Source organism: Ochlerotatus camptorhynchus, unplaced genomic scaffold (genome assembly GCF_037179485.1).
Source record: "Ochlerotatus camptorhynchus isolate MF236.1 unplaced genomic scaffold, CSIRO-AGI_Acam_v1.1 ptg000530l, whole genome shotgun sequence".
Taxonomy (NCBI): Eukaryota; Metazoa; Arthropoda; class Insecta; order Diptera; family Culicidae; genus Ochlerotatus; species Ochlerotatus camptorhynchus.
The window spans coordinates 4,180,932-4,325,110 of record NW_027041014.1 but is presented as its reverse complement, the minus strand read 5'-3'; positions in this window follow the sequence as shown (position 1 = coordinate 4,325,110).

Genomic DNA, 144,179 nt, shown 5'->3' with positions numbered 1-144,179 from the left:
ATCTTCTCGGAGGAATTTCTGCTACCTTCTCGGAGGAATTTCTCCTACCTTCTCAGAGGAATTACTTCTACCTTCTCAGAAGAATTTCTTCTACCTTATCAGAAGAATATCTTCTACCTTCTCGGAGGAATTGCTTCTACCTTCTCAAAGGAATTTCTTCTACCTTCTCGGAGGAATTGCTTCTACCTTCTCAAAGGAATTTCTTCTACCTTCTCAGAGGAATTTCTTCTACCTCCTCAGAGGAATTTCTTCTACCTTCTCAAAGGAATTTCTTCTACCTCCTCAGAGAAATTTGTTCTACCTTTTCGGGGGAATTTCATCTACCCTCTCGGGGGAATTTCATCTACCTTCTCAGATGAATTTCTTCTACCTTCTCGGAAGAATTACTTTTACCATCTCAGATGATATTCTTCTACCTTCTCAGATGAATTTCTTCTACCTTCTCGGAGGAATTTCTTCTACCTCCTCAGAGGAATTTCTTCTACCTTCTCGGAGGAATTTCTTCTACCTCCTCAGAGGAATTTCTTCTACCTTCTCGGGGGAATTTCATGTACCCTCTCGGGGGAATTTATTCTACCTTCTCAGATGAATTTCTTCTACCTTCTCGGAAGAATTTCTTTTACCTTCTCAGAGGATATTCTTCTACCTTCTCAGAGGAATTTCTTCTACTTGCTCAGAGGAATTTCTTCTACTTGCTCGGAGGAATTGCTTCTACCTTCTTGGAGGAATTTCTCCTACCTTCTCAGAGGAATTACTTCTACCTTTTTAGAGGAATTTCTTCTACCTCCTCAGAGGAATTTCTTCTACCTTCTCAAAGGAATTTCTTCTACCTCCTCAGATGAATTTCTTCTACCTTCTCAAAGGAATTTCTTCTACCTCCTCAGAGGAATTTGTTCTACCTTTTCGGGGGAATTTCATCTACCCTCTCGGGGGAATTTCATCTACCTTCTCAGATGAATTTCTTCTACCTTCTCGGAAGAATTACTTTTACCATCTCAGATGATATTCTTCTACCTCCTCAGACGAATTTCTTCTACCTTCTCGGAGGAATTTCTTCTACCTCCTCAGAGGAATTTCTTCTACCTTCTCGGGGGAATTTCATCTACCCTCTCGGGGGAATTTATTCTACCTTCTCAGATGAATTTCTTCTACCTTCTCGGAAGAATTTCTTTTACCTTCTCAGAGGATATTCTCCTACCTTCTCAGAGGAATTTCTTCTACTTGCTCGGAGGAATTTCTTCTACCTCCTCAGAGGATACCTTCTCGGGGGAATTTCATCTACCCTTTCGAGGGAATTTCATCTACCCTTTTAGGGGAATTTCAACTGCCCTCTCAGGAAGCGCCAGTAGCATCATCGCAAGAAAGAGGATGGTTCTCACTTACCGAGTTGCGCCATTGTCGTGACTGGACCGAGGTTTCCAGCCTCAGTTACGGTTCCACGAATCTACTGCTTCCTCTGTTGATCCGCTAGTGCCGCTATCCCTTCTGCTGGTGTTCCTTTGCTGGTCGTTCGCTCCCTCCACAGTCCGTCTTAAGAATCCGTCAACGAGCTTAGGCACCTCATATTTATACCGCTAGCTGTATCAAAATTCTCGAACAAATCAGATTCCGTTTACATACGATCTATCACGGTTCACGCTCACTCGATTCTACTCTTGTCTATTTCACACTAACTCTATCTAGGTACTACAGTGATTTCATTTGTATAGCTTGTTTACCAGACCTTAAACAATCTTCACGTCGGTTATAGCTTGTTATAATAGCCTGAACAATGCGTAAAGAGCAAATCGAAACATTGAACGCCGCGTGAAAGTGGATCGGTTTAGAATGACTCACTTCTTCGATTTTTGTTTTTACAAAATAACGCAACGCTCAATCGAAAAAACTCTTTCGTGCAAAATTAAAGAACTAAAATTTCTATTGCTTACAATTTTTACATGATTGATGTATTGTTAAAATTTTCAGAAAACTACTTTCTATGTTAAATTTTAGTACCACAATCATAGTGGTCGTTAACTGTGCTCATCAATTACACAAGTATTTAGTATGAAAGGTCATATTTGACTTTCGTCGATCGTTTCAAAATATTGATTGGAACATTTCCTCGAAAGAAAATTTACCTGTAAAATGCATTATTTCAATACAAATATTTTTTTTGTAACGCAACCCCAAGCATTACCTTTCGTTTTCCTAAGCAATCAATTGACTTTTGCATGTATCTGTACGTAAGCAGTCTCCAGGTGGGAAAAAACAATGTGATTTGGAATGCTCGCAAAAAACAGAGAAGCGCAAAAAGCCACACAATGGAGCGATCCATCAGCACTGAGAGCATGATCAAGCTCGTGCGTGACGTTTTTCGGTCGCAATAATTGATGAATTTCATATGATATCTTTTCGTTTTTCAATTCTAAATATTCTGTGAAAATTATCGATAGTTGAAAACGGATGTAATAATTGTTCGGCAAGATCATCTATGCGTTTTAATGAAAGAGCTTGAAAATAAATAGCAAAAATAATGCTAAATTGAGAGTATTCCTAAATAATGTTGGATACGCGTGAATTTGTGAAATGATTATAACAATTCAAGTGTATCTATACGTAAGCTAATTGCTTAAAAATAAACGACGATTTAGAAGTCAAGCTACAGTTCAAAAATTATTCGATTATCGATTTACAAGTTGCTTCACAAGTATTTGAGGATATTCAGTGAAAATTTCAGCCTATTTAATGGAGGTATTCTGATAAAGGCTAACTAAAAATACACCCCTTGCACGCCACTAGCAAGCCTGTACTGTTGGGAATCGAAAATCTTTGATAGTGGTTTGTTTACACTTCTATAGAGAACAATTGGTGCAAGTTTGATCAAAGTAGTCGATCGCGTTCAAAAATAACGTCAAATGGAACTCGAAAGAAGAAAAAAAATATTGTCGACAAATATCTGGAAAATCCGCAGTGGTCTGGTTCCAAGCTGGCTGAAGATGCCAAAAACAACAGTTTGTCGAGTGCTCAAAACCTACAAGGAAACCCTGAGTGTGGAAAGGAATCAGCGGACCTACGAAAAAACTGGAACCAGGGATCGTCAGGGCTGCACTTTGATCGATGACGAAACATACGTCAATCTCGATTTTAAGCAGCTTCCCGGTCAAAAGTTTTACATCGCGACTGGACGTGAGGATGTGCCGTTAAGATTCAAGTTCGTGTTTGCCGACAAGTTCGCGAAGAAGGCCATGATTTGGAAAGCGATTTGCAGTTGTGGCCTGAAAACGGTACCATTCGTTAGATCCTCGACGATGACATCCCAAGTTTACATCGAAGAATGCCTGAAAAAGCGTGTATTGCCGTTCATTCACAACCATAGGGTCAAAGTCATCTAGTCATGCCACTACTCCAAGGTGGTTCTGGAGTGGTATGCTGTCAACATGATCGATTTTGTCCCCAAGCTAATGAATCCTCCGAATTGCCCGGAATTTCGATCAATCGAAAAAAAAGCGAAGCGGCGCCAGTCAAGGACATCCAGCAAATGCGGGCAAAATGGAAGAAATGTGCTGATTCCGTATCCGTTTCCAAGTTCGAGATTTCGTTCAAACTGAAGAAATGTAACCATGCTCTAACTTTGAAGTTTTAATAAATGTACTGTAAAGCAACCATTAATGGATTGTTTATACTTATTGAATCACGAATTACAGGTCTTTTTGTGCGTACCAATTTACTTTTAGTCAGCCTTTATATCTTTGGACTTTTCAAGATAATTAGATAAATTCAACAATTTCAGAAATCACCCAGCTTTCAAATTGTTAAATGAAATATTTCTAAAATCAAAAGATTCCTCAATTTTTACAAGTTGTTTCACAAGTATTTTCTGTGAGTGAGGATTTTCTGTGAAAATTTCAGCTTTCTGGTGGAGGTATTTTGATATATCCGGAGAATTATAAAAACTATACAACAGTATGGTAAAAAGAAAGATCGAACATTTCATCAAAGATGAAAATAATCCGCCATCTTGGATCCACCAATGTGAAAATAAATAGTGTAATGTTCAAAAATATACAACAATATTACACTTAGGATGATCGACTTTTTCATGAAAGACCCAACATCTTGAAACCACTACAGGTATACCTCGATATAACGTAACTCTGGAGAGCTTTGAGATTTGGGCGTTATTGCTTTTGTGTACAAACACGTCAATTACCTTTTTCTCACGAAAAAAAGCTAAATCTCGCGAACAAACTATACCAAATGAAATAAGAATTGTTCCTTGATTGTTTTTAAGATTGAGCTTTAATTCGCGAGAAATCGGCGATTGGCGTGTTTGTTTGCAAAAGCAATTACGCCCTAATATTGAAGTTCTGTCACTTTTGACTTCCATCGTCAATATCTCGCTTATAACAATTGAATCATACAAATTAATATTACGAATAAATAGGGAATTATCTCATCTGTTCGATGATGACATTACTTTGCTTGTTTGAATGATAATTTGCCGGAAATTGACGATGGAAGTCAAAAGTGAGTGTTACGTTTTATCTAGGTATACCTATATTTTGAAATTCATCCGCCTTCTTAGATCCACCATTATTTTAATTAGCCGTCATATTGAATCCAGCATTTTAGAAATTCATCCTCTGTCTTGAAATTGTAATTGTTATATCAATATTGGAATGATTATAACAATACAATAATATTGGAAGATTGACTATTTTCTCGAACACCCACTATCGTTAAGTTCGTTGTTAAGTCTTAAGTTAATAATGTATCATTTGGAATGTACTGTTCTGTTGATGCGAAAAGATGAGGATTTTTTATTGCCATTTGAGAAAAAAAGCTTCTATAAGCTCCACTCAAATGGGCTTTTCCCTGCTCCCAATAAAGAATAAAGAAAGAATAAACCAAAATTTTGAAAATCATCCAACAGTTTGGAATTGAAATTTCCAGTTTCAAAATTGGGGTAATTATAACCAAGGTTACTGATATTCGCTTCATTTCTCTTATATTCGTTCATTGTGTGCGACGGTACTCAAAGCATCGGTATCTCAGCAAAACTCTTGAATGATCTGGATGCCCACATAAAAGCAAATCGCAAAGAATGCTCCGTGAGTGAGGAGTGTGAGTTGCCGATACACCACTCAAACCTTCAGGCTGCGTGCTCTTCTTCTCTTCGTCGTTCGCATCGCGAGCGGTGGAGAGCATTCTTCGTATGCTTTAAGGTGTATTCAGATCTGAGCGATGTTTGAGAGGGAGAAAGGTACTAGTTGTCTCTCTCATTCCAACGCAAATTTTGCTCCGCTCCGCTAATGTTCGCTCAGATCTGAATACACCTTTAGTCTTCATGACGATGCAAATGGTTTTTCACATCAATGCGATACTCATGCTTTGATCCTGATAGGCGCTGACAACGTCTCTCCGTCGGGAAGCTATTTTTTCTCTAACGATGTTTCTTATTAATTTTTATATAAATGAAACAAAAAATATCCCCTATTGCACTAGTTCCATAAACCCACTATCAAAATCAAGACGCTCATCATCACAAGCAACCACACAAAGCCTCGTTCATAGCAATGATGAAGAGGATCAATCCGGGTGTAGTCTTCTACGAGCAGAGCTGCCAGGTGGTTTTATAAAAAATCTGTATCCACTCTATTAAAAAATCTGTATTTTCTGTATTGACGATTTTTTTCTTAATTAATCATGTTTTGTTGTTTTACAAATACAGTGCATACAAAATAACCATAAAAAGTGCTTAATCACCTATTCGGGCTATCGTACTAACCATACGGGATATAATTGCGCCATTTGTGATACCTTTTTTTTTTTTTTAATTCTTTATTTAAGAGATTTTTAGCCTTAGGCTAGTTCATCTCTAGATTTGTGATATCGTCCGTACTTATTTATAAGAGTGATATGAAGCCGTTTGAAAATATATATAATATATTCATTATCTTCCTGATAAGCAGTTTTAAATGCAAAAAAGTGCACGATTTCATTACTATTTGATATTTTTAATATAGATGAATACAATTAATTACATCATTTGTGTGGTAGTTACACCGAAAAGTCGAGAGATGTCGCCCCGCCAGTGCTGGTAAAATCATTTATGCAGTATGGAGAATATCAGAAAATCCGCAATTTCGTACGAAATACATTTTTAATGCAAGTAAAATGTTCACGAGAACTTGTATTTGTACCATTTTAATGTGCTCGGCCATACTTAAATACTTAAATATATTGGAAATATTCAATTAATACTGTAAATCCCCATACAATCTCAAATCGTTTACTACCAGCTCCATATGCATCCGAAAGCGGTTGGTTCTCTGGTTGTGAATGCTGTCAAAAACACCATAACATGATTAATTGTCGATGGAAATTTGATAGGTTCCCGAGCAGAGGGTGAGAACAAAATGAAAACAAGAATTATGTTGTTTTCATTATTCCTGATAACTCAAATTGATTTCATTTTGATGTAGTTGATGGCTAACAGAGCAAAAATGAGAGCTAAAAGATATGCGAAGAATATCAAAATTATAACATATATTGATGTAAGTGAGAACTGATTGATAACTTATTTTGATATAGATTTTTTTTTCTCAAGCATTTTATAAAAATCTGTATAAATCTGTATTGTAATTTAAAAATCTGTGATAAATCTGTATTCTGTATCGGGTCTGTATTAAGATTAAAAAATCTGTATAATACAGATAAATCTGTATAAATGGCAGCGCTGTCTACGAGTGGCATCGCTCGCGAAGAACGATTGTTGGGATCGTGCTGCTCGAAATTTGAGAGTGAGTGACCCATGCTCAATGGGTACATGTGGTTACTCAGCGAATGAAGGGAAGGGCAGGAGAAACAAAATAACACAAATTGCTTCGTCAATATCTAGATAGAGCTGGAATAAGGACGTAACAGCTTTTGTCAACAATGACTTCTATCGATGATTTCTCGGAAGCCATGGCTCTTCCTGGCAAATCGACATCACCATCGAGTAGAGGAAGACTTCTCCTACCCAATGGATATGTTGGTTTGTGTAGGCATGCCTTGAATTCCGAGAAATCATCGAGAGAAGTCATTGCTTACAAAGGCTGTTACGCCCTCATTCCAGCTCTAACTAGATATAAGCGATCGCACACAAACAATGAACTGCACACACATTGCTGCTGTTCTTCTACCACGATGGGAAAATAATCCGATCATCACTTCAGTGCGATAATCAGCAAGCTTGATGAAATCATACTACAGTATTATATTTAGAAAAAATCGAACATTTTATCAAAGACTTACCATTTTAAATCCACCATTTTGAAAATCATTCGCCATCTTGGATCCACGATTGCGCACTGGGCCAGAAATGCAATCTAGCGGAGCAAAATTAAAAACTCCGAAACGAAGCATTTCCGCGACTTGGTGTCTTCGGTAAAGTTTTTCATCATAATAAGAACCATCTATTGTTATAAACAAATAGTTCAAAACTCTTCCGCAAAGATGGCGCCACAATCTAAATTCTTTTTCTGACGTTTTGGAGACTTGATGTCTTCAGCAAAGTTGTTTACTTTGACAAAATAAACAACTCTTATAGAGACTTAAAATTTCCCACAGCCTACAGGTTCCGAGTTATATGGAGTTAAATAAAAAAAATGTCGAAAATATGGTTTTTTGCTGACAACCATATAATGTTATATTTTTTTTCTTATGCAAATGCATTAAATAAATATATTTTTTTTTAAGAAACATACTGGTTTATGCTTCAAGTTGTAAAGATAACAAGACAATTTTTGAACTGTAATATATCCCAAAGCGCAAAAAATCGCATCCTGACATTAAAAAAAAAAAAAAAATAAGCAATACTCGATAAACAAAGTATCAAAATTTAAGAGAGAGGTATATTTTGGTGTTTTTGAAATTTCACAATAACTTTTTTTAATGCATTGAAATGGCGTTTTGAAGACTTGACGACTTTGGCAAAGTTGTTTATCTTGATAAAATAAACAATTTATCTGAAGAATTCAAAACTCCGCAGCCCACTGTTTTCGAGTTATATTGTGAAAATAAACCAAAAACCAAGAATTGAAAATGGATAGACTTCCCTGAAGCAAGACTTCCCCAACCTCTGAACTTCAGCGGGAGTTCTCTGAACTTCATCAGGACTTCCCTTATTTCCAAGAATTGAAATGGCAGGAATTCCCTGAAGCTCGACAACACTTCCCCTAACTTCGGCAGAACTTCCTTGAACTTCGGCAGAATTTCTCTGAACTTCGGCAGGACTTCCTGAACTTCAGTAGGACTTCCCTGTCCTTCGGCTGACCTTCCCTGAACTTGGAATCTTGGAATTGTAGTTGTCCTTTGAGTAGTAGAAATATTATTACTATACAAAAATATTGTATTTACAAATTTGGTCTAAATTGCAATACACTGAAACCTCCGTTTACGAAGTCTTTTTTTAAGCAGTATTCAATTTACGTCCCTCTTTTTACGAAGTAAATCCCAAATAACGAGTTTTTTTTTACGAAGTAAATTCCAAATACCTATGTTGTTTTTTTTTGTGATTTTGCGAAACTGGGATATACTGTGAAATACCCCACAATATGGGTATTTTTGGAATTGGAGTGACGTGTAGGGACCGGAAATCGATATCCGACGCCATTTTGAAATCCAAGATGGTGGCTTCCGGTTACAGAAAAACTTGGAAATTCTGCCAAATACCCCACAATATGGGTATTTTTGGAATCGGAGTGACGTGTAGGGACCGGAAATCAATGACTGACGCCATTTTGAAATCCAAGATGGCGGCTTCCGGTTACAAGAACACTTCGAAATTCTGTCAAATACCCCATAATATGGGTATTTTTGGAATCGGAGTGACGTGTAGGGACCGGAAATCGATGACTGACGCCATTTTGAAATCCAAGATAGCGACTTCCGGTTACATAAAAACTTGGAAATTTTGTCATATACCCCACAATATGGGTATTTTTGGAATCGGAGTGACGTGTAGGGACCGGAAATCAATGACTGACGCCATTTTGAAATCCAAGATGGCGACTTCCGGTTACATAAAAGCTTGGAAATTTAGTCATATACCCCACAATATGGGTATTTGTGGAATCGGAGTGACGTGTAGGGACCGGAAATCAATGTCTGACGCCATTTTTAAATTTAAGATGGTGACTTCCGGTTACAGAAAAACTTGGAAATTCTGCCAAATACCCCACAATATGTGTATTTTTGGAATCGGAGTGACGTGTAGGGACCGGAAATCGATGTCTGACGCCATTTTGAAATCCAATATGGCGGCTTGCGATAACAGAAAAATTCAAAAATACCACCACGTCACCCCGATTCTTAAGATACCCATATTGTAGGTTATTTAACATTATTTTTATGTTTTAATGTAACCGGAAGCCACCATATTGAATTTCAAAATGGCGTCAGACATGGGTTTTCAGTCCTAATAAGACACTACAATTTAAAAAAAAACCCATATTGTGGGATATTTGACAGTATTTTCCAGTGTTTCTGTAACCGGATGTCACCATCTTGGATTTCAAAATGGCGTTAGACATGGATTCCCGGATCTCACAGGTCATCCCGATTCCAAAAATATCCATATTGTTGTGTATTCAACGGTATTTTTCTGTTTTCTTGTAACCGGAAGCCGCCATCTTGGATTTAAAAATGGAGTCACACATCGATTTCTAGTCCCTACACGTCACACCGATTCTTAAGATACCCATATTGTGGGTTATTTAGCATTATTTTTCTGTTTTTATTAACCGGAAGCCGCCATATTGGATTTCAAAATGGCATCACACATCGATTTTCAGCCCCTACACGACAATCAGATTCTAAAAATACCCATATTGTGGGGTATTTGACAGAATTTCGAAGTGTTCTTGTAACCGGAAGCCGCCATCTTGGATTTCAAAGTGGCGTCAGACATCGATATTCGGTCCCTACACGTCACTCCGATTCCAAAAATACCCATATTGTGGGGTACTTGGCAGAATTTCCAAGTTTTTCTGTAACCGGAAGCCACCATCTTGGATTTCAAAATGGCGTCAGATATCGATTTCCGGTCCCTACACGTCACTCCGATTCCAAAAATACCCATATTGTGGGGTATTTGGCAGAATTTCCAAGTTTTTTCTGTAACCGGAAGCCACCATCTTGGATTTCAAAATGGCGTCAGACATCGATTCCCGGTCCCTACACGTCACCCTGATTTCAAAAATACCCATATTGTGAGATATTTGCCAATATTTCCAAAAACCTCTTTTTACGAAGTAAATCCTTAATAACGAGTTTTCTTTTTACAAAGTAAATCCCAAAAAAACGAGTTATTTTTTACGCACTAATTCGATTTACGAACCCCCGTTTTGGTTCGTAAATGGAGGTTCCAGTGTACCACTCATTTTACTTATTTGCAATGCTTATTGGTATTGATGAATTTTGAATTTGGGTGTGGTTCGAACGGGTGTGGAGTCATTATCATCGGATAAGCATTAGCTTTCGCCTTAATAAAGGCCAAAGTGCTTTTTCGTAGCTTTTGGTATTCGGAGCTGAAAGGTCGTCAGTTGCAAATGGCTTGCTTACTGAGCAGAAAAACGCGCTCCCAGGTCCATACATATTAAAGAGATTGATGGTCAAATTACTTGTCAATCGTGTATTTTGTGAAACTTGTCGTCGTCGTTGGTGTCGGGTTTAAATGGTTACAACAACTCGAATAACGATATGATGTGATAAGAGGGGCCCGGTGGCCTTAGAATGACCGTTTTTGCTTACTGAGCAGAACATCATTGAGCCTTATTTCAGGCTCATCCACATTCAAAATTCATCAATCGTTTTATTTGTTAATATGACTACATGGTTATAACAGTAATTCAATGAATAAAAAGGATCTCGTTTGCCTAGTGGAAAACGTTGTTGCTTACTGAGCAAACGACCGTGGGTTCAATCCAAAGCTCCTTCGCGATCATATACGTTAGGACATCAATTCAGCTTATCGTTTACCAAAACGAACCCTGCTACAAACCCAACCCTCTTACCTAACTGCCCAGTGATTCCTCGTGGAAGTGCAGAGGATTTGCCGGCTTGAGGATGGATTTTAGTCCCAAACATCGTCTATTGGTTCTCTCAATCATGCTCATACTTATGCTCAATTATACTAATGCAAAAATGGTACAAGCTTAGATAGCTCTCAATTGTGGAAGTGCTCAAAGAATACTAAGCCGAGAGCTGGCGTAGAGTCCCAGTTGGGACATATTAGAGCCAAATAAGAAGAAGAAGCATAATCTTTTTCGCGCTTTGCAGTGGTTAAGTCGAGCAAAGTTGAATTGGAGGAGAAACAACGAAAAGTGCGAAAAGCGTTCACTGTCTTCTGTATGCATTACTAAATCAATCAATGTAATATATTCCAAAACTTAACCAGACCCAATGAGTTCGTCAAAAGATACTGCATCAAAAGTATGATTAGATTATTGCAGTCAAATGTCAGTGCCAATAACCAGGTCATTGTACCTACAAATTGAATCCAAAATCCGATAATCGATCCTATTTGTACACAAACAATTCCTATTATAATTGGATGATTGACTGCTACACCTGATAAATGATGAGATAAATTGTCACTAACCTAATCGTGACAGCATGGATTTACTATTAGCATCATCTCTAAACGGTTCATTTCGAGTTTAATTAGCTCCAATCAAGAGGCTGCAGTGTCGAACTTTCTCCTCCACTAAATTTTGAACACAAATTTCATCGATCGAATGCACTGAGTTTGAAACCTGAATAACTTTACGACGGAAGAGCGCCCCGTATCGAACAATAAACTTTGCAGGAGTATAAATAAAACATTTTCAATTTATAGCCACTGCAACTTTTATGACCGAAGTGGAAAACAAGTAGATCAGGAAGCAACATACAACCCGCCAATCCCCCACCTCCTTCTCAGCTTACGATAAATGCACATGATACTGTAATCGCTGAAAAGGTTTGTGAAGTATGCTATCGATGGATACATTACACTGGCGAGTGTCTACATAAAAAAAAGCATCACGGTGAGGCAAAGCACTTGAGGTGGTGACTGACAGGCGCAGGGGAAGACGGGAACGTGCTTCAATGGAATATCGTTCATCAAATAAATTACTTTTGATCGGCTATCGATTTGCGAAAATTGCTTCAATGTTCATTCCGTGTGGGTGCCAGTGAACACACGTTTCAATCAGAGTATAACCATCGCAGGGAAAAAATGGCTCTTGATTAGAATTTCATTCCGGAATGTTTTTTTCCCTTTATGAGAGTAAATAACCGGTTATTCAATGGATTCAGTCGAATGCGTTCGACGTTCGCGAAAAATGTGTGCGATGCCATCGATAGAACACGTTTCCGTGAATGAATTCGATTCGTTAGTGGTGGGGAAGCTGTGAATTAGCTCTCCAGTCGATCTTCATGTTTCGACTAAATGTAAGTGAAATATCAAGCATTGGCTGTAAAATTGTTCACACATCTGGCGATGGTACTTAAACATGGCTCACAAAATTCAGGATAAATAACTATTTTCCAGACGATAATTCATCCTGGCAGATGGAGATTCCACTCAACGGAGTGGTTTTCTATTTTGATAAAGGTTTGCTCCCCCAAACATGCATTTCATTTTAGAGCACTCAAGCGAACTTCTACTGTTGCCTTCGTCACATTTCTTGAATATAATATTCACCCCTCCTCCTACCAATGTTCGATCCAAACAACTCCCCCGATTCCTTGACTTCCCAGTCAACCATCCAGAGCCACCAGCATCAGATGTCATATCCATTTCATATGCTGATGAAAAATCAACATTTTTCCTCCTCACACGCCAATGAGCGCTGACAATGAACCAGAAACGAGCGCGTTCCTTCGAATTTCCCCGGCAGCATTGCGATAAAAAAAAACACCATCTCGACAAATATATATCTTCGCCTTCCACCGCACACTTCCCACGCCAGTAATTCTCATAGTTCATATATACTTACATTCCCCCAACTCAAACGCTATTCGCATTCAGAATCACATCTTCTTTCAACATGTCAACATGCTCTCTCGTATGGATAGTGAAGAATTAAGTGAAATGTGGAGTGGATTTTCCGCAACCTATCTCGCCGACAGCCGACCGAGCTATAGCACCATGAATCTATCGGAAGGGATCTGGGGGGAAAAAAATGACAACGATATCGGGAAAATCATGGTGGGCTTCGGCACATCGCTTTTCGATTGATTCATGTGACCTCAGTTCTGCGGAGTGAAGCAAGATAGAGAGAGATAGTTAATTCTTTCCTTGTGCTTCCTTAGATACCTAGAGCTAAATTCTGCATCAAAGTCGCTGAAAGCCAGCGGAAGAACACGGAACAGGAACCAACCACTGAACAGGATGAAAACTACAGCCGGTCTCAATCAACCGAGTTAATGCCTTGAAGAGCGGGGGATTCTTTTTTGGGTTTGTCGTTCTGTGCTTTCTATACATTCGGACAAGGTGTGTCTTGTAGTCATCAAGTTTAAATATAAAGTTATTTTTGACGTAGGGATACGTCTGTAATTTCTATATGGGAGTATACTTTGTGAAAACCGAAAATGGAACACGTAACAAAATTATGAAAGATTTTGAACGTTAACAACTCAGCTGCCCCTGGACCAATTTCAATAATTTTATCACCAATCGATCAGAAATATTCCTACGCATTCGTTATTAGAACTTTATCATTTTTCAAAATGTCAATATTGAAAATTGCACGAATGCGCAACTGTTGCTATGACTATTAAAATTATCACCGATTGCTTGCGAAAAGTGATTTCCCTAACACAGATTTCAATGTTCAATTCCATTCGGTGTAATCGAACGGTGTTTATTCAATCACCGCGTGGTGAGTGGTGCTGTTCTCCATTACACAAAGAAAAGGCTCCCCGCACGCAAGCAGCTAGCTATCAAGGCTGGTCTCAACCGCTGATCGGATTCAGTTCAGGTGGTGTCCGGTCGTCGGCAGCAGCAGCAGCAGTGCTTTCAGCGCGTGGCGTTGAACATTGTTCTACAGTACACAACGAAAAGCTGCCTGCAAGCAGCAAACTGCAGCCCACGTGAGCATCCATAGAAGGAGGAAGAAGCCGCACCGCTATTGATCGGAATCAGTAGCTCTTCGTGAGTCGCTGTGGGCCATGTATGTCAAGCGTGTCATACTACAGAGTAGTATTCCTACACAAAACACAAGCTTCTGCTGCAGTTAACAAATAAGATTTATTATATAAGACCACGTAGTCCTACGTCACCATTGTGTACAGCCTCGTAGGGCTGTCCCTTGTAGTTTTTTGCATTATATTCTATTAGTCACTTTCACACATATTAGGTCGCCACATTTTAGTTTTAGCTTTAAATGTGATTTTTTTTTCTTAAAAAATTCGTATAAAAAGTACTTTTAAACACATGATGTTAAAATGTTACATCAGTGGCAAATTTTGTTCTGGTTTTGAAAGGTTGCTTCACAGTCATCCGTTCTCGCCACTCCTCGAAGAAGCAGATATAGATCCAGTTGAAAAACGGGAAAAAGTTCCCCCACTGTTCACCTCGACGAAGGAACTCGTGTTGCTCAGGAATGAGTTGGCTAAAATCAAATCCATCCGCTATTCAAGCTGTGAAGCACGGGGATCAAAATCTTGTGCTCGACGCTGGTGGACAACGTTGTTGGCACTTTTCTTCAGCTGAACTGGTTTGAGTTCTATACTCACGACGTCCCTGGAAGCAAACCAGAGATTAAAGCGGAATTACCAGCATTCTGGCTTGCCTGTCTTGAAGACCCACTGTAATCGCATAACAAAAACCATTCAAGCGCTCTCTCCCAGATTGTGCAAAACCCTTTTGGAAACTAACCAAAATCCTTAAAAATAAGCCAAGACCCACCACTGACCCCACTGGATAGTATCGGCAGCCCAGTGGTTCATCTGATAACTCTAGAAGAGAAGGCTGCCACGATAGGTCAACACTTTGTCAGCTCCGATAACCTCGGACAAAACATCGTCAGCCCTCACGAAGCTGAGGTTGCTGAAAACGCAACCAACCTCCATCAGATTCCAAATATTGTTCCCAAGGAATCCGAGATTACGGCTGACGAACTGTTGACCTATATCAAATCATCTAAAAACATGAAGGCCCCAGGTTTCAACAACATCCTGAATCTAAAACTCAAACACTTGAGTTCCACATTCTACAACCATCTGGCCCTGATTTTTAATCAGTGCCTCCGACTTGGCTACTTCCCCTCGTGTTGGAAGTCAGCTAAAGTCATACCCACCCGGAGACCTGGGAAGGATCCGTTCTCTCCTTCAAGTTATCCAGCAATTAGCCTTCTCTTAGGGTTATCAAAACTGTTCGAAAGGGCAGTCTATAACCGGCTCCTAACGTGTGCTTAAGAAAACAACTTGTTACTCGAGGAACAGTTTGGTTCAAATTGCAGCAGTACGGTCTTCCAATCTTCCTAGTGAATATAATAAACAACTATCTATCGGACAGGACGTTCCGAGTCTCTCTGAATGGCATCACATCGGATGCTTTCAATATTGATGCTGGGGTTCCACAAGCAAGCATCCTTGGCCCCATTTTATTCAACCTGTTCACCTCCGATATGCCAGCTCTCCCTGATGGTGGATCGTTGTCTCTGTTCGCAGATGACACATCCATCGTCTACAAGGGTAGGTTCATCGGAGCTCTGACTGCCAAACTTCAGAAAGGCCTGGACGTCCTGTCTGAATACTTCAACAGCTGGAAGATCCGTATCAACGCGGCAAAGACCCATGTCATTATCTTTCCACACTCTAAATCTCCCAGACTTGTTCCGTCGGAGAATAACAAGATCTGCCTGAATGGCACAGTGGTGTAATGGTCCAAAGAGGTCGTGTACCTCGGGCTAACACTAGACAGCAAGCTTCTTTTCAGGGAGCACGTTGACAAAACGAAAACCATGTTTAATATCCTGATAAGATCCTTGTATCCACTCATCAACAGGAGGTCTACCCTGTCCCGGAAAAATAAGCTTGCAGTCTACAAACAAATCATCCTTCCCTTAATCGAGTACGGTATGCCAATCTGGGAGATTTGCGCCAACTGCCATCACCTCAATCTCCAAAGGAAACAGAACAAGATCCTTAGGATGATCCTAAACAGTCCTCCGCGTACTAGAAATTCTGAGATCCACCTCCTGGGTGGAATTTAGACAGTAGAAGAACGGAGAGTTTTTATCCTGGAAAGGTTCAGAGACACCTGTCCGAGATAAACTCATCAGATCATACGTGCTCTAGCACGTTAGGTTAAGTTATACTCGTAGCTAGGTAGATTTTCACTTTTCTTCAATTCAAACAAAACACACCCAAAGGGATATTCTGTAAACTAGTTGAAAAACGCAAATATTAAATTAGAATAACAAATTAAACAAAGATGAAGAGCCTGACAGGTTAATCAATTAAAATGTTAAAACAATGTAAAATCATAATTAACAGAAATAATCGTAATTTTACAACTACTCCGGAAAGGTTTCACTCTAATGTTTTTTTTTACGTAGAACTACGTCTTTGTCGACTATACTGGGGTGCAAATCAAAAAATATGGGTGGTGAAACAGTGTTAGGTGTTGAGCGCTTGTAGCTTTGTCATTTATAGATGAAAATAAAATCCAAATACGTCAATCGATAGAATATAACATTACAAATCTGCTGAAATAAATATTTTTTTCAATTTTCCACAAAAAACATTTGAAAAATTTACAAACGATGATTTTATCTCTATTTTCATGAAATAAACGATTTTGCCTAACCCAGTCATCATAATCGAGTACCATTTGGTTGTACATCATTCTTCTTCAACCAGAACAGATATAAAACAGAGCTGCTGTTATGGCTCTGCTCATTACCGCTTCGGACGGTTTGGCACTTGGTCCTGCAGCAAGGGGGAGCCAGTCAGCGGTTTAAGGTGGATCATGGCATGACCACCTATCACAATGAGAAGCTTAGAAAAGTTAAACATGCAAACACCCCCTCCTCTCCCCCGCCTTAAACGACAACCCGAAAAAGATATGGACTTATCACTTTATTCCGGGAAATAAATTATAAGCAAACTACAATTATAAGTAAAAGCAAAGGTTAAATTCCGTTAGTTTTCAACCCGCTTACCATAGAGCCAAAACTTTCAAATTTGAGAAAAATTTTGTTTAAAAAAGGCTTACATTCTATTCTGTTGGTGAATTACCAACAAGTGACTGTAAAACATATCTGGTACCTCTTTATATTCAATTAGATTAACATCCGAAGTCCAGCCTTCTTTACATATTCAGTACAAAAGATACTTTCTGCCTCGCCCCATTCATAAATAAAACGGCGAGAAATCCTATCAGGTGCGGTTGCACATCGTTCTGATTGAACTTGAAAAGATATAAAACAGCGCTACTGTCGTGCTTTTGCTCATTACCGCTTCGGACGGCGTGGCACTTGGTCCTGTAACAAGCAGGACCAAGTCAGCGGCTAAAGGTGGACGGCGTGATCACCTTTCACTATTAGAATTGAGCCTTGGGTCCCGTTTCACTAAACCGAAACGCGGAAAAGTTATATGTGCCAAACCGGTTCATAAGTTGATGGGTCGATAGATAGGGTCCAGGTGAGGGAGCTGCCTTCCTGGCGTCGGTAGCATTGTTGCTCAGCACGGAAAACAAATCAAGGAAAAAAAGTGAACCATAACCGAAACATTGAAATACCTACTTGAAAAATTTGAGATAAAGTCTAATAGTCAAAAATGCATGACCTAGAAGAAAATGGCTCTAATGTTGGCCTATGGATCTAAGATTGAGTCCATCGCTAAAAATCTGGTATTTATCAATTGTATCTAGATGAACGCGTCATTGGGACGGTACTAATGGATATTTTTGGTTGCTATTGGAAATTTAGTCGATTGCTGAATTTATGTATGGGCCCAAATTAGGGACACTTAGGCCGACATTACATACATTTCCCCTACATCATATTTGCGTGGTTCTACGTCATACTGCGGTCGAGTATAGGACACAACCCTTTATTTTTTATAATTAAAGCCTACTAGAACACAGCCAAAACTTCAGTAAAAGCTTAATGTTTATTTGGAGAGGTGAATGATTTAAATTATGGAGAGCGTGAAAAGCTGGATCTGAATAATTAATTATTATTTATTGTTTCTTCTGCAATCTCCAAGGCTTTCATAACACTAATGTTACATAGTGATGCAGACAAGAATGGATAAAACGCATTTTCCAGGTGCGCCGTCCACCTGGTTCAGCTTACTGTTTGCTTTTATCAAATGTTACATATTTTAAGTTTCCCATCGACAATGATTGTGAATGGTGGTAGTAGATACGTACATACTCATGCCATCGTTTCCCATTTCCCTTTGACACCACCTCGGCAACTGAAGTAGTGGATTTGGAAAACACGCGGGTACCGGACACAGTGGGCTGGAGATGCAATTTGGACGACAAACGCAATTAACCTTAAACGAAGGATTTCCGAGGCTTAGTACCTTGGATGAAGGTTCTCGTAATTTACCGAAAACTATCTATTGGTGTTATCAGCATATCTGCATAGACTAACTTTTTACTCTGACATTGTGCAAGCTTGATGTCTTCAGAAAAGTTGTTTTTCTTGCAAAAATGAGCAACTCTTCTGAAAATGCTAAAGCAAAACAAAATTGAAAACAATAACAAAATGGGTGAACAAATTATAAAATGCTGGCCATGCAAACTTTTATTTTTTCATGCTAACAATGCCAAAAAATCAGAACTTTACGAAAAAATCAGAACTCAAATCGGAATAAAATGGTTAAAGCACAAATTTGGGAGAAAAAAATTGGGAGAAAAAACTCCAAAATATGTGCTTGATTAAAATTATTCAGCTTGCTTTGTTTTTTTCTTGATTTGTGTTCCGTCGATCTTGTTTTTCGTACTGAGTACCAATGCTACTGACGCCAGAGAGGTAGCTTCTACACGGACCCTACCTACTCGGAAAAAAATCGGGAACGGACCGTGAACTAAAAATCACGGCCAGCTATCCAGAACAAAATTTTCTCAAATATACACCGTGAACTATGGTTCACGGCTGTGGTTCACGAATATGGGAACTCTTTTTTTTTTCCCGTGTATCGACCCATGGACTATTCCAGAAGTAAAGCGTGGAGATTTTAAGCCTCAGAAAATCCGACGACGGTGTCAACTGGGATTGAACCAAGACCCGTTGGAGTGAAAGGCAGTCACGCTTTCCACTACACCACTGGCGTCGCTTTTCTGTTTACTTCATCCGAAGACACTATTGGCACGATTAGTACCAATATGAAGGTTGAAGTCCAGGCTACCACCATATTCATGTCAAATACAAAACCGTTACTTTTAAGCGGAACATGTTGAATAAAAGTAATAGAACAATAATGAAACCGATAGCAGTAACTTACAATTATTCAAAACACAAACAAGTTAATCCATAGAATAATCACCATTTACAAAGCTTGTAAAGCTTGAGTCATTTAATGTCTGGACGCACTGTTTATTTACTGCAGTGCTCCTAGCGGTAGGATCTAGAATGTTTTGACAGCAGTTTGTTTTGAAATGTTTCCTGCTGAAAAGTTCGTCACGGTTCATTTTGTTTAAAAGAAGTTATACTTGATGGAAGCCACGAACCGAAAATTAATTTTGGACACCTAGTTGGAAAATCCGACGAGGCCAGGTCCAAAAATCGCGAAGCCGTTGAAATTGGCTAAATCGACCGTGTGCAGTGTTTTCAAACGTATCCGTGAGGGGCTAACTACCGATTGGCTCGATCATAGCAATCGTCGTAGTGGAACTGAGGATTGGAAGTTGCATTTGTTGAGAACGGGTAGGGCAAACCAAGGGCTGTCGGATTATAATATAGCCAAGAAATTCACTTCCAGCCAAAGCACCGTCAGAAGGATAAGTCAGCGAGAAGGATTTCGATCTTTTCGGGCCAGTTAGCAACCAAACAGGACACTGAAGAAGAATCTAGTGGCCAAAATACGTGCCCGGAAGTTGTGCAATGAGGTTCTTACAAAGTACGAAGTATGCAGCCTCATGGACGACGAAACGTACGTGAAGATGTATTGTGGGCAGCTTCCCGGACAAAAGTTCTATAAAACCAGTCGTCGAGGTGATGTCCCTAGCAAGTTCAAATTCGTTTTTGCCGATAAATTTGCAAGAAACCTTATGATCTGGCAAGGTATTTGCAGCTGCGGACAAAAACCCAGGTTTTCGTGACAAACAAGACTATGGATTCCGAAATGTACAAGCAGGAGTGCCTGAAAAAACGTATTCTTCCGTACATTAAGGCTCACTATGGACCTGTTAAGTTTTGGCCTGAATTGGCAAGCTGCCACTACAGCGGAGAAGTTCTACAGTGGTATCGAGACAACGGGGAAAATTTCATCGAAAAGGGCATCAATGCAGCCAACTGCCCTCCATTCAGCCCAATTGAGAAATATTGGGCAATTGTCAAACAGAAGTTGAAGAAGAGTGGAAAGCACCCAGTCTAGATTAGTGCGAATCTACCCTAATTATATGTCATGGGATATCAGCCTTCCGTGGTATAACCCCCCTCGTGTACGCTTTACTAACTAAAGTTCTTCTATTGACTATGATCTCTCCATGAAACAGGCTAATCAAGGAGTTCCAGATCAACTTCGACCTAATTCAATTCCCCGTATTTTTGCTGAAAAGTACCAACAAGTCAATTGCAATAGAAGATTTTCCACTGATGGATCACGTATTGATGGATCCACTGGCTTCGGCGTCTTCAATGAATACTCAACCGCCTTTCGGAAACTTTAGGAATTACTTCGTCTTCTCGGATAGTCTCAGTTCGATTGAGGCTATTCGGTCGATGAAACCAGGTAGGCACTCATCTTATTTCCTTTCAAAGGTAAGGGAGCAGATGAGTTTGCTGGTCGAAAGATCATATATGATAACCTTTGTATGGGTCCCCTCACATTGCTCAATCCCAGGCAATGAGAAGGCTGACTCTCTCGCAAAGGTGGGCGCACAACAAGGCGAGATTTATGATAGAAGAATTTCACATGATGAATTTTTCCCATTAGTAGGTCAGACTTCTCATTTAAGTTGGAAAAACGATTGGAAAAGTAATTCTCTTGGGCGGTGGTTACATTCCAAATGTTTCTTCGAGAGCGTGGTACAAAGGTCTGGACGTAAGTCGGGGATTCATTAGCGAGATGTCAAGACTTATGTCCAACTCGCTAGACGCACATCTCTACAGAATAAACCTCGTTGACAGCAATGTATGTAGGTGCAGAACCGGTTATGATGACATCGATCACGCAGTTTTGTATTGCCCGGGTAATGACGCCTCCAAGCTTCTTCTTCTTCCTCGCATTTCAAGCTTATTGCGTATGGTATATTAGCTTATTGCGTGCTCTAAGTGTTCTAGATGCACTTCCACAGTTATTAATTGAGAGCTTTCGATGCCTGTACCATTTTTGCATTGGTATAATTGTGTGGCAAGTCCAATCATACTTCTATGCCCAGGGAAGTCGAGTAATTTTCCAACCCGAAAAATTCCTAGACCGGACAGGGAATTGAACCCAGCCACCTCCAGCATGGTCTTGCTTTGTAGCTGCGCCTTTACCGACTGAGCTAAGGGAGGCCCAAGCACGACTGTTGAATACCCTTGTGGCCTGAGGTAGACAACCCTTCCGTGAATTAAGAGATGTATTGGGAACCCGTGATCTTCACTACGTGCAGGCGATCTACGAAGTCCTTTGTTTGTCTGATGCTAGAGTTTGATGTGACCATCCCCTCCTTTCCAAACAATTTCCAGCCATTGTGTTCCAGTCTTATTATCCTCCTGTTTCTGTGCTACTTGCTCCTGCCCAGCCAGGATTTGGTCAACCATCCGAGAGTAGTATCTGAGGGAGGCTTCATAATCCAGTTTCCTACCTAGTTCCTTCCAATCGAAATTGTTACCCATTAACCTCGAGCCCGCCACGAGTAATTGGTACCCAATACAAACCTCGAACTACTGCTGTTTAAAATGTAAATTCAAGCATTACTGATTTTTGGCTCCGCAAAGTGTCACACATGACTGAGCCTAGTAAATAAACGAACTAGTTAAAACAAAGAGTGGAAAAGTGACTCAGGATGTGACAGAGATCAAGAGATGGTGGAATAAAACGGCCGCTCAGGCTAGCACAGGGTATCAAAAATATGATGAATGGTATTCGAAAAAAAGATTGAGATTTCATCAAAACCAAATCGGAATAATTTGTTTCGATACTGTCCCCTTAAAGAGCAATAAATCATCTTTATTTTGAGCACTCAACATTTTTATTTCATTAAGATGGTTTCAAGATACACCCGTTTTTTGCGTCCAGATATTAAATGACTCAAGCTTTAAGCAAAACCTTTTGATTGGAACACTTCTACCCAACAAACTATTTTAAATAGCTGCATACTAGCTTAAATACAAGCAAATTTAGCAGTTTAAGCCAATTTTTGGTTGAATTACCTATTCTGCAGCCATAATTGTTATTCAGGCAGACATTCAAAAATGGAAACTAACGATATTTTTGCAAAAATCGTACATTACACACTTGGAAATTATTACCGACTTCGGTAATTTTAACCAAACTTTCAAACGCTGAACTGTTCGGTAAAAATCAGGCATTTTAATTCATTAGGTTTCCAGTGTTCACTCGGCTGCCGACAAAAGCAGGCCACTCTCGATGTGTGTCACGCGATCGTCTGTTTACTCGGTAGCAACCATTGTGTGGTCCTCCCGAGGGGGGCGACACATCTAAATCTTAAGTTTAGATGCTCAACAAATCTCACACCAGTGAATCAATCTTCGTAAAATATTCTTTCATTTGTCGCATCTACTTGCAGCGCGCATCATCTTTTTGCAGGAAATCTTCAGAATCGTCATCAATCTTCTTTCTATCTACTCAGCGTGCGCGTAGCTAGCCACAGCAAAACACAATCTTTTCTGCATCGTAGATAAAGTCGTTCCCCTAGGGTCCTCCTCATTGTTCTTCATCAGCAGTGATTCCGGTCGATGCGTCACTTTGGTAAGCAACTGTTTCATGATAGGTGTGTGAAAGCTGACCACGTTTTGCGTCCATTGCTGCAATGGAAGCACCCTGCCTTCCGTTGGCGATACTGCCATACAGTGAAACCACTGGAAGTGGCTTCCGTTTTGATGGAGGAGGCTGATTGGATAGCGGAAGATAAAGTGCTTACTGTGTTTTACCTTTTGACTTTAGTTTTAAGATGTATTGTATAGTAAACAAGAATCAGCGGCTCTGTAAAGCTAATTTGGCTTAGCCTTATCAAATAAATTAATAAACATCAATTCATTAGTTTTAATTGAAGCCACCTTTACAACAATGGCAAGACTCGATTATTTAAACAAGACTCAGTTAGTGTTTTGGAATTATTATTAAGTGAATCAGCTTTTGAAATGAGGGTCAAAGTTTTACCGAACGTGGTTGAAAGTTTGGTTAAACATTACCGAAGTCGGCAATAATTTCTAAGTGTGCATGTCTCGTAGTGGGTGTTTGACAACTGTGGTAATTGAATATATGGACAGTTTTCGGCTCAAGCAGTCTTAAAGAACAGCAAAAACGTTTATTGCTTCAATATCCGACGGTTTCGGTTATATATTTAACCTTTTTCAAGGATTCAAAAAAGTTTTACAATAATCCGTTACAATATTTTCTTCCCTTATTATTAACTTACTTGCAGAGGTAACGTTTCATTGTTTTAATATGTAGTGCCCTACATTTTGTTGACCAACATAGTATGGCGCCCACTTTGGCTGTGAGCGATAAAATGTTTAGTAGAAAAATATTGGTCAACGACTAGTATTTTACTCACTGCAATAGTTTCGATTTTTGTGTGCCGCACTGTACATTTGATCAGAAACTTTTTCCGTTAGATAAGAGCTTTTTTGTATCGTTTTACAATAGTTGATCTATAGATTTTGAGTGCGGGCGTTTTATCGACACCTATTCTGACTATTACTAATCTAGATGCTATTGTGTGAGTGTGATTGATATCTAGTGTCTTCATAGCGTGTGTGTTGGTATTGGTGTGTTTGTTGTGTCATTAGTTTCATCATTTTCCCTGTTCTCGTTTTGTATTTTGTTTATGTTCTTGATTTTGTGCAAGATACCGGCATAGATTGAGTGTAGGCCATTGGTATCTGTACGACGGTTAACACAATGTCTGCTGTTTGTTATATGACACATCTCTAGGAATTGTAGTGTTTGTGTTTTGTTGTTTCTGTCTAAAACTTTGGTTTTATTCAGATCAAACCGGTGGTTTTCGGTGATGCTGTGGTGCATTAGGGCAGTTTTATAACCTAGTGCAACGATTCTGTGATCGGTGATGTTGGTTCCTTCCTTCATCATTCTGTCCATTGCGTTGTAGTGTGTTTGGTGTCCGTTCATCCGTGTTTTGAGACGGTTAGTTGTCATACCAACATAGCAGGCTTCGCAGTTTCTGCACGGAATGTTGTAAACAACGTTTGTTTGGTGTTCTGGTGGTACAGGATCTTTCACTTTAGTGAAGAGACTGCCTACTTTTTTGACATTATGTTTAGTTATTTTTATGTTGTTGTAGTCCCGGCGGAGTTCCTTGTCAACCAAGTTTGAATGGTATCGAACGGTAAGTATATTCCAGGTTTCCTTGTTCTGGTCTTGTTTTGTTTTGGTTTGGTCGTTCATTCATACGATTAATGAGTCTGTTCCTGAGCGGTTTAAGGTAATCGTTCAGACTAAGTTGTTCGTCGGTGATTTTAGCCTTCGTTCGATCATCAATGTTAGAAGAGAGCTGGTTAACTCTATTAACAAAATGTTTGGCCATGTTCAACTTTCGACTCATCGGATGGAACGATTGGTAGTTCAGAAATCTTCCGCTAGCAATGGGTTTCTGATACCATTGTGTTTTTTATCTTCTGATCGCTCTGTCGTATTAGAAGCCTATCCAAGAAGGGTAATTTGTTATCCACTTCTAACTCATGGGTGAATTGGATGTGGACGTCATAGCTGTTGAAGGTGTCAAGAACATGTTGCAGTTGATCGAGTGGAATAGCCGTGATCAGATCATCGACGTATTTACGTATGAACGGTAGTGGAATGTTCAACATACGGATGACTGTGTCTAGCAGGGTTTCCATCACCCAATCTGCAATAGCCGGTGAGATGGGGTTACCCATGGCCGTTCCGAAAATGTGTTCGTAGTGTTGGCCGTCGAATTTAAAATAGCTAGAATCGATACAAAATTCTACTATCTCTAAAAACAGATCCAAACAAAAGCTCTTATCTAACGGAAAAAGTTTCTGATCAAATGTACAGTGCGGCACACAAAAATCGAAACTATTGCAGTGAGTAAAATACTAGTCGTTGACCAATACTTTTCTATTAAACATTTTACCGCTCACAGCCAAAGTGGGCGCTATACTATGTTGGACAACAAAATGTAGGGCACTACATATTATAACAATGAAACGTTGCCTCTGTAAGTAAGTCAAGAATAAGAGAAGCAAATATTGTAACGGATTATTGTAAAACTTTTTAGAATCCTTGAAAAAGGTTAAATATATAACCGAAACCGTCGGATATTGAAGCAATAAACGTTTTTGCTGTTCTTTAAGACTGCTTGAGCCGAAAACCGTCCATATAAGTGTGCATGTTTCAAAAAACAAGCACACTTAAATTCAAAATCAAACAAGAACTGGTTGAAAACCTATCAATATTAATTGAGTAGTAGAAAAATTTCGATTGGTTTTGAACAAACAAACTTCTGATTTAATTTAAAAAATTTCAATCTCTGGCCCATAGTGCCGGATAAAATCGAACAGGGAAAAGCTATTTTTTATGAACGTCGTCGTCGTCGCCCTGAAATGGTGAAATATTTGAACATCTCGTTCGATAGGATCACGTTTTCCCGGAAAATTCTTCCAGTTCACGGACGGACGGACGGACGGACGGCAGTCCATGGCCATCATCCCACTAGGCTAGGCTGGCTGCAGCACAGTGCTTCTGTGCACCTCCTACGAGGTTGAACTGAGACAACGGTATAAAGTACGGATTATATTTTACCATCGTCTTTTGTAGTCGCGTTTTGTGTGCCATTGTGTGAAAGAGGATCAGTGCTCGTACTGCAGCTGCAGCAGTCTACTAGTTTCAGGGTCTTTGTTGAGGAGTTCACTGGAAAGGTATTGAAGAAGGATTGGAGTAAACCGAGAAAGCGAGAGAGGAAATTGATGGGAAGTGGGAAGTGGGAAATGGGAAGTGCATAAGCTGAAACCTTTGGCTGATGTTCGATGCACCTTTATTGATTGACTGAGAATACTGACTTCCACAAGTCGAGGAGTTGTGAATTTTTTAGTCTCGGAAGTCTTCCTCACATTTCACAGTCTCATTTCAAGCATCTTGCAAAAAGATTATCTTCAACTGGGATGTAATACAAGAAAACAAATACCGGGCAAGCAAACAACGACGTCAAAGCGTGACATGCACTCGATGCGTCCCATCTATTGATAAGTGCAATTGTTAGAATAAGCTTAATGCCAGATGATCCCCTTCCGGTTGACAATGCTCTAGTGGATGAGGGGCGTTGTTTTTCTTCTAACCGACTACGACAACGATGTTCCTGCTTCAAGTACGTGCGAATCAGGAAATCAAGCCAAGCCAGATTAAGATTGTGTGCAACGTACATCCAACATCTCTTCCGAGCTGCTGACTATTTTCCTGACAAGCTACTATTACGCCTCGTTCTACCGGTTCACTGTCTCTGGGGGTTGACCGAAGTGAGGATGGGAATTGGATTATTGACATTATTAGATTTGCGTTGCGTTTGAGTCTTCTGCTACGGGTGGATGATGCGGGAGGTTATTGATGAAAAAGTATACATTTAAAATTAGCGCCGTTCTTTAATACGCCGAACACGATGTCTCCGGTAAAAGGTGTAACGGAAAACTTGCAATGTTTGAAAAATCATAGCTCAGCCATTTGCTGACGAATTTCTAATCTAATGACGCCATTTTGAACAGCCTACTTTAAAAATTTATTCAGTTTCAATAGATTTAAAATCTATTGATAAATTGCTGCGCAACGATAGGGGAAATGGATGTAATGTCGGCCAAAATGCCCCTAATTTGGGCCCATTTATAAATTCAGAAATTGACGAAATTTTCAATAGCGACCCAAAATATTCATAAGTACCGTCCCAATGACGCGTTCCACTAGCTAAAATTGATAAATAGCATATTTTTAGCGATGGGCTCAATCTTAGAACCATAGGACAACATTAGAACCATTTCCCCTAGATATCATACATTTTCAACTTGCCGTTACACATTTTAGTGGAGGTATTGTGTTCTGAATGATAATAGAAGATTTCTTCTCAATCTAATGAAGGCAACGGATCACGTTGTGTCTCATGTGGAAAAATATAAAAATGTGATGCAGGTACATCAAGCTTTTCTTTTAGAACACTGAGTTAAGAGTTAAGAGTCGGCAAAACGCTCGCTACAGAAAAAAAACATAGAAGAAGAATGATGAGACGAAGAGGAGAGAAGCTTGGGTGCTGCGTTAAGATGCACCACTCGCGTAACATTTGAAAAGGACCTTTCCCCGTCGATCGATTCTCTTCATCGACTTTGTCTTTGGTTTGCTACGGCTACATAAACGAATTTCTCGCTAAACTCGTAGCACAGTTCGACAGAAGATGATATTAGCTTGCGCCTGTCATAGTATTCTAGTAACAATCATCAATCTCAGTCAAGCATCATAAACCAATATAAAACTCAAGCGACGAACTAAAGTTCAATCGAAAATTCATATTGACAACTAAGTTTGCTGTATGCTGTTCACGAGGCACATATTTCCGCACCTGAACCGGGGCTCCCTCGATACAGTGCAGCCGTCAGAACCAAAGCAATGGATCGCGGGGCAATTTGAAAATCTGTAATATTTCGATACCGTTTAGGTTCCCTATCTAGCTGCTCATTTGGTGGACTGGACAGTCTATCTTTCTGGAGACTGTTTAAAATGACAGTCTAGTCAGTTCACCGGAAGTTCACCGCCGTCGAAGCCGATCTTCGTGAAGTGCCATGAATCACTTGTTTCACGGACAGATCATATTCAATTGAGGAACTGCGATTGATGAAGTGAGCACTGTCTAGAGTATAACAAGAAAGACACATATCCGAGGATATGTAATGGTGGTAGACTGTCACAAATCGAAATTGTGTGTTCAGCTCGAAAATTTCTTCAAAATTTGCAATTATAAGTGTGTTTCTCAATCCGCAGTTGATTAGTATTCTGAGAGAGAGCTCCCAGAAACGGTTCTGGAGGGGTGTTACTCCTGCCAGAACCTCGAGACGCATGTTTTGCGTTGAATGCATACAGCCAAGAACATTACGCAGACAGCGATATTGAAATTGTTCCAATTTTATTAGGTGATATTTTCTTGCCGAGAGAAAGCAGAAAGAGCCGTACTCTAGAACAGAGAGAATTGTTGTTTTATAAAGCGTTATGAGGTCTTCCGGATGAGCATCCGACCATATGCCGCAAATTGAACGGAGAATGTCGATCCTCTGTTGAAATGTTTCCAAGTGGGTATTCCAAGTGCACTTTTAATCAAACCAGACCCCAAGCTACTTGAAAGACAATGATTGAGTAATGTTTCTCTGTTCAAAAGATTAAGCTGCATTTGGGCTGGGTACCGCTTTCGAGTAAACACTACCAGTTTAGTTTTCTGCGGCGAGAATTCGATCCCTAGATTCCTAGCCCAAGACGACAAGTTATCTAAGGAACTTTGCAATGTTCGTTGGCATGGCATGTGGACCTCTTACGAAAACCACACCGTCATCTGCAAGTTGTCTTAGCGTGCATTGTTCTGCCAAACAGTTGTCGATATCTTAATGTCCAAGCCAATTGCTCCTTGTGCGCAAAGGCCAGTTGAATATCTGTGGAAAGCACCGCTGAACAATCGTGTGTTCCTTTGCTCTTACAGAACCCAAACTATGTATTTGATAGCAAGTTATTTGCTTCGTTCCACTGATCGAGTCTCCGAAGCATCATTTTCTCTCACAATTTACTAATGCACCAAAGCATCGCAATGAGACGGTATGACTTATGGTCAGACGCTGGTTTGCCAGGTTTTCGAATGGCTATTACTTTGACCTGTCTCCATTCAGACGGTACCATGTTGTTTTCTAGTAAAGAATTGAATAAGTCCAGCAAGCGTCTTTTAGCGATATTTGGGAGATTTTTCAGAAGATTGAATTTAATCATATCGCTTCCCGGCGAGGAGTTGTTCGATGAAAGAAGACACTTTGAATGTATTGGTGAACAATCCGCTCACGCGCAGTATACTGTCACCAATGCATACATAATTTTAGATACAGCTGGAATTAGGGCCTACAAGCTTTTGTAAACAATGACTTCTAGATGAACATTTCAAAAGGTCCTATCTGCATTGATCGAATTTCTCTTTCGTTAATGATTCAGCTGCAAAACCTTTCCCTTTTTGATTTGACGTTTTTGAATGCTAGATAAGAACCTCCTTCATGAAGTGGTTATCAAAAGAGAAAATCGATGAAGAGAATCGCTCAGAGCAGATAGGACTATTTGAAATGTTCATCGAGACTCCTCTCGAAGATTTTTAGGAAGTCAAGGCTTGCCCACTCAAATCAACATAACCATCGGGTAGGGAAAAACTTTCATTGTTTACGTACTTACCTTACCAATCAGGCTAAGGCCTTGTTGTCCTCTGCTGTCCGAAGAAGTCGTCTCCACTCTACTCGATCCATGGCCACAGTTCGCCAGCCTCGTAGTCTGCGAAGGGTCCGCAGGTCACCTTCTACTTGGTCGATCCACCTTGCCCGCTGCGCGCCTCTTCTTCTTGTTCCTGTTGGGTCGCTTTCTAGAACCATTTTCACTGGGTCGTCGTGCGGCATTCTTACGACGTGCCCAGCCTACCGTAGTCGCCCAATTTTTGCAATGTGGACGATGGATGGTTCTCCCAGCAGCTGGTGCAATTCGTGGTTCATTCGCCTCCTCCACGTTCCGTCATCCATCTGCACTCCACCGTAGATGGTACGCAACACCTTCCGTTCGAAAACACCAAGGGCGCGTTGGTCCTCCACGAGCATAGTCCAGGTCTCGTGGCCGTAAAGGACCACCGGTCTAATCAGCGTCTTGTAGACAGTCAACTTCGTGCGGCGGCGAATTTTATTCGACCGGAGCGTCCTCCGGAGTCCAAAGTAGGCACGATTCCCTGCCATAATGCGTCTTTGAATTTCTCTGCTGGTATCATTTTCGGCGGTCACTAGTGAGCCCAAATACACGAACTCACCGACCACCTCGATTTCGTCACCGTCAATCTGAACTCGGGGTGGGAGGCTAACATTGTCTTCCCTAGAACCTCTTGCTTTCATATATTTTGTCTTTGATGCGTTGATGGCAAGTCCAATCCGTCTAGCTTCAGCCTTCAGTCTGATGTACGTTTCCGCCATCATCTCAAAGTTCCGTGCCATAATGTCAATGTCATCGGCGAAACCAAGGAGCTGGATGGACTTCCTGAATATCGTGCCACTCGTGTCTATCCCAGCTCTTCTGATCACACCTTCTAACGCGATGTTGAACAGCAGACACGAAAGTCCATCACCCTGCCGTAACCCCCTTCGAGATTCAAAGGGACTCGAGAGTGTCCCCGATACTCGAACAACGCACATCACTCGATCCATCGTCGCCTTGACCAATCGCGTCAGTTTATCCGGAAATCCGTACTCGTGCATAATCTGCCATAGCTGATCTCGATCGATTGTGTCGTATGCGGATTTGAAATCGATGAACAAATGATGTGTGGGCACGTTGTATTCGCGGCATTTCTGCAGAACCTGCCGAATCGCGAAAATTTGGTCCGTGGTAGCGCGGGCACCCATGAATCCCGCCTGGTATTGCCCCACGAACTCTCTTGCATATGGTGACAGACGGCGGCATAGAATTTGGGAGAGTACCTTGTAGGCGGCGCTTAGCAGTGTGATCGCGCGGTAGTTGCAGCAATCCAACTTGTCGCCCTTTTTGTGGATTGGGCATACGACACCTTCCATGCACTCCTCCGGTAATATCTCCTCCTCCCAAATCTTGGCAATTACCCAGTGCAGCGCTCTAGCCAGTGCTTCACCACCGTATTTCAATAGCTCACTTGGTAGTTGATCTACACCAGTTGCTTTGTTGTTCTTCAGCCGACCGATCTCCTCCTCAACTTCTTGAAGATCAGGGGCCGGTAGCCTGTCGTCTTCTGCGCATGCTCCAAGGTCTGTTGCCGTGCCACCTTCGTTTTCTGCTGCTTCACCGTTGAGGTGCTCGTCATAGTACTGCTTCCACCTCTCAATCACCTCACACTCGTTCGTGAGAAGGTTACCGTCCAAGTCCTTGCACATATCGGCTTGCGGCACGTAGCCTTTGCGCGAACTATTTAGCTTCTCGTAGAACTTCCGTGTGTCGTTTACGCGGTACAGATTTTCCATCGCCTCGCGATCTCGATCTTCCTGCTGACGCTTCTTCCTTCGGAAAACCGAGTTTTGTCTGTTCCGCGCTTGTCTGTATCGCTCCACATTCAATCTCGTGCGGTGTTGCAGCATTCTCGCCCGTGCTGCATTCTTCTCCTCTACTAACAGTTTGCATTCGCCGTCAAACCAGTCATTTCTTCGGTCCGGGATTGCAGTACCTAGTGCCGCTACAGCAGTACTACCTATGGCTGAACGGATGTCCCTCCAGCCATCTTCAAAAGAAGCTGCGCCAAGCTGCTCTTCCGTGGGTAGTGCAACTTCCAGCTGCTGTGCGTAGTCCTGGGCAACTCCGGTGTCCCGTAGTTGCTCAATGTTGGGTCGTGGCGTTCGACTTCGACGTGTGTTATGCACCGTCGAGAGTTTTGAGCGCATGCATACTGCAACTAGGTAGTGGTCCGAATCTATGTTCGCACTGCGGTACGTGCGGACGTTGATAATGTCGGAGAAGAATTTCATTGTTTACGTAACAGCGCCCTAATCCAGCTTTATCTCTATTATTGATCCGCAAACTTGGCTTTGATGGCAGGCGCTGTGCCGCCGGCTCGTTGTCAAATTCGTTACCGTTGGAAAATTACTTACTCCGGCAAAACGTTCCCCATATGGAGATCCACCATCGCATCAAAATCGTCATGCACAATCCACAACGAGCTGGGAGTAAAAAACGCAGCATCCGCGTGCTGACCGCTACACGGCGAATGACCCAAATTTGAGTTTAGTTCACTCATAATCGTCAAAATAGCAAGAACTCAGCGATGAGTAAATTTGTCTCATGGTTTCCTGTGGAAAACCTAAAAAATCTGCTGGAAAATGAGGAAATTGACGAAATTTTTTTTTCAATCTCGGAGTAGTACCAATACAAATCAATATCAAGAAATATTTACGAGAATTTTACTACACGGTTTAACGTAGTCTACGCCAACCATGCGGTCATGCCTTATACATAACCCCAAGTTTACTCAAGTCGTTTGTATAAAACGATTGCACGCTGAATCCAGACAACCAAAGGTATAGTTATCGTTATTTACTGTGATTATTATTCTATACCAACTCTATCTACCACCAGGTAACTGCCCCCCCCCCCCCTAAACTCAGCAGCACAAAGGCTTTCGGTGAAATGGCAATGGAAACGTTCGGTGAATTTTTTTCAGTCTCGGAGTAGTACCAATAGACTGAGTGAATCCAATCTTTACTTTTCTGGAAAATCCCTGGAAAACCTGGGAAAACATGAGGCAAATTTACTCATCGCTGAGTTCCTGCAGTTTATGTGATTTATGAGTTGATTAAACTCAAATTTGGGTCATTCTCATTCGCCGTGTATCATCCGGAATAGGTGAGTAGGAAGTCAATAATTTGTAAAATTGAATGCATAACCAGAAGCTTCTTAGGGTCTATGCATAATGTGGTTCATGTGAGCAAGAAGCAAGTCCAACTTTCGCACGTTTAAAATATACCTTATCCGTTTAATTTTGTCACAGATTTCTTAACCCTCCCACACCTTCCCTATAGAGCTTGACGCGCCTGTGCCGTATCCTGCGAAGTCCTTGAGCGTTCATTTTGTTTGTATAAAGGTTCATCATATTTCAGGGCAACACTATTGAAGTAATTCAAAATAGTTTTGACGTAGACTACGTCTTACGGGAAGGTACTGGGGGTTAATTGAATATCTACAATTCCAACCGTCACGAAAAGGTGTAAGGTTTTGAACGCTTATAACTTTGTTATTTATAGATGAAGTTAAAATCCAAATACACCAGTCGATAGGAAATAACTCTCATAATCTGCTACAGTAAACGCTTTCCCAATTTAACATAAAAAACTGTTGAAAAATGTTCAAATAAATTTATCACTGTTTTCATGAAATAAACGTTCTGCACATCGTGCTGCTTGAATCTGAAAAGTTATAAAACTGCGCTACTTGAATCTGAAAAGTGCGCTGCTTTTGTGCCTCAACTTATTTTCGCTTCGGACGACGGGTAATCAGGTAGCAGCAGCAGCAGTAGCAGTAGGAAAGCAGCGGTTCCTGTTAAGGGCGCAGCGTTCGTGTTTTGCACCTCGAACCTTGCGCGTCGTTCCCGTCGAGATCACTAGCTGCTGCATTAGAAAACGGGGTGTTTCTGTGGTGAAAAAAAAAAAGGATTTCCCTGAACAGATTACAGAGTTCTGTATGAAGCAATAAAATTATCAGACGGTTCCTATATTTATGCTTTTAGATAAGCTTTGAAAGTTCATCCTACTTAGAAAATTATGCTATAGAACGCTTTATAAAATCCCACATTGTTTGCTGATCGGGGCGAGGCATAGCAAGCTGTTCGATTGCATAATTCTCCAAGTGGGATGGACTTTCAATGCTATTCTCTTAGCATGAATTCGACAGTGAGCGTTCAAAAGGGCCTAGTTGCAATGATCGATTAACTTCATCGATTTTCTCTTAACATTCCTATAGCTAAGCGAAACAATTCAAGCTGAACATTGCATTAGGTCCTGAGTAACATTGACGGATTCTCTTCGTTGACTTTCTTCTTGTATTTTCAGCACACAGATCGATAAAAGCAGCTTTTTTCTAGCGACAAACACAACAAGAAACGGTTATGTGCTCAAGTTATTAACGAAAGAGAAAGTTGACGAAGAGAATCGATCAATGTTACTTAGCACCTAATGCAATGTTCAGCTTGAATATTATTTGAAATTTGTTTCATGTAGTGCTATAACAGGTTGTACTGGCCGAGGTGTTGGCTATCAAAAGCAACAGCAAACGCATCGAGAAAGCGAAGATCGATTCTCTTAATCGATTTTCTCTTTCAGTTGCTACAGCTTAAGGAAGCAATTTTCTGAAATTTGTCCAATACAGTGCTATAACAGGTTGTATTGGTTATCAAAAGCCACAGCAAACCCAACAAATAATGTAAATCTCGATTTACAAAAGTCCTATCTGCTTTGATCGATTCTCTTCATCGACTTTCTTTTTTAATAACCACACCTACGCAAACATATTTCGCGCTCTATTTGCCACACAGTTTGAAAGCAGAAGTTATTGTCTTGCGCTTAGAACTTTGAACACAGCAAGGAATGCTTTTGAAATTGAGTTATTAACGAAAGTCGATGAAGATAATCGATCAATGCAGATAGGACCTTTTGAAATGTTTATCTAGAAATCCAAGCGAGTTATAGAGATCTCCAAGTGCAATCTCACGAACACTAAAATCCAACATTCATATATAAAAATGAATAAGAAGAAGAACCAAAAAGGTATTGTGATATCACAATTACTTGAAAAGGTAGCGCGCGGTTTCACGTACACTTTTGTGCATCTGGAGAACTCTATTAACAAGAGAGAAAATCGATCATCGCGGTTATGTATGATCACTGTCGAATTTTTAATCTGTGATAGATATGGAAGTCACTTTTTTCCCATCACAGTAACGCCTAGTGTTCTTATGCCGAATGATGCATGTACGTCTACAAAACGCGAACGAAATCTTTAAAAAAAAACAGCAATATTTAGTAATTGTTTTGGCTCAATCGGTAGATAAAAGATGTTTAGAGAACCTATCGGTGGGATTTATGGCTAATCGAGATATTTCCGATCAACTACGAAATGTTGCATAACATTGGTGCAAAATTGTGCACTCCGTTTCTGTGTATGCATTTTTTTTAGCGTTTTGAGAAGTTGAATCATTGTGGAAACGTTATTTCTGATCAATCTCATTACCACATAAAAATTTCAAGAGCACAAATATCAGCTATTACAAAACTTATAACCAAAAAACTGTTGGACACTTCAATGAATTTCCATTTAATTCCACTACCTTATTTGCTTATCCTTGACAGATACGCGTATTTCGTCTACAATGTGCAGACTTCTTCAGTGTCTTGTACTAATACTCGACTGAAGAAAAACATCGCATTTCCGAATATATATATTAACACAGGTACATTTTCCCTTAGAAACTAGGTAAACTTAAATTTTATTTCCTGTAGGAACAGGTACTCCGCTGCTTACTCGTTGATGTGTAACCACCAGCTATCGACGAAGGACATCACGATTTTACGAACGGTATCTACACCATGGAAATTGGATGTTGCAGAAAACCTCGATATGAACAAACAACGTAATTCAACTTTACTCAACAGGGATCAAGGAAACGGACACACATGGCTTTTCAAGTTACTACCTAGGACACATCAATGAGTAAGCAGCGGAGTACCTCTTCCTACAGGAAATTAAATTTTTTATAAGGTCCTGGATTTAACCAAGTGTTTCTAAGTAGGAAATTCAAAATATGTATATAAGACCAAAATCATAGGTTACTTCTGCTGTATTTCAAATCAATATCTAGAAATATTCACGAGAATTTTACTACACGGCTAAACGTAGTCTACGTCAACCATGCGGTCGTGTCTTATACCTATACCTATACTATTAGCTCATTTTTACAGTTTTTGAACATAATAAATAGAATGTTCAATTTGTGAAATTAAAATCAATGTTCATGAACTCAATCATTGTTGGTGAAGTTCTCAGATTTTCAGACAACTTCAGAGAATTTTATTGAACTGCCGGAACGTTTCCACAAGACCAGATAATTTTTCATAACTTAAATGAAAAATCAGAACTTCAGATATTTTCACAGAGCAGCAGTGAAGTACTTTCGAGGATTTCATTCCGGCTTTTCAGAGATTTGTAGAGAATTTTACAGAACTTTTGAGAAGTTTTCACTGGAACAATTCTAAAAAGAAAGTTGATGAAAAAACTGATCATCGCAGTTACGAAAACAGATTTTTGAAACAATTTATAATTTATAATACTAGTCTCTCGAATAAAAAAAAAAGGGGAAATTAACTCGCTAAAACTCGATATTCAAAGGACCATCGAGTTATAGAATTATCGAGTTAAAGAATAAAAATCCCATACAAAATCGATATCATCATGAAATTAATGTTTACTTCTACGATATCGAGTTAGAGCACATCGAGTTGTGAAGGGTTGACTGTATATAATAATATGTTTGAAAGTTTAACTGTAGTTAATGAAAATTACAAAAGCTAACAAAGGGTGATACATCCGCATGGTGTATTATTGACCCACCCTACGTCACTGTGCGTTTGGATTTTTCTTTTCATGGATGCACCAATCTTCTTCGCTGATGCTTAGTGGTTGATTAAACAGTATCCTAAAACATGTTGGGTTGTCACAGTCTCTTCCAAAAGATTCACAGAAATTCTTGAACGGTAACAGGAGGTTGATCGACTGTAGAAGCTAGTGACTCATCAACGTCTTAAGAAATATAAATGTCAGAACTAAAGGCTGACTAAAAGTAAATTGGTACGCACAAAATGACCTGTAATTCGTGATTCAATAAGTTTTAAAAGACCATTTATGGTTGCTTTACAGTACTTTTATTAAAACTTCAAAGTTACAACATTCGATGGTTACATTTCTCCAGTTCGAACAAAATCTCGAACCTTTCTCTTGATGGAGCCCATCAGCGCCCGGTCAGTAGAAACGGACACGGAATCAGTGCATTTCTTCCATTTTGCCCGCATTTGCTGGATATCCTTGACTGTCCCACCGTTTCGTAGAAGCAGCTTTGAAATTGTCCAGTATTTTTCGATTGGTCGAAATTCCGGCCAATTCGGAGGATTCATTAGCTTGGGGACAAAATCGATCTTGTTGGCAGCATACCACTTCAGAACCACCTTTGGAGTAGTGGCAGCTGGCCAAATCGGGCCAAAAGATGACTTTGCCCCTATGCTTGTGGATGAACGGCAATACACGCTCTTTCAGGCATTCTTCGATGTAAACTTGGGATGTCATCGTCGAGGATGTGACGAATGGTTCCGTTTTCAGCCAACAACTGCAAATCGCTTGCCAAATCATGAGCTTTTTTCGCGAAGTTGTCGGAAAACACGAACTTGAATCTTCCCAGCAAATCTCCACGTCCAGTCGCGATGTAATACTTTTGACCGGGAAGCTGCTTAAAATCTGATTTGACATATCTAGATATGGTTGGAATTAGGGCGTAACAGCTTTTGTAAACAATGACTTCTCTCGATGATTTCTCGATACTCAAGACCCACCTAAGCAAACCAATAACCAACGGGAAGGGGAAGTCTTTCCCTACCCGATGCTGACGTTGATTTGAGTGGACGATCCTTGGCTTTCTAGAAATCGTCAAGAGAATTCATTGTTTACAAAAGCTGTTACGCCCACATTCCAGCTCTATCAAGATATGACTCGTCATTGATCAAAATGCAGTCCTTGTGTTTCATCAAAACACGGTCGTACAATGTTTACTGGCTTTGTACGACTTGTGTCTTTCCCTGGCAAGGATGTTCCGCACCGTTTGAATGTTGGCGTTGTACCTTCTGGCCACATCTCGGATCGAGTTTATGCACACTATTTTTTCTTCTTTCGAGTTCCATTTGACGTTATTTCTGAACGCGATCGAATACTTTGATCAAACTTGCGCCAGTTGTTCGCTGTAGAAGTGCAAACAAACCACTGTCAAAGATTTTCGATTCCCAACACTAGAGGCGTGCTAGCGGCGCACGAGGGGCGTACCAATTTACTTTTAGTCAGCCTTTACACAGCTAAAAATAATTTTGATACCACATCAAAGTGGATTCACTTCAATCGTGTCAAAAATATGGTGTAATATAACTTGCCAAAAAGGACAAAATTATCATTAATACAGTGACTGACATGATGAACTGACATTACGCTGCTTTTACTGCTTTTGTTTATTTATGTGACCGTAAAAATTACATGAGATTTTTGACACGATTGAAATGCATCCTCTTGAATGTAATGTTAAAATTTATATTTTGCTGTATACTCTTTGAACAAGATATAACCATATTACCATAGAACATACTATTATGTGAGTCGCGTGAATCTCTGTCACTAGTGTGGTGACAAAAGTCCATTTGTTTTGAACTAACGGTATGCGATGTTATTCATTCGACTCTTAGAATAAAGCGGTATAAAATTTTGATTCTGAATGAATGATTGAACAATTCTTTGCTTAATCCCAAAATAAATAACAGCAACATTTCTTTACAGGCTCCATATCAGGTGCATCGAGTAGATACTAATCATAGGGGCGTTTGAGCGGTTCCTTAAATAGTGAAAGCAAACAATGAATGTTTTAGCCAGATAGTATGCTTTTACACCAAATACTTACTGTTGGCTCCAGATCAGTAGTTATCAGCTCGGTATTTTGCGTTTTCATAAACTCCGATAGGCTGCCATCCCAAATCCAAACGAAATAAAACACAAACAGATAGAAGATATAAAATCTGTCAAAATCAAACATCGAAACAACCCGCTGTGACAAGTTGGTATTGACCCCGTTACCGACCCCATTACCGAATCTACGTTAATGGGGTCGTTAACGTTATCTCATTCTGTTTCTATTCTAAACATATTTTCCTCTAATCCAGTAACAGTTTTTTAGGTTAAGGATCCTAACCACTGAAACTATCACTACCAAGCAACTGTTGTTATTCGCTGACCAGAGAGTGGAGGGGCAATGCTGCATATAGATTTCAGCAAACGTGCGTGATACGGTTTCGTTTTACTACCTGGGAATTCCAATTCAATAAGCAAAGCAAACAAAAAAAAATACAAAACATCAGGCCAACACAATGCTGCACAACAATACCATTGAAATTTAATTACGGATGCAAATTAAATTTAAAATAATATGTTTGACTGTCATCGTTTGAAATAATCGAAAGCTGTTCCAAAAAAAAAAACCCTCAGCTTCTAGTAGGTACGGCTTCACCCGTTTCCACCACCTCGAAATTTTGCATCAATTTTTCAGCATTGCGCACTCTATAAAATCCACTGATATAAGCTTGGAACATAATTCATAGGAAGTGGATGTGGCAGGACGGAGTCCACCCTCCCTCTCTTTCTCGGTATGGGGAATAGTATCATAACGGCTTCGATATTTTGTCGACAGTTCAAATATAGTTATTTCATCGCAGTTTAAATATTTACACATGAAATTAGAGCTGTAATCCCGACTCGGTGATGCGGCTGTGCGTCTGGTTGTTGGTCATTGAAGCGAGAGGGGGGACGATTGAAGGATCCATAGCCCATAATTATGTGGGCTGCTGGATCGCGGGGGCTGCACGGCCATCCTTTCATTGCTAGGTGCCTACAGTCGGACCAAATATTATCACTGAGCTGGAAAAGCTGTGTGCGATGTCCAGGTGGAATAAACACACGTGAAAGGGTTTCATTGATGTTTATAGGTGCTTTGTTTGAAACGTGACTTTGAAGGTTTCGGATAATGGTGTTATAGTTGTATGGAGATAAATTTGAAGTTCTATCAATTTTATTAGTTGTTTGAATTACATTAACATGAACATGTACATTATGATGAATATTGAGGTACGAACGGAGAGACATAGCATCGAGCGAATCGATGTTAACCCTCACTCGACTCTTTGCCTTTGAGCTTAACCATGTTAACCATATTGAGGCATTTAATAACGATCATTTTCAGCCTTTGGTAAGCTTTTGAAGGATTTTTTTAGTGCCTTTAGTTGTGTAATGGTAAATTTTACATAGTAAATGTCAATAATAAAAAAAATCATTTGAAAGCTTCATAATTGTATGTAACAAATTGAAAATAAGACAGTATCATTTTCAGAACTCTCAAAACCTGTATGAAAAAATACATTTTGTTTGGTTTTGTAGATGCAAAGTCAATGACTCTGACCTTGTCTAAACGGAAAAACCCTGAGGAATCGAATGGAAGTTGTTTCGTTCTGGTAATAAAAAATAATAATTGCAAATACGGGAAGTTGGGGCTTCGGAGGCATTAAACAATTGACATGATGATGATGATGATGATAGTGATGATATGGAACTACCACTCACTATAGTAAGATAGCTGTCGGTAGACTGTGGGCTATCCTCACTGTTCGACTTGAGCAAGTTTAATAACCTCTATTTGTACTCAACGTGCCATTGTATAAAGGGCAAAAACAAACGGTTTGCGTGAATCTGTGGGCAACATCACCCACGTGCATCCACGAGATAATTGAAAATCTCCTTCCAACAACAGGATCATACAACTGTTAAAAAAAAGGCCATCCAACAAGAGGGTGTCCCAGGCTCACCCTCTATTCTCAAAGTGTTAAAGCCAGGTAGTTGGCATTTCCACTCCCCCCCCCCCATCCATTTCCCTTCAATCGGGTGCCCTGGTGGATTTTTCCATACCATCATTTTTTGTTTCATATAATACTCCGTAAACTGTGTAAAACAGGTTTGGGCACACCTGGTCACACTAATTGGCGCTGCTTGGTACATATGATTAGAATTGTAAATGATATTTAACGTTTCTGTCAACACTTTTTTTTTAACTCTTTATTCCAAATTCAAAATAAATTACATTTCATTTTAAACCTAGGTGCTCCAGTTACTGCAGTAACTTACCAGCCTTAATTGTTATGATATATATCTAAGTGTTTTTACATTTTTCCTGTCTTGGCAATTCAGTATTTTAAACAGGTTTTTCAAACCTGCATGTCAGTATAACAATTGAATTCTTAAAACTAAAAACTAAAACTAAATCTTATCTAAAGATAAAGGGAATTAATCGTTGCAATTGAGGATTGCAACGATTTTTGCCGGAAATAATTAATTATTTTGTTGGACATTTTGTGCTAAAGTCTCAACATTCGAAATTCTATGTACTTCGGTAATACTGTACCAGGAAGGCAACTTCAAAATCATCTTCAGAACTTTGTTCTGAATCCTTTGAAGTGCTTTTTTCCTGGTAGTGCAACAACTAGACCATATTGGCACAGCGTAAAGCATGGTCGGTCTAAAAACTTGTTTGAATATTAGAAGTTTATTCGTCAGGCAAAGTTTGGATTTCCTGTTTATAAGAGGATACAAACATTTTATATATTTGTTACATTTGGCTTGAATTCCCTCAATGTGGTCTTTAAAAGATGATTTTTGGTCAAGTACTAATCCAATATATTTCACTTGGTTTGACCAGGAAATTGGAACTCCGCTCATAGTGACTATGTGACTACTACTGGGTTTCAAAAAGGAAGCTCTAGGCTTATGTGGAAATATTATAAGTTGAGTTTTGGAAGCGTTGAGAGAAATCTTCCATTTTGGTAAATAGGAAGAGAAAATATCTAAACTTTTCTGCAGTCTGCTGCAAATAACACGAAGACTTCTTCCTTTAGCGGAAATGCCTGTGTCATCAGCGAACAAAGATTTGTGGTAACCCTGAGGCAAATCAGGGAGGTCCGAAGCAAAAACGTTATAAAATATAGGCCCAAGAATGCTACCCTGAGGAACTCCTGCTCTAACAGGTAATTTATTAGATTTGGAATTTTGATAATTTACCTGAAGAGTTCTGTCAGTTAAATAATTTTGAACTTATTTCATAATGTAAAGTGGAAAATTAAACTTTTTCAATTTAGCAATCAAACCTTCATGCCAAACACTGTCGAATGCTTTTTCTATGTCTAGAAGAGCAACTCCAGTTGAGTGGCCTTCAGATTTGTTTGAACGAATTAAATTGGTAACTCTTAAGAGCTGAGGAGTAGTTGAATGCCCATGGCGAAATCGAAACTGCTCATCTGCAAAAATTGAGTTCGTATTGATGTGAAGCATCATTCTATTCAAAATTATCTTTTCAAAAAGTTTACTTATTGAAGAAAGCAAACTTATTTGACGGTAGCTAGAAGCTTCAGCTGGATTTTTATCCGGCTTCAAAATTGGAACAACTTTTGCATTTTTCCATTTATCAGGAAAGTATGCCAAATGGAAACATCTGTTAAATAATTTTACCAAGAAAGACAAGGTACTCTCTGGGAGTTTTTTGATGAGGATATTGAAAATTCCATCATCACCTGGAGCTTTCATATATTGATTTTTTTAGTTATAGATGTTAATTCGTCCAAATCAGTCCCCCAGGAATCATCAAACATATTTTCCCGAGAGAAAATATTCAGAAAATCCCGAGCAACCTGATTCTTAATAGGACTAGTAAGACCCAAACTGAAATTATGGGAACTCTCAAATTGCTTAGCAAGTTTGTGAGCTTTTTCCAAATTTGTGATCAAAATTTTACCACCTTCTCTAAGCGCTGGAATTGGCTTTTGAGGTTTTTTCAAAATTTTTGTGAGTTTCCAAAAGGGTTTGGAATTCGGGTCTAATTTAGAAATATTATTTTCAAAAGTTTTGTTCCTCAGGGCAGAGAATCGTTTTTAATTTGTTTTTGTAAATCCCGCCAGATAATTTTCATGGCAGGATCGCGTGTTCTTTGATATTGTCTCCTACGGACATTTTTAAGACGGATCAAGAGCTGAAGATCGTCGTCTATTATAATTGAATCGAATTTAACCTCGCATTTTGGTACTGAGGCAGCTCTTGCTTCAACTATAGAAGTAGTCAGAGATTCAAGAGCATAATTAATTTCATCTTTGGTTTGCAAAGGAATGTTTGGATCGAAGTTATATTCCATAAATGTTCGATATTGCTCCCAATCAGCCCTATGGTAATTGAAAGTAGAGCTGTTGGGGTTACAAATTATTTCTTGGGATATTTCAAAAGTTACTGGAAGGTGATCAGAACCGAAGTCAGCATGGGTAACCAATTGGCTACAAATTTGACATGAATCAGTTAAGACCAAATCAATAGTGGAGGGATTTCTTGCAGAAGAAAAGCATGTTGGGCTGTTTGGATATTGAATAGTGTAATCACCTGCAGAACAATCATCAAACAGAATATTACCATTGGAATTGCTTTGAGCATTATTCCATGAGCGGTGTTTTGCATTAAAATCGACAATAATGAAGAATTTAGACCTATGACGGGTAAGTTTCTGAAGGTCACCCTTGAGAAAATTCTTTTCCTGGCCTACGCATTGGATTCGTGACTTTCCTTAAATTCCGCCAAGCCCAGCCATGGAATCAATTAAAACAGCTCATATCCTAATGCCTGTCCGAAACAATACATCATGTCATACGCGAAATGGAATCCATTTCACAAATCTTGGAAGATAGCGTACAGCGACCGAGGTGAGTGAGATGATTTTTTTTTTTTTTTTACAAATCTCCTAATCAAATTTTTTGGCATAAGCTCAAACCTCGGCCCAAACTATATATTTCTTATCCGTTCCTAACAAAAATATATCTGCTTTTTTTTTAACCAAGACATATGTATGACTACTAGACCTGCTAGGCAGCTTCTTCGACAGTAATTAGTAGACCTCGTGTTGGCGTGTACTAATTGCCCGTGGAGTAAACTGGAAGTAGAAAAAATCGAATGATCTCGACAGGGATGGAGTGCCTATCAACAAAAGGAACGCTTAAAGTGTAATTTCGCTTGCACACCAGAGATATGCCTTACAAGTGCATTTACTGAACAAATTTGAGAGTCAGATTGTACATGCATAACTGTCTCAGCATGAGCAAGAGCATGATTGACCGCCCACGGTTGCTACTCTGTTATTGCCAGACCAGCTGTAATTACACAGAATTGGGACTAGCAATCATCCTCAATCAGGTCAAAAAAGGAATGGGTCGGAATGTGTTGACGTGACACTCGCTTTAATGGAAGCCGAGGAGTCTGCCCTTTGACGAGGAATCACAGGGATGTTGGGTAAGAAGGTTGGGTTTGCAGCAGGGTTCGTTATTGTAAACGATAAGCTGAATTAATATCTTAACGATCATATAACGCAAAGGATTGAACCCACGGTCTTCTGCTCAGTAAGCAAAAACGTTTGCCACTAGGCAGACGAATTCCTTTTTAATCATCGAGTTGCAGTTATTACCGAGGTTATTACCATGTAGTCATGTTAACAAATAAAACGATTGATTGAGATTAGGCTCATGATGTTCAGCTCAATAAGCTAAAACGGTTTCTCTAAAGCCACCGAGCCCCTCATATCACATTATACCGTTACTCAAGTTGTTATAACTATTCAAACCCGGCACTGATGACAACGAATAGTTTTACAAATACACGATAAACACGCGATCTTACTTTACATTTTTAATATGAAAGGACCTAGGACCGAGTTTTTCTGCTCAGTAAGCAAGCCACTGCAACGGACGATCTTTCAAATCCGAAATAATAAGAGTTGGTTGGAAATGCTATCTAACATGTAGCTTTAGTGTGATAATTTATTAGCTGGATAATGATCTTAGAAGAGTGTAGGTGGATAGTTCCGTTAGAGTAGGGCAGTATGAAAATTGAATAGAAGTTAAAAATGAGCGAAGGGCCATTAATGCGACAGTACAAAGTCTAACGCACACCTTTTACCCGATAATCGCCCTTTTTGCGATATAAGGTAAATATAGGGTTTCCGAACTTTATATCAGCAGCCTTATATACCAAAAAGGGCGATTAACGGGCTTGTTGGTTACTTGGGGATGTACGCGGAGATTTGAAGTATGTATGATTTGATATTATAGATTTGTACTGTGGCATTAATGGCCCTTCGCTAATTTTCAACTTCTATTCAATTTTCATACCGCCGTACTCTAACGGAACTATCCACCTACTCTCTTCTAAGAGCAAAATGGCATTTTTATCCGAAGTAAATGCGATAAAAGATTGCACACGGCTAATGAGAAAAACCCAAATTTGAGATCTAGATTGTCTACCACTCATTGTAGCACGGAAACTAGGTTTGATAGCAGTGGGATCTCCTTATTATTTGATTCAATCAAGTTTAATATCCTTTGATTGTACACAACATGCTAATGTATGAAGGGTCTAAGACGAGTTTGCTGTAGCATGATCATACAATTGATAAAAAACAAGCCGTCAAATAGAAGTTTGCCCCAATGAGTGTGCAGAAGAGTCCGCCCTGTATACACGAAATGCTATCAACGTGGACGTGACAATTTCACTCTCCCCATCCAAATCTCTTCAATTGGATGTCCTAATGGTCCCTTCCAATTCCCAATTATACATCAATCGCAGCAAAATAATAAACTTCAAAACATCAATCGCAGCAAAATAATATGAACAGGTGTGTGTGTTAACAATCTAACTTCGACTGTCTGGTTGTTGCATTATGGATATAATTTACCTGCAGTCATTTCATATTAATGCAAGAAGTTTGAGCCCGGAAGTTAGAATGTGACAGCTCTACCGCAGCTCCAATAGCCCATTTCAAGAACGCAAGCATTTCAAAGCTATTTTCACAATTTGGTAAGCCCCGCTCCCAATAGGTCTAGTCTATTTGAACAACTTTGTCAAAGTCTTGAAGTCTTTCAAGTTAAGATGTGAATTGATGAATCAATTCAAAATGAGTGTCAGCTGATGAGTGAAATCGATGATGAACTATTATCCACAAAATAGGTTTTGTCCATCTGGACAAATTTTTCCTTCTATCTAGTCCATCTGAGGGCAAACAATTAAAAATTTATGTCACACTGTGGATTCTGGGCTAAACTCTTTACCTTAGTATATGTATTGTCCATTAGAAGAACTTTACCCAAGACGGTAACCTTCTTTCTAGTCCATGGGTTCAGTTAGGGTAAACAATTCAAAATGAATATCACACTAGCGCTGCCTGGTGAGTGAATTCTGAGATAAACTATCCTGTTCATCTGAACAACTTTGCCCAAGACGGGAACCTTCTATGTAGTCAAGATGTTAAGTTAGGGCAAACAATTCAAAATTAATTTCATACTCGTGCTGCCTGGTGAGTAAATTCTCAACTAAACTCTTTACCTTACGATAGGTTTTGTCCATCTGAACATCTTTTCTTAAGACAGAAACCATCCATATGAGCAGGGTATGTAGATAGCGTTATATAATGTGTATTTAAGAAGGTTCAGGTTGATAACCCAAGTAACAATTGTGGTTTTATGAGAGTTCTGTAGACCATGATTTAGACTTGTAGAATGCTTTAAAACCCCGATAAAACATTCAATGTTACTTGGGAATTTTCGTCTTAGTGCCATCTAGAGAGTATGTTATGTCATAAACTATCCATAGTTTTCAAAACCTTGTATTCTTGAACATCTTTGCAGAAGAAAGCAATATCTATATGGTTAGGATCTCATGATATAAACATCTCTAACATAAAAATATGCCACTTCATGGGTACAGTTTAACACCTCCAAGAGATTCGCCCTTCCAAAAAAAGACTGATAATTTAATCTAAAATTCCACTAAATTTACTTTGCAAAACATTAAAAATTTCAGAAATCGGATGATATTTCTTTTAAAAACGGCTATTTTAATTTGAACACAGGTTACCACTAACCACATTACTGGACAAAATACCGGTCGCAGGAGTCACGTGATATGAAGGGAAAATAATAACCACGAGCTACGTTCTACGTGCGTCTTTATTTACAAGTATCAGTGGACTAGTCAATAAGGTTCAATTTACTTTGATGTATTTTCGTAAAATTCAAATACAGTTTTTTCGACGCATCATTTCAGATTGCAAGAAACTCGCGTCATTCTATTATTTTTGCTATTGTACAAAAAATGACCCGAGCTTTTTGCAATCTGAAATGATGCGTCGAAAAAAAGCATAATCTCCGTGTCTCTCTTTCACTCTCATGCTCGCTCACGTACACTCACACGGCAGCTGTCATTCTTGTTATCGATGGCTGCTATAGACACTCACCTTGTAAATGTGCGGCTTTCACTACTTACTTCTAACAAAATTGACCAAAGGGAACAGACAAAGGGTTAATCAAGGGGTAATCAACTCTGCACACTGTGCCGAAACACAGCATTGCACACTGTTCTGTACGGTAGGGCACACTTTGACAAGTAGGATTCAAACAATATAATATAAAACGGCATCACTGTTGTGTGTTGATCTTTTTTCAATCGTTGACTACTCGGTTGAATACTTTGTTTACTCAAAAGTGAAAGAAGAATTTTTGAGCCGGTGCTGGTGGTGTACTGGTAAGCGTAACTGTTTTCTCACCCCAATGGGTCTGGGTTGAATCCCAGCCAAGGTCAGTGGGATTTTTCTGAGGCATAAAAACCTATGGTCGCATGGTCGTAGGGAAATAAAGCCGTTGGTCCCGGCCCATGTGTGTTTGAATGGGTGCGATATCCTACGCAGGTGCGGAAGCTGCCTTTCTACACACTCGATTGCCATCCATTGACGGCCTGGTAACATTGAATGTCAGCTTCCGCATGTTCACAGTACGTATCCTTGTTGGGACGCAAATTAAAATTAATCATATTGTCCGGCCATTTTCCACAGAGATGGCGCTGTTCCGCTGGTAGGAAGTGATAAAAATACCCATATGCAAATTGAGAGAAGTGGGAATAATTCGCTTTCGGTGCATATTCAGGTCAAAATAAGTAAACGACAACCTGAAGAAATTAGTTAGGTCGATTTGTCGTTCAGTTTTTCGACGGAAATTACTGTTAAAGCTACAATTAAATAAAAATGATTTCTCCCCAAACAGTTTTACCTACTTTACTACCAGCCCCCAGAGAGCCAAAAAATTCAAATTTATGAGAGAAAATTCTCTCTCACGAGCTCAATCTCTCAACATGCCATGTATTTTGATGACACTCGATTTTTGATTTCCATTTCACAGATTACAAAATAGAGTTCCTGTCACTACAAAACATGTCTGGTACCTCTATATATGCATAAACAGTTTAAGAAGAGCTTAAACCCTTCCTATTTTTCATATTCTGCACAAAAGGTACTTTCTGCCCCGCCCATACATAAAAATCGGCGGGAAATTCTGTGAGGATGGAGCTATTTTGTGCGCAGAATGTGTAAAAAGGGAGGGACTTCGGATGTTAATCTAAATGCATATATAGAGGTACCAGACATGTTTTGCACTGCACTGTCCTCTGTGAACAATTATCGGAAAACAGATTATGTGTAGCTTCCGATAGATGTCACCACAAACAGCAGCAGTGACATCTGATGGAACATGAATGCAGAAGCTTGACAAAATGATTAATTAATCCCAACCATATGCTGGTGATGATCCACGATGAACCCTTCCATTCATGTCCACATGCTTCGCCAAAGGTCCCGCACTGGCGGCTTTATTCCAGAATACGCTTTTTATTTTTGGTCTAAATATGTTATACTGTGGGTATTCGATTTAGAAGCGTTCAACGAAGGATCAGAGCAGGATCTTCTGCGAGAGTTGAGCTACTTTGACAAGTTTGATATAGCTTACTTTAGAGGGCAGCCACCGGCCAGATTGGAATACCGGTCTTGCCACATTGTGTGTTTCCTTAGATATTCTTGCCAGTCATTGGTCCCAATTGGTATGGGCTTTGATGGGTTATCCACTGGACTTTATAGGGATGTTAATATAATTTTGAAAGAAGCCTCAGTACTGCTGGGGGATGTTAATACGTATTAACTCCACATATTCCATCAGACCTGGATCAGTGTACGATTCCCTTATCACAATAGTATAGGATTTATAGGAACCGATCATTGCAGTTAGAAATACACTTACATTCTATTCCACGAGTCCGGCATCAAGCACATCCCCGTCATCAGATCCGGTCATTTTTCAGATGCATCTCAGTTAGCATCGTTCTGTTGAACTAGCTCGTATCAAGGGACTCGAGAGTGATGGGTAGCATACCGATCGGTCAACTGTAAGGCCTTGCTCATTATTTAAAATTCGATTAGAGGTTTTAATAAAAACTGGCTCAAGGATGTTGCTCTTAGCGTGGGATTGAACTCTACTGTTCCGTTCAAGTTCTAGGTTACTTTAGTCGGGAAGAATTTTACAGACAGCAGGTAGCAATTTCATCTATTATCGATCGGGTTACGAAAGGAACATCGAACTGGAATCTGGTGCTTAAACACCGCACAGTTTTGATGGCTTCCACTTCATCTTTCAGCTCCCAATCCACTAAAGCTCTAATGAGATAGAAGGGAAGTTGAATGCTTGCCATGATCCATCAGAAAAATCGAGAAATACAATCACAAAAGTAATACCTTTTGCAGTTGCCAAACTCATTGAATATTGACACCAGTGATGCAAAATATGACACTCACTCGACACTATAGTCGCTATATTATTATATATTGAAGAACAACATTAGAAAAGGTACTATCAACTTTTAAAATCAAAACTTTGATAGTTCGTACCTCGCAAACCGGACACAAATTAATAGCATCATCAGATGGGAAAATTTTTGCCAACCCGATGATGGTGTTAATTTGCGTAGACGAGTCTTGAGTCACGAGAAAATGGTTTCTGAAGCTTTGTTCGCAAAAACTGATGTGCTCTTTTCTGTTGTTGGTCGTAATATCAACAATCAATACGAAACTAACGATTTTAAATTGGCTCACCACTTTAGTAGCCTATTGGTCCCAAGCAAACGATTAACGTACCCTATTCTTGACGAAATTCTAGTACGACGCAATGTTTGTTTTGATTCGCTATGAAAGTTTGACAGATAAAATGAGGGGTTATTGGTTTTTCCTATGTTTCGAGGGGTGAATCGATTAGCTTGGGACCGAAGAGAGTACCAGAGCTGAGCCAAAACGTTGAGCACGTTATTTCGGGACCTTCTAGTCTTAGAGTTACCTCTATGGTAATATGCTCGATTGGTTCTGCTATTTGACAGCTCAATTGTTTCGCGAGATTCTATCCGCCAGACTATAAGTATAGCGACTATACTCGGCACTCGGCAGCGCATCAACCGACTATCGCTGACAGAACATTGTGTCACGCAGCGAGAGGTAGAGCCATGACAAACAACAATCATCAGTAATGGTCGCTGGTCACAGGCTCACACTCGCTGCTGATGATGAAAATCACAACGAAAACAGTGAAGACTTCTGCAGTACGATGATGAGAAAAAGCGAAACGACAGAGGAAAATGAAAACAATGCCTACGCATTCCAAGTTCGTCTCGGTAGGCGCGACTGTGTGAGTTGCAAACAACGCTGGCAAAATTAAACGGAAGCTGTTGGGGTCACTCACCAACACACTCACATAAGCAAGCAAAGCAGCAGCTGGTTCAAAACGAGCACAAATGATTGTCGGGAATGACCAGATCGGTGATGGATCACCACCGAAGACGACAGTCACCAGTTGCTTTTTACATCTTTCGTCAACTTGATGGATGGTCATGGAAAGTACTTCGACAAGCACATTGATAGGAATGTACCAAGCGTTACTACCATCAGCTGTTTGAGGATCGTGATTGTGACACTTTGATAGGCACGTTCGGCACAGCTCTTGGCACCGGTCAATCAACCAGCACGGATAAAGGTGTACAGAGTTGAATAACCCTTGGGGTTGATGCACTTTTCAACACCAAATCAGTACTTTCTTAGAGACTTAATTCATTTTAAAACCAAAATTGTAAATTTTTAAATTATCACACGAGCAAAACAAAAATACGTAGTTATCGCAGCGCTACTTTGATCTTAGAGTAAAATAATATGCACAGGTCTCATCAAATTCTGCTTCGATGAAGTCTGGCATTAAAGTCACCATCATCCTCCTCATCTTGGTCATGCTTCTTTACAGCAGCTGCTGTTATTAATCTTCCATGCACCCATCACTAATTGTTTCTGAATTATCATTAAGAAGTCCTTTCGCAACACAGGCATGCTTCACGTACAAGCTCAACTCAAAAACCAGCTGCACCTAAATTTACCCGATTCCAGGCAATTAACTTTCTTCGAAACTTTTATCCATAAAGTAACATTCTAAACTGGAACAATTAATTTATTCCAGTGCTAACTAAATCACAAACCAACGGCTCCAATATCGAACATACAAACTCATCCATTCGAGTACTACTCAATGAGATTCCCTCCTCTTGCACAGCCCCAACAACACGCTTTCCACACAAATATGCTTGACAACCCTTCTATCGAAGGAAAAGGAGCAATCTGAGATCGGAGGGACGAAGGGTAGGTCAATTAGGACAAAAACTCGAACCCAAGGCATGTTCTTCTGCAACCATTTTCTTGAGCTTGATGAAAATTTCGATGAAAGTTTTTCCTCACCCAACCAATTCGTTATAATCGAGCTCACTTGGCAGGCCCCTCGATTCGCTCGATCCCTGTCCAGATGATATCTGTATTTTCATCCTCTTAGCAAGGATTAAGACACATAAGCTAAATCGGAAAAAAAAAGTGCGCCGCTTCGAACAACACGGTGATGCGGAAAAAATGATGAAAATCATTCACTCGCCCGTTTTGCCATTTATCAGCCTGGAGCCGTGTGTGAGTTCTTGTTGTGTAGGTACCGAAGTGCGTGGGCTGAGCCACTACCCGTTCGTTGTTGGAGTGTGAATGGAGATGACTCTCTACTATTTCAGTGGATTTTTTCCCCTAGTTCTTTTTTTCCATTCACTACTGAAGGGTACTTTTCCCGTGAGTAGCTCCCTTCCCGCAATCGAAGCTGTTCCAACTCTTGGATTGATGGTTGAATTTCCACGGAAATCAATCCCGATGAGGGATTTCGCTATCTGGTCGTCCGGATTTACGGGAAAGTTACTCGACCAATCCATCATGAGAGTTCGATTCGCAGGAAAACACTAAAGCACCAGCAGTTCAATTAAATAATTTCGGCGCAATCGTTCCGATGTTGGTTCCTGCTAGTTTACCGGAAAACTGTTACCCTACCAGGTCGATGAATCAAACGCACATGTGCTTCAAATCTATGTTTACGGCCACCCCACTTCAATATGTGTCAAGTTACCCAGGCCGGACAATAGTAGCATGTGCATTTTGTGTTGAAACGCCCAACTACACACCACCTACCAAATTCATATTTATTGTTTAGGCAGGAATATTTCACGCTATTTTATCTCCAGCAATTGTTATTTGCACGGTTAAATTTATTCCTGCCGATTGTTTATATTAATGAATTGTTTTTGTATGCGCAGGATGAAATATTATGCAAGCGCCTAAGCAAGCATAGGTACTGCAGCAGCGCAGTCAAAGGGGGAACGCAATGAAACGAGTGTTCTCAACTTTTCCCGGAAAAAGCATATTGCATTTTTTGAAATATCAAGAACAACTTTGAATTCAATTTAGTACAATCCAACAAACGAGAAATGTTCCACCAAAGCTATCAGTTTCAACTCACCCCTTCCAAACAATGTCAAATTTTCGCAATCCGGTTGAAATTGCTTCTCCGGTAGTAGGAAATGACAAACGGAACTACATATGTGGGCCAAAACAAGACCCGGACATGGAGGAAAAACACTCTGAAAAATTCGATTATGATTCAGCGCATATTTCGTTGATGTTTTTTTTTTTCCTTAGCCGAAAACAATGTACTGGTGCGTCGCCGTCGCCGCTGTCGTCATCGTTGGCATCTATTGTCCCACACAATATTGAGCTGTGCAGCTGGTCATCCGATCCTCCGGTCAGCATATAGGCGTAATTCAATTACCAATAAAACGAAAACAATTCACGTCATAAATTTCAATCTGGTCCACGCGAGCCGGGTTGCATTTTTCTGTGGCACATGAGCCTGGCACCCGTCGTCGTTTCGTTTCGGAGGCCAAGTATGTTTTGGTGACAATCGTCCAGTCCAGTCCGCAGTAGTCGACGCTCAAGTCGTCCAAAAAATGGACCTTACGACAAGCTAAACTACATCATAGGCAGGAATTTTCGGAGCGGGGGTGGACTATAACGTGCGTGGGAATGATTTTTTATTGCTGCAATAATTCAATGATCAGTGTCAGGTCGAGGTACAGTACTTTTCCCCCAGTAGTGTAGGCCGAGTGGAGTTTTGTTGCAGATGGTTTTTCGCTTTGATGCAGTTCCAAGCTTGGAAGGGGCTTCATTGCATCACAAAGAGATATCGTATCGGTTTCTAGTTTGCCCATTTTTCCGAATTTGATTGCTTGCGTTTATCAGCATAACTGAATTCTGTGGAATTTCACATGCAATACTAAAACTGATGTGATGTTTGTGATTAAACTGGTGAGAATATTGAATGGACTTACATTTCGAGCTTAGGAAACGTACATGGCCCAACATGACATAAAATATCCTTCAATTGATGTCCTCTCTGCGTGAGCTGTGAACTAATCATTTATTCATGGTGGACATTCTTCTTTGGATTGCCCTCAATAGGGTGTTCAAATTGCTACTTAGATGATCGTATCTAGTGTTTTCGTTTCCGGGAACGATTTCGCAAGAAATGAGATTTCCAGGGATTCCCGATTCCCGTAAACATAATTATTGTTTCATGGGATTCCCGACTTCCCAGGGAAATTTAATACTTATTCAAAGAGTGTTTTAGATTCAGCTTATTTTTAAGATTTTATCATTAGTGTGAGCTGTTGCTTGAAATTGAAGTTGAAACACTTTGAAAAAAAAGTACGTATAACAACAACAATATTCGTACCAAGTATTGAAGAAATATAAAAAAAAAATCAAATCTCACCAAAGAACAAGATCACGTCTGATTTTTGTAGATTAAAATCAAGAAGCAAACAACTGCGCTTGATATTGTAAGCTGTGATATCGCAACTCGGAGCATCAAGCTGACAAAATTCACCAACTGCAAATCTCACAAAACTACTTAACATTGTCTTAGATATATTAAAATCAAAAAGGACAAATACTTCATTAAAACGATGACAACAAACATCAAACGGTTGGTTCTGTCCATAAAGAGTGCAGTGCACAGGAAGGTGGTGAAAATCTGCACGCCGGATCGTTCTGGTCGGAATGTTTACATTTATATTGCTCAGCAGCAGGCATGGAAAATCATTTGCATTCATTTTGTGCATTCATTTACATTCATTGACCCCTAACTCTTAAAATCAACAGAATTCCTCCAAATGGTGTGTGAAACTTTTGTAGGTTTTGCTATTACCTGCAATATTGTTAACAACTCAAATTCGTATCTTTTAAGCATGACGAACCAGAGCGAACAGAAGCCACTACTGTTTTTCAGTGAATCTATTTTACATTCACTGAAAAACAGTAACAAGTTCTGCCTGCTCTAATTCGTGATGCATAAGAGATACAGATGGTGAGTCGACAAACTGGGCTACAAATGGTGAGTCGACAAACTGGAAGGAGTGTTGTCCCAACAGCTCTGGTCCTCACAAGTTCCTACCTCACGCTTCCACGGGTCAGCCGATGACAAAGACCGCCAGCAAAAGATGCTGGTAGCGTAGCCTGGGCAATGTCACCACGATAAAAACATGGATCCGGATCGTGGTGATAGCAAAGTGAGGAGGTGCGACCCTCGAGCGTCTGTTCACCATGGAGGTGCGGCTCAAACAGCGTCTGTCTCGGAGCGAGCGGCTGAATAAGAAATGCTGTATCACGTCAGCTACACCTAAGGTGGCAGCCCCACCAACATGATGTAGGTATCACGACCCCGGTAAGGTAGCATACTGAAACCCCCAACATTACTCAGAAAAACGAAGAAAGAGAAAACAACGAACGGAATTTTCGGCAACGAAATAAGGACAATGAATGGAAACTCGGTACTTGGAATGTCAGAACCTTAAATGAACCTGGACGAGCGGGCCTTTTGGCTCGTGAACTGCAAAAAGTGAATGTGAGCGTAGCTGCTATTCAGGAAGTACGGTGGCCTAGATCCGGAGAACGTGAATTCCGGGCGGTGGATCCCATCGCCAACACTTCCTTCAAGTATCATATCTATCACAGCGGTGGCGATAGGGCAGAACATGGAGTAGGGTTCATAGTGATCGGGAAGCAGATGAAGCGTGTTATGCGGTGGAGACCGGTAAGCGACCGCATCTGTGTATTAAGGATTCGGGGCAAATTCTTCAACTACAGCCTGATCAACATCTATGCGCCAACCAACGATAAATCCGATGACGTGAAGGACGCGTTTTATGACAGTCTCGATAAAACTTATGATGAGTGCCCAAAACACGACGTGAAGATTGTAATCGGAGATGCAAATGCGCAGGTCGGGAGGGAAGATTTCTTTCGTCCAATCATTGGTACAGAGAGCCTACATACAGTAACCAATGATAACGGCCTGAAACTGATAAACTTCGCCGCTGCTAGAGGTATGGCCATCAGTAGCACCTACTTTGCACGCAAGAATATCCGAAAGCACACCTGGAGACACCCAAATGGCGAAACTTGCACCCAGATCGATCACATGTTGGTGGATGGCCGGCACTTCTCAGATGTCATTGATGTAAGGACTTTTAGGGGGCCTAACATTGACTCAGATCATTATCTTGTTGTCTGCAAAATTCGGGCGCGTCTATCGACCGTTACGAATTCAACGAACCGGAGATCGATGCGTTTCAATATCCATCGCTTGTCAGTAGAAGGTGTTGCTGCAGAGTACCGCCAGAAGCTTGATGAGCGGATTAGCGAAATCAACGTGAACGAGGACCTCAACAATCTGTGGAACACAATCCACGGAGCGGTGAACACAACAGCACAAGAAGTGATAGGTACAGCTCAAAGACGACCACGTAATGGCTGGTTTGATGAGGAGTGCCAGAGGTTGACGGATGAGAAGAACGTTGCCAGAAGCCGGATGTTAGTGTCTGGTACCCGGCTGAACAGAGAGCGGTACAAGGTAGCAAGGGCAGCTGAGAAACGAACCCACCGCAGAAAGAAAAGGCAATACGAAGAACGCGTGATTGCTGAGGCGCAAGAAAGTATGGAACAGAACGATATGCGAAGGTTCTACGCGACTGTCAATGGTGTGCGGAGTAAAACAGCGCCATCTCCCGCCATGTGCAATGACCTTGAGGGGAATTTGCTGACAGATAAAACAATGGTGGCTGCCAGGTGGAAAGAACATTTTGAGACATTGTTGAATGGAGAGAGTGAGGGAGTATCGAGGAACAGAGTAAACATCGCAGACGACGATCAAGCTGTGGAGCCTCCAACGCTAGACGAGGTTAAAAAGGCAATACGTGAGCTGAAAAACAATAAGGCTGCTGGGAAGGACGAGCTCCCGGCCGAACTTTTCAAACACGGAAATGAGCAGCTGCATCAAGCAATCCACCGTATTCTAACGAAGATATGGGAGGACGAAGAACTGCCTGCTAGCTGGTTGGATGGCCTCATTTGCCCATTATTCAAAAAAGGGCACAGACTCGAGTGCGCCAATTATCGAGGAATAACTCTTCTGAATTCGGCGTACAAAATACTGTCACGCGTTCTGTTTAACAGATTGAGACCGCTTGAGGAGTCCTTCGTCGGTGAATACCAGGCTGGTTTTCGTGAGGGCCGATCAACGACGGATCAAATGTTTACCCTGCGTCAAATCCTTGATAAATTCCGGGAGTACAACTTGCAGACTCACCATCTGTTTATTGATTTCAAAGCAGCATACGATTCAGTGAAGAGAAATGAGCTTTGGCAGATTATGCTAGAACATGGTTTTCCGGCGAAACTAATTAGACTGATTCGCGCAACGCTAGATGGATCGAAATCAAGTGTAAGGGTTGCAGATGAGATTTCGACCTCGTTCGTGACCTTAGATGGATTGAAGCAGGGTGATGCACTTTAAAACTTACTGTTCAACATTGCTCTTGAAGGAGCGATTAGGAGAGCTGGTGTGCAGAGGAACGGTACCATCATCACACGATCGTACATGCTCCTTGCCTTTGCGGACGACATCGATATCATCGGAATTGACCGTAGAGCAGTGGAAGAGGCGTTTGTGCCTTTTAAGAGGGAGACGGCGAGGATTGGGCTCACGATAAGTTCTACCAAAACGAAGTACATGGTAGCCGGTAGACAGCGTGGGATCAATAGTGGTGTTGGTAGTGTAGTGTTGTTAGATGGTGAACAGTTTGAGGTAGTGGAAGAATTTGTGTATCTTGGAACACTAGTGACATGCGATAATGATGTTACCCGCGAGGTGAAGAGACGTATTGCAGCTGCAAACAGGGCCTTTTACGGATTACGTAGCCAGCTGAAGTCCCGTAGCCTGCAAACGAAAACGAAATTCGCTCTGTATAAGACGCTGATACTTCCGGTAGCCCTCTACGGCCACGAATCGTGGACGTTAAAAGAGTCTGACCGGAGAGCATTTGGTGTCTTCGAGCGTAAGGTGCTGCGAACAATACTCGGCGGTAAACAGGAGAATGGCATCTGGCGGCGTCGCATGAATCACGAGTTGTACCAAGTGTATAACGGTACGGATATAGTGAAGCTTATAAAACACGGCAGACTACGGTGGGCTGGGCATGTAGTGCGGATGCCGGAAGAACGACAAGCAAATATTATATTCAGCAGAGAACCCGGTAGAGGTCGTCGACTCCGGGGTAGACCTCGGACACGTTGGCTATTTGCAGTTGAGGAGGACATCAGGTCGCTAAACGTTCATGGCGACTGGAAGCGATTGGCTCAGGACCGAGTCCAATGGAGAAGAGTACTTCGTTCGGCGTTGAATCAACCTGGCGATTCGTAGCCCATCAAGTATCAAGTAAGTAAGAGATACAGATTTGAGCTATGGGCAAAAGTTGTAGCTAATAACAAAACCTACTTCAGCTCTAAACAACATTTTGCGGAATGCTGTTGATGAAAAAAGTTAGAGGCAAATGAATGTAAATGAATGCATGAAATGAATGTAAATGAAATTCCATGCCTGCTCAGCAGTACTGAGCAGTCTACGTTGCTCTTCAGGATGTCGGATATAAAAAGCCGCTGCAACAGGATCCTCCTACTAGCCAAGGTCAGTAGATGTATCAAGGGGCAGCGATGCTTGTAGGGTGGTAATCGAACCGGATCATTCCACGGAAGTAAACGAAGTGCAAATCGAAGAAAGTTCCTTTGAATACGCTCGATCCGGTTAATCTGAACGACATGGTATGGCGCCCACACCAGCACTCCATATTCAAGTATGCTGCGTACCAGCGCGCAGTAGAGACTTTTCAAGCAATGAATGTCTTCAAGCTGTTGCGTGTTTCGTTTGATGAATCCAAGCACTGCGTACGCCTTGGCGGTCGTTGCAGCTATGTGTTGGGTAAACTTCAGCTTACTGTCAAGTAGCACACCCAGATCTTTAACAGTGCTTACTCTGTCGATACGAGTAGTCAACATTCTATAATCGAAAATGGCCGCCATCCTTGTTCGATAGAAAGAAATTACATTAAATTTTCGGGCATTTACATCCATTCCGTTTAGCCTGCACCAGTGTAGCAATCAACTAACGATGAAACTACCCGAAAGAACTTCAAATCATCGGCAAAAATTACCTTCGGAGATTTAATCATTTCGCAAAGATCGTTGACGAATTGCACAAAAAGAAGTGGGCCCAAATGGCTCCCTTGAGGCACACCAGATGTGATATCGAATGGGTCAGAGCTCGTTCCATTGCGCTCAGATAGGTAAAAAAATATCCAGCGAGTCAACCAGGCAGGTAGGCTCATTCTGTCCAATATGTTCACCGCCAAAGAATGCGGCACTCTATCGAACGCTTTAGAGAAGTCGATATAGATGGCATCGATTTGTTGTCTCATTTCCAGTGCGTTGACCAACGAGGAAACATATGCCATCAGTGGTACAGCGTTTTTTCACGAATCCGTGCTGGAATTCAGAAATAATATGATGAACGTGTGGATAAAACGAATCGAAGACGAGGCTTTCAAAAATCTTTGGCAAGCAGCTCAAAATTTATATGCCCCGGTAGTTCTCTACGTTGTGGATACTACCAGCTTTATGTATGGGAATAATGGCAGCAGTTTTCCAAGCACTCGGAAAAACGCCTTCCGCCATGGAACGATTAAAAAGAATTGTGGCGAGAACGGAAAGCGAAACGGCGCAGTTCTTGAGAAACAGTGGTGAAAGACGATCTGGTCCGGCGCCTTTGGATTCGTCTATCCCTTGGAGTTTTCTCAGCACATTTTCCAGAGAAAATTCGAGAAGCGCTACGTTCAAATCATACCGAGGCAAACTGTCCAAATACACTTCGGAGGTGATCGGTTATTACTTAGCACACCCCGAAAGAATGACGAGAACAAATTTTCCGAATAAAACTTATAAAAAACCCGAATTTATCCACCTATGGTGTGATCAGACCCTTCTTACTTATTCAAGTTTATTTATTTTATTGTCATTATCAGTAACCAAGCCCCCCACCCCCGTATCATCCAGTGACGCTACGCCACTGCCTGGGGGTACCCGGAATATATCCGGGTGTAGTCTATTTGGTGAGGCTACCAATCACCTTATCATCGTATTTTAATGTGATTTAATGGGTTTTAATTCAATTCATATTCAAGCAACTTCCCCGGGGTACCCTGAACATGTCCAAGTGTGTCCAATGTGGTCTGGAACACTTAACACGACTTGCATTGATCTTATTTTTGAATTCTGTAGTAATTTGATGTGTCGCATGATGGTTTTGATACGTTTTCCGTTAAATCCAGCGTGAAGGCCCATATTCACCGGATCTTATTCCGGCCATATCTCCGGAACCGGTTCACCGATTCCAAAACCGTTCAATAGCGTTCAATGGGACCCCAAGACCTATCATTTGGCGCCGAGTTTGTCCAAATCGGTTGAGCGGTTGCTGAGAAACGTGAGCGCATTCATTTCGTTACATACACACAGACATACACACAAACACACATACACACACACACACACACACACACACACACACACACACACACACAGACATGTTCCGATCTCGTCGAGCTGAGTCGAATGGTATATGACACTCGGCCCTCCGGGCCTCGGATCGATAGTCGGTTTTTCAAGTGATATCTATACCCTTCTTTGTAAGAAGGGTAAAAACATGCTGAGGAATTGCATTCGTCTGCTTTCGACTTCTCATGAACGACCAAAACGATTTAGGATCGTTTTTGATGTTTTCTTCCGTGCGATGAATGTAGCTGCTGAAGCATCGCGCAAGCAAAGAGTTATAATCGGTCTCCAATACACGCAGCTCAGCTTTGTGCTGTTCGTCCCTCGAACGAAAATAACGTTTCCTGGCCTTGCGAAGACGATTACGTAGATGCTGCAGCTCGTTGTTCCACCAAGGCTGTCTTCTCCCGAAAAAGCGGCGTCTTTGCTTCATCGGTACTACATCCCGAACAATTGAGAACACTCGGTGATAAAAGTTGGAAACAGCTTCGTTGATGTTGCACCCATTAAGGCACCTATCCCAATGAACGGCCGAAAATTATGCGTTAAGCAATGCGAAATCACATTGGTTGAAATCAAAGTTGAAGGGGTCCGATGCATTCATGCTATCGCACTTTCTGATGGTTTCAAATTTTAACACGAAGGGCTTGTGATGATGATCAATTTTCAGCAATGGCAACGGTTGATGAAACCAGATCGAGAAGCCTCCCATTTACGTTCGTCAAATCATTAACTTTCATTTCGTCTTCATATCGCAGATGAGCCAGATCCCTGCTGGTGTTTCTCCTGATCAACCATTTCCTACACAGCAAAAAAAAAATTTTGATATCACATCAAAGTGGATGCACTACAATCATGTCGAAAATTTCATGTAATTTTTATGACCACATAAATAAATAAATACAGTAAAAGCAGCGTAATATCAGTTCATGTATTGTATTAATGATAATTTTGTCCTTTTTAGCAAGTAATATTACACCATATTTTCGACATGATTGTAGTGCATCCACTTTGACGTGATATCAAAATTATTTTTTTGCTGTGTAGTCTTCAAAGTTCACCTTCTCCTTCTAATATTATTAAAAATAATAAAAGCTAAAACGCCTGCCATAGTTAGAGCAATTTTCAGATAATTCATGATGAAAGTATTAACTTTTGATTCCTGAAACAGTTTTGTTTTTGGATCTAAATTGACAGGTCTTTCGACACGTGCAAGCAGTTTGAACACCAGCAAACAGGGAGGTTCGAAAAAGTGTGTCGAAAGTAAATTTGAGCAGTTTTTCATTATGGCGGCGGTGAAAATCAGACCAAGGAATCAGATAGACTAAACACAGAAAAAATTCTGAATTTTAACTATCGCGTAAAATCTCCCTTCGTTTAATGTTGAGCTATACTTGGCATAAACAGCGAAATCGTTTACAAGGTTGCATACAATATTGCAAATTTATGCAATATTGCACTTAAATTTTCATGAAATATCGCGTAAATTTATGCCAAATCTAGCGTTAATTTTATGTGCGCTATATCTCGAAGAAATTTACATGAATTTTTCGAACGGTGAACGGACCTCTAGATAGCATGTTCAACCAACTCTGAAAGTTGCTAAATTCACGTATGAAGTAGCAAAAAAACACTGAATATTTTTTACTGTTCTAAATGTAAATGTATTCATTTTTCCGGCCTTATTTCAAAATTTAAAGGAAATTACTCAACCTTCTTGTGCCTTCCCGCTTCTTTGCCGTAAGGAAATATCACTACATTTATCGTATCAAACGTCTATGAAGGATGTGTAGTCCACAGGCATTGAGCCATTCATGAAATTCCAAGGCAAATCGGTTAACATACAACCTGCCTTCCCAAGACAAGAAGTATTCAATTTATATTCCTTGCATTGCCCAACCAACCAAATCGGACAACATAGTATTCAATTCAACCGTGATATCCCTAACCACTGTCGTCGAACGGAACAGCATTGGATCATATCGGATGAGCGAAACCACCGCCACCAGAAGCAGAAATTAGGAAGCTTGGAATGTCACAGCGAAATACTATGAAGCGGCCAATCGCGACTACACCAGTAATAACTGCTCGCGACGATGTCCTGCCAGCTGCACCATGAACATGGGGCGACCACGACGGATTCCCACTCAACCAGCAGTCGAATGTTTCCTGAAATATTATAAATTGCATGTTTTGATTCCATATCCGCAGTGTACCGCTAGTTCAACAACTGTCCCGTTCCGAGTCCAGAGCAGAGGTCAGTCAGTGCGAGGCGGACATATTTGTTCACATGGTGCATCGCACACATCAACAACGATGACATGGAGATACGTACATGGAAAGGAAGTATCACACCACCAGGACCCATCATGCTGTCGAACGGAGCCAAGCCAAGCGAACAAGATGGACGGACATGTTTGGAAAATGGTTATTTGTAAATCATATTCGTTCGTCCATCGTCCAAAAGGACGTCGACGGACAGCTCGTTATAACGGTTTGAGGTGATGACTTTCAGGTAAAAAAAAATTGGTTCGATCTATATCGGAAGGGATCCCATCAATGGTTACGAAGGCGGAGTCAAATGGTAGGATTTTATTAAAATTATTTGGATCGTTTTCCCGGTCTTAAGCTAGCAAATATTGCAACAAAATCGCACGAAACCTTCCTCGTGCAGTTTCAGGTCAGACCGAATACTTGCCGGTCCAACGTTGAAATCTAAATCAATATCACCCTACGAGCATCGATTTCGGAAAATTTTCGATTGTTGTGTGTACGCTGGCTGCTATCAGTTTGTTTTACTGAAGCAAGTACAAATTTTCACAATCTCCACTTCAGCTACTGTGGCTTAGTTCTCATGGGAGCTCGGAAGAATCGCTTGCTCCTCCAATGCATGGTAGGGGGAAAAAGTTGAGCGGCAAATTGGGAACAATATCAGCAGGCAAACATGTAAAATGATTCGACTGTAAACAGCAGCACTGTGCTCTCTCGGTGGCCATTTCAGGATGTGTACGGCTGGATCTCGAACTGGTTGCTGCTGCTGATGGCTTATGGCAGCGGTGATGATGATGATGATGATGATGATGATGATGATGATGCTGGTAGTAGTGGAGCCAGATTGGTGAAATCGAAGCTCTGAAAGACTACCCCCATGTGTAGCCGGAACCGGAAACGCTACCTCTCTGTCTCTCCCGTATCAAATATCACCAACCAGAGATGCTGGGAATCGAGTGCTTTGAACTGTGGGGATAAATGCTAGATCCATGAACCAAACACCACTGCTGGGCCGAGTCAAACCGAGACGGACTTGACCGGGCTGGACCGAAAGAGGACGACCGCGCCGACATGATGCCATGATTTTCCGTGACGACAAGTGCAATCAATGCGGAAAATGGCAAAGTTAAGCAGCTTTTGCCGATGTAATGGGCATGAAATTTTGCTGACATTCGACATGCTTTAGCTGAGGTTCCCGAGGGACAACTGACGATGGTTTGAAAATCAGGGAAGAGAGCTGGTTTCCAGTGTATAAGAGGTGTGCTTCGGAACCGTTGATTGTGGACTCCGAGCTGCGAAGCGATATATTGGTTTGTTTGTCTTTGAAATGGAACGGAGGAAGTGGAAATCTAAGCTGGTCAATGTTGGTGACAGTTTACAGAAGTTGATGCTTCGAGTCGGTTATTTGCAGACTCCGTCAAAGTATGTATTAAAAGTGCTTAACTTCTTGTAGCTTCTCTATTTTGTGCAATTTTTTTGGCGTCATCCTTTCCTGGAACAACATTTCATATCTCAAAAGCTCTTAATTGTATCATGCTTTTTTTTCTTGAAATCGGTACAAATAAAACACACGTCCATGCGACACCATTAGCAGGCATCACGTACGTACTCGTAATACCCCAAACAAAACGCCTTTTGATTTGCAGAACAATGACTTCTCTCCGATTTTTTCCCCTCCGTTGGAATTCACTGTTGCTAAAGCTCCACTATCAGTAGAACAGAAAGTCAACAATAGCCAACAATACAATGATGATTTCTCAGCAGGAAAGCGATTACTCTTCGCGTGCTGAATGCGAAAGTAAAGCCCCCCCCCCGCTCCCTTGGGAAAACCATGACCTCTTCTGCGCTCCATCTCTTTGTCGTATCATTTGCGGATTACGATGGGACATAGGACACTAAAAACCGATTCGTTCCAGCTTGACACTGACAGTCAGCCGGCAAGAACACCAGCAGCACATTATCAGAGGAACAGACAATACGAAAGTGTTGCTCTTTCAGTGGAGGGAATGGCGAAGAGGATGCGCAAAAAAGCAAGGAAATTAAAAGGAAATATTTCAAATGTTTAACCATACGATGGAGCAGAAGCTGGATGATGGCCGATGGGGGATGAAGGGCAGACTTACTACCTCTGCCCACTTACTATTTGCAAACCGGACGCGGTGTAAGCGACAGGCTGCTGCTCCGCTCTTTGTCCTGACTTCCATTCACACACACACACACACACATACGTGAGGGAAAGTGAAGCAAACGGTTGCTAATTTAATTAAATTCCGTTTTGTGCAGTAGTCGGAGTTAGCGAGCAGACATGGACATGGACATTGCTTTCATCCTTTCGATTTGGATTATCTTGGAGCCAACCGAAAAAGTTGTCGGTCGGTCAGAGGGGATGAAGGTGGGAAGGTGATGCCGTTTAAGGATGGGATTAGCAAGGATTAAGTTATTTTGCAATTATTGCACAAGTTACAGAAGAAGAAACGTGCTAGTCGATTATTGCTGAATTATTGAAATAAAGCTACCTAATTGGTATGGATGAATGGACGAGAGGTGAGAAGTTGTGAAAGTCAGTTTAATATCATAATCGGTACGTAATGGCGTTAAAACTAGTGCTGTCATGGTAAATTTGGAACTGGTTACTAGAGTGATGCAAAATTTGAAATTTTCGCTCCACAATACTTAAACTGTTCCAAATCGGATCCTGAATAACCTCTCAAAATTTGAACCCATTTGGTGAGAAACTGAGATGGCACAAACCGTTTAAAGTTTGTATGGGAATTACTATGGTAAAACCAAGATTTTTGTTCATGTCTATCTTAAAATTCACCACATTAATCTGCTTCAAAAGTTTTCAACTGTATTTTTAGGAAATTTTCTCAGCTACAACTTTGCTCAGTACTACTTTTTAATTAAATGCAAGGATCGAAAGATATCAATGGTTCAATGCGCTGATGTCTTATGATCATGCTCAATCAACTGCTCAGCAGGCAACATTGGTGTTTCTGGGGCGTTGAATAGGACACACAAATCATGGCTACTATGTCACACTGCAAAATACAGTGTTGCCTACAGAGCAGCTGCTTGATCATGTCATAAGTTTACCCATCTCTTAAATAATTAATAACTTTTTCCTGTCTCGTTTTACATAGAAACAGTATTGAGCAAAGTTGTAGCTGAGAAAATTTTCTATAAGAATGGTTATCAAACTGTTCCGCATCTCAATAAGGAAAAAGACTAGAAGGCAATGAACAAAAAGTTGAGATTTTCCATAGTAATTTACATGTAAACTTCAAATGGCTTGTGCGAAGTCTGTTTCTAACCAAATGAGTTGTAACTTTGAGAGGCTAATCAGGACCCGATTTGAAACCATTTAAGCACTGTGGAGCGAAAAAGTCAAATTTTGCATCAGTCTACTGGTTACTCTCTAATTTTTCATATTTGGAATTTCAGAATGTACACACAATTTAGTTCCCGCTAATTAAAACTAGGGCATGGGTAAACTTGTTTGATACAGATCGCCATACATCTTTTTTTTTTAATGCAATTATTTTTCCAGGCTCATTTTCCGTAGCTTTGCGGAGCCGATATTCATCGTTTGGGTTGCAAAATTACTTAAACTTAACGTTAGTAAAGTGGGGGCCGATTACTCACGGCTATCTCGAGGTTAGGGGTAACAAATTGTAACAAACGGATGGCAGGGTAGGGATTGAGAACACAAGGTTTTTTCGAGCAATGTGCTCTTGATCTCAAACTAAGCGATCAACTGATGAAAAAGACAAACGTTAGGGTACAACGATGGGGACCTAGCAACTTGAGAGAACACAAGATGACACTAACTACTTAATCCTCAGATGGATCCATTTTAAAAACAAATAAATTAAATTAAAATAATCGAGATCTTAGCTCGCCAAGATGTCTCTAACGCCGCAAAGGTTGTTTTCCTCGGGCCCTGAGGAATGCGGATAACTCGGATCTAGCAACACAATGGAGGGTGCATGACCAAAGCACGTGGTCGATATCGTGATAGCCACTATCACAAGCGCACATATTGATGCCTGCGAGCCCGATTTGGAAGAAATGCGAGTCTAACGAGTAGTGATTGCGCATGGGCCTTGATATGACACGTATAAAGTCACGGCTCATGTCCAATCCTTTGAACCATGGCTTGTTCGATACCTGTGGGAGAATAGAATGTAACCTTCTTCCCAGATCACTCTCATTCCATTTTTGTTGCCAGTTGGTGAGGACGTGCTGACGGGTAATTGAGTAAAATTCCGCAAAGGCGATTATCGCCTTCCATAGCGCCCACCTTAGCTAGCGAGCCCACTTTCTCATTACCCGGAATTGAGCAATGAGATGGGACCCAAACTAAGGTGATAGTATAGGAGCAGTTAGATAAAGTACTAAATTTTGCTCGGATTTCGGTCAGGAAATACGAGGAGTGCTTCATCGGCCTCATTGATCGAATAGGCTCCAACGAGCTAAGGCTATCAGTAAAAATAAAATAGTGATCAGATGGTAGTGAGGCAATTTGCTCTACTGCGTAGAATATGGCTGCTTGTTCCGCAACGTATACGGAACAGGGTTTTTGCAGTTGATATGAGGCGCTATGAAATTTGTTGAACACTCCAAATCCAGTGGAAGCGTTTATAGTTGACCCATCTGTGAAAAAAACTCTTATTGTTACTGACATGGTGGTACTTGTTTGCAAAAATTAAGGGAACAACCATCGACCGATGGTGATCTGGTATTGCACGGATTTCTTGCAACATGGTCAGATCAAAATTTACAGAGGAACTATAAAAGTCTTGGAGGCAAACACGAGAGGAATTGTATGAAGAAGGGCCAATCTCCAGCGTCATGTACTCGCAATAGAGACTCATGAATCTTGTTTGAGGATTTCTGTCGAGCAGCTTCTCAAAGTTTTCGAGCGAGTAGAAGATGAACCATTGGTAATAGAAATTTTGATTGGCAAATGGTCACTACCGTAGGGATCTTGAATTACTTTCCGCGAGCAATCCAACGATAGTGAACTCGAGCAAAGTTATATTGCTGGAGGTTTGGCTACTCGTGTTGCTTCCCCGGTGTTCAGAATTGTCATTTTGAAGAAGTCGCGCATGTCGTATATCAAGGTTGATCGGTTGTCGTCGTACAGTTCCCCCCAGCCTGTACCGCGAGAGTTAAAATCTCCCAAGATCAACCGTGGCTCCGACATAGCCGTGCAGATATCCCCTAAACTTTGACGAGAGATCGCGGTTTTTGGTGGATGATATGCTGAGGCAGTACTGAGGCATTTGCCTCGAATGTTAACCTGACATGCGACAATTTCAATGCCTGTCACCGAAGACAGATCGATTTTGTAGAAGGAATGGAGCTTGTTGATTCCCAGAAGCACCCCTCCATACGAATCTGCGCGGTCAAGGCGAATAATGTTGAAATCGTGGAAAACAAGATCGTTGTCTGAAGAGAGCCATGTTTCACAAAGGGCAGTGTTGGAAAAGTTCGCGATATTTCACGAAGTTCACCAAGGGAAAAGTTCGCGAGACATAGTGAGTTTTCGCGAACTTTTCCATCACTGACAAAGGGCAAATGCATCAGAAAGTGAGTTGTTAACTAAAAATTTAAATGTGTTTAGTTTTGGCATAAGACTTTTACAGTTCCACTGAAGAACAGAGATCATATCCCCGACCTCATTCGGAGAATTATCCATCAAAGGATATGATCGATGCAAGGAAGGACCACCTAGAAGCTAGTTGCTTCAAAAGAGTTTTCACCATTGGCAGCACTAAATTAATAATGCTCCTCGTTGAGTCAGAGATCTTAAAAATACTATTTTTTCTGATATTGGCTTTTGAGCAATTCCAGGCCCTATAGCAAAACAAAAATTGAATGTCAATCTCGACCTTCTATTATTAGCATGAAACTTTGCAGTTGTTATTGTTGCGTTGAATTCGGTAGAGTGGTAGCTGAGAAATACGTTTAAGAGAATTGTGTTACGTGTTCTCACACACACATACACAGACAGACATTTTCCGATCTTGTCAAGCTGAGTCGATTGGAAGCCTATTAGGAAAACAAGAAAGTTTTTTTTAATTAAAAAAAAAAACAAAAAACTCAGAAACGTGAAAAAAGAGTTGATTAAAAATCAGACCAACTGTAAATTTATTCCATTATTATTCTTTTTGACAGAACCAGAGTATCAGAATCTTCGGGTTACATTGACATCACACTGGAGCTGTCAAATAGTTCCCGTGGTACTTAGTGTCTGCCATCGGTGAAGAGTAAAAAGAGACAGCAAACTATACTTTCTCTTTCTAAGTAAACGATATGCAACGTAATCATTTTTGTGTCTAGTCTACTGTCAGCTTGATTTTTGCAGGTTACGAATAGTCCCAGTTAGTGCTCAACTTCCGTGCCAAATAGATGCTTATACCACTATCGTCTGCGGAAGCCTTTTACCATCACACCGAAACCGGAAGCAACCGAACAAAAACATCCACAAGCCAAGGAATCAACGTCAACAAAGAAGGAATCGCGTTGCCCCCTTCCGCTGATAGTGTAGAGCCTATCGAGATCGATTTCGATGAGTTCCTAAAACCTACAGACGTGCAGCATGGAGATAACGACAGCAATTCATGGACAAGAGTCACTCACGCGCAAATCAGCTTCACAACAAAAAATTGACGGCAACGAGACCGATTCGTCAACGTCCAGCAGGCGGTCACAAAGACCGATTGGCAAAAAATTGCGTTGTGATAATGGCAACGTTTCACACGACAAAGACTCCAACCACTAAATCGTCCTCTCCACCAGCTATAATATTGCAACCATCAACGTAAACAACATTACGAACACAACGAAACTTAACGCACTTCGAACACTTGACGGAGCTCGACGTCGGTTTTCTTCAAGAGGTGGAAAACGAGCAGCTTACTCTCCCTGGCTTCAACGTCATTGCCAACGTTGACCATGCAAGAAGAGGAACTGCCATCGCATTACGAGACCATATACATTTCTCGCATGTAGAGAGAAGTCTAGATGGTCGCCTGGTCGCTTTGCGTGTTCTCGATACCACACTTTTTTGCATTTACGCTCCATCTGGAACAGTATACCGAGCCCAGAGAGAGCGTTTCTTCAAAACACAATCGCCTACTACCTCCGACACCCCACCGAGCACGTAATTCTCGCAGGCGATTTTAATTGTGTGCTGCGACTATGCGATGCAACGGGGTACAATACGAGTCCGTCTCTCCAGGCCACCATACAGCAGTTGCAGCTGCATGACGTGTGGATAATGCTACGCCCCAGAGATTCTGGCCATGCATACATTTCGGCCAATTCTTCTTCAAGACTAGATCGTATCTATGTTAGCAGAGGATATTGGCTTTTGAACACCCCTCATTTTGAAGGTGTGTGTGTGTAGAATGTTGCTTCTATTTTGATTTTGGAATTCACTATTCAGTTGTCAAAATGCCGTCCAAGCAAGAAGAGCAGCCTATCAAAATTTTGCTCGCGCATCGCGAAAATCCGAGCTACTCGCACGCAAAGTTGGCAAAATCGCTAAAAGTTGCCAAATCAACCGTTACAAATGTAATTAAAGTGTTTGGGGAACGTTTGTCGACAGCCAGGAAGTCTGGATCGGGGGGAAATCGAAAACCGGAAGCCGCTGAGACGACAAAGAGAGTTGCCGGTAGTTTCAAGCGAAACCCTAACCTCTCTCTCCGAGATGCCGCGAATAAGCTGGGTGTATCGTCTACAACCGTGCATCGAGCCAAAAAACGAGCCGGACTATCGACTTACAAGAAGGTAGTGACTCCAAATCGCGATGATAAACAAAATACGACGGCCAAAGCGCGATCCCGGAGGCTGTACACGACGATGCTGACGAAGTTTGACTGCGTGTTAATGGACGACGAAACCTACGTCAAAGCCGACTACAAGCAGCTTCCGGGACAGGAGTTTTATACGGCAAAAGGAAGGGGAAAGGTAGCAGATGTTTTCAAGCACATGAAACTGTCAAAGTTCGCAAAGAAATATCTGGTTTGGCAAGCCATCTGTACCTGTGGCTTGAAAAGCAGCATTTTCATAGCTTCCGGGACTGTCAACCAAGAAATTTACGTGAAAGAGTGTTTAAATAAACGTCTGCTGCCTTTCCTGAAGAAACACGGTTGTTCCGTACTGTTTTGGCCGGATTTGGCATCTTGCCATTACGGTAAAAAGGCCATGGAGTGGTACGCCGCCAACAACGTGCAGGTGGTTCCCAAGGACAAGAACCCTCCCAACACGCCAGAGCTCCGCCCAATTGAGAAATACTGGGCTATCGTCAAGCGGAACCTAAAGAAGACCAAAAAAACTGCTAAGGGCGAGCAGCAGTTCAAGGCAAACTGGCTTTCTGCGGCGAAGAAGGTGGACAAGGTGGCTGTACAAAATCTGATGGCAGGGGTCAAGCGTAAGGCCCGGCAATTCGGATTTGGAAAAGCGGAAGCCTAACTGAATATTTTTCCTGAATTTTATACTAATTGAACTTGAAAAAGAAATTTAATTTGATTTTTTAAATAAACGATTTCACCGATTTACACGCGTTTTCCCTTGACCAAATTTTGACCGTATCACCCTTTATCTCTCTTCAAAATTTTGACTACAAGCTGTTCTCCCGCATACTGAAGGCACGCCTGGAAACAGTTATGACAACACATCACTTACTCGGTAACGCTCAGACGTGTTCTAGCGCACACAATAACATTTTCCAAGCCACACTAGCACTGAAGGATAAGATCGCTCAACTGACGTCGCAAAACAGGTTGGAAAGCTAGTTTCTTTTGATTTGGACCATGCCTTCGATCGAGTAAGGTACTCATTTCTCTTTGAGAATATGCGCAACCTCGGCATAAACAGTCAACTCGTGGATTTGCTGTCCCGGATTGCAACTCTATCCTCTTCCCGCCTGTTGATAAATGGGCACCTTACGGCATCGTTTCCCATCCAGCGGTCGGTGAGACAAGGAGACCCAATATCGATGCATTTGTTTGTGTTGTATTTACATCCACTGGAAGATTCCCTCGAGCGAGTGTGTGGCTCCGACTTGATCGTGGCATATGCAGATGATATCAGCGTCATCACTACATCGGTAAGCAAGATCGAAACAATGCGAGACCTATTCCATCGCTTCGGGCGTGTGTCTGGATCCGTACTTAACCTACACAAAACAACGTCCATGGATGTCGGTTTCGTTAATGGAAACCCGATTCAAGCGAATTGGATGAGGACCGAAAATCAGATAAAAATTCTGGGTGTGATTTTTGTCAATTCTATACGGCACATGATCACACTTAACTGGGATATGCTGATAGGCAAAACGTCGCAACAGGTGTGGCTGCATTCGTTGCGTACACTTACTCTTCACCAAAAGGTGATCCTTCTCAACACCTTCATCACGGCCAAGGTTTGGTATCTTTCGTCCGTATTGCCACTATACTGTGTCCATACGGCCAAAATAACAGCTACCATGGGGACATTTTTGTGGAGAAGGCATCCAGTGCATGTGCCAATGCAACAATTATCAAGGACACGAGATCAAGGAGGACTGAAACTACAGCTGCCGGCGCTCAAAGCAAAAGCGCTGCTGATCAATCGGCATCTCCAGGAGATCGGTTCCATTCCCTTTTATAATTCCTTGCTTACCCACACAAATCCACCTGCTGATCTCCCCTGCCTAAAAACAATCCTGCAAGCATACCCTCGCTTGCCTCAACAAATCCAACAAAACCCTTCCTCCGATCAAATTCTCCGCTTTTTCCTTTACCAAACAGATCAACCAGAGTGAAATTCTCGATGAACATTTCAAATGGTCCTATCTGCTTTGATCGATTCTCTTCATCGACTTTCTCTTTCGTTAATAACTTAGCTGCAAAACCTTTCCCTGTTGTATTTGGCGTTTTGGACGCTAGCTAAGAACCTCCTTTATCAAACTATGTGGTAGAATTAGCGCGAAATCTGTTTGCATAGCAGTGGTCATTATTAAAGTGAATAAATCGAACTGTTTGTTGCTAAGATGATTTCGGTGGTCCTAAAATGATGAATGGGCTGCACGTAAGGAGACGTAATTGATAATTCTCTCGAATATCCTGGTAAATACACTTTGACTTAAGTAACAATAGGGGCCACCAAACGACGTATAATAACTTTTGACTCAAAACCCAGTATTTCTTAGCATGAAAGCTAGCGATTTGCTTTTGTATGATTAAAACCCGGCTATATATGTTAAACATTGCTATCACTATGAGATTATATGTGTTTAATTGGAAATAGGAATAACTTTTCGGTCATCAAAACAAAACTTTATTTTTCTCGGATCGGTGCGAATGTTACTTACGACATAATGAAAATTTGCTCTTGATTTGAAATGTTCATCGAGAATTGCGCTATCCTGCAGTGAATTGGAAGCGCGTGTGGCAGAAGCAGAAAACTCTCTTCAGCCCAGCGTAGTAGTTAGTATTTACTCGTTAACGAAAAGATAGAGCACAGACTGTTATGGCACACCATTCGACGAGTATACAACGAGCAGTGCCTACACTGCAATGGAGGAATAGAAACATTGAAGCACAAATTATGTGAATGTCCACGAGTGACGCCGGAGTGGTCGCACCTGCAGAGAACGATATCAACAATCCTTAACGAACGGAGGAGGCTCTCTTTTGAGGACCTCATACATCCAGTTTTAAACAACATGGGCAGAAAACAAAAAAAAAAAAGAAATTCTAAAATATTTTATTAATTACGTCACCTTTATCATAGGTTGTGATAACGCTGTAGACGTTAGCGAGTTAGTTTTTCATTTACAGTTTTTAACACAATCAGCCAAATAAACTCAATTTTACAATAAAAAAAAATAGTCTCACAATATCAAACGAGCTTATAAAATCAATATCAAGCATGATAATTTGTTCCAATATCACGCATGATATCGAGAGCGGAAAAATATTATTTGATTGATGAGTTTGCCAACTGGCTAGAACACAGGAAATTTCATGCCGATAATAAAGATTTCATCCTATTTCATTAAAATTTTACGATTCTCAATTGTGAATGGTTCAGTGTATTGTATTAAATAGACCTGTGCGCCGATCAAAGTATTTTTGGCGGCGGCGTGATATGTTGATTTCTGCCGGCGACGGTGGCGTGACGGCTTCACGCCATTTGCTTTCGGCGGCGGCGTTGGTCGGCGTGAGATTATTTTAAATGATTTAGGAAAAAATACTTTCCAAACCAATCGCACATGGACCAAAAATGCTACCCACATTTGAGTTCAGATTACTCAAAATCGCTAAAACGTAGGTCGCTCATCGTATGAGTATATTTTTCGATACTTTCCCGGGGAAAACTTCTCGAATATGGGGAAAATTTAAGAAAATTGTTGAGAAGATTTCCTCGGAGAAGCGTCGGAAAATTTACTCATTCTAACTGCGTTTTCGCGAATTTGAGTAACATGAACTCAAATATGGGTAAATCTTACTCAATTGTGTGCGTTTTCATTGGTCGTGCATGTGGAATTTGCTTAGAAAAGTACGTTAAGTGATTGTTAAAATTGCAGGGGTGGAGTCATATGGCAAAGTGTTACAACCCTTTCATTAAGTATAAGAAAAGTACATTATGTAGGGGTGGATAGCATATAAAAGCAATCTGTTGCATTACGTAACATTTTAATGGGTCCTAGGAATTCTTTCATTTATTGAGCTTTACAGGTTATTAATATGTTGATAGCGATAAATTGTATGCTTTTATTACTCTGATACATATTTGAATCTACACGCATTGTAGTCATATAACTTTTTGTTTATGTATTTGAAGATGATGTCTTTCGAATATACGTAGAATCCCGCACAACTTGTAAGAGATTCAAAAATAAAAAGGTCAAATAGCAACTTGTTGTTAATAATAGTCACTTATTCACTTTTATGTAAAATCGATCCTCGTCAATAAGCCACTGCTTACTGCAAAACTCTATTTTTGAAATTACTGTAATTGTCATGAATGAAGATTGTTTTATCCACATTGTTCGGGTGGATGCCTGACCGACCTGCAGATACGGGCAGCCAGCTACGTTAAAAACTCGTTCATTCGGGGTGCTGGTGGCACACACACATAATATCTAGCGAACCAAAGCTGCCAACCAAGGATACTTACTTAAGGGTCCTGTACACCACCGGAGGTGCAAAAGGCCTACGCAAAAGACTTCTGAGCTGGAATTCGAAGTTAATAACACTCTGACTTGCGATTGTAGAATAATGTATATTTCAGTTTCAGTTAGTTTTATTAATTAACCAATTGCGCAGATAGAATTCAATATTGTTTATGCTGAATCTTTCCCAAGTCCTATGTTGATATGTTGCTTCCTGTTGTTTACGAATTGACCCGATACCATGTGGCAAAAGTCACACGCAATCGATTATGCTTATTGCAAGTATGCTTAGCTATGCAAACAATCATTTCATTCATTGCGCCGTCTGCGTGCGTTGTTGATCGTCTTGCGCTTGACCTAGTAAACATGTTTATTGCATTTGGGATTTCTTAGGAATGTTTATTTGAGACCCAGTGGAAATGCTTGGTATACATTAATGTCATTTTGATTTACAAGTTTGTTTTTCGTTTATGTTGCGCATCGACACTTTTAACGGAAATGATTGCGTCTTAATCAAACTGTTTTTCAATTGGTTTGCGCATCCACCACACTTCCATCCTGGGCGGCTGCTCGGTTTTGCCTTGACCTGGGCCCAGGTCAGATTTCTATCGACTCGCTTTATTTCCTTGTTGAGGTTCCGCCACCATGAGCCCTTGGGTCTGCCTCTGCTGCGATGTCCTGCCAGATTACAATCCAGCGCTTGCTTACAGGTTTCGTTTCCGCCCCGTCTAAGTGTGTGGCCGACCCACCTCCATCGACGATGGAGCTCGGCATTCTAGATCCAGTTGTGAGGCCCCCAGGCACGAATTATAAGACCTGCAGCATCTGAGTGTTCTCCGCTGGTACACACTACGTCTCGCTGGCGTATAACAACACAGATTTCACGTTCGAATTGAAATGTTGGTGCGTTGACTTATCTGGTTTGATCTTCATACGTTTCGTAAACTCGCAAAGGCAGCCATAGCCTTCTTGATTCGTACACCTATGTCGCTCTTGGTCCAGCTGTCCAACGCTATTTGGCTGCCAAGATATTGGATACTTTTGAGCTTTTCCACTGCTTGCCCCACTACCGTAAAGTTGGAAGGGTTGCCCGTGTTGATATCCAACGATTTGGTCTTGTTGACGTTGATGGTGAGACCCGCCGCTAGGTCATTGAGCTTACTCTGCATATCAGAGCGCCGTTGTGCTAGTAGAGCAACATCATCAGCCAAATCGAAGTCGTTGAGATGCTCCATGGTGATAGGCTGCCAAAGCAGCCCACGGTTCGGTACACGGTCAATTGCACCTACCATGATCTCGTCGATTACGATAAGAAACAGTAGCGGTGATAGTATACATCCTTGTCTGACACCAGCAAGTACTCGGATAGGGTCAGACAAGGCTCCATTATGCAGAACTCCGCACGTGAAAGCCTGATACCATAGAGGTAACTTTAAGACCAGAAGGTTCCGAAGAAAAGAGCTCAACTTTTTGTATCAGCTCTAGTACTATCTTCGGTCCCAAGCTAATCGATGCACCCCTCGAAACATAGGAAAATCCACGAACCATAGCAAATCAAAACAAACATAGTGTAGTACTGGAATTTATATCAGAATGGGATACGTTAATCGATTTGGCTGGGACCAATAGGCTAGTCAAGTAGTGAGCCAATTTAAAATCGTTAGTTTCGAATTGATTGTTGCTGATACTGCACTTCGATGAAGTTGACGATTTTATCCGGGACTCCCTTGCGTCACTGATTCTCTTGATTGAGTCGGTCGAAAGCTTTTTCGTAGTCAATGAATACCAAATAAAGGGACTCTTGGAATTCATTGACCTGCTCCAGGATGATGCGGAGCGTGACAATATGGTCCACACAAGATCTTCCGGCACGGAATCCTGCCTGCTGCCGTCGGAGAGTCGCGTCGATCTTCTCCTGTATCCGATTCAGGATAACTTTGCACAGAACTTTGAGAACAATACACAGTAACATGATGCCTCGCCAATTGTCGCACACAGTCAGATCCCCCTTCTTTGGGACCTTCACTAAGATGCCCTGCATCCAGTCGGCCGGAAAAGTCGCGGTGTCCCAGATATTGCAGAATAGAATAGTTGGGGTCAGCATATCTGCTGATTTGCGATCGACCCCTGGAGCCTTGTTGGATTTCATGCTTCAATCTCCTGCAGTGATGGGGCCTTGGAATTGACGTGATGCGCCACACCCTAGGCGGATCATGCCGAGATGTTGATGGCTGGTTGGCCGTCGGTAAGCAATTGTCCAGTCGTGTCCTTCACTGGCATCCTCGGGTTCATCCTTGCTCCACTTAGGCGTCGTGAGATATCGTAGAGGAGGCGTATATCGCCAGTGTTTGCGGCTTTCTCCCCTTCGTCGGCCAGGGAGTTCACCCACGCTCGCTCGACAAGAGCGCTTGACTTCCTTCTCTAGAGCCGAGTACCATTGACGGGCTTCGTTATTGGCTCCTCTGGTTCTCGCCCGCTCTATTGCGGCTTTTGCTTCGCTACGCTCCTCAATCTTCCGCCAGGTTTCATCTGTAATCCACTCTTTCCTCTGGGTGCGCAGCTCACCCAAGTTGTTCTCGCTTGTTTCTATAAAGGCATCCATTGTTCTTCTACGCTGCCACCTTCTGGAACGTTCGCAGTTCGAGTCTCAAGTTCTTCAACAAAAGATATTTTTACCGCTGGATCTTCAAGTTGGCGTGTTTTGAACCCGTCGCTGGATCCGCGCCATGCGTAGGCGAATTTCGCCGATTAGAAGGTGATGGTCAGACGCGATGTCGGCGCTGCGTTTATTCCGGACATCAAGAAGGCTCCGTCTCCATTTTCGGCTGATGTAGATGTGATCGATCTGATTTTCGGTATGTCCATCACGGGAAACCCACGTGACTTTGTGCCCTGGCCGATGGGAGAAAAGTGAACCCCCGATCACCATGTCGTTATTGCCACAAAATTCTGCAAACAGCTCACCGTTCTCGCTCGTTTCACCGAGACCATGGCGTCCCATGACACGCTCATAGTCCGTGTTGTCGGAGTCGATCTTCGCATTGAAGTCGCCAGTGTAGATTTTGATGTCACCCTTTGGAACCTTATCCACCACGGCATTCAGTTGACTGTAAAAATTCTCCTTGTCATGTAGCTCAGCAGCATCGGTTGGCGCATAACATTGGATTATGGTAAGGTTACGAACCCGTGTTCTAAATCTGGCAACGATTATCCTCTCATTAACAGGCTCCCACTTGATGAGCGCAGCACTTGCCTTGACGCTAAGTAGGAGACCAACTCCACGATGGCGGGGAGCATTTTCACCTCGAATACCAGAGTATAGTAGTACCTGTTCCGACGGCAGTTTGTGTTCTCCAAAGTTTGGCCAACGAACTTCACTCAGTCCCAGGATTGCTAGCTTCATGCGTCGCGCCTCGTTGGCGAGTTGTGCCAGTTTACCCAGCTGGGCTAACGTCAATCCATCCCATGATGCAATTCGTGTCCGTGGTTTTGCGCTAAAAGTCGTTGCCGTTAAATCAGTTCGATGTCTTTCTCTGTTGGTTTCTGTAACAATTGTAAAGGTTTAAGAGACAGTAGGTGGTTGGCCTAAGGTATCCTATCCGCCGTGATGGGGCTGCCATCTTAGGTGTAGCTTCCGGGGAAGAGCATTTCTTATTCAGCCGCTGGATGCCAGTCAGACGTTGTTTGAGCCGCACCTCCATGGTGAACAGACGCTCGGGTTGGCGAAGCATTTCCTCTATCACCGTGCTATGGTTACCGCGCCAGTGTTCGCGTCGCACCTCCTCACTCTACTATTGTCAGATTGACAACATTGCCCAGGCTACGCCAACTAGCTGTGTTCATGTTTCAGCTGTCAGTCTTTTGTGATCATATGACTCGTGAAGGCGTGAGGTAGGAACTTGTGAGGACCGGAGCTAGGTATATCGCTCCTTCCAGATTGTTACTCACCATTTTCTAGCCCTCGAACAAGTACGAGCAGGAGAAAAAATAATACTTCATCCGATTCATCCCTGTTTGTATAAAGAGAAAGCGCAAACAAACGTCAAAAAACTAAGTGACAATCGCTTCCTCATACACGCTTCTTTGAGGTTACTCAAAAATGAATCAGACGTACTCATTTTCATAACTATTTTTGATACGTGATCTGTGAGTTTGAGTAACATTGACTCAAAAATTAATAAATAAAGGTGGATCTCAATTTTGAGTTTTCAGACCATTTGCGGACTAAAAAAATGAAATGGCGTTATGAAAATATAAAAATACAAATTTTGCCTAGTGGTAGAAGAAAATTTGAAAATTTCAAAAGAAATCATTCGAAAATGGAGAAATTTGCAGCCGCCGTTGGTGCGGCAATAATGTACCGCAAATTGAGAGGTAATTTTTTTGCATTCTGTTTGTTATAAAATAAAATGCTTAATTAAAATGTTTTTCAGTTTTGGTTTATTAATCCCAAAGCAAAAAAAAAAGAAGAAAACAAACGAGGTGGGAATAAGTAGAAATAACTCATCAACAAATACCTAGCCGTTTTACTCAAAATTCAGTTCTGACTATGTTTTCTCAATTTAGAGTAGATCTGGTGTTTCCACCCAATTTTTAGTAGCTACGAACGAGCGTGCACACAAGTTTTAATTTCAATGCGTTCTAGATGCATTTGACCGAAAAGATGTTACGGAATTTTCTTCGGCGTGGCATAAATTTATTTGGCGGCGTGAACCATTTTACTGCAGCGGCGCACCGGCTCAATTTCATCGGCGGTGGCCGCGCATGAAAATCGGCGGCGGCGGCGCACAAGTCTAGTATTAAATATGTCTACATATCTCAAAATATGATGATAAATCGTTTTAAAGTATTAAATTTTTTTAAAAGTACTAACAGAGTTACAGCAATCTTCCTAGAAATAAATATTTCTTGATTGCATCTGATCTCAGCCTAGGATCTATTTCAATTTGATCATAGCTGCTGCAATGAATCGAAAGCTTCACCAAACACACCAATATCGTTTAAGACCTTATCGAACTCTTGATTAGAAAACCTCTTGGTCCAAAACCATCCTAAGTCGCAACAGAAAATCAGCACCATCTACGAAATCTTCCATCGAAATTGCCTGCTCAAGTGTTCTTTCCGGGCTTGTGTAAGCATTTTTCACACCCATTAAAGAGCCATTCGAAAGCAATATCCCTCCGCCTTTGGACTAGCTAGCTGCTTTCCAGTCCATTAAACAACAACTCCACGATGCCAGACAACGCCCGACGTGTCCAACGTTGCTCCACTCGCCAAATTGTAAAACAAAGCAACAAACACCAGGACGAGAGAAACAAAAAAAAAAGAAAAGATGAAGATGATGAAAAGCCATATCCTTGTGTTGCTACATTTTGACAAACGAAACCACTGAGGACCACACTGCGGCGCAAATGGACCCGGCTAAAAGTAACAACTTTCCTCCAAAAATCCCGGGAATGGAAGAAAATGATTTTCTCGGTAAACACGGGTGCCAAGAAGTAATAAAAAAGATAAAAGAATTTTTATGCAAATAACTTCCACACTTCCGTCGCTACCGCCATCATCGTCATGTCATCAGTATTTATTATTTGCTCAGCCTTCGTCTAATCGCATCGTTCGCTGTGCTGGTTCGTCCCGGTCTCCAGTGCAAATACATGAACTCATCTAGGCAAATTTTTGGATGAACCAATTCCATCATTTGGTCCCGCCCGCTCCGTTGCTCCCTGCTTTTGGGTGGTGGTGGACGGAGTAGCTTTCTGAAAGCGCCAAATAAGTAGCGGAATAATCTCTTTCTTCCCGGTCCGGCCCCTACTTTTCATCACAGTTTGACCACACAACAACAAGTGGAGATGAGACGGATCTGCCAACAAACGGGAAATTTAGCAATGGAAAGAATCGGGAAAATCCTCAAAACCACTTCAAGGTGGCGTGCTGCAGACAGAAAGTTGCTTCCGTCCGGTTCCTCTCGATTCGATTGGGCCGTATTCATCCGTGGTCAGGGGGATGAGGGTGAAATCATTACGAACTTTTCACGCAAGAATGTGAAAAAGCGAACTTTTCCCTGTTGTGCCTTTTTGTGCATGCTACCCTCTCCTCGTTTACGTATGTGAATGTGGGGCGAAAAGTCGAAACCGGCCGCAATGGGATGAGTGTGTTCCAATCGAGGATCCTTTTGTTGGGCGCCGGGTGCTGATGGGGGGCAGCGCTTTTGCCTTTCATCTTCTCGTCAGCATTGTCAGTTTGTCGCTTTGCTATTCACATTTTCTCGATTTGCCTTTTTTCTCAACGTCTGTCCTCCCATTGCCGTTGTGGCTCTGTTCGCTGTTGCTGATGTGGCCAGATTACCGATCACTCCTCCCACGGCAGACCACCCCTTCCGTGAAGCGAAATCATAAAGGTAGCAACGGGATGCGGTGATTGGGACCACACAAGATGCGGTTTTGCCATTCTACGACACAACAAAGCGAAGCAGACTCAAGTGAGCATATCTTATTTGGTTAGATTTTTTCTGCTCTGTTGTTCCCCCAATCTGCTGCCAGCAGTTTTGCCTTGGAACCGGGGAGCGTAAAAAGGTTTGCAAACTTTCTCCAACCACGATGTCCTCGTCCGATTTAGTACCGGGTCCCGACCAGCAGCAGCAGCAGCAGCAGCAGCAAAAGGTTGAGATGATACGCCTTTTGATCAGAGGCAAATACCTGAAAATTGTGTTACATGTTTGCATAGCATCATTTATTTCGCTGCTGACAGGGAATCCGATTTTGTCCTTCATTCTTCTTGATGGGTGTGTTTAACTTTGAGTTGTAAACCAAGGAAGCTGGAACTTTTTACATTGTTGGAAAATGGAAGCTGGTTTTATGTGCAGTCTCAAATACAGCGGAAAGTGATCGGCATCCTCTCTTTCGTATACACACACTACGAATTAATCTTCCTAATGCTTTAGGAAAAACATTGTGCATTAGCAGGTCAAAATAGACCCAAGCTGCAACTCGCTCCCAAAACTCCATTTTGGAACCGATTCTTGATCTATTGGCCTCAAATGATAAATGAAGGTTCTTAAAATGGCAATTTTGGCTACTTGTTACCGGTTCCGATAAGGTACAAAAGGACATTTCCTAAACCTCATGTACTGGTATCGTCTGACGGCTCAAAATTTATGATGTTTCATTCAGAAGTAAAGAGACATCATGCCATGGACTAAAGGTGGATATGGCCACATCCGGATACCCTGCCTGTAAGGTACAAACTAGAAATACTCAGAGGGAGATATGGGCGTAGAAATCAAAATACAACTCGGCAGCAAGAATTTGTACCTTAATTATCTTGCAACCCTTGCTAGAAGCTAGCATTTCGCATGACTTTTACTTTTGATTCGTAGAATACCCAAGTAGCTCACATCCAGCCATGAAAAATCATTTGCATTCATTTCGTGCATTCATTTACATTCATTTGCCTCTAACTTTTTTCATAAACAGCATTCCGCAAAATGATGTATATAGCTTTTGTAGTTTTTGTTGTAAGCTACAACTTTTGTTAACAAATCAAATCCGTATCTCTGATGCATGACGAACCAGAGCGAACAGAAGCCACTACTATTTTTCAGTGAATGAATTTTACATTCACTGAAAAACGGTAACAAGTTCCGCCCGCTCTAGTTCTTGATGCATAAGAGATACAGATTTGAGTTATGAGCAAAAGGTTAATAACAAAACCTACAAAAGCTCTTTACATCATTTTGCGGAATGTAAAGAGCCTGAATTTATAAAGAGACGATATGTCAAAATTGGAACAATCGATTATCTGTCAAATTCATAGGAAAAGTCATTCCAATCGAGCAGAAGACCTGTCAAATGCATAAGATGTCGCCTCTTTATAAATTCAGGCTCTTTAGCGGAATGGTGTTGATTGAAAAAGTAAGAGGCAAATGACTGTAAATGAATGTATGAAATGAATGTATGAAATGAATCTATCACAAAAAGTTGCAGCAACTTGATTGTGACAAAAACGAGTCGCACTGAAGTTACCTTAACTGATCTGTGACAAGTGTGCTACTAGGGTAGAGTCAGAATATTGCTTTATATTCCAAAAACTAGTTCAATTTGAGAAACACACGAAACATAAAGGTGATTGAATATGGGTTCGATTGCAACACTCTCAAATTTAATCTAGTAAGAATAAGAAATCCGTGGAAAATTTCAAATAGGAATGTTCTTTTGGCTCCAATTTTGACAGTTCTTTTGACTCAAAACATTATCTTCACCCATCTCTCCCTCTGAGTATTTCTAGTACAAACCTTATCTTTTTCAATTTCAATCAGACATGCAAATTACGTTCCCATTAAACCGATCAAGTCATGACCAGACAATAAATTTCAAAAGACATTAACGTTATCCGATACATATTTGAAGATTGAAGTACTAGATTAGGTTAAAGAAACTTAAAGGTATTTTATTTATTAATTAAGGTAGTCTAGGGAGAGTCTTGAGGAAAGTCAAAAGCAGTTATGATGTCAGTGGATGATGACAACCCCCTAAAAGAAAACTTGGTGCTACAAATAGTGATCCTAAAAGTGTCCAAATGGCGACCGTAACAGGACGAGCAATCAAACAACAAATGATCAAAGGTGTTTTTTTAAGGTCTAATATATGTTTTTGTGTAAACACATTATTACAATAATAGCAAAAAATGGAAGATCCAATTTCACCAGAATTATGGCGGCTCATTGAAAAGTTTTTAGAATCAGTATTCACCCTTAAAAAAGGTGAAAATTAAAGCCTAAAAAAATGTTTCTTTGCACTATAAATTAAGGGAAAAAAATTATTTGATTGACATCTTGAATATATAAAATGAATCAAAATGAATAAGGATGAGTGGAAACAATTTTTGACTCTGCTATACGAAATTTAGAACGGAAAAGGCACTGCACCATTTGCACTAATAAATTAGTAAACTCGCAAACCTGGGAAGAAGTTGCAGATAGAACAACCCAAGTAGCCAAAAGTTCTGATAAAAGGCTATTTATGGCTTAAGCACCTTGGTTGAAGGTGGTCTATAGAATTCTAAGCATCCTCATTTTAAAGTCGTTATAAGAACTTGAAAGTTCCGGTACCGTAATTGAAGAGCATTCTAAGCAGCCTCTGGCGGAACTTGAACGGAACTTTTAGAAAATAAATTAAAAAAGGTTTTTGTCCTCTACACCAATTCTATATTTAGTTCGCACTTTTTTATGAAAGTTATTTCTAAAGGCAGGTATTAGTAGTATTAGTAGTAGTAATGGAGAGCTCTGTTTGAAGAATTAAACCCAGTCCTTCTGCGTGTGAGTCTCAGCACGAACCACTACGTCATCTGAAATATATTAAAGTGAGCTGTTGTCCCGCCTATTGTTGGAGTTTTCTGAGCCAGCCGACTGACTTGAATACGAAACACAACACCTTGATGAATTTAAATTGGTGTTTGCCCGCATGGTATTCCATCACACTTGTGGCGCAGTGGTTGGCAATCGTAGATCACATGCCGAATACACGGGTTGGAATCCAGGAAATTATTTTTTAATTTATTTTTTTATTTTTGGATAGAATGTTGCATATAATTGTAAAAATATCTTGAATTGCGTTGATCTGTTTTTTTTGGGAATCATGAATTTTACACAAGAGGAACATTTGCCTGAAAAGTTGAAAAAATACTTGTTTTATACTTTGCCATATATTTCCTTATTAGCTACACCAAATCAGATTTCCTGGTACTCTTATAATTTTTTCTATGATCTTCAACTAATTGTAAAATGCACTGTGCTTTTGATCTTCATCCGTTGATAGTTTTGAATTGTATGTTTTAATCAATGCTATACCACGCTCTGCATTATCATTAGCTACTTCCAAACATTGAACCCGTCTTTTGGCATTTTTAAACGACTTCGGAATTTGGAGAGCTTTTAATAAGTTTTCAATACCACTGCTGCCTTGTAAAAACGAGTGTAGTTCAATCGTTGAAATATCGTTGGATTCAACAATGGATCTGGCTGTAATGTTTTTATGAGTATCTGTAAAAAAAAAATCATTAGAAAATTAAATGCAAATGTATCAATTAAAGCATTTACCTGATACAAGTAAGGCTTCGATGACCTTTTTCTTAACCGGGAGGTCTACATTTTCGTCGAACAGACATAGTCCGATAAGGCTGTTGTCCAAATATTGCAAGCGAGTTAAAATTCCTTTATGTACTGCTTTCGCAACGTCTTCATCAACAGTTTCATATTCCTTCAATATTTTTAACAGGTTCAGATCGTTGTTTGGTGCCGTCGCAGCACACGGAGAAAGAAACCAACTTTGAAATAATTTTTTGCAATGAACACAGAAAATCGAGCTAGTTGATTTTTAGTTTTATCTGGTAAAGCAAATTCATGCCGAAGAATAAACATTTTCATTGTGGAACGCACCAGGAGCTCTTATTTGTAATTTTTCATCGATTTTTCCACCCAAATATAAAATGGCAAGTTGTAGAACCTCTCGGTAATCACCACGGTGGTGTTGCTCCCTAATTTTTTCTTCATAAAACTGCAATAACGCCAATCTTTCTATTTCCGAAATAGCTATTTTAAAAAAAAAATCAACATCCATACCTGAGTGGTATGAAGTCTTTTCCAAAATGTGCCATTTTGATTGGAATTCCTTACAAATCTCAACATTTGGAGACTTTGACGTTTCAAATTTCAGAATTTTAAAAGCTTTGCCAAGTAGCAGTTCATGTATGTGGTGTCTTCAAGGGAGGCCTATAAGCTGCCTCTTAAACAATTTGTCCAGGGACTGACAAGCACCTTTTTTTTTCTACCGGTGTTTGATGCAGTAGTATCAAAAGATGTAAACATAATTCTGAAAACAAACGATAAAATAGTCAGAATTCTGAGGTGAACATACAAGATTTAAGATCATACCTGTCTGCAAGCCCCCATTCGACGACTGCATTGTACACCGCTTCTGCTTGTTGTGCCCCCGTAGAGTTTTCGATGGGTGGAACAGCCAATAATTTGGTAATGCCTTCGCCTGATACAACTATGGCCAAGCGCTCGGTTTTTGGTAGAGCTTTGGATGGTAATATGTTAGATAGCAGCTTAGAATCCCAATGTACGGTTAAATTTATATCTGGCTTAAACGACGCTTTTAAATCATGTTGCATTGGTAAGCGAATTCCTGCTCTGGCGATTCTGACAGATTCCTTGTTCAACAATAATGATGAAACATCGTGCCCTAAAGCTTTAGCGATGGATGATATTAGAAACACAGCATTTCGATCACTCATTTTACAGCGGTCCAATGCAGCAGCTATCTCAACTGTAACAACTCGTATCAGTTGCGATTTACGTGTCAAAGCTGGGTTTGGAGAACCTAGAACGTTCAAAATGGATGGTAATAGGTGCATAATATAAAAGAAAAAAAAAACATTAGTAAAACATAACAACGTACCTGTTTTTGGAGAAGCTCTTTCGGATGTACTAGGCGAGTACACTGACCCAGCCTGGCTGTCGTTTTGTGATGATGTTTCAATTGAGGTTGCACTACAAATTTGATCCGGTCTTTGGCTTGACCCTTCTTCCTCAAAATCGCTACACGAAATGGTTTCATTGGTAGGGAAAACCTCAGTTTCTTTTTCAAGATGAGCTTGTTCCCGCTGTTTTTGCAAAAATTGCATCGCCTGCTTTTCTTCACGGGTTTTTTCCTTAAAATTCTTCCCGATATCAAACAAACTCCGCAATGATCCATGAAATGTGTTCCTTTTTTCGGCGTCTTTCTTAGCCATTCTAAGTTTGCATTTTAATAAGGCTTTCCAGGTATTGAAAAACAGCAACAGTTTTTTCTTATACTTATGTCATTTACCAAATGTGTTAAGTTTTTTTTCTTCCAAGCATCCTTTAATTCCTTTATGGTTAGGAAGGCACTAAGCTTACAACTTTTTTTTTTTCTGAACGCAATTGAAACATATATTTACGAAAAACTTCACTATACGTCGGCAAGTTAACAGAATGGCCGAACGACGGCAGATATTCTCCAACTAGCCAAATGTCAACCATTTTTAACAAACTGTCGTACTATTCTCTATCAGTTCTCTGCTTGTTGTCTTCTTCAAACGCACTACTGATTGATCGTACATCCTCAGATCGCATCCTTTAGCATAGGTAGAAAAAGCCAAGGTAGAAAAGTTTACGTAGAAATAAGTACTTGAGACCGTTGCTTGCCTGTAGGAGAACACTGTTAGTGTGTGTTTTTTAATTAATACCCAAAAGGAAGCCAGATAAACAATATGCTTTATGAGGGTACTTTTTTGGCACCTCTATAGGGTAGGAATTTAAAAGAAACACATATAAAGGGTTGTCCCGTATTAGGTGGATATGTTAAAAAGTCATTGTACTTTCGTCAGATTGTACTGTAAACTAAACAGCACTAACGGTTGTCCTGTACAATTTTCGGAATTATTCTACGATTTATGCCTGGTTATCCTTCTATTTTACGTGGTCTCAGATACTAAAAAGTAATATCATCAAATGTTTTGAAGTTTGGATTCTTAAAAATTCCAAAACACAACATGATGCTATTTTCAGATACATGCGTTTGGTAAAAAGTAATGGTTTGTACATACCTATTTTGATTTTTGAACCACCCTAATGAAGAATAATTGGACCACCCAAGTGAATTATTTTGTATTAGATCCTAAATGGTGGTTTAATTCGATATATAAGCAGGTTGGAGACAATTGTGAACAGTTTTAGAAGCCGACTCATCAATCTTCTATATTCCATTTAGAACTCATGAAAAAAATTCTAAGTCCCAGAAAGCCGATTTTTGGAAAACAAAAAAAAATCGAGATAACACCAAATCTCGACGTTTCATGCATTTTTAAGACATTTGGCGTCATAAAAAAAAATTTGATTTCCGAAATTTCATGTACCCCCCCCCCCCCCCTTGGGAGATTTTCGGGAGTGAAAAAAGTCAAACTTTGACGCGTTTGCGCACCCCTAGATCATGTCCGATTGAGCTCAAATTTTGCATTGGGTCATTTTTCAAGGCAATAAACATTTTGTACATGGTTTGTTAGCGAAATTTGATGGTCAAATTTTTCCCATACATTCATTGGCAGTCTAATGCCCATAAAGGGTGTCCACGATGAAATTGCCACACACAAAATTGATTCGCAAAATTCGAGTTTTCGCTTCCCGCACGTGCAGATGGCTTGCCAAACCAGGAATTTCTTCGCAAATTTGGACATCTTCTGAGTGCGGACATGCTCCGGAACGCTGAACTTATCCTTGGCCGTGAAAAACAGGTTGCCGGGGATCTGTTTGAAGTCGTCCTTCACATATGTTTCGTCGTCCATGATGCAGCATTCAACTTTCGTCAGCATGTTGAGGTACAACTTCCTGGCACGGGTTTTGGCGGACTTGTTCTGCTTCTCGTCGCGATTAGCGGCCTTTTGTACCTTGAACGTTCGAAGCCCAGCCTTAGTTTTGGCCTTCTGGACAAAACTTCGGCTTAGGTGCAGCTTCTTAGCCACATCCCTAACGGAGGCGTTCGGATTTCGGTTGAAGGCCCCAACTACGCGGTTGTGATTTTTGGTGTTGTACGGAATACTTTTTCCTTCACTTCTGGGCTTCCGATCGGTGGTCAACCGTTCCTCGAACCGCTTAATCACTCGCGACACCGTGGAATTCGCGATTCCCACCGTTTTAGCGATGGAACGATGCGAGAGATCCTTGTTCTCGTGATGAATGCGCAAGATTTTATCACGCACGAGCTGTTCTTTCGACTCCATTTCCACGAGTTTTGATCACAGGACTTTAAAACTTGCAGGATGTAAATAATGCACTATGAACTAAATCCACCCAAATTTTCATTAAATTCTACCCAACGGTTAAAAAGTTAGAGCAATTTCATAGTGTGGCAATTTCATCGTGGACACACTTTAGACGACTACTTCATCTTCTCGGATAGTCTCAGCTCGATTGAGGATATTTGGTCGATGAAACAAGGTAGGCACTCATTTTATTTCCTTTCAAAGGTAAGGGAGCAGATGAGTTTGCTGTTCGAAAGATCATATATGATTACCTTTTTATGGGTCCCCTCACATTGCTCAATCCCAGGCAATGAGAAGGCAGACTCTCTCGCAAAGGTGGGTGCATAACAAGGCGAGATTTATAACAGAAGAATTTCAGATGATGAATTTTTCCGATTAGTACGTCGGAGTTTTCTTTTAAGTTGGCAAAACGATTGGACAAGTAATTGGGTGGTGGTTACATTCCATTATTCCAAATGTTTTTTCGAGAGCGTGGTTCAAAGGTCTGGATTTAAGTCGGGGATTTATTCGAGTGATATCAAGACTTATGTCAAACCAGTACTCGCTAGACGCACATCTCTATAGAATAAACCTCGTTGACAGTAATGTATGTAGGTGCAGAACTGGTTATGATGGCATCGATCACGCAGTTTGGTATTGCCCGGGTAATGACGCCTCCAGAGCACGACTGTTGGATACCCTTGTGGCCCGAGGTAGACAACCCTTCCGTGAAGTAAGAGATGTATTGGGAACAGAAACCAGTTTCCTACCTAGCTCCTTCCAATCGAAATTGTTACCCATTAACCTCGAGCCCGCCACGAGTAAACGGTACCCAATACTAACCTAGAACTACTGTTATTTAAAATGTTAATTCAAACCTTACTGATTTTGGCTCCGCAAAGTGTCACACACCTAGGCTCAGTCGTGTAAACGAAATAGTTAAAAAAAAAAATCTTTTGGAGACTAAGAAACGGTGGCCAGTAAGCGTATTGCCTGCCGTTGATACCAGTGAAGAGATGCGTACTTGTGTGTACTACATCATGAAGTAGCGTTTGATGCTCCTTTGATCAACGTTGAGTCAACGTATTGTTGGATTCGTCTGCTTCGAAGTACAGCCAGGGTGATTCGGTTCGTCGTGAACTGTCGCAGAAAAATAGCTGGTCAACCCATCCTGGTGTCCAAGGCAACCCCGGGTCAGGAACGTCTGCTAAAAGCAAAACCAAAATCTATCCTGAAAATCTCTTCGACAGGACGAGTTGCAAGCGGCCGAAACGATCTTGTGGAGGCAGGCTCAACGTGATGGGTTTCCAGAGGAGAAAAGGATCCTTGAGAGAAACCTAGATCTGAAACCGGAACAAGCTCCGGGACGATTAGAAAAATCAAGCTCCATCTGCAAGTTAAGCCCCGTACTCGATACCGAAGGAGTTATCCCAAGCAGGGTTACTTCCACTCACTTGCTATAAAAAAATGTTTTTCGGAATTATGAAATCATGAAATAGTATAATGCTAATTAGTACTTGTAAGTTACAAGAAGAGGTCATGAAGTATATGTTTGACACATAAAATCTGCCAATATTGCTTTCAGTGCGTCACAATCAGCGATTTTACGACTCGTGAGCGCTCACTCTGAGTGAACGCTCACGAATCATAAGATCGCTGATTGTGACGTTCTGAAAGCGAAATTGACAGGTTTTATGAGTCAAACACATACTTTACACCCTCTTCTTGTTAATTACTAGTACAACATATCATTATAACATCTAATGATTGCATAATTCCAAAAAATATTTTTTTTTAGCAGGTGAGTGGAAGCAACCCTGATCCCAAGTAACATTGGAAGCTTTAAAGAGGTTTTAAAGCATTCTACAAGTCTAAATCATAGTCTACAGGACCCCTCATAAAACCAAAATTGTTACTTGGGATGCGTGTTGGGGGCAAAATAGAGCAAGCGGAATTTGCCACATTCGACATGAAACATCCGGTCCTACTCCCTAAAGTACATGCGGTAACCATCAGGCTGATGATGTACTACCATAAGAAGTTCAGCCATGGAAACCGTGAGACCGTGTGTAATGAATTGCGGCAATCTTGCTGACTTCGTTGTCTGAGGCAGAGGATATGATAAACACTCGTCCTTTGACCTCCCAAGTAACAATTTTCGTTTTATGAGGGTTCTGTAGAACATGATTTACACTTGTAGCATGCTTTAAAACCTCCATAAATCTTTCAATGTTACTTGGGCTACAAGATTCTGCGAAAGCTGCAGTGATAACACCAAACCACTTTCTCCGTGGCGTTATAAAGGATGCAGACATGGTTGTGGATGGCGCTGTGGACTTTGCGGAAGCTCTGCGGAATGCGTATAAACGGTCGTAGTACTTGGCCGACCAAATGTGGCAGCGCTGGTGCAAATAATACCTGCCGATAATAAACAAGTGGACAAAATGGATCAACGAGCGCAAAGCGATACAGGTAGGCGATTTAGTGTTTGTCGTAGATGGCGCGCGGAGGAAGAACTGGATCAGAGGGATCGTCGAGGAAATGTTTAAAGGTAATGATGGCAGATTACGACACGTGAATGTTCGAACGTCTACAGGTGTGTTCAGACGGGCTGTTGCCAACTTGGCGGTTGTCGAGGTTCCTAGTAAATCCGGTAATTTCGACGAGAATCCGGAACCGGAGTTACGTCTGGATGACGTTGCGGATGGCGTCCACCGTGGATCTGCCCTTTCGGAACCCGTACTGGCTGCTTGACAGGCTGTCTACACCTTTGGTGTAGGCCGACAGCCTGTTGAGGATGAACTTCTCAAGCAGTTTCCCAGTGGTGTCCAGCAAACAGATGGGTCTGTATGCTGACGGGTCCCCAGGGGGTTTTCCTGGCTTCGGAAGCAGCACCAGCTTCTGCCACTTTCACGCGTCTGGGAAGACGCCTACGTCCAGACAAGTCTGAAAAACAAAACGGAACATGTCTGGATTTTCCGCAACGGCCGCCCTCAGAGCCACAACCGGGATCCCATCTGGGCCCGGGGCCTTGCAATACCGCCAAGTTCACTGTTCGTCATTCTAGACACCTCTCCCTGATCCGCGCCTGGGATCCGCGGCCAGGAGTCTACGTCCCTACGCGGGAACAGGAACCCAACGATCGGAGCCAGTACCGCTGGTGATCTCTCCGGGGGTGCCGTCACGCCGCGGGTCTTTGGCATGACCACTTTGTAAGCATCCCCCCATGGGTTCGTGTTGGCGCTTTGGCATAGGCTGTCAAAGCACGCGCGCTTGCGTCTGGCGATCTCTTTATTGAGGGCTGCCTTAGCCGCTCGGAGAGCGACGCGGCGTTCCTTCCGAGATTCAGTCGTACGAGCTCGTTGCATCCTCCTTCTTGTCTGGAGGCAAGACGCCCTGAGGATAGCAATCGACTCGCTCCACCAGTACACCGGTCTATGGCCATGCCTGGGATAGGCTCTCCTAGGCATGGTTGTATCGCACGCCCTTGTCAGTGCTGCTACCAGTTCTTCCCCCGTCAGATCCGGGGTTATTCACTCCCGCCTCAGTGTTTCGCCGAAGACCTCCTCCTCGAAGAACGACGTCCGCCAGCCTCGAGCGCAGAAAGAATTTCCTCCTGCCACTCGCCTCTCACCTGGCCCCACACTGTACCGAATCGCCTGATGGTCACTATGAGTGTAACCCTCATCGACCCTCCAGTGTAGGTTGCCCTCCAAACTCGGGCTGCAGTATGTCACGTCGATGACGGATTCTGCACCATTCCTTCTGTAGGTACTGACCGAGCCGGTGTTGGATAGTACAACGTCCAGCTTGGCCATTGCCCATGCGTTAAAGTCGCCCGCAATGACCACCGGTCTTAGGCCGACAAGTACCGCAGTCAGTCTGTCCACCATCTGCGAAAATTGTTCGATAGACCACCTGGGCGGAGCATAGCAGCTACTTAAGTATACTCCATTAACCCTGGCGATCACGAATCCCTCGCTCGAGTTGGACACGACTACCTCCTGAATGAGGAAGCTCCCCATCGTGCATATCGCCGCCATCCCCGACGCGTCCGTGACCCAATTCCCGTTGCCGGTTGGGACGCGGTACGGGTCAGAGATGATTGCGACATCCGCTCCCCATTCCGCTGCCGATTGCCACAGCAGTTGCTGAACAGCCGAACAGTGGTTCAGGTTCAACTGCGCTACCTCGAACATGACTGAGCATTGCTCTTTGCCTTAGCAGCATTGCTCTTGGACCCCGGGCAGCGTGGGCCACCTGCCATGTGGTTGGTAGGGGTATTCCCCTTCTCCGTGCATATAGTGCACCTCGGCGGCTTTTGGCAACCTCGCGCCTTATGGCCCTCCGAGCCGCATCATCTGCAAAGCTTGCTCCTGTCGGTGTTCTTACAGTCACGGGCCTCATGGCCCTGACCGAAGCACCTAAAGCAAGCCGTAACCGGTTGGGGAATACTGACGGGGCAGACCGACCAGCCCACTCGCACCCTCCCTGCGGCTACCGCCTTTCTGGCCTCAGCTGCAGAGAGCCTGATGGTAGCCACTTGGGTGGAAAACAGTCCCTTCCTCAAGGTAATCGCTGATTGCGGTACCTCGACTTGACACTGTTCCCGGAGCGCCGTGACTATCTCGGTCGCCTCCGTCACTTCGTCCAGGTCCTTGACCTGGATGGTGATAGTCGAACCTAGCGACTTCACCTGCACCCCAGAACCAACAACCTCCTTTGCCAGTTTCTGGTAGGTTGGTCCCTGGTCCTTAGCACCACGTTTGAGCACCAGGAGCATCTCGCCTGTACGAGTGCACCTGATGCTCCTCACGTTACTGTCCATCTCCACAAGGCGCTCGTCCGTTCTCATTTTCTTCAAGACTTCCGCGTATTTCGACGCGTCCGTCTTGAAGATGAGAGCTTCGCCCTTGTTCCTGGTCCGGGCTCTTGGGGCAGTTTTGTCCGGGGGTTTCGGGGGTTTCGGGGGTTTCGGGGGAGCACCCTTCTTACCGCCCTGCTTCCCGCCCTTGGAGCCGCTACATTTCTCAACTTTGCTACTGGCTATTCCAGCCCTCTTTTTCGGTACGTCCACTAATGCAGTGGACTGATGGGCAACCGCCACACTCTCCACCTGCACAGAGACTTTCCGTCTCTTAGGGCGTGCTGCGCCCTTTACTGGCGAAGGTGAGGGCCGATTTCGCTTCTGTCCCTGCGTAACGGCAAAGTGGAGGGCCTCGCTGGACATCGTATTGTTGCCCGCGAAGTTGAAGGCGTCCGTCTGGGTAGACTTCGGTTCCTTCTGTTCCGCCCTCTCTGTGACCTCTAGTCGCTTTCTAGCCGCTCGTGGTCGTCCTGGGCCTCGTTCACCGTTGCACGGAGCTGTCGCAAGGCCTGCTTTAGGTCCTTCGCGATGTTGCTCTTCGTGCTCGTGAACTCTATTATGGCGTCGAGCTGTCCCGCGATTGCAAGCAGTCTAGGGAAGGGCCCAAAGCTATTCATGGTTCTGATTAGCCCGGGTCAGTCCTTCGGCTGCTCCTCCGGCTGCCCGCCAATCTCGGCCGTTGTCTCTGCATCGCGCGGAGATTTCGGCCGTTTGTTCGGCTCACTGTGTTCGGGAGATCTGGGTAGACCACCCTTCGCGAACGGATTCGCGGTCGCCTCCTCGGCGACTTGTTCACCTGTGGTTTGGGGTTTTTGACTTTTTTGATGATTTTGTTTAATCATCCCGACTGTTGGGTCCCCTTTAGACCGCTATCCTACCGTGCAAATGGAATAGTCGCTGATTGATCCCCATGGGTGCCTATGCAAGCAGTGAGGTCCATGACGAGGGTTGACATAGGTCTTCATGGGGCGTTATGTTCAGAGCCGGATCGCGTAAGACGGGAATAACTCAACCGAACCTATTCCCACCGCAGGCGCAGCCCCAACTGGGTGGCACGGGAGGAACGTATTCTAAGGCCTGCCAGGGTTTTATGGGACGTAGACGAACAAGGCATTAGCTCAAACGTCGTTTCGGTCGGTTCCACCCGACTCTACTAAGAAAATGAAATACCTTGAGCGCCAGCCCGTAGCGTGGTTTATGATAAGTTTCCACTCAGTATCCTACATAATGCCAGTGTGTCAGTATACATACTTGCGATCTTACTGACATCGATCGCAAGGCGCCGTCCAGCGCGTCCCCTCGTTTGTTGTTCGATTAGCCGACTGGATCAGTACCGCAGCACTGGTGGTCCATCGTTTCCAGGGTGCACCACGGGGAGGCGAACAACTTCACACCCCTTTCAAGGGTCTGGATAGCATGGAAACACCCATCCCCACCAACACAAAATCTCGGTTCCTTTCTGTCTGCTATAAGTAAACAAAGTAGCAACAGAGTAGTTAAACTGAACTTCCTACGATTCCAATCCTGTAGCACCCATCTGTTCAAGCATTTGGTTGAGTTCCATTCTCTACCCAAACGAACCAACCTTTCGTCATCTGGAAATTGCCCGACGGCAATAAAACGTCACATTTGTGGCATTTTTGGGTAATTTATCCCCAACCCATTAATGCAACCGAACCCTTCCCGGGTGAGAAATGGCACTCACCAGGCGTGCGTACTCACCTTTCCGTTTCCATTCGACGAAAGCGACCATTTGTCGCCCTGTTCTTCGTGAGCAGCAGCAGCAGCAGCAGCATCCTTGTGGTCTTCGTCATCTCGGGGGAAAACTTAATTAAAAATTTCAACGCAAAGAAAATATTCGACCACCAGTGGCACTTGGTTTCCCTGCTGTTTTTTTTGAACCGGGGGAATGGGGACAAGCTCTCGACGTGTTCTACCGCATCCAGGGATGAACGAAGAAAATTGTTATTACAGGGTTTCGCTCTTACTTATGATTCCGATGGTGACGAAAGGTTGGATGGGTGCAGGTTTTTTTTTTCTCTCTCTCTCTCTCCCTCTCTCTCGTTTCCCCACAAGACGGGAATGCTTTTTTTTTGCATTACATTTTTCCAACTTTTATTATGAAATTTTACATAAGTTTTTTGCTGCCTTTTCTTCTGCCCAGAGCCAAATGCAAAGTTTTAGTTTCACCTCGGATGACAGGTTTTAAAGTTGGTGCCTTGCAGGTATGGCTCGAGTTTCTTTCGCTCGCTCCTTAGAGCTCCGTGGAAGTACTGCTTGGCACTGCGCAATTCCAGTAAGCGAAACGAATATGATCGTGATAGGGGATAGAGTAAAGTAAGTGACAAGTTCTACTTGCTCGACACCGGTGCTCTTCTAGGGCAAAAAAAAAGGAAACAGCCAGCCTGGTACGGCGACGGTAATTGTATTGCTCTGCTCAGAGCGAAGCAAAGTCAATAACAGTTATGAAACAAGTTTTTGATCAAGGTGTAAAGGAGTTGTACATATTCGCTAACGTTAATACAAAAGTTGCTCCCCGGTTGACGGTTCTAGATTGCTGAGAAGATGAGCAGATTCTGGGAAATGGGATTACTGTAATGCTCTCATGGTGCCATGATGTGGAAGGTGAGTCTTGTGGCAATGGAACAATATCTGAGGACTGACTCGAGTGAAGTCAAATGAACGGTTTGATATTTGGTTCGTTTTTGGTTACATTAGGGCAACGAATCATAATCTTATAGGGTAGATGCACCATTACATTCCTATTAAGGTGTCTTCAAATGTTGGCCTATGGCAAATCCATAGACCATAATAGGAACGTAAGTCTACCCTATGCATTTCATAGCAAAGGATCGAACTCCGGACACTTAGTCCATAAATCCGGACACTTAAAAGTTGCTCAGCATTGCTCAATGTTGTCCGTGTTGTCAAGGTGGATATTTCATTTATTTATTTATTTATTTCTTTTTAAGCTTAGATTTTAATTGCTGCTTGGACATAGTGATGTCAATAGTTCCGCAATGCAAATTATACAGGCGCATCATTCCATAGATTTGGCTATTTTTTGCATAGTTTGTTCTGTAGGATTTTTCAGAAAATAAATTCCGTGGTCTAAGATATCGACAAGGTGTGTAAAAGTTAAATTGTGCGAGCATTTCTGCCGATGCGCCATTGAAATAATGTCGTTCATGAAGAAAAGCATTGCAAATTGGAGGCGCTCCTTAAGTGTTTGTATATTAGTGAGCCTGAGTTAAGGATTTCCGTTTAAGGAAGTCCAAAAATTATATTCTTTGAGCTATGCTCCACATTCCACATTCAGTGATCGGTTAAGATTAATTTACAAATTCGACTTATGCTACGAAGTTAGTTCTTGGTTAGTATCGAGTGTGGGAACAATGCGGGTGTTTATTTGTTTCTGCAAACGCTGCTAATGCGTTCTGGTGATTCTCCTGCTGGGTGGTCTGGTGACATCATGCTATCGGTGATCGTCGTGATTCCAGTGAAAGTGATCCCATCTGACTATCGTCTGGCTTGGCATACAATTAGCTGATTCGGCTAATCGATGAAAGTGTTTATTGTTTGGGATCTGGTGTGATGGTGGGAATCTGCTAAATAATGAAGCGGGTCGCGTTGTTACTAACTCCTCCCCCTTTGAGTATCTTTGTCCTCAAAGTTACATATGGAGGGTTCTTAGTGGTGCGGGTGCATCAAAAAATGCTTGAAGTTCCTTTTTCCGTTCTTCTGATAGTTCTTCTGGATTGCTCCTAAGCGACTTGCTTTCTGTTGATATTGATGAATGCGCCAGCTTCTTTATCGTGATCGTTTCCGGTTCTTTGTTGAATTTGACTGTTAAGGTAGACTTCGATTTTCGTCTGAAAAAGTACCAAAAGATTGCTATTGCCCTCCCCTTGGCTAGTTTTTAACCTGGACGTTGGTGGGCGGGCCTAATCTTATGCTTCATAGTGGAGCGTTGGAGACGGATGGTTTAGGTTCGGCATCGTTGGCTCATGGCGTCATGAGCATGCGATGAGGATTACTGAGCTTCCCCTCTCTGATGAACCATTGCATAAGAGAACCAAAGTTCTAGCCTGAAGTGATAGTATCACACTTGTTACTCCTTTAATTGAGAGCCGCGTCGTAGTACGCTTACGTATTATACTATTGAAATATTTCAGAAAGTGCCCAGCGGTGCTCCTTCTATTTGCGTGACAAGCTTTCATTATTGTTTTCATTGAAGTATTACTCAAGAAACAATGTTAAACATCATTTTTGTACATTGTTTTGTAACTAATCATAAATGTGCTTCATTTTGATTTGGGATAAGTGTTTGAACTATGACCCGAGATTTCCACTGTGGTGTGCTTCTATTGTGACATACCCATATGTATTTTTGTGGTGCGACATAGTGGAAACGTGAGAGTGTAATTGGAGCATATACCCTATATAATTTAAAAATCAGCAAGGAAACTAACTTCAAAATGAAGCATTTTAGTCACATGAAGGTGTTACCTGGGTCGAACAAAAATATAATAAATAGGTATAGGCTTAAATCAAAAGTACTTGAAACACGTTTAATTTTAGATTACAAGCACAAGTGCAGGTACTCAATAAAGCATGGGTTATGATTGATTAGGTGAATTAGAGCTTTTAATAATTTATTAAATTAGACTAATGAGATATCATAATCATCAAATGAACTTAAATAAGAAACTTCAGAAAGTCTAATGACATTAAGTAGATTAACAAAAGAATTAGGATGCGGGGGGTCCGCTTAGGGAGGCAACTAACCTTTAAAGTTGTAGAATAAATCTTCTTATTTAGTCTTGAACTTTATAAAGAAAACGCAGGCAGACCAATAGCATTTAGCAGATTAACAAGGAGAGGAATAGTTTAGGAAATAATTAAAAGTAGAGGTATGTGACAATTAATAGCTTTTAAAATGTTGGAGGTATTGTATGCCCCCAAGTTTGTTGTACTCGATTACTATATTATTCTCTCAATACGCGAAATCTCTTATAACTATATGCGGTTAAAGCATTTGAGTTAACTTATTTCTAATGTTCAAGTACTTACATTTGTAAACAGCAGTCAATGTTAAACTATGAACTAAACCATACGTAGAATCGATCTTTCCTTATGTGGTATTGATGCATGTTTAACTTTTCGCGGCTGTCGGAATCAACGCGCCTACGTCTACGAAGGTTACGCAGAAGTGATTCGCAATTCGGTAGAGCTTGTCAAACGCTTTTGAGCTTATGTAGTATAGAATTTGTTCGGTGCGGTCGCGAAATCTTGAAACGATTGATACGTTCTTTAAATTAACTAATTTGATACAAAGCTCAGTAGTAAATAAGTAGAATATCGAGGGAGGAAACCAAAATTAATCAACTTGCCAACATAGGCTATCACATTTATTTTGGTGGCACTCTTTAAATGATAATAAGCCTTTTTTTTTCTCGCTTCGGTTGTCTCGCACGGCTTTCGGAATTCGCGCGGTTTTCGTAACATACATAATTTAGATATTTCGTTCGAAACGGATTTACTTATTCAATCGGTTTACTACGCGGATGTATCTACGCGCACACGTCACAGCATTTTTTCTATAACTATCTTGAAACAATACATACGGAATCCAGTGTTCAAGCGGCCAACATAGGCTAGTCCTTCTGCTGTATTGTCAAAGATAGAAGCAAAATTTATTCAAATGGGTCAAGTCTTGAAAATTAAGCTGTCACGCAGCTCCAGCTTGACACCCAAAAAAAAAAAAAAAGTACCAAAAGATTGCTATTGAGCTAATGATCATAATTACTGTTGAGAGTCCAAAGGATCCGAATAAGTTGAGTTTCCAGCTCAAGGAGTTGTTTTCTAGCTTCAGTAGTTGTATTTTCTCAGGGTGTTCCATAGTTAAATTTTGGATGTATTCGACAGTTGGGATGTCTATAACGTGAATCTCGTCCGCTCGTAGTCCTGTGGTCGGGAAGTTTTTTTTTTTTATATATCTTTATTAAGGAGACTTTCAGCCGTTGGCTGGCTCGTCTCCGATGGTCGGGAAGTATGGTTTTCCGGGTAAGGCCATTTCGTAGTTAGAATAAAGTTCTCCGTTGATGTAAAGATTACACTGCGTAAACTGTATGAGAAATGATCCGTTCAGCGGTTGGCTAGAGTTAGTGCAGTTAGACGTAACTTCCACGACGGCGTCGTTGATTAAAATGGTCTCGTCGTTGATCCTTTTTACGAGTCCTCCAGAGTAGACTTTTTTGAATGTGCAATTGGAGTGCTTTCCAGTAGTTAATTTGTAAATACACTCATTTACGTGTTCGAGTTGCGAGTTCTCACATAAGAAATAGTCATTCTGCTCTTCGCATGGTTGATCCATTTTGTAAACATGCGTCGCATTTCTTAGGATGTTGTTCTTGTCTAGTGAGATACGTTTCATTGACTTAATGATTGAGTCAATGTAGTCGTATTCGAAAGCTTTGGTCGATATCTGGGGTACCTTCAGCATGTAAATAATATGGGTGTTATTTAGCATGACTTGGGCTCTGGATTGTTAAAGAAGTTCCTCAAAAGATGTGATGTATATTTCATGAGATCCTAGAAATGTCGCAATTTTGTTGAAGTCGCGCATGGATAGCAGCTTACTGCTTGGTATGCCGTGCTTGGCCATGAGTATGGCTTCCTCGAGAGTCTCAACTTGATTTTGTAGCGAATAAAGATTAGATAAAATTATAAGTTGATTTATTTCGATCGAATGGTTTTTGGATCGTTCATTTTCAATTTTTAAAACTTGGTTTGTGATGTCTGTTATTTCCTGTATGCGTTTGCCTCATTTATAAAGACTTGTGTGTTGTTTTGTAGAATAAGTGAATTCATAGAAGAGTTGATTAGTCGAAGGTCCTCCGCATCCGGACTGCCAGCGATCCATTTCCAAACTGTCCCGATTGTATCCCATCTTTTTAATCTTTTAACAATTGGTTTAATCTTCATGAATGTTTCGTATAGTTTATAATTTTCGTAAAGAGGGTTAGTAAATGGATTATTTTGTATATCGTCATTGACGTTTGCTATCGTATTGCCTATTTGAATAAGGTCGATGGGGTGAATGATGCGAATGTATCCAGTTTTTACTTTGGCTTCTCCTAGTGGTATGATAGCCAACGGATTATTGGTTAAGTCGTGTGTTTGGATTCTTGCATGAGCGGCTGACACGCAGAGGGCGAGTCTGAAAAGGTATGAAATTTAGTTATTCATTGGTGTTTTTTCTTAAATTGCATTTGTGTATTTTCCTATTATTTGAATCGATTATGTATGTGTTATTGTCTTCTTTTACTTTGATAATACTGTACCTACTTTTTCTTTTATTATGGGAGTGGGTTTTTTCGTATGCGTATGTGCCTGGTTCATAAGGCTGATAGGTTTTTGGTACAATTTTTTCGTCTTTAATTTTATATAAATTCAGTATTTTGTCATTGTTTTTATCTCTTGATCTAGCTATTTCATCAAAGGTTGCATTCTCGTTATTCTCTCCCATATAGATATTCTTTGGAGTATTTTTAATAAAAGAGTGAATTGAATTATTGTATTTATGGGCAGCTTCTTGAATGAGGTTGGGAACAGTAATATCTAGTTTTAATGCTTTTACACATCTGGCTATCTCTCGAATGGTAGAGTGACATCTTTCAACTTGGCCGTTAGTTTCTGATCGACTAACAGGTGTCTTAAAAAATCTCAGTGCCTAGGTTGCGTATTAATTGTTCTATTACATTGGACACAAATGAGCTTTCATTGTCGATGATAATTTTAGCAGGTAAGTTCCAATCATATAATAGTTGTAACAACACGTTTTTAACATCTGAAATTGCTTTAGATTTTATTGGTCTTATCTTGAGATACTTGGAAAATTTATCAAGAGATGATATAAAAAGGTAATGAGCGTTATATAGGAATATGTCAAGGTGTATTATTTCGCCAGGATATTTTGGAATGGGAGTTTTTACGGGAATATATTTCTGCGGATGTCGTTCATATTTTTCCATTTTACAAATTTCACATGTTCTTATGTATTTCTGAATGAACATATGCATTCCTGGGAAAAAATATTTCTTTATTAGTTGTAATCAGTTGTAAATCTCACGCATACACAAATGCGACAGCGAGCTTTGAGACTGAGCGTCGCATGACTATCAAATCCATGGTGTGCTACATTAATTGTACAAAAGAGAGACCAGAACTATGCGCGCGACAAGCTACACGCTCTCAACAAATTCAAGCGTTTCAATTTTATTTGTCTCATCGCATTGCTCTCTCAATGCGACGCATGTATTCAATCACATGCGACTGTTTCGTTGAAACATCTCAATGCGCTCTCTCGGGGCGCCATCGCCGTGCGCTGTTTCGCATGCCTTGACTCTCGCGTTCCCATCATATGTGATGTTGTCGGGTGACGAGAGAAGGGACTGCAAGGGTTTGTTCACAGAAGACTTGTGTGCCCTTTTCACATGTGGCTTTTGAAATTGGGTGAAGTTTTTAGATGGTTCCAGAAATATCTTCTAGTATAGATTCAAGCAGACTCAACACATGGTTCCAGAGATATACTGGAATCACCCTAAGATCACCACTCATGATCCTAGGAAGACGCAATGGCTTGTTGAAAGGATGCTAAAGGAAGGTAAAGCAAGACTACGTGAGCGGTGGATGGCAACCTTACGGTAGTTGGGATACCGTTAGCATGTTAGCACCGCAAATAATACCGGAATATCGGTGGAACTATGTATCCTTGAACAAGTCCTTATGCGGAAATCTTCTAAAATACATTTTTTGGAAGCCTCTGAAGCTTTCAGCCCATTTGGTGGAAAAATATTAGACTCAGATTCCTTCAGAATACTTTTACTCAGACCAGTAAAAATATAAATGGACGATTTTGAATGTAAAACAGCACTACATTATACTATACAAGATCATATAGTCGGCGTTAAGTCAGAAGGGACTAAGTAGCAAAATAAAAACAAGAAATGAGTTAATGATATCATAAGATCAAGAATTCCCTCAGCTACATTTCACTTTTTCAGCCAGATTTGAAAAATTAAAGTAGCAAGAGAAAACGGTCAAATGATTTGTCCCATTACATAAGACACAAACAGCCAACTTTAAATTCGTTTTTCTCAAAATAAAAAAAAAAATCATAGTTCGGTCTGACTTGACCGATCATATCAACACGCTAGTAATGATAGAACTCTAAAGATTAATATTTGTATTTTGTCTGGCTTGAGTGAACACTATTTTAAGGGATTATTTTCAACGCAGTAGTGTACTTTGCTGCTAAAACGTTGGTGGTGACTTCTCATTACATACACACAAGTCTACACTTACAAATTAACCAAGTTTAACATGTTGTAAATGTGTTCTGTTATGATCAATTGAGCTGAAATTTTGACACAAAACTTGCTTTTCCATTGACCTTTGTCCGATCAGCTATGCACAAATTTTATATTTATTGTCACCTTCCAGCAGGTGCTTCAAAAAATTTGGTATTTCTTACACGTGAAATTCAACATATTTTTAGTTTTGCGTCAAAATTTCAGCTCAATTGATCATTACAAAACACATTTACAACATGTTAAACTTGGCGGGTTTGTATGAAAACGACCTTTGTCCGATCAACTTGGCACCACAGTGTACGTAGGTACGAAATGCTGGATTAAGGTTAATGTAATAAATTTAGGAAAAAGTTGTGTCATATCTGTATTACGGATTGTTGCTAAGCTTCTTGCTTCAGGAATTGTATTGAATACCTGTAAATCAACAAAACTTACTACGGCAGCAACTGAATTCTTCAGATGTGTTAGGGTAAACGCTCCTATAGTTGCGATACGTTAGAAGCGTTAGGCTCCTATAGTTGTGCATTGAGTCTCCATACACAACTATAGGAACCTAAAGGCCGGCGCAAAATGCATACGTTTTCAGGTTTTTTGACATGGCATGGGCTAACTATCAAAAAACCTGAAAACGTATCTATTGTGTGCCGGCCTTAACGCTTCTAACGTACCGCTACTATAGGAGCGTTTACCCTAGTGCTCACAGGATAGTTCATATCTGCCACCATAAAACTGAATTGAAACAATCAATTTACGACAACAGATTTCCAAAACGTCCTAGTGTTAGTACCGTGGACCCTCGGTGTACATTTCGCTTACCAAAGCCACATCTCTTCCTTCGTTCGTTATGAATGGGCTATTTTTCAAGTTAATCCTTTAATCAACGAAAATTGCCACTAGGAAAACTTTGTTGGTCATAACCATCCGACACCTCTTCTCCATAAGTAGTAGCTAGGTCGCTTTCCATCGTTTTCAAAACAAAACAACACTTTTCCCACATCAAGAACACGAGTTGGTCTTCCGCTTAGCGACGTCTCATTGAGAAAAGCGCATGAGCTTCGGCTCACGCGACGTCGCATGATACTCGTTCTCATGAAACGCATACACCCGGAAATGTGCTGTGCTTACAAAACAGTGCGACACGCTAACATTATGAGAATGTGAGATGCGACAAAACTGAAGAGAGAGAAACAGAGTGCTACAAATCGCTTGCGCATGAGACCGTTGAGACTATTCGTGAGACTATTCGTATTGCGTCTCGCATACGGTAGCACGCGCACCGGAAGCCTGGTTGTAATGAGCAGTGCTGAGATTTGTCATTGTCATTGACAGACTTTTGCACGATATTGACAAAATTGTTTTTCACATAGTCAATAATAGACTTGATCCTCAAAAAAATCTTTGTCAAAATCTCATTCATTTTTTCGTCAATGACAAAGATTCACCTGGTAACAGAAAGGGTAATTTCTTGCATTCTGAGTCACATTTTTGTTATCCAAGCTGTTCAGGACGTAGATGCTTGTTCACTTTAATGGCTCCATGTAATTGTTTTCCTCAAGCCATTTTATTTCATTTTAAATTTAGCTAATAAACAAATCAGCACATGTTCGTCACTGATAAAAATGCCACTGACAATTGACATGGTTTGCCTTGACGATGACTGTTAGCTCAAACGAGTGACCAAAGCAGAATTTTGAGTATCACCATGTATTGTCGAAATTGTGCAGCTCTGGTAATGAGTTTTCTTTTGCATTTCGGTGTTCAAAGTTGTATATTTCCTTAATTTCTTCGAGTTAACATTTTTCTTCTTCAATATCTTCAACTCTTGACTGGGAAAATCTAGCTTTAATAATTCTGGGAGTGTAGTTTGTTTTATAAATTTCTTGTATTATACCCATGGTTGGCTCATCAGTCATTATTCCATTTGTGATGCCAGGATTCAGCTGTAATTTATTTTTTAGAAATTCGACAGTAATCTGAAAGATTAATTGATTATGAAAAACATTAATAGGGGCTTCGGTAGATGGTATGAATGAGCTGTCATCATCATCTGCTGCATGTTGTGTGGATGTTAATGAATTGATTTGAATGCGTGAAAGCGCATCAGCTACTACGTTGGATTTCCCAGGTTTATAGAACATCTCATAACCCAAGTAACATTGTAAGTTCTATAGTGGCTTTAAAGCATGCTATAAATCTAAATCATGGTCTACAGAACCCTCATAAAACCAAAATTGTTTCTTGGGAATCGTGTTCTTCAAGGAAGGATTTCCAGCGTTTTAGCTTTGCGTTGTTGTTCTTTGGTGACAACGTGAATGTGAGTGGGAGATGATCCGTGAAAATTTTTAGTTTTGCGCCGTAAATGAAATTTCTTAAGGTGTGGAGGGCCCATACAACAGCGAGCATTTCCTTCTCGTTTGTTGCGTAATTTTCTTCGGTCCTAGAAAGAGTGCGAGAAATAAATGTGATTGGACGTTCACCGTCATGGAACTGTTGCGACAAAACAGCTCATAGAGCTTAATCCGAGGCATCTGGCTAGAATATGGTTTGAGGATAAAATTTCTTTAAGTATATTAAATGAAGCAATTGCATGTTCGTCTAATTGTATCGTTGTATTTTTTGATTGGTTTTTCGATATTTGGCGGTGGCCATCCTCCCCTCTTAAAAGTTTTGTAAGGGGTTTGGAAATTTTAGCGTACTCCTTCACAAAACGAAGATAATAACCAGAGAGTCATAGAAAGGCTCTTAGGTCTTTCAAATTTTTTGGTTGGGGATATTTACGAATACACTCTACTTTTTTCATGTTCGGCTTCAAGCCATCTTCTGAGACGATGAAGCCCAGAAATTCTACGTCTTTCCTTAAAAATTCAGACTTATCGGGCTGAATTTTAAAATTTGCTTTTCTAAGTGTTTCAAAAACAGTCTTCAAATTTTTCATATTCTCTTCAAATGTTCTTCCAAAGATGATAATATCATCGATGTAGACATGGCATATTTTTCCAAGATGTTCTCTAAGGATATCATCCATTACTCTTTGAAAGATTGCCGGAGCATTTTTCAATCCAAATGGTAATCGTACAAATTCGTATTTACCATTATTAATTGAACATGCTGTTTTTTTTCTAAATCCTTTTCTGACATTGGAATTTGGTGGAAACCTGAGGCCAAATCCAATGTTGTAAAACAAATATTTTTACCTAAGTTTGCCAAGACGGTGGAGGTATCTGGAATGGGATACCTATCACTGATTGTTTTAGAATTTAATTTTCTGTAGTCAATCACCATTCTATATTTCGTTTCATTAGAAGCGTCCATCTTCTTTGGTACTAGCCATACTGGAGAATTGTATGGAGATCTTGATTTTCTTATAATTCCGTCATTCAATAATTTTGCAACAATTGTTTATTTACTTCTGGTTTCAAAGCTTGTGGGTAGGGGTATGATTTGCTGTAGATAGCAACATCGTCGGTAGTTCTAATAACTTGGGTAGTAAAAGGTAACTTCTCGTCGGGAGGTTGAAACAAATCCTGAAATTCTTTGAGAAGTTTATCGAGTTCTGATTTTTGGTAGTTTTCCAAATGTTCGTTACGAATATGAATTTTGATAAGTTCCTGTAATTTGTACTGGAGTAAGGGGATAGCGAATTTGTTTTCTATAATTAGTTTTTCGTTCGGAGTATCAATGACGGCTTTCAGTTGTTTTAAAGTATCATGCCCAATGATTGCGTCGAATGACTTCAGCTTATCCATGTGAAAAAAATTTACCTCCAATTCAGAATAAGGTCTGAATAATTTAGCTTTTGAAATGTGTTTATCTGGATATCTCCTCCAACAGAAGAAACTGAAAATGGTTTTTTCACGTCGTGAGAAATTCTTGCGTATTTAGGGTGAATGAAATTTTTGTTCGACCCTGTATTTACTAGAATCTTGAGAGGTTCTTCTACTTTACTATAATAAAGGAAGTACGGTAAAGTGGAATTTATTCTAAAAAATTGATTTCTTCTTGTTCTGCAAATTCTGCAGGCCTTTCTCGTTCCTGTGCTTCAATTTGTTTAATGTATTTTTCGTAGGAGCTTGATGCTTCTGGGAAGTATTCCTCATCGTCTGTTGGGTAGTAATCAAGCTGTTCGGTAATTTCCAGGTCATGCTGTGGATCTTCATATTTTTGAGTTTCAACATTGAAAAGTCTAGGTCTCTTCATTGGTTGTCCTTGAGGAGCTCCTGTAGGCCTATTTTGATAATTTATTTGTCTAGACCTAATAGACTGATCTACGTTCATAGGGACGGGTTTGTCCAATGGTTTTTGAAAGGGGTTTCTTTGTGGGAGGTTAGAGTTATTAAATGGAAAATTGTTGAATGGTGTAAATCTTTGGTGTGGTACGGGAAGTGGGAAATTTCTGGGATGATATTGATGTCCGAATGGTGCATATTTTGGTACGGGTTGAGGAATGTGAGGTTTAAATGGAATTCTTGGCATTTGCATTAATTTTGGGGGTAGCTTTGGTGGAAATTGAATTTGGTTGCGAGGCCCGGGGAAGCTTTCCGTAATTTTTGGTTTGGTTAAATGTTTCCTAAACTCCATGTTTTGGAAAGTTATACAATATGCGTAGGCGGTTGCTAACGAATCCACATTGGCATTTTTCAAGAATTTACCTACTTCACCATCAAGTCCTCTTACAAAATCATCAAAAGCGTTATGAGGTCTCCCGGATGAGCACTCCACCATGTGCCGCAAACTGAATGGAGAAAGTTGATCCTCTGCTGACATTTTTGCTTCAAATACGTAATATGGGTATTCCAAGTGCACTTTGAATCAAACCAGCATTCGCCATTCGTCAGTTCCTAGAGTGGAGCAGTGCTTCGTCATATGGTTCACATTTGCAACATGCGCTTCAAAAACAATGAAGACAATCAACTGTATCCAATATTTATGCATCAAATCCTTTGCTCACAAGTTAAATTACTACTCATATTTTAAAAAAAGTTGGAGGGTGGTATACAAGACACGACCGCTTTGTTGACGTAGGACTACGAAAATTTTGTTCGATATTCTAATTTGTTGTTTTGGATATTATTTTGGAATAAAGTGAATTTCATAACTCAACTCTTTACAAGAGTGTTCGTTGCGTTGTATACTGAAAACGAATCTTGCTCTTTCGTATGAAGAAATATTTGTGTCATAAAGCAGCAACTTTATGATGGCTGTGTTTGTGGTGAGCACGTTCCGGTCGAAGAAAATGTTTTGGAAATATGAATATTTCAAAGTTTTTTCATAGTTAACTATTTAAATTTTTAACAATTATAATGTGTTACATACCACACAAATCATACAACACTGGTTAATTGATCGACGTACAAATCATAAAAATTCATTGATTATTCGTCAAGTTGTTAGCATTTAAAGTCTGACTAATTTTCGTTGCATTTCCGTGTATTGGCACCCTTCCCGAAAGACGTAGTCCTACGTCAAAACTACAGGAATGCCGAATTACCAATTTAAGGTGTGGGGGGAAGGGTATCATCGAAGAAAAGTGGAGTATGACGAAGTAGTGTGCCGCACCCTATACAGCAACACCCAACGCGAATGGCAACGACAACAAAAATAAGCAAGGTTCACATTTAAGGCAGTTCTTCAATTTGGCTCCTTTCGCTTGTTTCTCCGCTGTCAAAAACCTTGCCCACTACTATTCACCACCACTCCTTCCTGTCGAGATGTTCAGAGTTCTCCGCCGGTTGCTTTCGCCATCGAAAGGACAACACAAACCAAAGTGCGCCATCGGTCACGCTGCTACGCTGCACACAGGCACTGCCTGGTATGGTGGTTTGGTCCGTCCGATCGCTCTGTATAGATTGGAATGGAATGCGGAAAATCGGAGAACAGGATGCAAAAAGGGAAAAACAATAAAAATATTCCCATCCAAGTGCTGTGCCCAAGTTTCATGCAGTGCGCCGACGCACTGGAGGTTGTACTAAAATCCGATTTTGTACCAACATTCCATTCCACTCCATGGACTGGAAAGTTGTAGACAATCTCAAATTTTCTCCTGTCCATTTTTTTGATTCTCAGAGCAGATGAAAATCCGGTGAGATTCTCTCCCCAGCATCCCGAAACTGCATCAGGGACATTCTTCCTCGTGAGCTTTTACAGCCACGGCCACCGAGAGTGTTGTTATTAATCAAATGACATTAGAATCTCTTCCCTGCCTGTCAGAAGCCGTGTGGCATCCGTTCGCTACTCCCTGGCAAACATTTGCCGTCCTGCTGTCAAATGGGATTCTCGCACCATTCGCGCCAATGACGAATAAATTACAATAAAGTGGATCCGTAGAGAATGATTAGCATACAACCTACCTGTCTAGGTAAGATCGTCCTCGCCTTGGCGGACGGCGGGAGGTGAGTCGTTTGAGTGGGAATGCTACGAAGGAACGTGTGAAGAGGCGTGTACGAGGTGCGAGATGATAGACGTGATGATACCGAGATGAATGTATGTCAATTAATTCTTTTGCCTTGAATGCCAGGTGATTGATGTGTATCAATCATTGGAAATTGGTGAGAAAGATGGGTGGTGAATGTTGGTCGTAGGGTTTTTGATCAAATTTCCGACCTAGTAAAAACAATCTGTGGTTTATCTCACGGATATTAATTTAAAAAAATTGATTGATTATACTTTTGATGGCGTCTAAATATATTTCCCTTTCCATACGTACCGTATAGTTGAGTTTGGTAAAGCGCTACAATTTTTTTAGTCGCAAACTCATTAAAACGCTATTTGATTTTCTTCGTCCTACGGATGAAGGCAGAAAAAATTGATTCGCTTCGTCCGTTTTTGAGAATGGTGAGTGTAAATATTCCTACAATTCGAAGCTAATAGGCTTTATGTTGTAGCAAGCAACGTATTATTGATTTGTGCTCGGTGAAATCATGAAATGCGGAATATAGCGACAATGGACGATCTCAAAGAAGTAGCGTTGTACCCTATGGGGGAAAAATTATCGACAGAGAAAAGTACAAAAGGCGATGAGGGGTAATTATGCTAAGTGATGGTAGATTATAGAGGTGCTTGGTAATTGATAAGCTTTTTTGGAAAACCGTGTTTATGAAGCAATTATTTGATATTATACCGATCGTACTGGAACGATGTGCCTACTCCTAGCTGTTCGAGCACGACACTTTAATCATATTTTTATCAATTTTTATTATCTATTCGGTAATTCGAAACAAATTGATGAAGTTTTGCTCCCTAAACTATTAAAAATTATTATTTTAAAGTGCTAAAGACAAAAGATGGTCCTGGAAGATTAATAGAGTTTCCTGCAATAAAAGATGGAATTGTGTTTTTTTCGGTCGCTGTTTTTTCGTTTTTATAAATATCTAAAGCTATACAGAAGGGAATAAGTGCCTTTAAATAGAACTTTTGATGTGTGCTGCTGCGAAAATATCATCTACAAGCAAGAGGAGGAGGAGGATGACGACAATAATGTCTTAAGACAGAATCTATAGACACATAATTTGGTGAGATCTTTCTATATTATTTTACTGACAATGGATATTCTCAATCGTGTTTTACTTCATGCTTTATTAAATACGCGCTGGATTCAAAGTACGCTCTGAATCTGAAGGTGACTTTGGAATTGGTATGAATTATCAAACATTTTAAAATGGGTTTCTGGATCAACAGTAGAGCTAGCACCTTCTTATTCCCGGACTAAAGCTGCTTTCAGTTTATTTATTTATTTCTACTTGTCAACAGATAAAATAGTTACCCTAATGAAAATTTTCTATATCTAAACATCAAAACTGCTTCAAACACAAAATTAACGCAAACATCTCTTAATGCTACGCTTATTTTTCTCGCGGGACACATTAAAATCGAACACATAATAACAACTATTGAAAACGCGGCACATACTCAACATTGGTTCGTGTACGCCATAGTTGGTCCTCGAACGCCGGTTGTTGAAGAATGTATGCAGCCGGAGGTCCCGTCGTTGAGTGTTGATGTCAAGAAGACTGAGAAGTGTGGAGCAGTCGACGTTCCCTTGCAGAAGATCCGCAACGAAACAAGCCTTCGCCACATTACGCTTTCCTTCCAAGAGCTCCAGGTCGATGAGGTTACAGCGACTTTCATAGCTCGGCAAGTTACGCGGGTCGCGCCAACGAAGGTGTCGCAACGCAAAGCGAATAAATTTTCGCTGAACAGCTTCAATTCTATGGATGGCATTCTGATAGAATGGCGACCAAACAACGGCAGAGTATTCCAGTATAGGTCGAACCAGGGAACAGTATAAAGCCTTCAGGCAATACACGTCCTTGAAGCTTTTGGCGAAACGGAAAGATACAACATAAGCAATGTGATCCTTGAACGTTAATTTGCAATCGAGCATGACTCCCAAGTCCTTGACAGTCGATTCGCGTTTCAAGCTTATTCCTCTTAAGGTGTAATCGTGGAAATGCATTGCCCGTTTACGGCCAAAGGAGATGACCGAGCACTTGGACACATTTAAAGACATCCTGTTTATCCGGCACCAATCATCAAAGACTTCAAGTTCTTGGTGGAGGAAATGAGCGTCTTGAGGCCCTTTTATTACGTAGTAGAGCTTCATGTCGTCGGCGTACGAGAGTTTAAGGCATTTGAGGATCAAGTTCACGTCGTTCATATACAACAGGAAAAGCAATGGCCCCAAGTGGCTGCCTTGAGGAACACCAGATGTAACAATGAAGGGTGGAGAAGCGTAGTCACCGATCTTAACAGACATAGATCTGCCAGTCAGATAGGAGCGAAGCCAGGTAAGTAGACTCCCATGAACACCCATTTTGTCATTTTTAGAGATGGTAATTTCATGGTTCACTCTATCGAAAGCTGCAGAGAGGTCGGTGTATATGGCGTCAACTTGATGGCCACGTTCAATCTCACGAATAATGAACGATGTAAAAACAGTTAGATTAGTCGTCGTCGAGCGCTTAGGCATGAAGCCGTGTTGATCCTGAGAAATACTGTACGAGCAGTCTTGAACCAACTTTTCCAGGACAATTAGCTCGAATAGTTTGGAGATAGCACTCAATGCAGCTATTCCGCGGTAATTGGCGACAGTCTGCTTGCATCCTTTTTTGTGAACAGGGAAAACAAACGAATCCTTCCAACATTCTGGAAAAACTCCGGAGGTCATTGACAAGTTGAAGACCTTAGCTAAGGGCTCTGAAAGAGTGTCTAAGCAACGTTTCAGTACTAATGAGGGAATGCCATCTGGACCAGATCCTGTTGATGTTTTCATCTGTTTCTCGGCTGAAATCACCATGTCGCTGTGGATGGTGAATGGAGAACCAAACACCGACGTACGAGGGACATTACTCGTGGCAGCAGCAATTTCCTGAGCATCAAGAACTTCGTCTGAAAAAACGCTGCTGAATTGTGTGCGAAACATATTGGCGATATCTGCGACGGAGTTGGCATCAGTAACGCCATCAGTCATGACGGCAATCCCGTTTCTTTCCGTTGCTCGTTCACATATCGCCAGAATTCCTTAGGATTAGCTTTGAGACGACTCTGCAAGTGAGACTGATGTGCGTTGTACAAGCTTGCATTGAGATCTCTGTACTCGTTGTTGGCGCGGACGTAATTAGCCTTCGTAGAATCTGTGTGATATTTACTGTGTTTTATCAGTGCAGCCCTTTTCACCTTTTTCAGATGCTTAAGATCAGAGTTCGACCAGGCGGGTTTGGCAGGTTTACACCGTAGTTTTTTAGGCACAAACTGATCGATAGCGTAGAATATGATACCACACATGGTCGAGGCAGCCAGATTCGGCGTGGTCTTGGAAGCGTTTCTCAGGATCGATTGCAAGCGTCAACAGTAGAGGTGAATGATGTCTGCAGTTTTTGACGAGCGGTGCCGGAGCATGGGTAACAGAGCAGCTTTGTCCCAAATCCTCCCCGACAAAGCACAGATCGAGCAAACGGTTGTTTGCATTCAGAACGCCATTCACTTGCTGAAGCCTTGCGGTTGAATACGCGTCAAGCAAGGAGAGAGAAGCCGGTCTGAACGATGAACGGGAATTGTCAGGAAAGAAGAAGCCGTGAGCATCGCTAAGCCACGATACAGTGCCAAGGTTGAAATCGCCCAAGATGACGATGCTGTCCCTGGCATCCATTTGAGAGACAATCCAATCCAGCGAAAGTGCATGCTTCTCAATCAGGCTGTGGTCGTTAACGCGGTCGGGAGGAACGTATATCACGCAGATATAGATTGTACCACTTAGAGTTGAAATTGCAACCCACAGATGCTCAACCGTCGAATATTCAGGAGGTTTCAGTAAGCGAGATACGAAGCAGGAGCGAATGGCCAGAAGGACTCCACCACCGGAGGTCTTGTTGCTGTTGAGGGTTGATCGATCTTGACGGTAGACGGAATATGTATCGTTAAACAACTGCTTTGACAAAGTGTTGTTATTCAGCCAGGTTTCCGAGAAGGCGTATATGTCGTAGCATGCGTCGCCGCTATTCGGCGAGTGAGCTGTTCATGCCACCGACGTTCTGGTAGTATAGCAGAATTTGAGATGCTGGGACGCATGGAACAGCGGGCTGCAATCTGGAAATGGATGCAGCATCAGGCAGAGCAACGTCGAAAGAATAAGGGTACTTGCCGTGGATGGCAGCTTGGAAAGCCCTGTCCCCAGCACTAGACTCAGGGCCGGGACGACTTAGATGGTGGGGGCGTGTGAACTGACCAGGACTGGAACCAGTAGTGGGCGCAGCTGAGCTAGGTGGGTCCAGGGCTTCCATACTGCTTTGTGACGTGCGTCCCAGGCTAGATGAAATGGCGGCTGATGTTCGGCTTGAAACGGAGAATTGGTCGTTGTGATTGAGGGTCTCGGTGTTCTGCAAACGGCATGTCAGCGGGCTTTGGTTCTTCCTGGAAATCACAGGAACGACAGGAAGTAGCTGACCAATGTCAAGATCGGAAGAATACTCGCCAAAATAAGTTGGGTGGAAGATCCCATCTCCACATCCGACCACAGGCCCGGAACGACGATGATGCGCGGAGACAGCAAGTGGCAGGACTGAGGCGGAGGGATTGGGGACTTCCATGAGGCTTTCTACGATGCGTTCCGAGTTTCGAGATGGAGTTGGCACAGCGGCATTCAAAGTGCTGAAAGTTCGATCGGCATCAGGTATCGAATTTGAATGGTTGAGTGTGTACTTGCCTGTCATAGGAGGTTGGAAGACCCCCAGCCCACATCTAAACTCAGGTCCAGGACGACTGTGATGAACGCAGGCAGGGACGTGCACGACTGTGTTAGAGGAACTGGGGGCTTCCAATAAACTTTCTACAATGCGTCCTGGTTGGCTAGCATGGTACGTCAGGAGTCTAGAAGGCGTTGAACTTGTTACGTCCACGCAACGCGTTAAGTAATTGTTACTGAAAATGGAGGCCGGCTCAGGAAGAGAAAATTTTGATACAAAGCGGTACTTGCCTGTTAGTACAGGCTGGAAGACCTCTTCACCGATTCCAAAACCAGGGCCGGGACGACTTCGGATGAATGGATCTTCAAGCAGCACGACTGGTTCGGAGGGATCAGAGGCTTCCAAGACACTGTGTTGTTGCGTCCCGGATCCACCCGGTCGAGTACCAGTTCTCGAATGGGAATGGGCCTGTCACTGTGCCGGGCCAATCCGAGTGATTTTCGTCACCTTTGACCGGGAATCATCAAACTCGCGGAACTGTATACCTTCCGGCCACGACTCACAGGAAAAAGCGACATCTCGTTTGTTTGCACAGACGCCAACTTTGAAGGAGACGAAGTTCAAGGTAGATGGATCTTTCCCTCTGGGAACCAATTTGGTCACCCGAGGTATTTCGTTGGACTCCATACACAAGCAATCGGTGACGAGAGATGCAATTTCATCGTTTGTAGTGCTAGGATGAAAAGCCGATAAATAGATCCACACCAGATCATCGTTCAGATCAACGGTTCTAACTGAATCGATCGATTCTTTCGTCCCACATTGCATCGATTTGTTGTCTGAGCTAGAAGTACGGCGACGCTTCGAAGAACCACTACCAGAATCAAAACGATCAGGTCTAGGCCAACGTGGAGTTGAGCTAGCCGGAATCTTTGAGTCCACTTTGGCTGCCAATGCAGTAACAGCCGAATTCAGTTTTTCAATGTCTTCCTTCATCGAATCGACCGCACTTGGCATCACAGAACCCGAACTCGCGTCGCGGCTGACAATATTCCGGAAGTGACCGTTGGAAAAAGTTCCGCACAGTGGTCGCACATCCAGAAAACGTTGTTCGCGTACAGTCCAAGCTGATCGAGAAGTTCGACATCAACTTTGGCACAAATCACGTGAAATGTGTCCCCACAAAATCCACGACAGACGATGCGGTCTGAGTCAGAAACGGTTTTGGTGCACTTTTTGCAAGCCATGGTCACAAAAGTTAAAATCTTATTTTTCACGTCAAACCACGACTACCACGTATCGAAAAACTATAGTTGGGACACTACTTGAGCAGAAAGTACGGTAGCACAGTGCAGTGCAGCAAGGATGCAAACAAAGAGTGATAGAGTGAACAATAATAGATAGTCGCCACCACCGGTGTGTGGGACGATAATTATGATCACAGAATTTCTCTACTAAATCACTAGTCACGCAAAAATCTCCACTTTCCTGAGGTACGGCAAACAAATCTACACTCAACAACACGAAACACGACTGAATCAATTCTAAATCACACGGGTAAAACGTTGATATATAGCCGGCGGGTGACCGTAAGTTTACTCACACACGACACAAAAACAAAAAAACTCTAATATGATAATTTCAAGTTTATTTCTTCCATAATAGGGGAATTTACGTATTCTCGTCAATCTAAGCAGCGTCTGCACTTCTACTAGCATTTTCTCAGCGTCACGCACATATATGATGTGTCTGTTTGTTAACATTCATCTGCTGCTTGCTTCTCTATCCATTCCAATCGACAGAATTTTTCAAAACGTTTTGAAAGCGTTTTTACAACGCTCCAAACTTCTCAGGTGAGTGTGACTATTGTCGGCAGCCTCTTTTTCTTCGGCAACCTTCCCATTAGAACTGCGTGTTAACCAGCTGTTCTATTATCGGCAACTCGAAATCAACCCCATTTTGTAGTGCGTATGCTTAATTTGAAGAAAAATGTAGCATTACTGGATTGCTCGATCGTTCAAATATAATCAGATTGAAGCTGAAAGGCTAAACAATCGTTTGGACACATTCAGGGAAGTGCGTTGATGGGAAAACATAGTGAAATTAACGTTTAAATTTTGGTTGCCGAAAACAGTCAATGGGTGCCGAAGCCAACATTTACCCTACCGCTTGCAAGAAATGTTGCAAACAATATTTTTAATGTTAACTTGTATGATACATTACGCTCCTTTTATATGCATCATAGTGATAGAAATTCACATTAATTTTTTCAACTGTGTAGGCTAAGAACCATTTTCAACCTACTTGGCCAAATTCGAGAACGGTTACTCTCAAGGAAATGATCAAAATGTGTTTTGAAATAAAATTCAGCATTAGTCATTTTTATTGTATTACACTCTGCAACGCGATTTTTTTTTTCGTCTCTATTTTTAATCGTGTAATCTCAAATATCTACCAAGTGTAACCAAAAATAATATGATGGAATTAAAAAATGTGTACCCATCCTGCATAAGGGGCAAAATAAAAAAAATGTGAGTGTTATTTGATTACAATTTAATTACCGATGGTCATAGCCGATTTCGATGCCACGCTTGTATTGGCATCAAATATTTTTTTTTTTTTTTTTTATTTTTTTTTTTTTTTATTTTTTTTTTTTTTTTTTTGTCATTAGAATTGATATCAAAAAACATAATTTTGCACTAACTTTCGAAAGTTTCCGAAACATAGGGATGTGATTTTTTAAAAGCTGATAAAGATTCTTTTAGACAATGCCAAATTGGAAGAAAAATTATCTGTTTTTATACATCTTCTGAAAGAGCTTTGTTTTCTGGGCACAACGATATTTTTTTCAATCCCACAGACTTTAATCTCGAGTTTTAAATCAAGATTTAATGCAAGAAAATAACTTCACTCTTTGACACTTAACTATCAAATTGACAACTCGCTCCTATACAAAGTCCCACCGAGGGGCGCTAAGATGGTGATTTTTGCGAATGTAATCGCTCTATTTAAAATTGTTAGAAGACATGGTTTTTCGAAGGTACCGTCAACGCCAATTGAATTAGAATGTGAGCACCGAAATGATGATTCGCGGTAGTGGTAGAAGGGCTTTTCTCAATTTGCCGTGGTATGAGTGGTCCTTTTTGTTCCCCCGTTGTTTTGTTGGAATATGGACTTTGACGTCAAACTTCGTCATCCGTTTGATCGGTCTTTGTCATGAAGCAGGATCTAAACTCCATTGATGATGATGATAATAAAAAAACTTCTTTCGGTTGCTCTGCTACAGTCAACTCTCCATAACTCTATGATCCCTTCAATATCAATGCATAAATTTCATTTTTATATATGAAATTTAATAAATTCATGTTGATCTTCGTCAAGCTTCGTCTACAATTTGAACTTCTACATCAACACATGTCAAGCAGCTTAACTTGATGAGTTCATTCCATTTGGTAAAATTTTATCTTTTCAAACCAGTAACGTTGGGAGATCACCTTTTTGTGATGCGTTACTGGTATAAGATCTACCACCGAACCCTAGCCGTGACAAATTCAAACTAGGGAATCAGGATTTTTCAATTATCAAAGGATAACATTTTATTCCTTGTTACTTTTTATGACTTGATAATAGTGACAAGACCCGGGTTGTGACCACCGCTGTTATGCATTTCTATATTGTATATTTCATATAAAAAATATTGGTTATGTTCATAGATTTCACATAATTCTTTTCCCTTTGTCCTTCTCCTTTTTCTTTCCCTCTTCTCTTTTCAGAAACCGAGATATGGCGCTATAGCCATAAGTCATAAAAGGCTAGGACAAGAGTTAGTGCTCATGCCCCAACCGTCAGAAGAAAATGGAGCATCACTTAACCTTTCTAGCTTTGATGCTTCCAACGACCAACCAATCATATAATTACCAAAATTGGAACGTACGGTACGAGATGTCCACGTTTCATCCAATTATTGGATTCTGAAGCATAGTGTTTGAATCTTCGATTTAAACAGGCCCGATGTGTTCTGAATCATCTTGCCCCTTAAATGCTGCACAGTAGGCCTGGCCGTTTTGATATGTGTGGCGCATCTTCGATGTGAAACATAGATCAAATAGACAAGAAAAATGATGTAGGTATATATATATATATATATATCATTTTCCAGGATGCTTTCAAGAACTGGCTGTGTTGGTGTTAGATTAGATTAGATTAGATAAAAGAAAATTTTATTGCGGTTATTGAGCTTTCCCAAACTTGTACATGTTCTCTACTTTTTCGAAGCATTCAAACAAAAAACCGAAGCTCTCCGAATTTATATTAGATTCCAAGTTTTTTTTTTTTCGATTTCACTTAAACATTTCCAAAGCCACTTAAATTTAAAGAACCTCAATGAAGTAAAGTAAATTTTCAAAACTTTAACTAAAAGGTGTCCCATATCAAATTGCATCACGGAAACACGTTGCAGAAAACTACCCATTGGGTATTTTCTCTTGAACATTTGGGTAGAAATAGTTTAGAGTGTATTGTTTACATTGTATTTTTATCGCTGTCAGTTTTTCGAAAGTTTGAAAAAATGGCGTCACCCGAAAAGCAACGTCGCGAATTGATTTTGCGCAAGAACCAGGAAAATCCTTAACTCTCTCACTGGGACATCGAAAAACGACTCGAAATCGTGCAGTACATGGTGATTCGTGTGATTAAACATTACTACGAAACTCTGAGCATCGAACGGAAGGAGAAATGTCGTGAACGCGTTTAAGCGGAATCCCAATGCTTCGGTCAGGGATGTGCCCAAACAATTGAATCTGTCCAAGTCTTTCGTACAGAGAGCCAAGGACCGGGAGGGACTGCATACGTACAAAGTACTGAAATGTCTGTTAAAATCCGTCGATATTAGTTATGGGCAAATCACCCACGGCGCAGCTAATTATTGTTCAACTTACCCGTGCAGCAGCTGAATCCAAAAATGACCTTTCACCAACTGACAGGAAATGTGTAAGGAAAGTCATGACCTACCTAGTTATTATCCATCTCATATCTTCCCTCTCCTTTGGTATAAAAGTTATAAAAAGTATTTTTAAACAATAATTGATGATAATGAATTACTGAATCTTGATCCATCGCTTCCTGTTACCTCAATCCCAGGTCCCGCAGCATAGCCGGTGCTTGATGATCGGTACGCCATCCGCCGAGTGCAACTCGCGTCCTGTAATTATGAACAGTTCTTTGAACTGCTGCGTCCGGTGGGTCAGCTTTCTGGCGTGCTCTGTTAGGAAAATCTCTAAACACTGCAGCGCTTCCTCCGAGTGTAGATAGTGCAAATCCAACACGTCCACATTGTTCAGCGTCAGCTACTGCACCTCCAATGATGGCATTCGAGGACTTACTGCTGTACATATCGATTTTGGTTCGATGAAGCCGGGCAACCTGGACATAGTACTCGGCCACCCCGGCCATGCCCCGCTGAATGGCATTCCGTGTCTTTTCGTGGCATTCGTTTTCCAGTTCCTGGTGGTCCTGGGACATATTGCGGCATCCTTCGGCCGTTTTCAGGCGAAGATTGATGTCGTCTTTGCTGGATGAAGGTACCTGCTCGACCGTTGGAGGCGGCAACGTTGAGGACGAGGGAAGTGGTTTCTGTTTTTCGGCTTCTGTTCGCTTCATAAGGGCTTCCCGTTCGCGGGCGATTTTGTTTCTCAGCTCTTCCGGAATGGAATGGTTTAGGACGACTATAGTGTCGCTGAATTTGAGGGCATGTAGGATTTCTGCTAGGACTTTCTCGTCAATGATAGGGTACATTTCGGCTAGCTTTTGACGACTCATATGCGAGGCCAGATCTTGCGGAGCTTGCTTAGCCCAGCCGTTGATTTCGCTTCGCTCTATTTCCATTATGTCGTTCAGGTTGGGGGAATCCTCGATGGTCTTTTTTAACAAAACGGGATACTTTTCCTTCGCTTCCATTTGCTGTGCCAATCGAGCATCTTTTTTCAAATCTTGTTTTCCCCCTGCAGCTATACATGGAATCCAAGAACGACAAATACAACTGTTCTGTCATTTCGGTAGCCATGAAAACCTTTGTTCGTTCATTGGTTAGTTCGTCTAAGGAGATGGCACCCGAGCCATGCTTATCCTTGAAAGTGGCGTTTAGCTGGCTTATGATATTAATTCCCAACGTCACTTCCAGTACTTCGGGATCGTTTTGCAAATCTTACGCTTTGTCTTTTCTTTTCGTTGTGTTCCGGGGTGATTTTGAGCTGACGGTAGACCGATCTGTTCTGAATTCGTATGTCTTTTGCTCTTCTAGCAACAGATTTGCTGTCCAATCACCGTGCCCATTGCAGTTCTCGAACAAATCCCACAGATACTGGACCGGAATCTGGGGATAGAGGATGCAAATTTGCACTTCCTATCATCCTCTGTTCATGAACATCCCAGCGAATGTTAGAAGTTGACCTTACAGGCGATGTAATGGTTTTTTTGTCTTTTTTATTTCGTGTTCTATCTACGCTTTCGACTATACCAGCAAGCTTGTAGAGCGACGCACACACTTGCCTCGAATCTCTCCGGCAGAAAAAGCATATGAAGTCGAGTAGGCGAGAAAATGAGCGCTTCATGTTTGCTTTTAGGCTATCCATTTCAGAAGCATGGAGAGAGCAGTGGAGAAAGCACAGGTCTGATAATCGCAACGTTCGTGGTTCGAGTCCAGTCGGTAACCTTTTTTTGGGTGAAGTGTTTTCATTTTTGCATGCTCGTCTGTGCCTAACCAGAGCAATCCGTTTCTTTTCCGATTTCTTCTTTTTGCTGGGCGTCACACCTGTGAAAATCCGTCCTCACTCGTTTTCTCAGAACGGCCGTCCCGGTCGCGTTCTCTCTTGTGGCTTTGCCACGGCGAGGAGACGATTTTTGCAAAGCAGTCCTCACTCGCATTTAGAACGGCCGTCCCGGTCGCGTTCTTATCCTGTGGCCGTGCCACCACGAGGAGACGATTTTTCGCAAATCCGTCCTCACTCGTTTTCTCAGAACGGCCGTCCCGGTCACGTTCAAATTTCCAATTTTCCTTGCAAGAGAGTGATTTGCCCTTTATTACCTATCGGTGGTCTCCAAGATTCCAGGTTCGTCTCCTGGCAGGATCGCCAGAAATGTGAAAATCCGCCGATATTAGTTATGGGCAAATCACCCACGGCGCAGCTAATTATCGTTCAACTTACCCGTGCAGCAGCTGAACCCAAAAATGACCTTTCACCAACTGACGGGAAATGTGTAAGGAAAGTCATGACCTACCTAGTTATTATCCATCTCATAGTGACGAACGGCAAAGTACGGTGGGAAAGTCACGGACCCGGAAACTGTACACCCAGATGCTGACGAAGCCTCATTATCTCATCATGGATCACTTTTGTCAAGGTGGACTTCCGGCAGCTTCCAGGGCTACTGTTCTTCACCGCCCAGCACAAGTTCAATATTCCGGAGGAAGTAAGGAAGCACTAAGTTTCAAAGTTTGCCAAGAAATACATGATTTGGCAAACGATCTGCTCATGTGGCAAACAGTGCGCCGTTCGTGACTACCGGGACTGTAAACGGGGAGATCTACCTCAAGGAGTGCCTACAGAAGCGTCTGCTTCCTCTGTTGAAGCAACACGAGAGCCCTACGATCTTCTGGCCGGATCTAGCTTCGTGCCACTATTCAAATGTTGTCCTGGAGTTGTACGAAGCCAACGGGGTAACTTCGTACCCAAGGACATGAACCCCCCCAACGCACCGGAACTAAGGCCCATAGAAATATACTGGGCTATTATGAAGCAGGCACTAAGGAAGCATCCCAAGGAGGTAAAATCTGAGGAAGACATGAAGAAAAAGTGAGTTTTCGTACAGAAGAAGCTGCAGCCAGATGTTGTACAGAACTTGATGAGTGGAGTTAAGCGCAAGGTGCAACCGTACGGTTATTGTATTGAAGTCGAATGCAATAAATATGCCAAAAGCTTAATAATAGGCTATATTTTATCGTCTGAAAGTTTGAAAAGGATCGGTAAACTAGGTAATTTTCTACAGCGTTTTTTTCCGTGATGCAATTTGATGTGGGACACCCTTTAACTTCCCCAAATATCTTCAAATTTCTTTCAAGTCTGATAAAGTTCTACTAAATAATTTGCATTTCTACGAAGTTCACTGGATTTTTATGAATTTCGCTGAGCTTTAACAATAATAGTTGAACTCCTATAATATTTATTTACCTTCTAGAAAATCTGCAGAACTTCTTAGCAGTTAATGAAGTTCTAACGAGAATACTTGCTATGAAATTTCTGACGTGGAGATTTTTTTGAGTTATATAACATTTCCTAAGCTTTTAAATAGGTTCCCAACTATCCACGAAGTTCCCAGAAATCAATATCTTGAGTCATAGCTTCTTTAAAAAATTCCCGAAATTATGTATAAAACTTCACCACCAGTAATTTTTGAAATGTATAAATGAAGGTATTTTGTAGACCCCCATACTACCGACGGTTTATGGTTTGGTTATGGCAAAGATATTTAATTAACAAGATATCCCATTAATCAATTCCTCGTACAAGGCAATCGATACACCACCCTTATGTGATCGCAGTGACATCTAGTGAGTGCACATTGAAACGGTGGGGAGTCCCCCGCCAACTTTACCACCAGGGCTCAATAAATGACAGGTGTCAGTATGACTTATGCCAGCCGAGGGAAGAAGATGATCGATGTCATCATCATTATATTTCGATAGCAAAATTCTCACTTTGTTACGATTGTATCAATTTTCAATCATTACCACGTTAAACGCAACAGAAACGCTTGAGAATACAAGGATACATCCAAGCTGGGCTAGTAATATGTTTTGCTTTCAAGCGAACGAGTTTCCAATATCACCACCGGTATCAGTAAGCTGCATTGTTTACAATAGCAGATACGTCTCTTTGAAAAAGTAATTGAAAATTGATGATTTGTGAATCTGTTGCTCAACATAATCTTTATAAGCATAGAAGTATACGTCGAAAAACGCAACGTATTGAAATCATTGCTTTGTAATAAAATATGCCGTCTTCCTTGGCCAACGCTGCACGCATTCTATTAAAAAGTTACGTTGGAATACTGATTACTTTCCTATTTTGTAAATAAATTATTTGTCAATTCCACCGAAATCCCAAACTGAAGCTGCCAGAGCTGAGTGTTGACGATGAGTAATGACATCACTTCGTGTTTTGATTTGCACTGTACTCACTGGTGTAGGTTCTTACATGCATAGGATATTGTATCGTTGGCGCTGTTATCTGTCTCTATAAATTCCAAAGAGTGAAGGAGGTCTGGTTATGGTATGGTTCATGGTGTCTTGTCAGCTAGGGTCATGCCCAGCACCCTAGTTCCACCTATGGGTGCAGCTACAAATCAATACCATGCTGGAGGTGGCTGGGTTCGATTCCTGGTCCAGTTTAGAATTTTTTCTGGTTGGAACATGTATCGACTTCCCCGGGCAGAGAGTATGATTGTAATTAGCCCCACCAATTATACTAATGCAAAAATGGTGCAGCCATCGAAAGCTCTCAATTAATAACAGTGGGAGTGCATCTACAACACTAAGTTGAGAGCACGCCATAAGCCAATATGCGATGAGCATTAAGCTTGAAATACGAAGAAGAAGAAGAAGAAGAAGAAGAGGACACTTGGGACTAACCTTATTAGCGCGACATTCAATGTATATATGTACTTCAGAAAAACCTTTCCCAAAGGAACTCAAGTGTCCAGGATTGTTTTCAACTGGATTCATCATCGTCAAGCAAAGAGTGCTACAGTGCCACTACTGGATGAAGTATAGCAAATTGGCTGCTGCGTTCTACTGGATGTGAACGAAACCACCTACAGCATAGCTTTGTGCCTCGGAGCACTTCTAAACAGTGAATCTCACTACACTTGCTGTCACTATTGCCATAAGTAGACTTTTGAAGTTGGCTAATCCTCTTCTTCTCCATTTGGAAAATGCTGTAAAGAATAATTTAATTTATTTGTGCTTTTGTTTTTGTCCTGAATTTCCCCATTCCTCACATTCCTCCTGGGGAAGGACTCTCGCACTGCAACCAACTGCTGCAGAAGCAGATTCTCGTGACTTCCTTCCGGGTTCTGGAGCGTAGCGAAAAGTGGGTGCTTTCTTGACTTCCCGGTTGGTTCACAGAACGAAAAAGGAAAACGATATAGCTAGACAAAGAACATCCTCCTCAAAACAACGAGCTGACGACGAAGAAGAGTTTTAAATGCACACCAACACCAGGCAAGGCTATTGAGATAAAGAGGGCGCGCGCAAAAACTAGATCCACTATGCGGGTGCAGCCAAGCGGGATGGAAAATTCCGGCGCAGTTGACAATAAACCCATCGTCAGCTCGTTGTTCTACGGACGAATAGAAAGAACTACGTGCAAGGTGTCCCAATGATACTGACGCACTGTTGCCGATAGATAGAGTGGATGAAACGGTGACCTGAGATTTAAAAAAACAATCAAGTGATCGCAAAATTTGGCAACCCTGCTTTTACACCTTCGCTCGAAGATGACAAAATGCATTTAACTTTTTTTTTACAACCGTCTGCTCCGACGATTCACGATGTTAATACAGTTGGGGCCCCTTTTTCTATTCCATCATCGTCATCAGCACCGTCATTGTCGTTGCCATCCACCTCCTTCTCCTCGTACTCCTGGCTGACAGGAAGTGTGCCATCCTTCACACCATCCGTCTGTCGTATCAGCGAGCCCCTTGGAGGCATATTTCGAACACAGGTCAACTTTACAACTTGTTCAGCGTGAATCCTCCCCCTTTTGCTTTGACCGGCACGGACGCCATTTCCATATAATCTTTACGGGCCCATCTTGGGGGATACGAAATTAATTAAGATTCAGTGGCTGGGAGTCGTCTTCCCGTTCGTCCGTTGCTTGATGTGCTTCGACAGGACGCGACGACGTAGAGGTTCCGAGCAGCGACGATGTTCTTCAGATCCGGGGAGATGAACGATGAAGTAATAAACACAAGCCTGTGTGTTGTTAGCTATACATAAAGTTCAAATGGGTCGGCCACTACCGGTGGTCGTAATACGGACCGCTTTTGTGACTTAATATTTTATCTCGAGATTGGGCGATTTATTTTGAATGCGTGAGATTCGATCCGGGATGGCAGTTCAATCGAAGGCAGATTGTGAGAATAGAAACCCGTCCAAATCGGAGGAACAAGATGTTCACATGTAGATTCTTTAGATATAGTAAAATCGTCTTCTAAGAAGTCACAGATCGCATCAATTCACCTAATGGATCAATGATTGAATCTGAAAGCTTTTCATCAAATAAAAACGATAACGATAACTGCTCTCGCTTGCAGATCAGAGACCGACGTGTCGGACGGTGTTACACTATGAAGGATTTCCATACAAGCAGGCGGTCAAATATATTGCCGTCGTTTTTGACGTAGGACTACGTCTTTGATTTCTATATGGGGGTACACTTTGTGAAAACCGAAAATGGAAGATGTAACAAATTAAGAAAGATTTTCAACGTTAATAACTCAGCTGCCCCTGGTCCAATTTCAATAATTTTATCACCAATCGATCAGAAATATGGTTACGCATCGATAACAATGCTTCCAAATGTTGATTTTCAACAAGAAACTATTGAAAAACTGGTAAATGTCCAGCATTGTCCAAAAGTGTCGAATTAACTAACAAATCCACCAATTACCTACATGCATATGCTGCTTCCCCAGCACAGTCGTCAGAGAGTAGTAAGTAGACTAAACAAGTCGAAGTGGCATTCGCCTCCGATCCTCAGGCGCGTGCGAATAGGGAGGATGGAATTGCGTAATATTTTGCACAATCATCGCCATACTCAGAACCACACCACTGTGTGTGGTGGTGTTCGGTCGTCGAAATTAGTAGCAGCAGTAGCAGTGCTTTCGGTGTGTGGCGTTGAAAATTGTTCTCCAGTAACAACGAAAGGCTGCCTGCAAGCAGCGAGCTGCAGAGCCCACATAAGAAACCATCAAAGGAGGAAGAAGCTGCACTGTTATGGTATGGATCGGAATCAGTAGCTCTTCTGTGAGTCGCTGCGGGTCGGTTATCTATGCCAAGCGTGTCACCCTCGCTCCAAACGACATACAGCTCGACAGCCTCATGTTGAACACCCAGTTCAGAATTACGTGTTGAACACCCAGCTCAGAATTAATCAACCAACCACCTACAAAACGGTCCTTTTCAGGGCCACCAAAAATTTGTTAAAGAGTATTATTTGGACATTGGTCAAGATCATCAGTTCCCGCAAGCAGCTAGCTATCAAGGCTCAACCTGTCTATAGAAGGTGTGGAATTGTAGGCCTGAATATATTGGTGCAATTAGTTTTTCCTCGGCTATCATGCCACATGATTCGTTTCTTTCGTTTAATCAATCACCCTTGTAGTGACGTCGAAAAGATTGTTTCAATCGACGCTTACATATGAAATTTAATGTGGATTATAGATTTTTTTGTATGTTACCAAAATTTATGAATGGTTTGCCACTAAATGTTGAGATAATTTATTGATTATTGAATTATCACACTGTATACCATGAAAAAGCAGCCTGTTTGTGTGTTTTTACCTGTTTTCAAGTAAGGAGTTATCATAAAAAACAAATCGCCAGCTGGTATTTCCCGGCGACTTTACAAATAAATAAAATAAAACAAAACCATCCTGCAGAACTAGCTAGAATTTGTTTTACTTCATATTTCACAAAATAGCTTTCGAGTGTTAAGACATCGTCTCCAGCAAAGTTTACATTTTTCCCTCTATCAACACATACATTAGGGCTAGATAGATCTCCACAGGATCTATAGAATCCACGCAATTTCAAAAAACCAAAATGCACAGCATTACGAAAAGAGGTCAGGTTTCGACCAATAGCAGATAGATTTTAATTCTAAACAAGCCAAACGATTAGAAATTTATCTACCAATCTGCTAAAATAAACACTTAGTTAATTTTCAATAGGTCACTATTGAAAAATACCAAATGTCCAACTGTTGCAATGGTGATCAAAATTATCACCAAATGTCTGAAAACAGCGCATTCCCTAACACAGACTTAAAAATCGAATTCGATGCGGTCCCACTGAACGTTGCTCATTCAATCACCGTAAGTGGTGGTGTCCAGTCCATCAGCAGCAGTAGTAGCAGCAGCAGCAGGAGTACTTTCAACAACAACAACAACGAATGGCTGCCTGCAAGCAGCGAGCGCAGAGCTCATATGAGCAACAGCATCCATAGAGAAGAAGGAAGAAGTCCCACCGCTAGGCTAGGATCAGAATCAGTAGCTCGTCGTGCTCAGCTCAGAATTACTCAACCATCACTACAAAACGGTTCTGTTCAGGACCACCATAAATTTGTTAAGAGTATTATTTGGACATTTGTCAAGGTCATCAGTTCCCGCAAGCAGCTAGCTATCAAGACTCAACCTGGTCTCTATAGAAGGTGTGGAATTGTAGGCCAGAATGTATTGGTGAGATTAATCATCGTCTGACCATTTTCCGGAACACGCTGGTAGGAAGTGTTAAAAATCGATATAGAATTTGAGAGAAGAGGGAATAATTCGCTTTGGGTGTATATTCAGTCCCCAGAAAGCCAATATAATCAAATTTGTGAGAAAATTAGCTCTCACGAGTTCAATCTCTCGAAGTCCCTCCTTTTTTACATATTCTGCACAAACGATACTTTCTGCCCCGCCCCATTCATATAATTCGGAAGGAAATCCTGTGAGGGGTGAATTGAATACTCTTTAATACCAAAATGCACAAAACTTAAAGATTCATAAATAACAAAAAAAAAACAAAATAAACCTTTTAAAGACCGGTAGATGAATCGAAAATACTCTAGTTGACAGTCCCTTGGATTCTCTTCATCAACTTTCTCTTTGAAATAAATACTACAAATTTGATACGCTTACAAATAAAAAACGGAAAGAGTTAAGATAATTGATGATTGATCAATTAATCAAATTGATCAAATATTGTTATGAAAATTCCCTCCGAAGACAACATACCTGTAAAATGCATTATTTCAATGCACATCAGTTTTTTTGTGACGCAATTCCAAGCATTAGATTTAGTTTTCCTAAGCAATAAAATGACTTTTGCATGTATCTGTGCGTAAGCATGCTCCAGATAAGGCTTCCAAATAGTACAGCCTTCTCGCGACAGTTGGTTTATACCTGAATTGACTGTTGCTTTGTGTGCTTTACTGCCGCTTGCTACCGTACGTTCAGATCTGAATTCGAAGTGTATTGGCAACAGCGCACGCACCAACGAATGAAAGATGTATTAGAACAAGAACAGTCGCATCTACCCGCTTTGCTAAAATCATCGTGCTTGGAATGTAGTGAACCGAATGGGCTGTATTTATACATTTCTTTATGACCAAATTCTCAATGTTTCTGTCGTCATAACAGCCTTCACAAACCGACGACATCCCTCAGCTTACCCAAGTGGCTGTCACGAAAAGACTGTCACGAGACATTATATACAATTAATATACGGCAGTATAATGAATGAAGAATGATCCCGAACAGATATGTCGGCCCGATGTCGGATCAATGTAAGGTCAATTTACGGTCGACGTCGGCCAAATGTCGGGTCGATGTCGGGTCAATTATGTGTTTATGTTGGGTCAATGTCGGGCCAACATCGGGTCGGGGTTTGGTAGAAGTCAGGTTGGTGTCGGGTAGGCTTATATTTTTCGCCGGAGACCGTGCGTTTTTAAAAAAATATCGGATGAAAATTTTGCAATGGGCAGCACGAACGTAATATCAACCGAACGAGCTCCGGCGCCACACTGGTAGTGTAGTAGCAGTCTTACGACATACAAACAAAATTTCAAAGCCAGCAGCAACGAATCGGCAGTTTGACGGACTGCTTGTTGTATGTACGAGGAACGTTACGAATGACCATCCAAGGCTGTCATAGCCGAACGAACAAAATACATGACTAAGAACGAGCTGTCGTGTACTGCACAAGACGGCAACGTTGCATGTCGTATAACAGCCTCACTGTGGGCTGTCGCTTATAGCTCATTCTCAAGGCTGTCGTAGGAAAAAGAAAGCGACAGCCGTTGGAATACTGTCATGAGGCGGTACTTTTGGTATGCCCAGTGATGCAAAATATCATGACACTCACGTGACACTCGTCTTCGCATCAACCGACTATCGCTTACAGATCGTTTTGTCACACAGTCAGAGTTAGAGCCATGGCAAACAACAATCAGCACCCTCAGCAGGATCAAGCTCGCGCGTGACGTTTTTCATTCGCAATAATTGATGCATATCACATTCTTCGCAAATAAGGGTTTAGTTGGGAATGTGCTTGCATTTGTCATGGTGGCGCCACTGAAGTGTTAAGCAAACCACTGCATTCCGAACTTAACGGTGATCAATGAGGTATAGATAGAGGTGAAGCAGATTGTGAAATATGGTTGTATTAGTAAACCAAAAAATCAACGTAAACGCAATTAGTGACGTCACTAATTGCTTGTATCGTACAGTGGTTTCACTCCCACAATTTAATAGATTGCTTCACCTTGGTATTCCAGCTCATTGAACGGTGATGTCAGTTCTTTTTCATCTCAATTTAATACATGTCACCTCTTGATAATGATAAGGGGACCAAGGGATCCCACTGGAGACAAAGGCCCTGATTTCGGCAGCCCATTTTCTGAAAATCTTTTCTAATATTATCCGTATCCCATGCGCTTTTTCCGTAGTCTAATTGGACCAAAGTATACCTTAAACACCCATCTTGAAGATGCATGAGAGTGATTTGAAATTACGATTTTATGAAATTATTTACTGATAAAAGTCTAATGCGCGGAGGTGTTGATAAAATCGGGTCATTACTGTACCGCATACTAATCTGACGAATACAGAAAAAAAAGCACTTCAAACCATTCCCATCAACACAAAATGGCCACTTTTCGCCACATGGTTCACAGGATGCAAACTCTTCCTCTTAGCGATCAAAGGAAATAGCTCACATTTTTGAAATCGCTAGACTTAATGGGTATCAAGAAAAAACAATTCAAGCAGTAATCGATGAAAGAACAAGGGATCATTTCAGGCGTATTTCGACAACTCTTACACCAGTAACTGAGGATTTAAAACGGGTAGCGGTGAATTTCGACAAAAACATTACCAAACCATTGATTTCGAAGTTTAGAAGTTTTGGCCTAGATTTAGTATTCAGCAGGACAAATCAGCTGAAGTCACTGTTAGGATCAACAAAAGGTTCAATAAATGTTTTAGGGACAGCCGGAGTCTACAAAATCTTGTCCAGATTGCAATAAAATCTACATTAGTCAGCCTAAAAGGACTTTGGAAACAAGGTTTAAGGAACACATCGCAGAGGTAAAAAAGGCTAACAAAGAAATTGATAAAGGACTTCATTATGAATTTAAATCCAACGTTGCAGAACATATCGTTACAAAGGGGCACAATTTGACAAAGGAAACTAGACGTAGCAGAAAGTTTAGAAATATTTAAACATAATTCATCAGCATTGCTTAATAGAGATCAAGGAAACGGATACTCCTACACATCGTAACATGCATCTACCTGTTGGAGACTAAATGTAGGTACCTGGTTAGGTAAATTGTGATATGGCAGTGGATACCTGCTGATTTTTAGTAAATATTGATTAGTATTTAACTTGTATCCACAAGATGGATTCTTCAGTGGTGTTGAGTACTTGGCACTGATGAAGTCTGCAAGTAGTAGACGAAATACGCGTATCTGTCAACAGATAAGCTCTTAAAAAAAAGTTGTTGAAAATTATACCCAAACAGTCAATTGGTCATTCCGCTTGTTACGTAACATTACGCTGTGATTTTTTTTATCCATTAATTTATTTGTAAGGCTCAAACGCGTTAGCTTTACGGAGCCGATTCTTACAGTTTTTCATTTATTTGAAATAAAAGAGTTAATAAAATTAGTTCGTTTTTTCCTAGAAGCCGGTTGTTTGGTGTTAACTTTCTCTCGCGGCCACAGTTTTCTTCTTTCTTCCGTTTTCTGTGTTTCAATAGCAGTTTTCAATTTCTTCGCGATCAAGAAAAATGGATGGCTTTCGGTCTCAAGCTGACTTCCTCTTGCTGCTTCTTGTTCTTCTTCCATGTCCGGGGTCGTCTCATCGATTGCCATAACTTCTTCATCGAACACCTCAATAGCATCCGCTGAAGCATCGCCGGCTAAAACACCCGCTTATGATGTACAGGTATCCACGCTGCTAACACTTTGGGCTTCGTCCGGGTCACGTTTTTCCGTATCCGTCGTTTGTTGTTTTTCGAGCTTCCTGCGAGGTTACCGCTATGGGCAAGAATTCATCTGGTGCCCCTCAATCTTGCAAACAAAGCACACATTCTTGTTCCCGGGATAGAACACGTTTCCTTTACGGTTGAGGAAATGCAGTGATGTAGGAATTTCCTTCTTAACATCCATATATACACCGCGGATGCCAGTGTATATATCAAAACCTAACTCGGGAGGAAATTTCTCCCTAACCACACGTTTTACCTTGCCGTATTTCCCCAGCACCAATGCTAGGTTTTTGTCAGGCACATCGTACACTCTGACATACTGAATGTATTCATCCGCATTCAATATGTGTACCTCTACTGCCTTTCCATCGTCATAACGGAAAGTTAATTGTTCACTGTTATTCATCAATGTGTGACACATTGCCTCTTCGACCTTGAATTTAATAAACAAGAATTTCTCCTCTGCTACCCTGTATATAGCTTCCATCTGCATAGGATCCGCATCCAGAGTCTTCGCGAAATTAATAATTTCGCCCATCGACGGTTTACTAGCTCCATCGCCAAAGCTAAATTTGACGGTGTTTTTAACTTCAACTCCATTCATTCTTGATTCTATCCACAGGATTCCACAAACGGCTAGCTAACTGCTGATAAACAATGTGCGCAACACACAATAGCTTGGTCGAAAAACAGACTGCCGATAGAACTATCGACACCGAGAACAAATGCTGCTGTGTCCGTCCACAGCTGAAAGTGAACTCTGATTACGCTGTGATGAATTACCACATTTGAAAACTTATTTCCAGCAAAAAAATCACACACACTCACTTTCTGCAAAATTCAATCAATTCTATAGATCTACAGAAAATTTCGCAGAACCGACATCACTGATTTCCATCTGTTTTGTTTTTATTCAACACAGCTGACGCGTTGACAGAACGAGGCAAAAGCAAGTACACTGTACACAAACATCATCCTCTGATCGAATGAAACCTCAGACCATTAAAAACAAAACACCGAAATCGCTTTTTCGAATGATAGCTGCAACCGGATGACGGTTGTTTTGAAATCAGATGATTTTCCTCTCGAATACAAGATGAAACTTTTTATGAGAAGGGATAGGGCCTTCAGTTGAAATGCGTAATGCTCCCTGCAGAATGAGTGTCATACTAAATGGGAATGCATATGGTATTGGTTCAGCCCCATAACGCAAATCATTCATTCCGTGACGGAGGAGGTTTTCTCCACCACGAAAATTTTTTGTACCCATAATGGAATGGCTTATTATGGCTATTCAGTATGGAATGGTAGATAATCAAATTATAAATCTAATTAGAAGCACTTGCATGTCACACTATTCTTAAATGTTTGTCCTCTGAGTGCCGTATGTTTTATAGCTAATTTTCAAACGAAAATCATCCTGTATTTGGATGACAGTCATATGGATGTTCATCATCTGACGACGAATTCAACCATAAGAAAATCATCCGAAATTCGAATGCTTATTGTTAAAGGGCTCGAGCAATACAATAATCATTCGAAGTATTGCAGGTGTTTTCGTTCAGTGTAGTGAAAAAATTGCACGAGCGAGGGATGCTCCGCTTGCTAAGCAATGCTTCTGTCGGTTTGTCTGTGTTCATATTGTAAGATATATTTTGCGAAAATTACTATTTTTGAAATCACCCACCTTTACCATTGCTAAATGAACTATTTTCCAAATCAAAAGGTTCCTAAATTTTCACATTTTGTTTCACAAGTATTTGAGGATATTCTGCGGAAATTTCAGCCTATTTGATGAAGGTATTATATTATATCTTGGTATTTTTAAAGATAATTAGATAAATTGAACTATGGGCAATGGCTCTAATGTTGGCCTATGGATCTAAGATTGGGCCCATCGCCAAAAATCTGCTATTTATCTATTTTATCTAGATGAACGCGTCATTGAAACGGTACTAATGGATATTTGTGGTCTCTATTGTAAATTTAGTCAATTGCTGAATTCATGTATGGGCCCAAATAAGGGGCATTTAGGCTGACATTACATCCATTTCCCCTATATCTTGAAATATTGTAGAAATCATCCACCTTTGCCATTGATCAATAAAATATTTTTAAACCAATTTGATCTTCAAATTTAAAAAGTCGTTTCACAAGTATTTGAGTATATTTTGTAAAAATTTCAGCCTTTTTGATGAAGGTATTCTAATGTAAAGGGCGAACACGAAATTATTGCGACACATTCAACAGGGCATAACTTTTTTATCATTGGGTAAAAATCAACCAAATTTTGCACACTTTCTCATTGATGTGTATTGTGTACATGCTGTCAAACTCGAAGTCGTGTTTTTCGATTCAACGAAAATGGAGGTGAACCAACGCGAGTTGAGAGAACAAATTCTTTCCAAACACCTGGACTTTCCTGACCTGTCGCACCGGAAGTTGGGAAAAATGTTGAACATTCACCATTCAACCGTCTCCAGAGTGTTGAAGCGGTTCCAAGAGCGGTTGACGTTGGACCACGGCAAAGGAGCTGGAAGAAAACCGGGACCGGAGAACAAAAAGAAGGAGGGAAAGGTGAAGCGGATGATTAAAGCAAATCCCAACGTCTCAAGCCGTGATTTGGCTAAAAAGATCGGCATGTCGCAGAGCTACGTCCAGAATGCAAAGAAGAGAGCTGGACTACATACATACAAGGTACAGAACTTCCCAAACCGCGATGAGCGGCAACAATCGACGAGAAGATGCTGACAAAATATGGCTGCTGTGTGATGGACGACGAAACGTATATAAAAGCCGATTTTAAGCAAATTCCGGGGTTGAAGTTTTTCACCGGCAAGAGCAAGTTCGATGTGGACGACAAATTTAAGAAGAAGAAAATGTCGAAGTTTGCCTCCAAATATCTCATTTGGCAGGCCATCTGCTCTTGCGGACTGAGGAGTGAGCCTTTCGTGACAAAGGGCACAGTAAATGGCGAGATCTACAAATCTGAGTGCCTCGAGAAGCGCCTTTTGCCGTTCTTGCAGCAGCACGACGAAGCTCCGCAATTTTGGCCAGATTTGGCATCATGCCACTATTCTAAAAGTGTCCTGGAGTGGTATGAGGCCAATTCTGTCCATTTTGTTCCAAAGGACATGAATCCGCCAAACAGTCCGGAACTGCGCCCGGTGGAGCAGTACTGGGCAATAATGAAGCAAGAACTTCGGAAGAGCAAGAAGACAGTCAAAGACGAGAAGGACATGTTAAGAAAATGGAAAAAAACTGAGAAACTGGTACTGGATGACACTGTAAAGACTTTGATGGAGGGCATCAAGCGAAAATGCGTTCAATTTTACACTCAAGGCTCCATCGATTAACTTTTCTTTTGATTTTTGAAGTAAATATATGTATAAAACTACCCTAAAATTTTGGTTTGATTCTAAACATTATAAGAAAATTGGCATGACATTTTCGGTGTCGCAATAATTTCGTGTTCGCCCTTTATCCGGATATTTTTAAAGATAATTAGATAAATTATACTATTTATGAAATCACCCACCTTTGCCATTGCTAAATAAAATCTTGTTTAAATCAAATTGATCCTGAGTTTCGCCGGTTGTGTAGTGGAAATTGTGATCATCACTCACCCAGCAGGCCTGGGTTCAATCCCAGTTGACGCCACCGGGATGTTCTGAGGCATAACATCTCTGATGACGCCTTCCTTCGGAATGGAAGTAAAGCCGTTGGTCCCCGGTTCATGAGTTGATGGGTCAATATGTAGAGTCCAGGTGTGGGAGCTGCCTCCCTGGCGTCATAAGCATTGGTGCGCAGCACGGAAAACAAGATCGACGGAAAACACATCAAAGAAAAAAAAATGATCCTCGATTTTCACAAGTATTTCATGATATTCTGTGAAAATTTCAGCCGTTTTGATGAAGGTATTCTGATATATCTTGGTATTTTAAGGATAATTAGATAATTCCATGAACCTCGGCAGAACTTTCCTGAACTTCGGCAGAATTTCTTTGAATTTCGGCAGAACTTCTCTTCGCTTCAGCAGGACTTCGCTGAACTTCAGCAGGAGTTCCCTGAACTTTGACAGCCCTTCCCTGAACTTCGGTAGAACTTCTCTGAGCTTCGGCAGGAGTTGAACTTCAGCAGAAGATTTCTTTTATATGGCTTTCTCAATCTAGGGTTATCTAAACAGTCAGTTTTGCATTTCCCTGTTTGGATTACACTAGACTGATATAAAAGAAATCTTGTTACGTACCAGTCGAAAATCTAATAAATCACTTCAGCAGGATTTCCCTGAGCTTTGGCAGGATTTCCCTGAGCTTTGGCAGGATTTTCCCGAAGTTCGGCAGGCCTTCGCTGAAGGATTTCCCTGAAGTTCAAAAAAACTTCCCTGAACTTCAGCAGAACTTCCCTGAACTTCGATAGAACTTCTTTGAATTTCCGCAGAACTTCCCTGAACTTCGGCAAGACTTTCCTGAACTTCGTAAGGACTTTCGGCAGGGCTTCCCTGAACTTCATCAGGACTTCGCTGAAGTTCGGCGGGTCTTCCCTGAACTATGGCAAGTCTTCCCTGAGCATAAGTAGGACTTCCCTGAACATGGAATCTTTTAATTGAAGTTGTCATTTCAGTAGTAAAATTAAGCGGCATTGGTGGTGTAGTGGTAAGCGTGATTACCTCTCACCCCAGCAGGCCTGGGTTCAATCCCAGTCGGCGCCGCCGAGATGTTCTGAGGCATAACATCTCTGATCACGCCTTCCTTCGGAAGGGAAATAAAGCCGTTGGTCCCCGGTTCATGAGTTGATGGGTCGATAGGTAGGGTCCATGTGTGGGAGCTGCCTTCCTGGCGTCGGTAGCATTGGTGCTCAACACGGAAAACAAGATCGACGGAAAACAAATCCAAGGAAAAAAAAAGTAGTAAAATTATTATAATTATACAAGAAGATTGTGTTTACGAATACGGTAAAAATTTCGATACTTCTCATTCACCTAATTTGCAATGCTTGTTGGGATTGGTGCATTTTGAATTTGGGTGTGGTTCGAACCTGTGTAGATTCAGTATCAACGGAAAAACATTAACTTTCACCATAAGAAGTAAAAACATACGTTTTATTTTTTTTCTGGGAATATGTTTATTTATTTAAAGAAATATTTTGTTAACAAGGAATACAATACAACAATTACCATGAAATACAGGGTGAAAGGTTATTCCTGTCAGTGTTTTTAAGCAATTGTAGTATCAAATGGGTTAATCATATACATGTCTGCATATTTTTCTTTTAGAGTGTGTTCAAATGTCAACACGGCATGCAAGTTTGTTTTGAATTTTCATTCGTTTGATACTCTTGATAATCATGGACGCGAAAAGGGAACTCGTGATAAGCCTGTTTTTGAATCATCATAGACCGTGTTCTATTTTGAAGACGCTGAAACCACTCGGAATAAACGAAAGATTCATCTTTCGCACCATTAAACGGTACAAAGAAACCGGTTCGTGGAAAATCCCTCCCAGACCAGGCCGAATCCTTGTAAGTCTTAGCGTAAGATGGCCAAAGAACTCGGAATGTCCAACGATCAGAAGTATTTTGAAAGATGATCTCGGATTGAATGCTTACAAAAAACAGCGGGTGCATGGTTTGACCGGAAAGCCAAAGATAGCTAGAGTCGAAAGATGTCGGAAACTGCTCAAACGGCACGAACGAAATTCTGTTTTCGGATGAAAAAATGTTCCTGCTACAGGATCACCACAACCAGAAAAATGATCGGGAATATGCTGCATATCTTGCTGATATTCCTCGTGACAAACTGGCTGTTTAAAGTTTCCAGAATGTTTCCAGGGTGATGGTTTGGGGATGTTTCTCCAAAACATTGAAAGTTCCATTGAACCTGGTGTTAAAATCAACAGTAAATATTACATCGATAATGTTTTGAAGAACCACTTGCTTCCCTTCGTCCAAAAACATTATAAGAATGCACCATACTGCTTCCAAGACTCTGCACTGTCCCATCAGGCAAAAGTTACACAGGCTTGGTGTGAGGCCAATTTCCCGGATTTCATTTCATCGAAAGAGTGGCCTGCCTCCTCACCCGATTTGAATCCTCTCGACTTCTTTGCATGGGGCTACATATTAGGCAAACTAGGGAATACCAAGGGACTAGCCGTGGAAACTTTTAAGCAACGTTTGGTGAAAATATGGGACGAAATGCCTCAAGATATCGTGCATGCCAGCTGTAAAGATTTTCAAAAACGGATGCAGCTCGTAATTAAAGAAAAGGGAGAAAGATTTGAATTGGACTACGTTAAGACAAATGTCATAGATACACGGAACAGGAAATACACTGAAAATTTAATTTCAAATCATCTTCTCATTTTTATGACCATATACTTTACTGACAGGAATTACCTTTTACCCTGTAATATATTTTTAACGAATTTCTCTATTATTCTTCTGTTACAGTAATTCATGAACAAAATCTTATTCCATTACATCGACAGCTTTCAAAAATTTCTCCAATGCATTGCAGTTATTAGTATTGGTTATTGAACAGCTAACAGATTTTTCGAACATCATGAAACTTCCCACGATGTCAGGATAATCCAGAACCACCTTTCTCTGTCGTCTTTTCGCCATCCAAATGGAACTGATCAGTGGGTCCGATTCATTCATGGCTCGAATGAAAACATCGCCCCAGTCCTGTTGAGGTGAGATGTAATCACGCTTACCACTACACCACTGGCACCGCTAAGTTCAAAATCTTAAAACTGTCTCAGACAGCATATCGATTGCAGTTTTCGTGCTATGATTTATTGGAACATATCGAATACCCCATTTTGAAAAATTAAACGACGTACAAACTTGATTCATTGCCCATGGTGAAGAGTTATGTGATGTTTCTCGGAATTTGTAGAAAGTAAAGTAGTTTTAACTCTTCGTTTGTGAGAAAATTCACGCCAGCTGATGAATTGGAAAAACTCCACCTTTTCCAATTTGCATGAACCGTTGCACAATTGTTTGTTAGGGACAGGGCCCCACAAAGTCTCTTTCAATCGAAAATCGTCAAGCGACGATGAATCTGTCAACCATCACTTTCAATTGAAAGTCATTCTGTCTTCTCTTCGAGCAGATTGCCGTCAACATCAACATAATCATTTCGATCAGTTTTCATGCTGTTTGTTTTGGCTTGACTAGTCTTCATTTCTTCTTTCATTGTCAAATGAACTTACTTTTGCATTGAAGCGAAGCTGTTCGATCCAAATTCGTGCAGTTTTTATGACTTTTGTTGATTGTTCACTCGGCTCATTTAAGCGTATGCGCATAGATCTGTGCACTTCTTCTTCTTCTTCGCATTTCAAGCTTTTTGCATATCGCATATTAGCTTATTGCGTGCTCTCAACTTAGTGTTCTAGATGCACTTCCACAGTTATTAATTGAGAGCTTTCGATGCCTGTACCATTTTTGCATTGGTATAATTGTGTAGCAAGTCCAATCATACTTCTATGCCCGAGAAATTTTCCAACCCGAAAAGTTCCTAGACCGGACCAGGAATTGAACCCAGCCACCTCCAGCTTGATCTTGCTTTGTAACTGCGCCTTTACCGACTGAGCTAAGGGAGGCCCATAATAGATCTGTGCGCGTGGATGTAAAATTTATCATCAATATGCTTCAATATGGGTGTTTTTTTAATCGGGGTGACGTCTAGCGATCGAAAATTGATGTGCGATGCCAGTTCGAAATCCATGATGGCGGCTTCCGATTTTAGATTAAGTGGGAAATACTGTCAAATACCCATCAATATAGGTATTTTTGGAATCGGGATGGCGTCTAGAGACCGAAAACCGATAGCCGACACCTATTTGAAATCCAATTTGACGGCTTCCTAGTTCAGAAAAATGGGAAAAGCTAATGCCGTTTCATCAATATGGGTATTTTTAGAATCGGGGTGACGTCTGGAGATTGGAATTCAATAGCGGACGCCATTTTTAAATCCATGATGGTGGCTTCCGGTTTGAGCAAAAGTTGTTAATTCTATCAAATACCCATACAAACGGTTTTTTTTTAGAATCAGGGTGACGTCTAGAAGCCGGAAATCGATATCCGACGTCATTTTGTAATCCAAGACAGCGGCTTCCGATTTGCGAGAAAGTGTCAAATATCCTAAAATATGGTTATTTTCAGAATGGAGATGAGACGTAGATGCCAAAAATTGATGTAACGCCGCCTTTAAACTGAAGCTGTGAGATACTGTCAAATATCGATCAATGTGGTTTGTTTTAATCGGGTTGACATCTAGAAGCCCGATATCGAAAACAAAAAAAGTTCCAAAATTTATTCAAAAGATTTTGTTCTACAAATTTTGTAAGTTTTCATGGTTTTGGACATTCCAAGAGTTTTTGTTTTTCATAAGGTTCCATTTATACATATTTTTATTGGGCAAGGATATTAAGCCATTATTTTTCTACAGAACTTTTTCGCAAACGTGATTTCGATATAAAATACCGTTTTCGTGCTACAATTTGAAATTTTTACTAGATCAATGGCATAATTTTAGCAAAAATGTTAATCATTGTCCATAACAAACAATTTTGAAAAAATTTATACAATCCGCCAGAGATCGATGCAAAAATTCATTTTATCCACTTTTGTCTGCAACTGCTCAACAGTAGCTTAGCAATCGCTTGAATGAGTACATTAATTCCATTACATTTTAAGCTCGATTCATGCATTGTGCATACAAACGTCGATCAATTTCCGGATAATTACCTGTCAGAAGCCGTGGAGTGGAAATTCCCATGAAAATCTCGGATGCACAAGGCAGCATGTGAATGGAAATCTGTTGTACGTCAGATGCTCGAATATTGCTCCAAATTTCAATTACATCTAAATCTATATAACAAGCTTGTTCCGTTCCTCCACACACGCACATGATCGCATTTCACATTCTCTTCCGGAACGCGATTCAGTGTATTCCTATGACACAGAGACCTTCACGAGAAGCTAGGCAACCCACCGCATCGTTTGATGAAGTATTCGACTGCCGTTCCTTTTCTGTGAATAACCATGCGTCGCTAATTCGATATGGTACCGTTTTCGTGTGCTTTTAGAGTGCGTGGGTGGTTGCAAAGATTCACCTGGATCCGGAAGCCGATGCATACAGCGGAGGGACGAGGAGGGGGTTTGCTCTTTTATTGAATTGACTTTTGCAATGGCATATTAACTGCCTCGTTGTATGTCAACATGCATGAAATGCGTCAAATTGGGCTACAGGTCGGTGAGCATTTCGGAAAATGAGCAAATAGCTACGCTATGATTCTGTGATTTCCGACGTGGAAGCACATTACGACAGTGAGCATGCATAAGGGCGTAAATGCGATGATCGGTTCTCTTCGTCGATTTTCTCTTTTGTTAAAAGCTCGCTAGAATTATCGTTTCTCTGTATTGAACAAATTCTAGAAAATTGTTTTGCTTAGCTGTAACAATGTAAAGAGAAAATCGATCATCGCGTACTCACCTTTATGCATGCTCACTGTCGATTATTGAATTATTGGATTATCCCATGTTCATATTATCACGCAATCCATATGTAAACTCCACCCAGTTGATAACGATGAATTTCGGACACATAGTGTGGGAAGTTCACCAAAAAGCTCGGGAGAATTAAATTCTTCTCTGTTCCAGAACCGGAACTTCCCCAAGGCTGATGGATACCAAGCCACAAATGAGACAAACGAGCACCCTTCGGCCAGTTCCCTCCCTTGGAGCACACAAACAACATGCAATCCAATTTGACATGTTCTGTCTGCTGAAATCCATGCGTTATCCATTTCTCCCTGCAGAAACTTAGTTTTCTGCGACCGATGCCACTGTTTTAATATTCTTAAAACTTAAATTTTGCCATTAACCTGGTCTAGCAGCAGCAGTAGGTAGTGAGATTTGTTCGGAAATCGGTAGCCAAATGGAGATTTAAGAATCCACAGCAGACGGTCATTAGGCGGCCTTGGCTTGCCAGTCACCCACTCAGCCAGAGCCATCAGAATGTGGAAGTGCTGGCATCACATAAAAGCATTATTTTTATGTGCCAATAAGTGAACGGCAGCGCATGAAATCCGGTGAAATGGGGAATTAATTTATGGACGGACCAAAGTTTTACAATGAAAACCGGCACAGGAAGGGTCTCATATTTTCACATTTACGGCTTTCCATCGATTCTTCCAAAAAGCACCCGGCAAGGGACGCACCTACACACCCACACTTATTGCGATGGGTTTGTCGGGGGAAAGCGACTTTGAACTAACCGCACTTTTCACTTGGTGAGAGCTATTTGGACGGGTTCGGAGGGCAGATGGGTTGACATTGGATTTGTATAAAGGGCCTTGTTTGAGTTTCGGTCGGACGAGGGAACGGAATCAGATGTTGATGTCGTTGGGAAATCAATAAATGAGTGCAAATATAGGAAAAGTTTTTCAATTTTCTAGCTCCGACAGAGGCCCGGCGTCGATTAGCAACAGTGGGGGTGAAAATTTCAAGCCGGCTTTGTTGGGAGAAGATGCCAGTTGGAGAATTTTTATTACTCCGAAAGGATGATATGAGCAAAGTTTCTCGAGGCTTTGTTGATTTGGTGTGGAGGGTATGGGATAATTTACGGACCCGAGAATGGATTAATTTTGACTCGGAAGAATACAATGTCATCTCTAGAAATTTAAATGTGAAGCTCTTTAGGGCGCTCACTTGCCGGAAATTTCACATACTTCGTAGAAGTTCGCACACTAGTCAAAAGCTCGGTTAAATTCTCGTTTATAAACGTTATCTTTGACTCCTTGAGAACGCATGCTCTCAACTTAGTGTTCTAGATGCACTTTCACAGTTATTAATTGAGGGTTTTCGATGCCTGTACCATTTTTGCATTTGTATAATTGTGTGGCAAGTCCAATCATACTTCTATGCCCAGGAAAGTCGTGAAATTTTCCAACCCGAAAAATTCCTAGACCGGACCGGGAATCGAACCCAGACACCTCCAGCATGGTCTTGCTTTGTAGCTGTGCCTTTACCGACTGAGCTAAGGGAGGCCCCAAATTTCAACACATCTGTTAAATTTAAGACTTTATCATTTTGCAAAATGTCACTATTGAAAATTGCACGAATGAACAACTGTTGCTATGATAATTAAAATTATTGCCAATTGCCTGCGAAAAGCGAATTCCCTAACACAGATTTCAAAGTTGACTTCCATCCGGTGGTATTCTCCAGTACACAACGAAAGGCTCTCCGTAAGCAGCTAGCTATCAAGGTTGCCCTCAACCACTGATCGGATTCAGTTCCAATCACCGTGTGTAGTGGTGTCTGGTCGTCGGCATCAGTAGCAGCAGTACTTTCGGTTTTTTGAACATTTGTCAGGGCCAGCAATCGGATGTCAGTTCCCATTTCAATATTGAGCTGGAATTAGAGCGTAACAGCTTTTGTAAACAATGACTTCTTTCGATGATGTCGTTCGTCAAGGCTCGCCCACCCAAAACAACATTACCATCAAGAAGGGTAAGACTTACCCTACCCGACGATAATATTGGTTTGCGTGAGCGTGCCTTGAATTCCTTAAAAATCTTCGAGAGAAGTCATTGTTTACAAAAGCTGTTATGGCTAATTTCAGCTCTATCTAGATATGGTTAAATCTAACATATCATGTTCTTGAAGGCAACATTGGGGGTGCAATTTCAAAAACCAAAGTTGGTCACGGCATAAAAATGGTCTGATTTAGATCCAGAGATGATGGATTTTAATTCTTAATACGCCAATCGATAGGAATTTTTCTACGAATCTTTAAGACTTTATCATTCTTCAAAATGTCACCGTTAAAAATTGCACAATTGTGCAACTGTTGCTACGATACTTAAAATTATCGCCAATTGACTGCGAAAAGCGATTTTCCTAACACAGATTTCAAACTTGAATTCCATCCGGTCTCACCAAACGGTGTTTATTGAATCACCGCGTGGTGAGTGATGGTGTTCTCCTGTACACAACGAAAGGCTGCCTGCAAGCAGCGAGCTGCAGCCACATGACCATCCATAGAAGGAGGAAGAAGCCGCAGCGCTAGTGATCGGAATCAGTAGCTCCCTTTTTAAGGAACAGACCTGTTGGTCCATATTTAATCAGTAGCTCTTCGTGAGTCGCTGTGGGCCATCTATGTCACGCCCGTCATACTAAAGAGTATAAACAGAGAGAACCCCGCTCAAATTCCTATTCCTACCAAAAACACAAGCTCCTGCTGCAGTTAACAAATAAGATTTATTATTTAGGACCACGTAGTCCTACGTCACCGTTGTAAACAACCTCATAGGGCTGTCCCTTGTAGTTTTTTCCTTGATTTGTTTTCCGTCGATCTTGTTTTCCGTCGATCTTGTTTTCCGTGTTAAGCACCAATAGTACTGACGCCAGGAGGCAGCTCTCACACCTGGAACCTACCTATCGACCCATTAACTCATGAACTGGGGACCAACGGCTTTACTTCCCTTCGTGATCAGAGATGTTATGCCAAAGAACATCCCGGCGGCGCCGACTGGAATTGATCCAAGGCCTGCTGGAGTGAGAGGTAATCACGCTTACCACTACACCACCAGAGCCGCTATTCAAATACCTCCAAGATCATCTCTACTATTTAGCACAGGATGATAATTTTTCGAAAGCATCTTTTCTTCTGGTCTTGCCTAAAATAAAACACAACCTGATAAGAGATAATATTTTCTTCAAATAATTCCCCTGTATTAACGTTATTATTACGAACAATAGTAACTGCTTCAATCATAAACCTAAAATTCTGAACACAATACGCCCTACGCTCATCCGCTCCGTCCAAGCCACTGTATTTCCGGAAGAAGCTCATTAGTGTTCTAGATGCACTTCCACAGTTATTAATTAAGAGCTTTCGATGCCTGTATCATTGTTGCATAAGTATAATTGTGTGACAAGTACCATCATTCTCTAACTCTAGGGAATTCGAGAAATTTTCAACC